Here is a 144,179-nt window from a genome sequence, read left to right on the forward strand (position 1 = left end):
CCCAACACATGACCTTGAGTTAGCAATGATCATATATGCCTTGAAGATGTGGAGGCAATATCTTCTTAGTAGGAGGTTTGTACTTATGAGTGGTCATATTGGGTTGAGGTATTTGTTTGACCAGCCGAATCTGAACGCCAGGCAGGCTAGATGATTGGCCACGATCAGTGAGTTTGATTTCGAGATTAGGTACATCAAAGGTAAAGAAAACAAGGTGGCATATGCTCTCAACAGGCGGGTACAGGTAAATCACTTGGCAGATATGAGCTCCTATGGGACAGACTTACAAGATAGCATATTGCAAGCAGGTCAGCAGGATGACAGGTACATGGAGATTGTGCACAGGTTGCAGCAGGGTGTTGGTACAAGTACATGTGATATTATAGGTGTAGGTACATGTACATGTAGTGGTACAGGTACAGGTGGTAGTACAAGTACACGCACAGGTGCACATGATATGGATTATTGTCTTACAGCGGATGGATTGGTCAGATTCAGAGATAGGATATATGTGTCAGATAGCAATGAGCTCAAGAAGGTGATATTGAGAGAGTTTCATGCGAAACCTTATTAAGGTCACCCGGGTTATCAAAAGACATTGACTGCAGTGAAGAAATTTTATTATTGGCCGAATCTGAAGAGGGATGTAGTAGAGTTTGTGGCTAGGTGTTTTGATTTTCAGCGAGTGAAGGCAGAGTGCAAACATCCAGGTGGACTACTACAACTAATCATGATTCCAGAGTGGAAATGGGAAGTCATTTCCATGGACTTCATCATAGGGTTGCCTAAGACAATATGACAACATGATTCCATCAAGGTTGTTGTGGACAAGTTGACAAAGGTTGCACACTTCATTCCAGTGAATTCCACATTCTCAGCTATTGATGTAGCACAGGTATTCATTAGAGATGTGGTTAGATTGCATGGTGTTCCAAAGAATATTGTGTCAGACAGGGATGCGAAGTTCACTTCCCAGTTTTGGAAGGAGTTATTTGTAGGTTCGGGCACAGAGTTGGCCTTCAGCACAACTTATCATTCCCAGATAGATGGACAGACATAGTGGGTCAATAGGATATTGGAGGACATTTTGAGGATGTATGTGATGCATCGGCAACATAAGTGGAAATAGTATCTCCCCTTGGTAAAGTTCACATACAACAATGATTATCAAGAGTCATTAAGGATGAGTCCTTTTGAGGCCTTGTATGGGCAAAGTTGCTCCCATCAGTTGGAGTGATCCGGTTAACAAGGTGTTGATTGGACCAGAGATGTTAGCAGACATGGAACATGAAATGCAGGTGATCAAGAAGAACCTAAAGGCAACACATGATAGGCAAAAGAGCTATGCAAATCAAAACATGTTGTTCAAGGAGTTCCAGGTTGGGGGACAAGTGTACTTGTGCATCAAATCGAAGAGTAGCTCCTTACAGATTGGATCATGTGCCAAGATGGCACCGCGGTTTTCTGGACCCTTCAGTATCATTGAGAGGAATGGGCCAGTAGCCTATCGACTTGCACTGACTCCGACAGTGAAAATCCATGATGTTTTCCATGTATCATTACTTAAGAAGTATGTTAAGGATGCTAATCATATGATTGACTGGTCTGTATTGCAAATGGAACCAGATGGAGAATTCCAGTGGAGCCTCAGTGTATATTGTAGATAAAGGTGCTCATGCTCCAGAATTGAGAAATCGAGCAAGTTAAAGTGCAGTGGAAGCACTTTGGGCCTGATGCAGCTACATGGGAGATGACAGATCAGATGCGGGATATGTATCCTTCCTTGTTTGTTGGTTGAGGTAAAGCAATTTTGGCTTGGTGTTTTGGTATGATTTTGGTATATGTTCCAATATATGTTTTGATGATTTTTCTATATGTACATATGTATATGGATGTAAATATCGCCATGAGCTAAGTCATAAAGCTCCAATAAGCAGTATGGGTGTCATGTTGTTATGCCGTCATGATGATTTTCTTTTAGTAGGGTGATCATTGTAAATACTGCATCGAGCTATGTTATAAAGATCCATGAGCAGTATGTTTTCTTTTTAGTGTTTTGCTGAGGTCTTGGTGTGGTCTAACACTGAGGATGGTGTTCCCCAAAGGGGAGAGTTTGTAACAACCCTCATGAAAATTCCATGTAATAAAAGTTAATAAAGGCAAAAATAATAACCACGGTTGATGGGACACTTATTCCAAGCTAAATGTTGGGAAAGACATCCTAGGGGGTGTTCATTTGGTTTATTATGGCCAAGGAAGTTGGCAAAGGCAATGACTAAGGCTTTGGAAAGACAAAATGGTATTTTTGGCACATTTATTTATGAAAACAATGGAAATTAGGAGAAAAGGAAGGTGAAAGGCAACAGGTTGCATGTGAGGAAGAAATTGAAGGAAAATAATGGAAAATGAAGAAAATAGAGGCCTCATTCATAAAAAGGCTTTTGAGGATCAGTTGGTAACCTTTTGTTAGTTCAATTTTGGAGCTCTCTCATTATTCTCTCTCTCTCTCACTCTTGGACACTTAGAGTTTTCTTGGAGCACTTTGGCATTGGAGCAAGAAAGGAAAAGAAGACAAGAGGAAGCAAAGATCAAGCAGGGAAAAGCAGGATCAACAACTACAACATGATTCTTTGCAAGTATTTATTTGCGTGTGTATTTTCCTTGCTAGATTTGGCATCCATGGTATTGCATGTGGTTCTTTTGTTGTTATGGCATGGGTTTTTCTAGGTGTAACAATGTTTTCAGCCTAGCCTTGCCGTTTCCGAATAATCATGGTGTGATGGGGCTTTCATGTTTTGGTTGAGTTGGATTGCCGGATGGATTCGAAGCTGAGTGGGGTGGATCTATGAATGATAGAGCACATGGCCTAGTGGTCCCTGAACCAGACCGTGGATCACGATAAAGCCACTGACCCAGTGGTCCCTAAACCAGATTGTGGATCATGGTAAAGCCACTGACCTAGTGACCCCTGAGCCAGACTATGGGTTGCGTAAAGTCAGGATTGTGTTGCGTCAGTGGACCTAGGAATCCTTGCCGGTGAATGGTAGGATATACGGTAAAGCCAAGAGGTGGTTTGCTCTCCGTTGGGCCTAGTAATACCAGGTTTGGGATATGCAATAAATCTTGGAGAGTACGTCTCGGTTTAGGGCCTAGTGATTTGGGTTTGGATTGCGGTAAAGCCTGAGAGATTGGGAGACAAGAAAATTCCTCACGGTGCAGGTGGAGTAATCTAGTGGCATCCATGCTTGTTTGGCCTAGTGATCGGGTGGAGATCACGGTAAAGCCTGTTATGATGTGTTCATTATGTTGGCCTAGTGATCCGAGATGGATTACGGTAAAGCTTGGTTTCTATTGATGAGGGTGAGGTGGTTTAGCCTCGGTATGCCCTAGTTGGTTCTTTTGGTTTGAGTCCCATATTCATGCTTTGAATATGGCACAGGGGTGAATGGCTAAAGAGAGATCTGGCTCACCCATTCTATGGTCGGGTGGAACGTGAAAGTTCCATCTCCGGTTTGGTTTTTGCATCATTAATGAAAGGTTATTTCTTCTTGTATTTCTATGAGCATTTTCATGGATTATATGTGATTTATATGGCTGTACTTTTTTCAGTACGAAAAAAGCTTGATTTATATGGCTGTACTTTCATGAGTATTTCTATTGCTATAATGTTGGTTATATGTGTGTTTTATGACAACAACTATGTATGGCTCTCAACATGTTTTCGCTTGTAAATGAATGGATAATGTATCTATGGCCTAATAGATGGTAATGCAACAAATGGCACGAGGGAACAATGGTTCTTAGTGATTCTTAGATAAGTACAAGATCCCTATGTTTAATTTTGTTGGTTACACATGTAGATTAGATGCTTGCGACATGTTTGATGAAAAGCCTGCCATGGCTAGTAGGGATCTGATTAAGGTCTTTGATTAACTTATTTTTTTTGCATCATTGTTTGCCTATTCTTTGACTGATCTTAAGCTATCATTCCACTATGGGCAGTGACCTGGGCTCTGGTCCTGAAAAGGTGGCTCAAATCTCGGGGACCCTGGCATAGAACTGGCAAATTGGGTTTTTGGACGCTAGCAGCCAAGCCAGTGAGAGCGACTTTGGGTTTCTAGGTGATTTCATGCCTATAGCATGAGAGTGATTGAGGCTTAAGATGTCCAAAACATCAGTGGGACCAGGGACAAGATGCATGAGTGGCTGACATGTCTCCTGAGGGGTCTGTTGTTGATGTGGATAGGTTGGTTGATGTGTTCCGTCGATTCCACTTCCTTAAGGTCGCATAGGATGTCGAATCCAATCATAGTAGCCTCTCGTCACATGTTTACCTCGGTTGGCTAGTTACTTGGGTAGATGTGTAAGTAGGGTGTTACACTTCCTTAAGGCTGAAAAAGGTCTTAGGATTAAAAATGATATTAAAGATCGGTTTTCAGGGGTGCATCTTCCGTTTATCCAAGGAATCACATACAAGATTGCTAAGATCTTGAAGAAGCATAAGGATCCTTCGACATTTAGGCCCCTAAACACTATCCGAAACTCCCTAAGATCAGTGAAGGACCCTGTGAACCCTAAAGATGTGAAATGTGCTTATGTCATCTCTTGTTTCGGTGGGACTCCGTAATTGGTGAAACTGGTTGTTCAATCAATCAGATTCTTGAGCACGCAGCTGGCATCAAACATGGAAGGTCCCGCTCCTCCACTTTGGTAGAACATACAGAAAAGACACATCTGCATTGAAGGGGCGAGGGTCATTACAAGGATTGATCATTTTCATCATCGTAAGCTTAGGGAGGCCTTGGAAATTGAAAGGAAGCCTATCAATCTAAATAGAGATGATGGTTGGAGTATTAACATGTGTTGGATCCCTACCTTATATTCCTAAGTTTTTATAAGATTTAATTAATTATTTATTTATTTTAATCAAAATTTCAGGTATTCTTTTATTTATCTTTTTGGTTGGACCATATTATTTTATTTTTTGGATCTAAATAATAAAATTGAGTTAATTCATTATTTTGATTTATATTTTATTTATTCTCATTTTCATTTTCTTATTACTATTTTTATTTTCATTACTATTTTATTTTTAGTTTTATTGTTTAGAATAGTTAAATTTGACATTATTATTTTTATTTTATATATTTATTTTTTTATTACTATTACTGTTTTATTATTTAGAATAATTAAGTTTGACGTTATTATTACTCACCCTCGTTTTGATTAAAATAATAATAATAATAAAATTAATTTAATTTTTTATTTACAACTAATTCCATCTATTTCTTTATTTTTATTTTTTAAAAATAATTAATGATAATTCTTTAGTCAAAAATATTTGTTATATTCTAAGAGTTAGAAAACATCTCTCTTCATCTATTTAATCTAATGCCATGATTTGGTTCTTCATCTTGTCCTAAAGATGAATCACACTAGTTACTTAGAAACACATCGACTTATAATTTTTTATGTGTTTTTTACCGAAATATCTCTCAGCGTTCACGATATATAATTTCTTTATGTATTTTTCACTGAAATATCTCAAAAAAAACCTGAATTAAAAAATTAACTAATTAATAAAAAAATTGATCAAAATATTATTGAAATTAGTTTTAAATTAAAACCAAATCATTAGAAAGAGATTAGTTATCTTTTCTTTAATAAACACGACATAAATTTCATACAGATTTTAGACACAATAAAAATTCTATTATTATTTAACTTACATATATAATAAAATATGTTTTAATATTTAGTTTAATTTCAAATCAATTCATATTCCTGAAAATGATTAATTCAAGACTCAACAAAAACTTCAACTTCAGATATTATCAAATTCAAATAATTGAAAAAATGATTCTGAAAATTCCATAACAATATTATACAAATTCTTGATTTTTCAATTTAAAGTTTGAGTGGCCGTCATATCGAGGAATATAGTATATGCATACTTTTATAAACTTTAACCAAATTGCTATGTCAAATGGATCTCTCTTTTTACAAACAAAAATATCATATATATTAATTTAATATCTCCTTAACTTTAATTTTAAGATTAAATTATATTATTATTATTATTAAAATAAAAAACATTATTAATTAAAGAAATCATATAAATTTATGGCTAGTAAATGTGGACAATCAAAAAGTTATTTAGACATTCTTTTTTTTAGGTAAATAAACAACACATTGATCAAACATTGGAGGTCTTGTTCCTGACTTTAGCTGAACATGTAGATAAGACAAAACATCACAGGTGCATGCACTAAAGAAGCTCAAGGCATTGCAAGGGTTGATCATTTTCATCATCGAAAGTTTAGGGAGGCGATAGAGATGGAAAGAAGGCCTAGTAATTTAAATAGAGACGATAACTGTAAAATTAGTAGTTGTTAAATCCGTGCCCTTACCTCCCTTTGATTTTTATTTACTTAAAAATTTGTTTTTGTTTTTTTTTTTTAATTTTCATTTCTAAGTTATTTATTTAATTTAATTTTAATTAATTTATATATAAACTTTGAGTTCCAATACCTTTATGATCCTATTTATTTATTATTATTTATATTATTTATTCATTTTTTGGGTTAGATATTTGGGTTTCTTTTATAATTTTTTTAAAATTCTTTAATTATAAATATTCATAATTAACCCCTATCATTTGATTATATGGAGGATTTTGGGTATCTTTATTAATTTATTATTGACTTTTGACCCTTTTTTATTTGACATTTTATTTTTATTATTCATTAGCAACAGTGTTTTCTTAGCCACTAGCAATTATTTTGTAGTCGTTATAATTGTCTTTGCATCAATTTCTTGCTATTTAATCTAATGCCAAGATCTGATTCTCCATCTTGCCTAGATGATGAACCACATTGGATGGTTCAAAACGTGACAAATAAATTCTGATTATCACCGAAAAAGTTCTTTAATCTCTAAGAGGAGTTAATGCTCACCATAATTTAAGTATATCTTTGCCTAAATTTAAATAGAATTGAAAACAGAAATACGCAGATTTATCAAAGTTAGTGTCCATCAAAATTTATGCAAGTTAGTGTAGGTAAGAAGATTTACCTAATAATTCAAAATATATTGCAAATATCACAATACTGCAACGAGTGTGTCTACCAAGGCTACCAATTCGTCCAGAAAATTATTTTTAACCGGAATTTGGCAGTTTTTTTTCCAAAAAATCTAATCATAAGAGTGTTTGAATTGTTTTCATAGTAAAAATGGATTCAGTACCATAAAAAACCCTATGGGCATCTACAATCCAAATTTCCCAAAATTCTGCCAAATTTTAGCAAAAATCATGCCAAAATTTCCACTATTTTTTTGAACATTTGGCCTGGTGGTTGGGACGGTTGGCTTGTGGCCCCCCGCCCAGGTTCGATTCACTTTGCATGATGCGTTGCTCTGCAGCTTATTGTAACATTGTGTAACATTGTGTTTCACTCGCTCTGTCGGTTTGCTGTGTTGCCTGCGCGCAACAGATGTTGATTTCAAATCTGATATACAGATGATGTATATATTGTATATGTTGCTTCTTCAGCGAAGCTGTCCTTCCCCCGAAAAAAAACTACTCTCACAAAACTAATCAATATGGAAATATTGGTTTTTTTTTTCCTCCCTCGGCGTGGGGTTTATAGTTTATATTCATACCGAAAATAACTTTAAACAACAGCACGGATACATATTCTATTCAAATTGGATAAATAAATTAAACAATTATCGATGATTTGGCATTTAGCCTAGATACCAATGTGGTAAACATCAATCAATCCAATATCTCGTTCTATTCAAATTGGATTAATAAATTAAACAATTATCGATAATTTGGCATTTAGCCTAGATACCAATGTGGTAAACATCAATCAATCCAATATCTGGTTCTGAGTGCCAGAGGAGAATGAAAACGACTTGAGCATTGCTCATGTTCTTGGCATCTTCACAAGAAAAAATTGTTGTCCCTTTAATTTTTAATCATAACGTTTCAATTTCAAATAGTTGAAGCGGATTTTCCAGGTGTGATGGCGCCTGTTATAAGCGGACAAGGTCAGCTTAACGGGCCACGGCGGAGTGTCTGAACGCCGTTAAAAAATAACGGTATTTGTTAGGCCGGCCGCGTGCCGATCGTCACGCAGTGTTTGAAACGACTCTTTTGACTTCCTGTCTGTAAACGAGTCCTTTCAGCGTGAAACGCGAGTTTCTTCAGCCATTTAGGTCCTTCCATCAGCCATCTGGGTTTTTCCGAAATAGCTCGGAGCCTTGTAAGATGGGTATTTTCTGCAGTCAAATGACTCAGAACTGCCCAATATTATCGAATTCGAGGCTCAGAAAGTTCGAGGAAGCATCGCGAATGGAATTCGGGTGATTTCCCATTGTGGAGAATTTGCTTGGGGTGAATTCTGGCGAGAAATTGGGAGAATGCGAAAAGAATTAGGATCTGGAGCTCGGAATTCAGGCAAACCAGGTGTCTCTATACTTTAATCAGGTAAACGATTTGGTTAATGTTTTGATTGAAACAGAGTTCTTTAAGAGCAGATCCTTGGTGGGTGGCCTATTTCATATTGAATGAGTTGTTGTGATATGTGGGTGCACGATATAAGATAGAATTTCTCTACCTACAGTTGGGCTCGAGAGTAATTGTTTAATGCTGAATGAGTTGTGGTGATATGTGGGTACACGATATAAAATATAATTTCACCACCGACAGTCAAGCTTGCGAACGGTTTTATATTTGGAATTGGCAAAGTTTAAGGCTCAAACATAACTACGTTGAGTACCCCATGCTTGGTCTGCACAGACTATTTAGGAACTCATAATCACTTTCCCAAGGCTCCAACAAACTTGTAAGAAAGACGCCAGTTCTGGTTTTTGATTGAGTTGTAAAAAATATAAGATTCATACATGGAACATGGTATAGATATTGATATTTAGAACTTGGCGACCTCTTCAACCAGTTATGAATTGGGAGAAGGCATGTGACCTTCATGTATTGTCTGTTCTAGGCATGCTCTCAGTTATACAGGCGTTTCAGAGACAATCTTCACCTCTGAAATAGTACATGCCCTGGTTGAGCGGCCAACAGCCACGCTGAAGAGTTGGTCCTGGAAGGTTTTACTCAGTGGTCCTGGCTGAAAGGTTAACTCTTGGTTAGCCCTTCAGCCGCATATGATATATAAATGGTTACATAGTGGGGCATTGTTTTCTTCACTCTAAATTTAGACATCTTTCAGTGGCTAAACTGAAGAAATCACCATAAATTTGGATAAGATCTTGTATAATTTATCTATCTCTTCCTGTTTTGCCTTGGATGCACAGCAAGCAAACTTGAACAATGATGTCTTCTCTTGGAGTAATTAGTCAAGTCGCTTCTAATGGAGTAATTGGTAATGCAGCACTTGCGCCAGTGTCTGAGTTGATAACCAAAGTTTTAGTGCTAGTTAGAGACACCATTCATGCTGCAAAAGATGTGATTTATGACCAAGAGAGCCTCAGGGAACTTTCCAAGTATCTGGAAAATATTAGGCCTATTTTAACAGAGCTTAATAATAAGAATGTAAGGGAAACTCAGACTATTAGACAATCTCTTGGGATTTTGGAAAGGGAACTCAAGGCCGCAAAGAATGTTATTGATACTTGTTCACAAAAGAGCAAGTTTTATCTTCTTCTCAATTGTAGGAATATTGTGAAACAATTGCAAGATATTACGAGGGAAATTGGACATGCTCTGAGTTTGCTTCCTCTTTCAGCATTGGATGTGTCATTGGCTATTAGACAGAAAACTGATAAGCTTTGTAAGGATATGCAGAATGCCGAGTTCAAGGCAGCAGTGGCAGAAGAGGAAATTGTTGATAAAATTGAATCTGGGATCAGAGAAAGGCATACTGATAGTGTTTATGCAAATAAATTACTTTTGCAGATTGCCAAAGTAGTGGGAGTTTCCACTGATACATCGGCTTTGAAACAAGAATATGAAGAGTTTAAAAGGGATATGGAAGATACCATATTGAGAAAAAAAAATGAAGCAGAGGCTTTGCAAATGGAACAAATCATTGGATTGCTTCGTTGTGCAGATGTGGCATCTTCTGCCAAAGAGAGGGATAAGATATATTACGAGAAAAGGCTCTCTTTGGGAAGTCATTCTTTGCCTCCCTTACAATCCTTTTACTGTCCAATTTCTCGAGAGGTAATGGAAGATCCTGTTGAGATTTCTTCTTGTCAAACATTTGATAGAAGTTCTATTGAAAGATGGTTTGCAGAGGGGCACACTACTTGTCCCATGACTAATCAGGTGCTAATCAGTAAAGAGCTCAGACCGAATATCATACTCCGAAGGTCTATAGAAGAGTGGAAGGATAGAAATACAATGGTCACAATAGCTTCATTGAAACCTAATCTGGATTTTGATGAGGAGCAGACTGTGCTGTATGCTCTTAATGAATTACTAAGGTTAAGCGAGGAGAAAGAAAAGCACAGACAATGGATAGGAGCAGAAGGTTACATTCATATTTTAGTTGGCCTTCTGGGACGGAATAAGCCATTGATTAGGAACAAAACACTAGCATTACTTTGTAGCCTGATAAAGGACAACAGTCATAATAAGGTAAGTTACTGATACGAATATCGCAAGCTTATTCTTTGGTTTTTGTTGAGATGTGAAAGATGCAATATTTGCTTTTTAATTGAAATATGTCATATTGGTCATGGAAAGCTGATCAAATCCATAGCTCGTTCTACATCAAGCTGTAAGCATCAAAGTGAATTTAATCTCTATTTTAGAGGTGTATGTGCTGAAGAAAAAAACAGTTTTCAACTTTTCACCTATTATGAAATTAACTAATTCAGTTACCTTACAGGTGAAAATAGCTGAGGTGGATCATGCTATTGATTTTATTGTTCGTTCACTTGCACGTGATATTGGAGAGGGTATGAAAGCCGTGGAATTGCTTTTAGAGCTTTCAAAGGATATGGCTGTGTGTGAACAGATTGGCAAGGTACAAGGTTGTATCCTCCTCCTTGTAACAATGTCAAATAGTGACAATCCTAAAGCTGCCAAGGATGCAAACGAAGTTCTGGAGAATCTCCCATACAGTGAGCATAATGTAGTGCAAATGGCACAGGCGAACTATTTCAAGCCTTTGATACAGAACCTGAGAGAAGGTAAGTCCTTGCTTGTTAGAGTTACTGGAATCATCAAATACAAACCTCATATTTATATTGCTCTAGGTACACATATTAGAGTAACACATGTTAGGATGCCTCTTTTTCATCAGCTTAGAGTCTCAGTAGCTTGAAACTGAGAAAGCTAAGGTAATGCTATCCATGGGAAGTGATTCCAGTGTGAATGGCAAGTGAAATCCATACAGTTATATGAGGGAGGGTCCAGGGAGAAGGAAGCTATGCACATGCTGTTATTTTTTAACCAATTCATCTCAGTAAAACTCTGGTTAGCACCTGGCAATACATTCTCAAGAAAGGGTCCATCTGCTAATGTTCAATAGCATTTTCTTTTATTTAGAGAATATTCAAAATTTAGTGGTATCCGAAAGACTGCTTGATTTTTTCACCCGTTTCTTTCTTTTCTAAAGTTTATTTACACTTATATCAATTTGAAAACAATTAAAAATAATATCCAATTAAAAGTAGGGAATGGGATAAAAAACAATTACCTACCTTTATAAACAGCTGTGGCATCTACCTTTCTGGAAAGAATTCAGTATTTTCTTTGAAAAACGTACAAGATTGCCTTATTGCATCTATCTCTGAAATTTTCTTATGCATGCTTAATTAAGAACTCAGCATTAATATAGTAGTTACTAGAATATGTTTCAGCTTAATTCATAAGGCCCAGCTGTGGAAGTGAATTGAATGGAAACTCCCCACAGATTAGAAAAACATGCATAACAGGCCAAATTGTACATAGGACAGTCTAAGAATACAATGCTTGGGAAATGTCACTAGTTCTCTTTGGAAGGAAGATGAAAAGGAGCCACTGTAACTGATCCGTAATCGATCAGCCTATGGCTGACTTGAGTCACCAGCATGGATTTCTGTTATTATATTATTTGTGGAAATAGCTGTTATTGCCATGTCTATCTTTACAATGTAATTGTGTATCATTTTATTGCAAGTTAAGGGTGCAATAAATAACTATCGCACATAAGAACACAAATTTTCACTGGAGACCCCATTGTGGAAAACTCCAGCAGGAAATTTGTCTCTTTATTATTTTCAGGGATTATTACAATCTGTAGTAATATCAATGTTCCACCAAGTCTCTTGGATGGGGGAGTGTGGGAACAGGGAGATGCACATGGCGAATGAGTGGAAGCATCCCCAAATTTTGGGGAAATTCATGGGGGACAGGGGTACGTAGGGATCCCTGTCTCTAAATAATAATAATAATAAAATCCCGACAATAACAATTTGTCCCACTGTGCAATGCAAATTTTAAACAATAAACAGTGAAATAGTACTACATTCAAATTTTTAAATGATATAAACATGATTCAGATTCAGATTTAGTAATGAAATACATTGATGCATAAACCATAAATGAAATATATATATTAGAATACTGATACATTGATCTAAATTCATCATTCTAGAATCTAATTAGTACTAAGAAAAATAGTAGATACTAAAGTCTGAAATAGTAAATTGAAATTACTCAAACTCAAAAATAGTAAAGAGTGACAAGTCGAAGACTCGGTCTGAGGTTATCAATATCTAGAGTCAAGACTCAAAAGTTAAAACTAAAGATTAACAATGGACAATGAACATTGAAACTAAAATGAGCATCAAAGAGTGAAGGTGAATAAAAGGTAAATAAAAGTGAATGTGAGGTAGGTTTTTTTATATATCAATTTTTTTAAAGTAAATCTTCGTAGACAAAATTTTCGAGGAGATGTCTAGATGTCTCCCTCTTGTGGGAGGGATGCCCGAAAGCACCCCTTTCTAGGGGGGTGCACCCAAAAGCACCCCTTTTATGGAGAGGATACGCAGAAGTCCCCTTTTTGGGGAAACGTCCCCAAAAGGGTGAGGTGGGGAAGCATTTCCCAGGTGGTCCTGGGTCCTGGAAGCGTGGGAAATGTGGAGGGCGTGTCCGATGCAACATTGAGTAATATGCTCCCTTATTGTGGCTTTGTGTGTGTTTGACTTATCTACTGCGAATTGCATTTGGGACAATCTTCATCCCCCATGGATAGGATTGTATTCTGTCTCTTTGTCCTCTCAACCTTGGAACAATGCTTTCATTTCTTGAATCTTCAATGTAGAAATTTTGTTAGTTTTTCTGAACCCAACAAATCGATTTAGAGTGCCAATAAATTTTATATACATAATTTAATTCTTAATAACAAAACCAAATCTGAAATTTATGCACAGGAAATACTGTTGAGCTTCTCACAAATTTTTCACAACGAAAACAGAAATCAAACACAAATGTTTACACAACTTTTTACCTTGGAAACTCAACTTGGGAAAACTAGCATTCATGTTTTGTTTCTATTTCAGCTTGCAGAGGAAAATCAGAAATTTATTACAGCAATAAAACATCAATCTGCATGCCAATGGAAGGTTCAGATTTGCCTTGATCTAAGTGCCAACAACTGCCTTGGTTTTTGTGTGCATCTCTCACATGTGCAACCTCATACATGCAATCATACGCCATCGAAAAACATGCATGTTGTGCATTGCCTCGATTTTTGTGGTTGCACATTTTTGTGCAACCTGCCTTGCTTTGTATGCCTAGCTGCCTTGGTTTGCATGTTATTTCTTTTCCCTCTCTTTTCCTCACTTGCTTCTCCTTGGTATGCGTGCCAACTCTCAAAGTGTGTGTTTCCTAGGAACGCATGCCATCTTCTGTCCAATAAATTACTTTTATCCTTTTTCGCTAACCTCGTAATCCACAAAGTTAATCTCGTAATTTATGACTTCGTAAATCATGACCTCGTAAATCACGACGAGATCTATGGATGATATTATATCTCATCATCTCCTTAGATCTGACAGTCGCGATTTAATCATAAAGTCACTTAAAGGTACTTTATAATAAATCATTACTTTAGCCAACATTAATTAATTAATGTGCCTTTACATAGGAAAAACAATAAAAGTCACTTTGCTAGAAAAGTTTGTTGGACATCCTCTGCATGCTCGATACTAAGCCTATGCAGAATCACTTGTCCGAGTTACCAAAATTCAACACTCCCTCTTAGTGAAGAGAGTGTTTTGCATCACACCTAGCTTATTTATGAAGAAGATGAACTTGCCTTTTATCAAGGCCTTCGTGAGGATGTTTGTCACCCGCTCATCTGTAGGTACTTGCTATAGCTTCATTGTCCCCTTCTGCACATAGTTCCAGATGAAGTGATACCTGATCTCTATGTGTTTCGACTTGTCATGAAACACTAGATTTTCCGAGAGCTTGATGCAACTCTAATTGTCACAATGTATCACGGTCAACTCCAACTCTTGATCAAACAACCCCATGAGTCTAATTGTCACAATGTATCACAGTCATCTCCAACTCCTGATCAAACAACCCCATGAGTAACTTTTGAAGCCAAATGGTCTCACATGATGCCAAGCTGATTGCCATGTACTTAGTCTCAACAGAACTTAGTGCAACTAACTTCTTTTTTTCTGCTACCAAGAAACAACTCCAAACCCTAAGCTGAAACAACAACCTAAAGTACTTTTCCTATCAACTGTGCTACCTACGGTCTACCTAGCCAACATCCGAATAACCCACTAGCTTCACTCCATCTCCCTAGATACATCTCAATCCACGCTCAACTGTTCCATGAAAATATCTTAGGACATGTTTCTTTGCCACCTAGTGCACTCACTTTGGCTCAACCATAAATTCGCTGAGTGTATTGACAACACAACATGTATTCGGTCTAGTATTGACCAAATGCATAAGAGAGTCAATTAACCTGTATAAAGTGGGGTCCACTGCCTCTGACTTGGAGGTAAAAATTCTCTTTAATTGATCAACATTGGCGTAGCCATAGGCCTGCAATCTTGCATCTTGAATCTCTTCAGGATCCCCACAGAGTACTTTTGTTGTTCAAGGAAGATCTGACCATCTCTTTGCCACACTTCCAACACCAGATAGTAATACATTAGTCACAAATCTTTCATGTCGAACTCCAAAGCAAGGTCCATCTTGCAATCTACAATGAGCTTCTCTGAACTTGTAAGAAACAAGTCATCTACATACAACATAAGAATAAGTGGCTTTCCCCTAACTAATATGTAGTGTAGGTTTGAGTCAGCATCACTCTTGGTGAAGCCCAAGCATAACAAATAATTGTCTATCTTGGAATGTCACTCACGTGGTGCCTGCTTTAGTCCATACAATTCTCTCTTCAAGATGCATACATGAGAATCCCTCCCATGCACTTCAAAACCCTCTGAATGCTCTATATAGACCTCTTCCTCAATCACACCATTAAGAAATACCATCTTGACGTTCATCTGATGGATCTTCCAACCCATCTTTGTAGCAATGGAAATCATGGCCCTGATGGAGGGATACTTGGCTATAGGGGTGAATGTTTTGTCATAGTCAGTTCCCTCTCTCTGAGAGAACCCCTTAGCCACGAATTGAGCTTTGAAATTCTCAACATTTCCATTAACAGTGTGTTTGATTTATATATCCACCTAGATCTTACCACTGATTTCCCTTTAGGTCGTGGCACAAACTTCCACACATCATTCTTCATGATGGAAGAGTACTCTTCCACCATGGCATCTTGCCACACTTGTTGCTCAGATGCCTCCTAAAAACTAGAAGGTTCAATCTCTACCAACTCACTCATAAGAGCCATGTAGTTGGAAAATCCCTGTGGTGCTTTGCTTTCCTTGATTGAAGTCCTAGGAGCATCCACCTACTCCTGAGTTTCTCTTAAGGTATGCTCTCCCCATTTCAGCCTCTTCTTCCCAGAGGTCTTGACCTGGGTAATGGAGCATCCTACTCCTTGTCATGCTCATGTTGCTCATCATGCACACTAGTTTGGGGTCCTGCAATTTGTAATGGCTATCTCCCTTCTGCCTTTGCTTCTTCCTGCTCCTGAACTTGTACTTCAGCTGACACTGATCCACAGGGCTTTTTGAAAGCCCCTTTCCTCCTCAAATTTCAAATCCCTCTACATCATGGTTTTCTTGAGTGCATGAATGTAGACTTTGTAAGCCTTTGAGGTCTCGTTGTATCCAACGAAGATGCCTTTCACCGCAGTAGGCTCGAGTTTGATCCTCCTCTTTGATGGGACATGGCAATAAACCAAACACCCAAAGAAATGAAGATGCCCATTCTATGGTTTCTTCCTCGTGAATGCCTCTTTAGGGGTCATCCTCCCCAACACCTCTTATTTTGCAAATAAACTGTTGTGTTACATGCTTTTGTCCATAAGAGCATAGGTTATCCTGATCATGCAACATTTTCTTTGTTGCCCCAACAAGGGCTTTGTTCTCCCTCTCCATTACTCCACTATGCTGTGGATTATATGGAACTATCAACTCCCTGTTAATTATAGAATCTGCACAAAACTCCTTCAAGGCATTCGAGTTCTACTGGCTTCCATTGTCAGATTTAAGCACCTTGAACTTTCTCCCCATTTGGTTCTCCACAAGAGCTTTAAACTCTTGGAACCAACTGAAGACCTCATCCTTGGTCTTCATAAAATAGATCCAGGTTTTCCTGAAATGGTCATCTATGAAGGTCACATAGTAGTTGAACCCTCCAGTAGACACGACTGACATGGTCCCACATACATATGAATGGATCAAGTCCAAGATTCCCTTGGTCCTGTTGTCATGACTGGGAAACATGGTCTTGGTATACTTGTCCATGGCACACCCCTTGCACATGTCATGTTGATTCGTATTGAAAGTTGGAAGACTTGTCATGAATTCCTTGAGCACTTTGAGTGTTCCATCGTGCAAGTGTGCCATTCTCCTATGCCACAACTCCCCTAATGTTGATTTTACAATAGTCTTCTAAATTGATAATTATTTTTGATGATTTTTATCTTTTCATGTTCTTATTCAACATTCCATCATTCAATAATTACACAGAAGACATCAACCATATAATATTTAAGACAATAGGATCATAAAGAGACAGTCACACAAGAACACAAGAGATTTACCTTGGGAAAACCCTCATGGGGAAAATCCCAACCAACCTTTTCCTTAGAGAATCAATGCAACAAGAGATACATTAAAGTCAACTAACCAACAAGATGACCAACCACCAAGGACCAAGTCAACCCTCCACAATTTTATCCCCAAAGATCTTTGCAACAAGGTCTTCAAACGACCATCAAATTTGCTTCAGAATTCGCATTGTGCCTCATAAATATACCACAAAAAACAAGTCTCCAAGAGGATTGAAATTCGTCCTCTGTCTCAGCGTCAAATTATGCCACAAAAATTTGCATCATACCTCAAAATATGAGCCTCAGACTTCGCATGGTTCCACAGAGTAATGTGCCTCAGACCTTCGCACGGTTCCACAGAGATATAGCCTCATAACCATTATTCCACATAACCTTCGCACCTATGTCACACGGTTCGGTTTCGAATTCGAGTTTGGCAACAATTAAGTTCGATTCAAATTGAATTTTCCGATGAGGTTCGTATGAGGTTCGGCATTAAGTTCGAATATAGATATTTTTCAATATATATATATATATATATATATATATATATATCTATGACAAAATAATAAAAAATAAAAGTCAATCAATAAAGCTATATGAGTAGCAATGAGCAACCACGAGCCACAAATCACGACCACTATTCACTTCATTCTCTGGACGACGAGGACAAGCAACATCTAGAAATTGAATTCTGGAAATTGCAGAGAATACAACACGCAACGGCAACACTGAGCACACTAGAGCGGGTACACTCAGATTGAAGTTGGCTTGTGAAAATCTATTGACAGCCATGGTAAATAAAGCCAAACCGGTGGTCACCATGGGAAACTAATTGGCGGGAAGCAAAACAAGAGAAACCATGTGTTTCCTATGGATTTTCTCATAAACCTTAAATCAACTCACAAAAACTGCTCGAAATCTAACCTCAAACCCCAAAAAAGTAAAAAAATTTATAAAATTCGTCTTCAAGTTCGTCTTTAGGTTCGCCTTCAGGTTCGAATTCGTTGAGGTTTGAATTTGAGGTTCGACTATTAGGTTCGCGAACTTGAACGAATTTGAAATTTTTTTTGGGTTCAACGAATTTCGAACCTCAAGGTTCAAATTCGGCGAACCCTGTTACATAGCTTCGTACTATACCACATAAGATATGCCACAGATACACGTCCAGATCTCGACCACCTTTGTATGCTAGAGTGAGGGCATATGAGATGTGTCTCTTCCTTCTGATCCTCGACATTGATTATCCTTATCTTTTTCGCTTTAATGGAGATACAAATGTGTGATCTGAAGTGTGCCTTGGAGGAGAGAAAATAAGTTCAATATATAGTCTTTCAACCATGCGAAGGGGTGTGTCTCATGGGCAGGCGAACTTGGTCACTTGTGTGTCAAATACAAATTCAAAATTTCATTTATCTCGCTTTTGATGAGCCTTATAATATTTTTCTTTTTGAATACAAAATAAATATTTTTCTTTTTCTTGCAAGCATGATAAACATGCTCCATGTAATTTTCTTTTGTAATTATAATTTATATTCTTCATCATTACATGTACAAATGATACATTATGAAGACCGATCATAGCTACAAAATTCAACACCTAAGTCACGACTGTTGCTATAGCTGCTCACCAATGCTTTGGCTGGCTTGAATTGGAGTTTGTACCTTCTCACTCCAAGTGTAAAAAATCCACGATTGCAATAAACTAAAAATATTCTTCTAACTTATGTAGTTTATTTGTCTTTTGTTAATTGATTTTACTAACAAATAAGGAATAGCTCACTATTGCAATCTTCATAAATAAAATACTATGGAAAATAAAACTGGAATTGAGAAATTCATGCACACAATTAACATAGTTAAATTGAACTAATGTCCCCAGAAAAACCCCGAAGGGAAAACGGATGCAACAAATCTGAGAATTACAACTGCTGGTCTCCCTAGCTCAACTCCAAAAATTATATCTTAGCTGGGAAAATTATTTTCCCCTCTCCCCAACTCAATCTGGCCCTCATTAGGGAACTCACACTCCTTGGAAAATTCGCTCAGCCAATCTGAAAGTACGCACTAGTGCTATCGGTGAAGTCGATATGCCCTGGAAACCTCTCCAGATGAGTCGTCTTGCTTGTATCTGCCTTCGGAAACATTTCGCTGAGCCTCCTAGTGATAGATCTGGGCACTAGCAGCTGAATCAAACCTCTCTGGGCAATTCACTCTATCAACTAGGCAACTCGCATTGCAAAACTCGACCTCTATGCTGGGAAATTCGATCTTCCTTCCTTGACGCTGGAAACTAGAAAACCACTCGATAATTCTTCTGGAAATTCTCTCTGTTTCTCTCTCAATCATTGATGCTTCACCACTAGCTCGAATTCTTCCCTCACTGAATCACTGTGCACTGGGAAATTCGCATTGCTTGGATGCTTTGCTCCCTCACTTGTTTCTTCTCCTCATCCCATCGATCTGCTCTTATCTCTCGTTGGAGCTTCAAAGACCATGATTAAATCCTCATCAACGGCTAAGATCATCTTAGACTCGACCCATGTGGGTCTCTAGAGCATTCTTGATCATCCTCAATTAATTCCCTTTAATTAATCAATTTCCCTAAGTTAGACTTAGGCATTTTTTAATTATCGATCAATTAATTTAAATGAGTGGTCTCTAAGTGTTTTCTCCCGAAATATTTTCTGGGTTTTGGAGATTTTGTGTTCCTTAGTCTCTTAGACACAAATCGAGATTAGAACACCTGTCCAATGCTACAAAAAATAACACTCCCTCTTAGCGAGGAAGGTGTTCATTCCACCAATACTACTCTCTTGCACCTGGATAGTCCTGCGCTGCTGAAGTCTGACTGACCTCCACTGCTCCAAGCTGACCGATTTCCCTGTCACTGGAAATCACTGTGAAGAGAATATTGTCCATCATGCTACTGTGCAAAATCTGATCTACTCATATTGCTGCTGTCTTTGCACTGCTACTGCAAGCCTGCAACTACTGCAATAATGAGTCTGATCTCCCCATATCCTGAAGCACTAGCTTCCATAGGGATGCTCCCTCTGAAGCAAGACTCAATTTGAGTCTCGATCTCCCCATGGGAAATCACTCTACTCCCTCCTAGCAACTTGCATTGTCCTCCTACACTGGAAATTGGACTGCGTAATTTTGCGTTAGGAATCTTTTGGTTGGAATTGCACCTGCATATTGCAACTGTCTGTGTCACTGCAACTAGTTCTGCAATTGTCTCTTGATCATCTTACTGCAACTAGCTTTGCTACTGCTTATCTGACTGCTATCTGCTAACATTGTGCTACTGCAACTAGCTCTGTTGAGCATTTGACTGCAGTTAGCTCTGCTAACACTGAATCCTGCTACCAAATACCATGGGCTCCTGTAGCAAAGGTGATGATCCTGTTGCAACAATCTGGAACTGATCTGATTGATCTAGTTGTTACAACTGCATTGGACCCTGCCTAACTTGATATAGATATCAAACTTCTCCTCCTCCTGGATGTACTGCTATTGTCAATGCAAACTCCCTCTAATCTGGCGGTTAGTTCATCAATCTCTGCCAAAGCTGATGTCTGCTCTTGCTATCCCTTCTCGTCCTTCTTCCTCTAAGGACAATGGGTGACATAGTGGCCATACTCACTACACCTGAAGCACTTGATCTTCGACATGGCTTTCTTCTTTCTCTCGCCTCCTACTAAGCCTTGTCCTTGATTGGGACCTTTTTTCGCCTTTCCCTTACTTGCAAGGGCTATGTTTTCCTCATCCTCCTCCTCCTTCGGTCCCTTGCTACTGCTGTTGGTAGAACCATTCGCAAGACTGAGCCTCAACTCCTCTTGAGTGAAGTCACTCCATAGACGATCCCATCCAGGTAGCATATCTCGCCCATAAATAGCCTGGACGAAAGTATGCCATTCCTTGGTGAACCATTGAGAGTTGTTTTGAATAGCTCGCCATTTGATGGTTTTTCTCCAACGACTGCAAGTTCATCTTTGACATCTTGAAACCTGGTGAGGTAGGGTGTAACGCCTTATCCCTTCTGCATTCTAGTGGTCCTCAACTTTTCCTTGAGAATCATCTCATACAGTTTGACTATGACATCCCACATTTCCTTTGCTGTGTTTAATGTAGCAACATGCAGAACGATATGATCCCGAACCCCGTCTAGGATCATCCTCTTAGCCTTGGCCATTTCTTTCTTGTACGTTCCTTGTTGTTGAGCATCAGTAGGTATGGGAATAGTGTTCTCCGCACACTCCTTCAGACCATACTCATCTAACAGGAACGACATTCTAGCCTTACATACACCAAAGTTGGAGGCTTCGTCTAGTCTATCTTGATCCCTGAGTCCTGTTGTGGCCATCTCTGCGAAACTCAAATAAATTGAAGGTTAAGCCTGGAAACCTCCTCTTTCTTGCTGGCTTCTCTTCTGCTACTTGCACCCCTCTCTGGAATGCATAGATCTGCTTGCCTCCGGAAATTCTTGTCCAACTACTCACACTAGTTGGACTGACAAGGCTTCTATTGCATACTGCAATTGGAAATCTCAGAAAATATGGAAATCTCCTCTCTTCAGTGTGCTTTTCTCTTCTTGCCCTGCACAGATCTGCAACTGCAACACCTGTTGCAAATCTTTGTACCCAGATCTGCAAAATCACTAATCTGCCCACCGATGCCCTCTTTTTGGCAAATCCACTATTGGCTGCTACAAAGCTAAGGCAATTCATGCTTTTCCACCAATCTGGATCTAGAAATCAAACTCAACCTCTCTGCTATACGCACTGCCTGTCTGGCCTACGTAGCTCTAGAAAAAGTGTTTTAGATTTGCCATTGAAAAACTGCACAATCTCACTTCGTCCGACCACTGAGCTTCAGATCTGATCAAACATGCTCTGATACCATATGAAAATTCCACGATTGCAATAAACTGGAAATTATTCTTCTAATTGATGGAGTTTATTTGTCTTATGTTAATTGATTTTAAAGGCAAATAACAAATAACTCACTACTGCAATCTTCACGCAGATGGTCATAGATGAATGACTTACTTAACGCAGTTGAATCCCAAAAAGATATCTAATATAATGCACTGCGAAAACCCCCAATACTTAATTCAAAAGAGTGAAGGGAACTCTACTTGAATGGTTCATGAGGCACAATACTTGCTAAGGTTTTACAAATGGGGTAGCAAGCTAAGTGGGTTTGATTGTGGGAAAACTCCACAATTAAACGCGCTTGAGCCAGAGGCGATCTGGGATGGGTGACCTCCCGAGAAGTCCTAGTTACCGGGTGCAAGCCCCAGCAGTGATGATTGACACTATGTGATTCATTTCATTAGTTTCAATCCCACTTCTTCACCCATGTGAGCATCACCCGATGTAATGCGTGCTAAGTGGACTATTAAAAAATCATGAGAAATTAGTTAGTTACAACTACCTCTCATGGAAATGGTCATAGATGAGTGACTTACTTAACGCAGTTGAATCCCAAGGAGATATCTAATATAATGCACTGCGAAAACCCCCAATACTTAATTCAAAAGAGTGAAGGGAACTCTACTTGAATGGTTCATGAGGCACAATACTTGCTAAGGTTTTGCAAATGGGGTAGCAAGCTAAGTCGGCTTGATTGTGGGAAAACTCCACAGTTAAGCGCGCTTGAGTCAGAGGTGATCTGGGATGGGTGACCTCCCGGGAAGTCTTGGTTATCGGGTGCAAGCCCCGGAAGTGATGATTGACGCTATGTGATTCATTTCACTAGTTTCAATCCCACTTCTTCACCCCTGTGAGCATCACCCGATGCAAAGCGTACTAAGTGGACTATTCAAAAATCACGAGAAATTAGTCAGTTATGACTACCTCTCATGGAAATGGTCATAGATGAATGACTTACTTAACGCAGTTGAATCCCGAAATGATATCTAATATAATGCACTGTGAAAACCCCCAATACTTAATTCAAAAGAGTGAAGGGAACTCTACTTGAATGGTTCATGAGGCACAATACTTGCTAAGGTTTTGCAAATGGGGTAGCAAGCTAAGTGGGCTTGATTGTGGGAAAACTCCATAGTTAAGCGTGCTTGAGCCAGAGGCGATCTGGGATGGGTGACCTCCCGGGAAGTCCTGGTTACCGGGTGCGAGCCCCGAAAGTGATGATTGAAATTATGTGATTCATTTCACTAGTTTCAATCCCACTTCTTCACCCTTGTGAGCATCACCCGATGCAATGTGTGCTAAGTAGACTATTCAAAAATCATGAGAAATTAGTCAGTTATGACTACCTCTCATGGAAAAATGGTCATAGATGAATGACTTACTTAACGTGGTTGAATCCCAAAATGATATCTAATATAATGCACTGCGAAAACCCCCAATACTTAAATAAAATGCTACAGAAATAAAACTAGAATTGAGAAATTCATGCACACAATTGACAGTTATTTTGGACTAATGTCACTAGAAACACCTTTAAGGGAAAACTGGTGCAATAGATGAGGGTTTTTTTATTATGCAACAAATATGAGAATTACAATTGCTGGCCTCCCTAGCTCAGCTCCAAAAATTATATCTCAGTTGGGAAAATTATTTTTCCCTCTCCTCAACTCAATCTGGCACTCACTAGGCAAATTTCCTGGAAAATTTGCTCAGCGAGTCTAGAAGTACACACTGTTGCTATTGTTGAAGTTGATCTTCCCTGGAAACCTCTCCAGATGAGCTGTCCTGCCTGTATCTGCCTTTGGAAACAATTTGCTAGGCCTCTTGGTGATAGATCCAGGCACTAAATCAAACCTCTTTGGGCAATTCACTCTGGCAACTAGGTAACTCACAATTCAGAACTTGGCCTCTTTATTGGGAAATTTGGCCTTCCTTCCTTGACGCTGGAAACTGGAAAACCGCTTGAGAATCACTGATGCTCCTCCACTGGCTCAAATTCTTCCCTCACTGAATCACTGTGCACTAGGAAATTTGCACTGCATGGATGTTTTTCTCCCTCACTTGTGTCTTCTCCTCATCCCATCGATTTGCTCTTATAATCTCTCGTTGGAGCTTCAATGACCATGATTAAATCCTCATCAACTACTAAGATCATCTTAGACTCGATCCATGCTAGTCTTTAGAGCATTCTCGATCATCCTCAATTAATTCCCTTTAATTAATCAATTTCCCTAAGTTAGACTTAGACATTTTTTAATTATTGATCAATTAATTTAATTGAGTGGTCTTTTGGTGTTTTCTCCTGATACGTTTTCTGGGTTTTGGAGATCTCGTGTTCCTTAGTCTCTTAGACACAAATCGAGACTAGAACACTTGTCCGATGCTACAAAAACTAACACCAAGCACCTTTATTATGTTGAAGCTGGAACCCTTGGGACAAATATACAACTTCCCATCTCAGAAAGTCACTAGATAACCCTTGTTCTCCAAGGCTTAAACAAATATCAAATTCTTCTTTAATCTTGGAACATACAACACATCCTTCACCAATAGAGGCTTCTCGAACTCCTTTTGAAACTTGATAATTCCACTGCGTACTAGCCTGTACTTGGCATTGTCACCAATTTCAATGTGGAACTCTAAACTGTGCTTAGACTAGTAAAGTAGTCTCGCACTCTAGTCATGTGACATGAAGCACCACTATCAATGTACCACACGTTGGTGGCCATTGAACTAGAGAGACTCACGATGAGTGAAAACTCATCCTCAAATCTGGCGGCAAAATCATTCATCTTAGCTATAGCATCGACTTGCTTCTTTTATTTTCCCTTTTTCTTGTTAGGGCACTGGCTGACAACATGCCCTAACTGGTGACAAGCAAAGCATTTCACTTTGCTGACATCGAAATTCTTTTTCCTGCCCCGGAAGGTAGCTCCTTCAGTGGAGCCCTTCTTGGCCTTTCCCTTGCTCTTGGATGCTAGAGCTAGGTTCTCTTTCTCCCCACCCTTCTTCTTTTGATCTCCACGTTGAGCTCCTTCTCAGATCTCTTCTTGTATGAAATCATCCCACACGCCTTTCCCATGTGGGAAGATGCTCTCATCCCACGATGCATTTTACAAATACATCCCACTACTTTTTAAAGCCATTCAAGGCTATACGCACCAGTTCAGAATGGAGGACTGTCTTCCCTACTGCTGCCATCTTATCTCACACTTGTGTGAGCTTGGTAAAGTAAGAAGTCATGCTCTCTCCCTTGGGCATCCTGGTGCTGTGAAGCTTGTCCCTTAGTACCATCTTTCGGTTCTGGTTGTCACTCTAGTACAATTTTGTAAGTGCATCCCGCATTTTCTTCGTTGTCATCTTCTTGAACAAATGGGGAATCAAGTGATCTCTTACCCCATCCAAGATGATCCTCTGTGCTCTAGCTTCTTTCATCTCATGGTTGTCTAAGGCAATAGGATCTAATGTAGGCACTGGTACCCACCACTAGTGGGTGACCCCATAGGAGAGTTTTTCTCCTATATTTGTCTTTAGCCAGCAGCCAAAAGCCCCTTGACAACCACTAGTGTAGCCAATGTTGTGCCAGATGTCTCTGCTCCCTAAGCTAGTCATATGTCCCCTCTCCCATCTGTCAAGATCGTATGTTTGAAGGTGGACCATCCAATCTTAAAGGTATGATTTTTTCATTATGTAATTGGGTGCTTATGCTTGTTTTTCTTGGGCACACTTGGGTATGGATTATTGGGTGACTTGGAAGTAGGAAGGGTATTGACTGTAGTCTTGTTCCCTTACCTTAACTAGGGGGTTAATCTTCAACCCTAGTCTCGTGGGATCTCCCCTACTGACTTATAACTTTAGGATGGACACTGCTACTGCTCAAACTAGCAGGGGTCCTAGGAGGGGATCCTATTGAGCAACTACTAGGTGAAGGGGCAACAATGGAGCAATAGCCCAATGTCACCTCAGCTAAGTCTCCCTGCCCTTTACGAACTTTCACCGATGGGAGGAGACTCGATATAAGAGGAATCACAATTATGAATGGATCAAAGATCGGATAAGGAGTGATTCTTAAAACCTATTCACAAGAGATACTTAATTAAATAGCTTACTTGCTTGAGAAGCAAGGTGATGGGCTCTCTAAGAAGGGCTATGAGGATACCTTGGCCTAGGGTTGGAGGGTATGCCTTGACAAGGGGCTTCCTAGACTTAAGGATCCTTATGGAGAAACGGATTCTATGTAGTCCTTGTAGAATTTGAGTTATAAAGTTGCGAGACCACAGAGAACCCAGATGGACCCAAACTAGGTCAAGGGTATGGAGTTGATCGACCAAAGAGGGTCTTGACCTAATTAGGGAAGAGAATAGGATCAAAGAACTAATTTTCTTCAGAAATTTGAATGCAATGATCCAAGTGAGGACACTAACCCAAAATCAAACTAGGGAGAGAAATGATCCTCGAGCTAGGGCTTGCGATATCTTAGGATTTCATCGTTAGATTGTGCTCAAATTTGGAGGACCCCTTGAGAAAACACCAATGCAGTTGTGGACCAATTTTCAAGGTGTTTGGATGGCTAGAAAAGATTTCGTGTGATGCCCTAGGAGACCTTCTGGGGTTAGGCCTAGAATTGGGAAATGTGAAGAAAAGAGAGGGAAATTTGACCACCAAAGGGATACGAGGATCAACACCTTATTGCTTGGGCTTAACGAAGTCAAGATACACATAGATCGAGAATTTTTGTGTACTAAGGAGTCCTAATTGATCTTTGCTAGCCTCTCTAAGGGAAACAACTAGGTCAATAGGGATTTATACTTCAAATTTGCCAAAGAGATGAAGTTTCGAGGTCTTTCAACCTAAGAGGTGCCTCTAGGAACATTCACCCACTCTCTTCAAGTACAACACATGCATTAAATCACTTATTCAAGGTTCCTAGAAGAATTTCGCATTTACTTTAACCCATACAAGAATAATGATAATCATAACATGTAAACTAGTAAAATAACAAGAATAGCATCAGAATTCGACTTACATGAGAGAAAGAGTATATCCATTCATCAACTTTGCATTAGAAAGAAGCTCCAAAGATAATAGCGAAAATCCAAACATCATAGTGCATTAAGAAAGCTCCGAAAGTTTACCCAGCAAAAAGTGTGAAAATCTCTCAAGAGATACTAATCCAATCCAAGTGATGATGAATGAGAGAGAGTGCCTCTCTTTTATTTATACAATCCTCTAAGGATTCGAATGGCCTAATTGGACTAATAATGCCCCTAAAATAAAATAATGTGCATAATAACAATACTTTTGGTGACAAGCCCACCAAATAGCTCAATAACACAAAAATAAGCCTCTCAAGAGGGTAGAGTGATCAATAAAGTGAATCGTTCGGCCTTTGAGAAGGCCTAATGAAGCCTAGAGTGTGCCATGATGTGAGAATGGACCTCAAACATAGTGGATAAGGGGTTGGCCCCTTGTTTCCAAGCAAATCCCTATGGTGCCCCCAATTGAGTGCGAGGGGCATAAGGACACTCTCATGGGTCTCCAAGTGGATCGAAAATGCCTGTAAACCATTTGTAAGGGCTAGGATGATGTCATAAGTCCTCATCTGGAACTCGAATCATCTGCCAAGTGTATGGTGCAAGCTTGGAGCCGGTTGGGCATGGTGAACCAGGTGCATCATCTTCATCCAAAAGGTGGAACACGAACAAAAAATGAGTGGTGTTGGGGATCCATGAAATAGGCTCTGCTATGGTGGAGGCCCATGGCTCTCAACGCTCACCCTACAAGTGCCAATGTGGCCCTCTGGAGGGCTAGGACCATGTATGGGGAGACCAAGCCCCAAATGGAGACCCACCTACAATCTTGCATAAGTTCCAATGCGTCCTCTTGCGCTCCAATATAACAAATCGTTAGAATAATCAAGTAAAAGAGCTTACAAGTCATGGAATCAATGGGGCATTTCATGGTGGCATGCCCTTCCATAGTGGGCTTTGGCATGTACAAGTGTCTCCAAGCTCAATAAGGGCGTTAATCAAGAACCCTATTAGGTGGTTTCAACCTTTAAAGGGGTTGGCATGTCCATGGTACATCCTTCAAATGGTAGGTGGGAAATGATATAGTAATGGAACAGAGTGGGGATCAAGGGAATCATCCAGGCCACATGTCGTGGTACAAGGGTAGCTACAATAAGGGAAGCCCACATCTTTGTATATGAGTGTAGGAGGGAGCAAATTGTGGTACATGAGTTACCCCGACCTTTGTTTTTCCACCCTTTTTTATATGCCTTTTACCTTTGATTGATTTTTCTTCATAACTGCTTGGGGCTGTAGTGGGTGAGAGCATGCTGTATAATATATAGCAGTGGATGCCCCCTTAAGATAGGGTAGTTCATCGCCCACCAGGGGTTGGGACAATCATGGGTTCCTTATTGATGGAGGGGGCTCATCTAGGGCCCATAAGAACCAGGGCGATGGCCATGGATAAGGGGTAGAGCTCATGTTTGTCTTTTGCCCACGTGCTAAGTTTGTATGTCTCGACCATTTTTTGCATTTTGTGGTACATTTCCTGTTAAGAGTGGCCAAATAATGCTTTTTCTTTTCTTTTTAGCTGCATCAACCTCTGGGCATTGTTCCAGGTCCGACCTAAGGTGTGGACAAGGGAGGGGGAGGCTAACCCTATGTGGACCCGGATGGGAAAAGAAATGAATAGGGCTAAAATGAGTGGAAGGGGGTGATGTATGTGGTGTCAGAAAGCGGGACCACACAACCAAAGTTGGGATTTTCCAAGTAGTGCCAACCCTAAAGCTAGTGGCCAATAAAGGAGATCCCACGGGACTAGGATACAAGGCTAACCATGGAATCGGGTAGTGGAGACAAGAGTACAGACCGAGCCCACTCTTTCTGCTGAATCCCCCCACTAATCCATGCCAAAAAGTGCCCATGACAAGTAAGGAAAATTACTCAACTACACCAATGAAACGTTGGCATACCTTCAAGGTCGGGGGCCCACCTTCAAACATACAATTTGTAGAGTCTTTTTACTTTTCTTGTTAGATTAATCTTCTTCTTCTTATTAATGCATGTGTGTGTACGCCATCAAACTGCTACCAAAAACATAAGAACAAGAACACAAGATGTTGGCTCTCTGCCAGGGCCAAAACCTCTCTTCTCTTGAGAGGAAAACCCTTTAGTAAGTTTCTCTTATTGAAGCTTCTTATTGATCAATTGCCAAACCCTAGACCCTTGACTAGCATGTCCTCCAAGCACAAGTCAAGTCCTGCTTCTTTTCTGCACTTTGTTCCCCGACACATGGACTTCCTCCTTTCGGCACTTTGCTCCCCAACACTTCGTCCTTTTCTTCACTGCTTTGTCTATAGATAGACCTTGGCTATGTTAGCTTCTTGATGAGATATTCTTCTTCCTTTCTTCAAGATGTTCTTCACTTAAGGAGACACCCTTCCTTTGATCCAACGAGATTCTTCTTGAAGTATAGGTGTATGACTGTACAACTTCCCTAGTTTTCCCACGTGTGGTACGTACCCTAGAGAGTTAGGGTCCTTTCACCTTCGCTAGAGGGATAGACTTCTTCGCTTGACTTGGGAGGTTGCGTAGGCCTAAGTTCTAGCCCAAACAATAATGATTCTTGAACTGTTTTGTCACTGTTGTTATACCTGCAGACTGTCTTCTTCTACCTCGCACATGTCACTGTATTCTGCCCTACAAACAGTCCCTTCTCTTCGCTTCTTCTTCCTTCTTCGCTTTACTTGGAGACCCTTAGACTTGTTTTTCTCACTTTTCTCGGCTTCTATACTTCACTGATTTCAGAGATGCTTGGTTGACATTGTGAATGAGTGGACAACCTCTATATATAGAGGACTGTCCCTCCTTTAGGCCAAGTTGAGGCCGACATCATGACTATAGGCCGACTTATATATTTCTTCATTATTTTGCTGCTTGAAGGATGTCGTTGCAAGGAGGAGACTTTGACTTTGCTTGGAGGTATTCCTTTAATACAATTATATACATGGTGTAACATGCCCTTAAGGTCTTCGACATTTTCTTTTGACTCCTTGACTCACCTATAACACTTAACATGTGCTAGACCTATTTCAATGAGCAAGAAACTCATTGACATATATTATAAAAATAATATTTCTTTTCTTGATTAAGTACAAATATCAAAAGTACATTTATGAAGAAAGAACCTAGTTACATTTCCTTCAACACTCCCTCTTAACTAGGGAGGTATTCATACAACATTACAAGGTGTTTGGCTATGTTTCAATCTTGAAGAATTCACATAAGAAAAATCGGATTTGCAATCCATCTGTTATAGCATCATAATAACCAACATTGTTTCCATAGCAAGGCCTTGACTGACAACTCTATCTCTTAATAGATTAGAGCACAATGTTGGTGAGATCCATGACTTATAAACACCTTAGTCATTGTCTTTCAAGGTACATACTCACCCGATTGTTCACTGAGTATGACCTTCTAGGACTATTCTTATCTTGGGTTCTCAACACTCAAAGAATATCAATCCTCTTGCCTACTCTTGTCTTGGATGCCCTACACATCCTCAAAGAGTATCGGATGCCAGATGATTACCCAATCCTCCCATTCTTTCTTCCCAAGTGAAGACAAGAATGTTGTGTCTATCACTTCCTCTCAATTGAGAAAGACGTGCCCAAGTATCCTCTGACAAGGTACTTGTCCAAGTTCCTTTGTAATTGGGAACTTGTTATAACTCCCTCTTAGGTAGGGATTTGTCCATTCATCAACATCTTCTTTTTCGTGGGTCCTCTAGCTGCTTGATCTCCTTCCTTTTATGTCATGAAGTCTTTGTTCGAACTTCTTCTTGGTAGGGCACCATCCATCGATCACTTTCCTTTCTTGTCATGTCATTTCTTCCTTTGTGGAAAGTGGCTTTCTTGTCATATATCAGATTCTCTTGTCATATGGTTATTTCTTGTCATGTTGTCTATGCTTCAGACTACTCTTCACATGGATGCTTCTTTGAACTTGTTTGTTCCCATGCTTTGATCTAGTAGCCCTTGATGACTTCATCTTGATATTGCTTCAACATTAAATGGTGCTTTTATTGGATGGCTTCTCCATCATGACATCTTTGTAGAGTAGAATCAGTTATCTGCACCTTTCATATCTCCAAGGCCTTCACAGGTGTCAAGGGTCCTTTGAACTTTTTTTTCCTTTGTCAGAGTTGTCATACCTTCTTTCGGGAGATGTCTTCAAAGTATCTTGTCTGATAGTGATTCTTGGTGATCATCGTGTTCTTCACATGCTTAATCTCTTTCTTCATTTGCTTCTTCTTGGATAGATTGGTCAACCACCTTATGCTCCTTGTGAGAGCAATTCTTCATTGCTTGCTTCTAGGACTAGTTAGCATTCCTTCTTCACTTGCTTCTTAGTCAGCAATCTTATACTCCTTATGTGAGTATTTCTTTTGTTGACCTTCATTGCATTGTAGTACATGCCTTCGAGCATGTTATTGGTGAAAGAGATTCTTTCATACTTGATCATGTCATAGAACTATTCCATGACTCAATAATGTACATATGATAACATGACTAAACTTTGACGCATACTCATCTTGATTCTCCTTTGATCATTTTGGCTTCATTTGGTTGTCCTTGATATGGCCCTTCTTGCTCCATCTTAGCTTCCCTGCATATCATCCTTTTCTTGAATCCCATGAATGGGACTCCCAATGAAACATCTGCTTCTTATTCATGAATCTTCTTTTGAAGATTCCATCACAGGATCTTGAAGACCCTTATCCTGCAAATGTTTATTTCCTTTTGATGATGGAGTTCTTCTATGATTCTCAATCATGATCAATTTTCTTTCATTGTGGATGAGGTCCTATGCTAAGTATGCTCATTCTACATGAATATCTTGAGCTATATCTACCATGCTCCTATATTCTAGAAGATATTTCTAACCATGCATTTTGTTCTCATTTATAAATGCTCTTTCTACATGAGTATCTAGAACTCTATGTACTTCATGCTTCTAGATTCTAGAAGATGTTTCTAGCCATGCAATTTTATTTTATTCCTACATGCTCCTATCCTACTCAAAACTTTGAAAGAAGACTTTAAGTAAAGAGTTTGACTTAGTCATAGTAGAGATCTGGAGGATCTTCCTTCTTTTGCTTCCTTTCTTCTTTCACTTCTTGAGTCATGTGAGCTCCTTCCCTTTTTCTTTTGTTGTTGTTGTCCTTCTTTAGTTTAGGACAATTCCTCTTGTAGTGTCCATATTCTTGGCATCCATAGCATTGGATTTTGGACATATCTTTGTTGTTTGTTCTTCGTGGACCAAATTTGCCAAATTTTCCCTTTCTCTTGGCCATGGTAGCAAATGCTTGCTCCTTTGATCCCACATCTTCCTTGGCTTTGAGTCTGGTTTCCTCTGTTTTGCATAGAGACCACATTTCACTTAGTGTGGTAGCTTCCTTCTTGGCATATATGCTTGATGTGAAGTTGCCCCAATCCTCAGGTAGAGCATTGAGTACTACAGTTGTCATTTCTTTGTTAGACATGACTTCCCCTAGGTCTTGAAGTTGATCCCTCATCTCAAAGATCTTCGTGAAGTAGGGAGCTGTTCCTTCCTTTGATATCTTCATCTTGTACAATTCATTTCTTAGAGATGTCACTTCTCCAGCGGTGGTTACCGAGAATAGCTCTACTAGTTTATTATAGATTTCTTTTGAAGTTTCAAATTTGGAGACATAAGGAATGAGAGAGTCCTTGATAGATCCTATTAGAATCCTTTGAGCTCTTGTATCATCCTTATTATACTTGGCTAAGGCTTGAGTTTGTTCCTTAGCAAGAATAGTAACATTCCCTTTGATGTGTTCTAGGAGTTCATTCTCCTTGAGAAGTAAATCAATCCTTTTCTTCCATGCAAGAAAGTTATTGGTACCTTCCAATTTGTTGCTTTCCTTGCAAAAAGACATTGATGTATATTTAGAAGGGGACATATACTTACTTGATAGATTTTTAGATGTAGTGGATTTGCTTTCTCCTTGAAGACTTGATGGCTTACCTTCCTAGGATCTTGATGTTCTTCAAGTGGACTTGCTTGATGATGAGATTTGCTTGATGACTTGTAGGTGATGTAGGTCCCTCTTTGATCTGCTCTTCTTTGTAGGTGCCTTTATGTAAGACTCTTCTTCTTGCTTTGTAGTCTTCCTTGATGAATGATAGATGGTAGACCTTCTTGTCCTTGAAGTGATAGAGACTTCTTGGCTAGATGCTTCAACCTTTGTAGATGTTCTTCCTTGATGAATGTTCTTGAGATGCCCTTTCCTTGATGTGTCACCTTAGCTTTGATATCATGTTGAAGAATCAAGGGCAATTAGGTGTAGTGTGATTCGTCTTGAGTTGATAACAATTTGTGGAGTCTTTTTACTTTTCTTGTTAGCTGAATCTTCTTTTTCTTATTAATGCATGTGTGTGTACTTCATCAAACTGTTACCAAAAACATAAGAACAAGAACACAAGATGTTGGCTCTCTGCCAAGGCCAAAACCTCTCTTCTCTTGAGAGGAAAACCCTTTAGTAAGTTTCTCTTATTGAAGCTTCTTATTGATCAATTGCCAAACCCTAGACCCTTGACTAGGATGTCCTCCAAGCACAAGTCAAGTCCTTCCTCTTTTCTGCACTATGTTCCCCGGCACATGGACTTCCTCCTTCCGACACTTTGCTCCCCAGCACTTCGTCCTTTTCTTCACTGCTTTGTCTATACATAGACCTTGGCTATGTTAGCTTTTTTATGAGATATACTTCTTCCTTTCTTCAAGATATTCTTCACTTAACGAGACACCCTTCTCTTGATCCAACAAGATTTTTCTTGAAGTATAGGTGTATGACTATACAACTGCCCTAATTTTCCCACGTGTGGTATGCACCCTAGAGAGTTAGGGTCCTTTCACCTTCGCTAAAGGGATAGACTTCTTCGCTTGACTTGGGAGGTTGTGTAGGCCTAATTTCTAGCCCAAACAATAATGATTCTTGAACTATTTTGTCACTGTTGTTATACCCACAGACTATCCTCTTCTACCTCGCATGTGTGACTGTATTCTGCCATACAAACAGTCCCTTCACTTCGCTTCTTCTTCCTTCCTTCTTCGCTTTACTTGGAGACCCTTAGACTTGTCTTTTCCTCACTTTTCTTGGCTTCTATACTTCACTGATTTCAGAGATGCTTGGTTGACGTTGTGAGGGAGTGGACAACCTCTATATATAGAGGAGTGTCCTTCCTTTAGGCTGACTTGAGGTCGACATCATGACTGTAGGCCGACTTGTTTATTTCTTCATTATTTTGTTGTTTGAATGATGTCATTGCAAGGAGGATACTTTGACTTTGCTTGGAGGTATTTCTTTTGACTCTAATACAATTGTATACATGGTGTAACATGCCCTTAAGGTCTTCAACATTTTTTTTTTGACTCCTTGACTCACCTATAGCACTTAACATGTGATAGACCTATTTCAATGAGCAAGAAACTCATTGACATATATTATAAAAATTATATTTATTTTCTTGAATAATTACAAATATCAAAAGTACATTTATGAAGACCGACCCTAGTTACATTTCCTTCAACAATAACAATTGGGCGAGGGACCACATGGCTAGCTTAGGTGGCGGAGATAATGGCACATTGAGCTATCTGGTGGCTGCAAGGGGCTGCTGGCTGTCAGCTGAGAACCATCTAGGAGAAAATTTTTCTCCTATATGCACTACCCATAGGTGGTGGGTAACATGCACTACTTGGGAAACCCCGATTTTGGTAGTGTGGTCCTATTTTCCCGTTCCACATTTTTCACTCCCTCTGCACATTACATGCCCTATTTCATCATATTCCCTCTCTGGGTCTACATGACCACTGGGTCCACAAGGCTCTTGTACTCCTCCCCTTGTTCGCATGTCTAGGTTGGGCTTGGAATGATGCCCCAGAGGTTGATGTAGCTAAAAGAAAAGATAAAAGCATAATATGGTCACATACAACAGGAAATGTAACACAAAATGCAAAAGATGGTCGGGATAATAAAATTTAGCACATGGGCAAAAGCCAAACATGAGCTCTACCTCTTATCATCATGGCCATCACCCTTGTTCCTAGGGCCTCTATGAGTGCCCATTGCATCATTTAGGAAAACATGTTTGTGTTGATTTTTGGTAGCTTGGGAGGTACTCCAAGCCCTAGGGTTCGGGGTTTGGAGGTTGAAGTGCCACAAAAACACATTGTGGGCTTTGCACCCGAGTGTGTGGGTGTGAATCTGTGAGGAGTTTTGGACATGTGATGATTTAAGATGATAGAGGACCTCAAGAGCAATTGGGGGAAATGAAAATCAGTCCAATTCGAGTTGTCTATCATGAGATATTAATTTTTGAAGATAGCTGGTGGGTTTTGTGGCACCTAGAGCAGGTTGACTTAGTGTATTTGAGTTCCACAAGACATGTTGGAGACACCACATGAGTTAGTATAAATTGACGTAATGTTGGAGGTCATTCTCATCCATCCAAGGAGCATACCTCACGAAGGAGAAAGAGTTGTGGTTTGGGTTCTTTTGTGACTGTGAGGAGGCTGCAGAGATCTGGCGCTAGACCACATGATTGGAGGAATGTTTGAAGTTCGTTTTGTGTGTATTGTAGGTCTAGAGGGCGGCCACATTGCTAGGAGAGATTTATGGGCTTGTTTTTTGTGAGGTTTGGGTGTGGGAAAACCTTTGAAAGAGGGGCTGCAGTGCTATACAGGAGGCTGGAGGAGGGCCGAGTCCCTTAACTCATGATGAAGAGGGGCCGAAGGTCAGTTTAAGGGCTGGTAATAAGCCCAAACTTTAGTGTATGAGAGCAAACCTTGTGTGGAGGTTGGCCACAAATGTGGGAGGGTTGTTTGGAAAAATTTGAGAGGGTTAACAGTGGCTGTTAGAAGCCCTAACCAGGCAACAAGCTACAACAATATATTAGTCCAAAAAAGAGAAGCAGGTTTGTGTTTGTTTGGTATATTTGAGTTGAGTAGATGCTAGTGAATGGTGGTCCAAGTTTGGATAGTGGTATTGAGCATCTTAAGGTTGGTGGAGGGCAATAAGTAGGTGCTGAAGAGTAGCCCTAGATCAGCTTGTCATAAAGGAATTTGATAGCTAAAGAAGGGTGAAGGTTGGAAGCCTAAGTGGCACCTTGATGGACTAAGGTGACTACTAGAAGAGGCAGATTGGAGCTCAAGGTTTGGCCAGCTATAGGAGTAGTTTGACAACCCGTGTTCATTGTTTGAGAGGCGACGTTCAATGATGATAGGTGGTAGCCCTCTTGCCCTATGTTAGTCTTCATTGGAGAAACACAGGAAGGCTATAGTGGGAAGAAAATTCCTAAAAGAGTTGAGCAGCAGCAGTGGGCAAAAGTCTTAAAGAGTTGCAGCCTTGAAGGACAAAGGAGCAACTAGTGAGCATGAAGACCCTATGTGTTGATGATAGATGGACTTATGATCAACTAGAGGGCAGATTGTGGAGACTGAGTTCAGTGGCCTAAAGGAGTTGGTGCATTGATAGAGGCAGTGCTGCAGAACAAAAGCGAAGGACCCATAGTGTAAAGGATATGAAAACGCAACTATGATGGTGCATTACATCAGCTAGATCGTCAAATTACCTTGTATTTTGTATTCTTGTACTAGTGGATATTTGAGGGCCATTACCCTTGGTATGGGAGCCCTAACTTTGTTGTATTACATTAGTTGGATTAATATAACGAAGATTGGGTTATTGTACATAATTGTGTAAAAAGTTGTGTATATTTTGTGCACTAGTAGATTTACTGTTGTTTATATTCCGTTGTGCAAAGTAGACTTGTTGTGATACTTGGTTTGGTAGCGTCAGTGATATAAGATTCTATCCTAGACACTGGTATTGTGGAAAGCATGGTATCATAGCTACTTTGAAGGGCCAATGAATCAAAGTGTGCACAACGAAGTACAACCTAAGAGGGAGTTGGTCACATTGTAGGTGAAGGGCTCACTACAATGTTGAAGTTGTAGGTTGGTCTCCAGTATGAGGACAGGTTGGAAGGGCTGTCCAACTATATTCCATGGAAGGAAAGGATCGAGTTGGTCTTGCAGGTCAACAGGATTTAGGAATTCATTGAGAAAGCAATCAAGAAGTAAACTGACCCTAAGGAGTTGGAAGTGTATGAGGAGTTGGATACGAAGGCAAAGTTGATCATCCTAGATGGTGTGAAGGACTCCTTAATACCTCATTTGTCTAGGAAGAACATTGCACATGAGATGTGGGTAGCTCTTTAGAATTTGTTCCAGAATAAGAACGAGAACTGAGTGTTGGTATTGGAGGATAAGTTGAAGTACATCAAGATAATACAAGGTGAAGGAGAGACTTCGTATCTGACGAGGTTGTCTCAGGTCAAAGATGAGCTTGTCACCGTTAGTGTGACTATTTTAGATCGTGAGATGGTAAGGATTGCATTGAAGGGGCTTATTCCAGGGTGGAAGCCATTCATCAAGGGGGTCGTTGCCAGGGACGAGTTGCCAGACTAGAATAGGCTATTGGATGACTTCATTCAAGAAGAGTTGCGAGACAAGGATCTTCATTCGAAGAAGCATGCTTCAGATGATGACGTGGCACTTACAGTGAGAATGAAGGGCAAGCCGAAGAAGGACTTGAGTAAAATCAAGTGTTTCAACTGTGACAAGATGGGTCATTTTTTGACGAGATGTCCGATGAAAAAGAAGGGAGATGATGAGAAGAAGAAAGGGAAGCAGGTCACAGGTGTTACCACTTCTATCAAGATAGATGATCTCTCCAGGAGGTTGGAGAAGGAGAACCAGGTGCAGGTTCTAGAGAAGCAAGTGCAGGCTTTGGAGGAGCAGGTGCAGGTTCCAAAAAAGGTCCAGGTTCCAAAGGCTTAGAGGGAGTCGAGTTCTATAGCGAAGAAATTCGTTTCTTAGATCCCGGTAGTGAGATTGTGGTAGGGTAGCTAGATTGCTTAGCTGGACCGAGGGCTAACTAAAGAAAGAAAGAATGCTCGACCGGAGGTGGGAATAAGGGAGTATTGGATTGTAGCTCCTCGTTCCCTGCCTCCTTGATCTCCCTGCTTTTATAACCCTGCTTTTCTCCTTGTTGCCTTCCTCCGGGTCTAACTCGACTAGTCTGGTCAGACTTTGCAGGTTTAGAGGGACACTGTGCAACCCAAGAAGAGTGCGTGGTCAGTGGGGAGCAAGGGCGATTCTACATTTTCCAAGAAGGAATTGTGGAGAGAGTGGAAGACATTCCAGGAGGAGAAGAAGTAGGATGCTTCCGGTGATAGTGACACTTTCGAGAGAGGCGTAGTCCATGCTATAGGGATTGCTGCGGTTTTGGGTGCCAGGAGTTGGGGAGTGTTGTGAGCAGTGATAGTGATGATGATGAGTTACTTCCTAGTCTTGGAAGTACCTCCCTTGCTAAGAGGGAGTGTTGATTTTTGGTAGCTTGGGAGGTACTCCAAGCCCTAGGGTTTGGGGTTTGGAGGTTGGAGCGCCACAAAAACACTTTGTGGGCTTGGAACCCAAGATGTGGGCTTTGCACCCGAGTGTGTGGATGTGAATCAGTGAGGAGTTTTGGACATGTGATGATTTGAGATGATAGAGGACCTCGAGAGCAACTGGGGGCAACGAAAATCACTCAAATCCGAGTTGTCTATCATGAGATATTAATTTTTGAAGATAGCTGGTGGGTTTTGTGGCACCTAGAGTAGGTTGGCTTAGTGTATTTGTGTGTCACAAGACATGTTGGAGACACCACATGGGTTAGTATAAATTGAGATAATGTTGGTGGTGATTCTCATCCATCCAAGGTGCATCTCTCATGTGAAAATACCTATGAGGCAGCCGCAAGTCAGGAGCATACCTCATGAAGGAGGAAGGGCTATGTTTTGGGTTCTTTTGTGATTGTGAGGAGGCCGCAGAGATCTGGGCAGCTAGGCCGCATGATTGGAGGAATGTTTGAAGTCCATTTTGTGTGTATTGCAGGTCTAGAGGGCAACCACATTTCTAGGAGAGGTTTATGGGCTTGTTTTTGTGAGGTTTGGGTGTGGGCAAACTTCTGAAAGAGCGGCCACAGTGTTGTACAAGGGGTTGGAGGAGGGCCAAGTCCCTTAACTCAGGAAGAAGTGGGACTAAAGGTCAATTTAAGGGCTGGTAATAAGCCTAGACTTCAATGTATGAGAGCAGATCCTGTGTGGAGGCTGGCCACAACTATGGAAGGTTGTTTAGACAAATTTGAGAGGGCTAACAATGGTTGTTTGAAGCCCTAACCAGGTAGCAAGCTACAACAATATGTCGATCCAGAAAAGAGAAGCAGGTATGTGTTTGTTTGGTATATATGAGTTGAGTAGATGCTGGTGGATGGTGGTCCAAGTTTGGACAGTGGTATTGAGCATCTTAAGGTTGGTGGAGGGCAACAAGTAGTTGCTCATGAGTAGTCCTAGATTAGCTTGCCATAAAGGAATTTGACAGCAAAAGAAGGGTGATGGTTGGAAGCCTAAGTGGCACCTTGATGGACTAAGGTGACTACTAGAAGAGGTAGATTGGGGCTTAAGGTTTGGCCAACCAAAGGAGCAGTTTGATAGCCGCTGTTCATTGATTGAGAAGCGATGTTCGATGATGATAGGTGGTAGCCCTCATGCCCTATGTTAGTCTTCATTGGAGCAACACAGGAAGACTATATTGGGAAGACAAGTCCCAAAAGAGCTAAGGAGTAGCAGTGGGAAGAAGTCTTAAAGAGTTGTAACCTTGAAGGATGAAGGAGCAACTAGTGAGCGTGAAGACCCTATGTGTTGATCATATATGGACTTATGATTAGCTAGAGGGAAAATCGTGGAGACCAAGTTCAGTGGCCTAAAGGAGTTGGTGCATTGATAGAGGTAGCGCTGTAGAACGGAAGCGAAGGACCCACAATGTACAAGATATGACCCACAATGTAAAAGATATGACAAAGTAGCTGTGATGGTGCACTCCATTAGCTAGATCATCAGATTATCTTGTATTTTGTATTTTTGTACTAGTGGATATTTGAGGGCCATTATTCTTGGTATGGGAGCCCTAGACTGTTGTATTATATTAGTTGGATTAATATAATGAAGATTGGGTTATTGTACATAATTGTGTAAAAAGTTGTGCATATTTTGTGCACTATTAGATTTACTGTTGTTTATATTTTGCTATGCAAAGTAGAATTGTTGTGATGCTTGGTTTGGTAGCATCAATGATATAAGATTCTATTGATTTTGGGTAGCATTAGATGTGCTCTAGCCATGAAATTTGGTGGAGAGGCTAAGGCACATGAGATCTCCAAGAACCTGAATCGTTTGGAGAAATTCCACCCGGATGAAGAGATATTAAAATAATTAAGATTTTTAATGGGTCCCAAGTCTAAACTTAGGAAAATAAAAATATTAATGTGTATTACTATAAAATGGGTGAGAAAGTTCTAAGTGACAAGGATCAAGCCAGTTTTAATCTTAGCCGTTGATTAGGGACTTAATCTCGGCCGTTGAATTGTCAATAGAAAAAGTATAAGAGGAAGTTTGAGGGTCAGTTGGAGACACACCAAGAGAGATCAGTCAGTTCGATTTTCTGGGGCGAGGTTTGCTGAGGAAATCGAGCAAGTGATCAGTTGCAGTGAGGGGCAGTTCATCAAGAGATTTTCATCTAAGGCTGAAGAATACATAGCAGAGAGGCAACGCAGTGTCGGGAGAGACAGCGTGGGCCCTAGAAGGGTTGACGCGAAGGCTGTAAGAGCTGACGCAGAGGTCACAAAGGGCCGTAGAGGCTGACGCAGAAGTCGTAAAGGGCTTCAGAGGCAGCGCTGGGGGATTCTGCGGGGCAGATTGGGAGCAGATCAACAGATTTTGAGCCGGGGGAGGGTGACACAGCTCCTGGAGGAGTGACGCAGTTCCAGAGCAGTGCTTGGAGCAGCTTTCACTGTCCAACATAGGGAACAACCGGAGTCACTGTGTGGTTTGATAATCCGGTTGTTGATTTGCCAGAATATCTGTCTCCAGATAGAGATACTATTGCCGAGGATATTTTCTGTTGGGTGAGCCATTTCTGGCACCCTAGTTGATTCACGAAATCTGCTTAATAATACAAACCATTTTCCCGAATTGGGTTTTTCCGGTGACGATTGTCCAAAAATAACGGTGTCCCTTGTGTTATTGTTTCTGTTTATTTCAGTACATGATTTGTATATCTGTGAAGGCTGCAATAGTGTTTACTTCGATGTTTATGCAATTAAATAACTTGTTAATGTAAAGAACAAGTAGGAGATTGTAAACCAGTAATTGCAGTAGGGGTTTCTGATGTGTTAGATTCAAGAGTTTTCACAGATTCTATCTTAGACATCAGTGTCGTGGAAAAACAAAAGTATGTCCCAACCCTTGGTGGATGATGAACTGCCCCACCTTGAGGGGCTAATCATTGCTATATCATACGCCATGCTCTCATCCTCTAGAGCCTCGAGTAGTAAAATAAAAGTCAATAAAAGGCAAAAGGCAAGTGAAGAAGGGTGGAAAAGAAAAGGCCGGGGTAACTCATTTACCATGATTTCTCCCTCCTACATTCATACACCCAAATATGTGGACATCCTTCATCATCACCACCCTTGAACCCATGTCATTTGGCCTTGAGACCCCTGTGTCTCCATTCGCCTCATCATTCTCCACATGACACCTATCATTTGAAGGATGTACCTTGGACATGTCCTTCCCTTTAGGGGCTGGGAACACCTAATAAGGTTCGTTAACTACTCCTACCTAGGGAGGCAACACCACATGTTCAAAGCCCCAAATTTGGAAAGGAAACCCACTATGAAGTCTCATTTTTGCCCTTGATTAACAAGCTTATTCACTCAATTGCACTAGTGAATTATTGTATCTAAAAGTGAGGAGACACATTGGATCTTATACAAGATTGGCAGGTGGTTTCATCATGGGCTGGACAACTTAACTGGGGCCCAAGCCCACCAGAGGATCATATTGACACTTGTAGGGGATGCATTGAGAGCCATCGGTTTGTATCACGTGACAAAGTATTATCTCATGCCATGGGTAGCCTCAACACCTCAGTGGCTTGTTCATTGCCCCACATTATATGTGATATGATGCATGTGGACCAACAGTGCCCCCAATCGGCTTAACATTATATATAGGGTTTGGCAGCTAATCCGAAGCCCATAGGAGGTTTGTATCATCCTTAAGAGATGGGAGGGAAAGCACCATCTTCCGTGCCCTCATTTGGAGCAGTCTACAGGTTTATTTTACACCAAGAGACCCATGAGACCACTACTTGTGCCCCAAGGCCACTTTGGAGCACTCCCATGATGTTTTACTTGGAGATCAAGGGGCCACCCCCTTGACCATCATTTATGGAGCCCTGTTCTTCATCATGACTTCTTGAAAACTCAATTAGGCCTTCCAACGACCCTCCTACACCATTGCTTCATCATTTTGGCTTCATTTTGGATGGCATATTCTACACTTTATGAGCTATTTGGTGGGCTTGTCACCAAAGTTATGTTATTTTGCACATTAAAATATTTTAGGGGCATCTTAGGCTAATCCGAATTAGAAGAGGCTCATATAAAAAAAAGCTAAGCCTCATTTGTATCAAACATCATCATCACACTTGGATATCTCTCTTGAGAAATTCACACTTTTTCTTGGATGTCTATTGGAGCTCTTTTGATGCATTTCAATATTTTTGGGAGCTGAAATCTTGTTCTTTCTTGGAGCCGCTATCTTGATCTTGGATTAGATATATCTCTTGTTATCTTGTAAGTGTTTTTATTGAAGATTTTTCATATAATGATGTCTAATTTGTGGAAATTTTGCAACTAGCTAGTTTTCGTGTGCCCTAATTATTGAATATCACTGTGAAAGCTGTTAGGTTGAAAATTTGTGCATGTTACTCATTGATAACAAGTAGATGAATGTTCCTAGTGGATTAGAACTTGTTTTTATTCCATAAAAGTCCATTGATCTTGGGTGGGAAAATGGTAAAGAGTGATGCTAGGGCATCACAATTTAGCCTCCTTAAAGACAAATTTTAGCCAGATTTCAAATCACATAGACTCCATAGCTCAAGGGTAAGGCACTAATCCAAGAAAATTTGGTGGTCACGCTTCTTTTACCTCTCTTTTTCTCCTAAATTTTTGGCCTCTCTCCTAGACGACCTAGCTAGGGCTGCATGCAAATTCCTTTAGAGGAGAGTATTTTCTATTCTGATTGGACAAGCTACTGCAATGGTGTCTCCTCTAGGGATCCTCAAGGTTTCATGTAATTCCCATGGTTCATTTAAGAGAAAACTCAAGCCCTAGCTCGGTCTTTGGATGCCCATCTTGAACGTCATAGTTGAGAGGTCTTCTTGAGGGTTTTTGCACACATTATTTGGTGGAATAAATCATTCTAAACCCTTTCCCTACACTACCTTGACCTAGTGAGCTCCTTGGACAGTCTCCTCCCATAGTTATTCATAAACCCTAGGTCTCATGTGGTCCCATTCTAGGCTTCTCAAGGAGGACGAACGCCTAATTAAAGGCTTATAATCATCATACAAAGCTTCTTGAAAGGAAAACCCACATCCATGAGTTTTTTTAATTTTAGCTTGCAGAGGAAAATTGAAAATTTACTACAACAAAAAACCTTGATCTGCATTCCAATGAAAGCTTCAGATCTGCCTTGATTTGCATGCCAACAGTTGCCTTGATTTTTGTGCATAGCTCTTACACATGCAACCTCTCACATGCGATCGTACATCCTAAAAAAATATGCATGTTGTGCATTGCCTCGATTTAGGTGCATCCGTCTCACTCTTGCAACCTGCCTCGATTTGTGTGCTACCCCTTTTCCCTCTCTCTTACTCACATGTTGCTCCTTGATATGCATGCCAACTTCTCTTGAAGTGTGTGCTGCCTAGGAATTTGTGCCATATTCTCTCCAAGCAATTACTTTTATCCTTTTTCCCCAACCTCATAATCCACAAAGTCAACCTCATAAATCACGACCTTGTAATTCATGACAAGATCTATGGATTGAGATTAAATCTCGTCATCTCCTTATATCTTATGGTTGTGATTTAATCATAAAGTCACTTAAACGTACTTTATAATAAATAATTACTTTAGCCAACATTAATTAATTAATCTACCTTTACATATGAAAAAAATAAAATTCACTTTGCTAGAAAAGTATGTTGGATATCTTCTGCATGCTCGACACTAAGCCTATGCAGAATCACTTGTCGGAGCCACCAAAATTCAACAAATTTCAAGTTCTAGAGCAATTAATGCAACTTAAGAAATTTCACCTCTTTATTAGATGTTTCCCAAGTCTAGTCCCCACGAATTTTCACCTTAGTTCTGAAATATAATAAAACAACAACAAGCAGTGGACAATGTTTCACTTCTAATCAATCCCAATCCACAAGGCCATTCAAGAGAAAGGATACCAAAACTAATATCACAGGTTTCAACCCTCTAGGGCAGTTTTATCATGCATAAACCAAGTTATAGATTCACTTGATGACAACAATAATTACAACAGTAAATTTTGTCTATTATCTCCAATATCAATGTTAAACCCTTAACAATTTCAACTTCAACTTATGTTCAATCAGCAAGACATATAACTGTTGGAACCTGCCAAACCATGAAGAAAATGTTAAAATCTGAAAGTTCTATGCAGAAATTTAAAAAATTCTTTGTAGAAACTTGAAAGTTCGATGGAGAAAACTGAATGTACTTGTAAAAAATTGAATGTACTTTGCAGAAAACTGAATGAAACTGAATGTACTTAGCAGAAAGCTGAATGCACTTCGCAGAAAACTGAATGTACTTTGCAGAAAGTTGAATATTGCAAAAAACTGAATGTTCTATAATGTACTTTGCAGAAAACTAAATGTTCTATGTTGTTACAATTACTTAGAATGTAAATTTCTTCTTCACAATTTTTCAGATCAGCAATTGTAGATAGAACATAAACTTAATGATCATATGAAGACAACCAAGCACAAATATGAGACACTGAGAGTTAGGTCCAATGACCAGGGCAAAACCCGCAAGGGGAAAACCGAAATGATTCTTTTTCTATTAGATTTTTTCAATTGTTCAACAGAGTACATAGATAGAGAGAGAGAATGAGAATGAATAAAGTCACCAATGTTTGATCAACTTGCAGCTGAAGTGCTCTTGCTTTTTGTTTGACGTTCTCCTCCTTCTCTTGATTAAATCTTGTCCTTCACACTTGCTCCAACTCGTCTCTCTCTTACTCTTCACTTGCTTTCACACTTCTCTTGAACACACTCAACACTAGCTCTCCTTCTTCACAATGAACATGCTACATCAACTCTTGCTTGCTCTTGCTTAAATAGATGAGAAAAGAGAGGAGTTATGAAATGAATTCATGCCTTGAGCCAATAATATGAGAATTGAATTCCATGAGGGAGGAGTTACTCGAGGAGAAGTGTAACTCATCCCAAGAATAGAGAAAGAGGTACACACGTCTTGAGGAGTTACAATTCGAATTAAGGAGAGAGAGAGATCTACACTTAGACATGAGAGAATATTTGGTGAGAGTTACAAATCGAATTGAATGAGGAAGTTACAAGTGCATTTAATGAGGAGGAGTTACACTTTTGCCATACATTGAATTAGTGAGGGAGAGTTACATTCTCTTAAGTGTGGAGTTACTACTTATTCCAAGAGAGGGGTTCAATTTGCCGAGTAAGAGATTCTCAATTTAATTTACTTATTTCATGAGAGGATTCGTTTTTATTAATCTACTAAAGGTGAATGACTTTAGACTATTTTATAAATAATAGTATCATAATAATAATAATACTAGTAAGGAAAAAATATTAATTCTTGACTTGTATAATTATGATTGATTTGATTTTAAATTGGATTCCATATGTTGAGATCATTCTTGATCATTTAGACATGACTTTTAATTTTTGGAAAATCACTTCCAAATTGAGATGTGACTTACTATTTTTGGAAAGTCATATTGGAATTGTTAGAAATGATTTTTTTTTTATAGGTGGTTCAAATAGAACTGAAAGATATGATTTCTTCTAGGAGAAATTCATCCCTGAGTTGTCAAATTTTAACACTCCCTCTCAGCTAGGGAGGAATTTCTTTTTGCATCAAAGATCTTTGCTTCCTCTAATCTCTTTCATTCATCTCAGTTTCGCTTTGCTCTATAACATCTGTAACAATGAAGTCGCAATCTAAAGAAGAATCATCCATTTGACACAAATTTGGAAAGGAAAGAATCATCACATGTCACATAGACAAGGATTACACTCAACCAATTTTCATCTCAAAAAATTAAGTGATAGAACATAGACATCACATAGACAAGTCTCAAACAAGTCACAAAGACAAGAATCAAACACAACTAAGTGTCAAGTGGTGGAACACCTGTATTCTAGATAAGTCACACAGACAAGTCTCACTACACCTATTGGCTAGATAGGTGGCTCTTCCCACGTCCCAGACTATGGGTCAGATGAATATTGAGGCCTACTCTTGTGGCACACACTACATAAGAGGTCCCTCATTGTCAAGAGCTTTCCGAAATCAGTCCCTAATCAAGTGAGCTCTGACAAGGGGGAAAGGCAACTCAGTGTTCTCAATAAGATGTGATCGCTTCCCGGAAGGGTCATGTCCATAAGTCCAAGCTACTCTCTAAAAACCAAGAACTTTCCTTTCGGTAAAGCTTTGGTAAGAATGTCAACTATCGGATCATCAGTGGAGATGTGATGGAGACTCACTACTCCTCTCTGCACCATATCCTGGACATAGTGATACTTGATCTCAATATGCTTGGACTTGTCATGAAACACAGGATTTTTTGCAAGACGAATCCCACTTTTATTGTCACAATATATAACTGTTGTGTCTGGAACTTGCTCAAATAGTTCCCCAAAAAGTTTTCTCAGCCAAGCTGCCTCACAACTAGCCATGCTAGCAACAATGTACTCAGCTTCAGTTGTATTCAATACAACAGACTTTTTTATTCATCCAAGAGATCATGGCAGATCCCAAGCGAAAGCAACACCCAATAATGCCCTTTCTATCAGCAGAGTTACGTGCCCAATTAGCATCAGTGTGTATCCATGAAGTCTTACATTTTTAGCAGTATATTTCAATCCTAGATTTATAGTTCCATGCAAGTATCTGAGTACATGTTTTGCAGCAATCCAGTGGGCATGAAAGGGATCAATCATATGCTGACTTAAAGTGTTTACAACAAAGCATATATCAGGCCTAGTGTTTACCAAAAACATCAAAGCACCAATGAGTTGTCTATACTCTGTGGGATTTGCTAGACTAGGTCCTGCAACTTTGCCACATAATTTCTTAAAGTTCATTTCCATAGGAGTATGCATGGACTTACATTCTACCATAGCAAATCTTTCAAGAAGCTTAACAACATATTTTCCTTGAGAAAAATAAATTTCACCAGGTTTTTGCTAGACCTATAGACCTAGAAAGTAATGCATCAAACCAAGTGTGGAGCAGGTAAATTCTCAGTGCGGACACAAACAATTCCTCTAGCTCGAGAGAGTGGGTCTAGCCACAAACAAACAATTTATGGAAAATCTCCTTAAGCTAGAATCAATTAAGAGGGCCTACCTTTTAGAATGCTATTCCGCTTGGTGATGATCCTGCTTCCTCACTCCAACTATCTTCCGTTCCCTTCCTTCGAATGCCTGAAACAAGCAAACAACAACAACAACAAACGTGACAACATGCAATATTGTATTCAGCCTACGTAATAGGTCAAGGAACATTAAGCCATAAAGATGTAAAATGGCACTTCTTGTAGGAAATCAATCGATAGTTGCATTAATATAAAGCAGAAAGAGATTACAACTGGTGCCTTGACGTTGTTGGCCTCCTTCGACGTATTCGGGTTCCACACTTCTGCTAGCACTTCATGGATAGCCCCAACAAATGGAAGTTTAAGGCCTCTTTCCCTCTAGTTTCAAATCAAACCAAAATCACACTATTCTCCCTCAAACACACACTAGAAAGCTATAAGCTATAAATGACTTGCTGGTTATTCACACTTGCTCCAAAACTCCAACTAGCTTTTGCTTGGGAAAAAGAGAGGCTTATATAGCTTGAATGGATGGGAGATGGTTCCTCTCATCATGGGAGAAGGTCTTATCTCTTGAGGTTGTTCCATCCTAATAGGGGAAAGGAGCCCAAACTGATTTCCTTGGCTCTATCCGGCCCAACCATCTACCAGACTTCCGTTATGAAGCTTCTAGACATGGAAGCTTCGGCTCCTTATTTAAAAACCTTCCAAAAGAGGATCGACGCGAATAGAAAAGGGCTCAGTTGATCCAATCGGTGCGAGGGTTAGTTTTAACCTTTGTAAATCGGCGTGAGGAGAAAACTGGTTAGTAGCGCCGATCTTGTAAACAGGGAGAGAAGGAAGATTCTTGGGAAAGGATGCAAAGGGGAATTATTTTGCTCATGAAGAGGGACATACTGGGAGTTTCTTCATGATGGGAAAGCATGTCGGGTACACTGTAGAGGTCCTCCAGGATCGTAGACATGGAGTGCAGGGACAATGACAAAATGCTGTGTAACAGATGCTCCGTAAATCGTGAAGGCCAAACTAGAGTGGGGTGAAATGATTTATAAGTGGAAGCGGAGAACCGGAGTCCGTCATCGGAAAACCTGCAAGCAAGCATAGATACATATACATCACCGAAAACTTTGAATAATGATACATGAATTGTGGTATGGACGCAACCATCTAAAGAATGTTCATGTAAATGGATCCAAGGCATGGGTGCAGCCATCCAACAGAAAGGATCATAATGAAACCAAGGTATGGTCACAGCCACCCAATAATGAGAAGGATCACATATAAAAGAGACATGTATATCAACATGACCATGTCACATCGCCTCGCAACTTCGACTTGTGTAATCTTAGCCCAGGGTCTTGTGCTCGAAACGACCTAATCAAAGTACAAATCCTAACATGTGAATGAATGTGTTGAAGTCGAACATGCTAGGAAGTCGCTTGATTACTGGTCAATGATGTGAACCGTTAACAAGCGCGAGAGAAACCACCAATAATGATGATGGCTTTCAAGGAACTGGCAGCACAATTCATGGAATGTGAATAAAGAAACTGATGTCGAACACCTGCGAAATCACCTGATCGAAAGCCAATGATGTGAACTTATCGTTGAGTGCGAAGAACTTCCCATTAAGGCATGCAAGCTCTAAGGTACTGGAAGGGAGTCTCTCGGCCAGCTCCCTGGATAATGAGCTGAAGTCGACAGGAAACGACCGTGTCGAAGGAGGGCCATGATGTATCCCACATCATCGACACGAGAAAAAATGATGCAAATGATTTCAGATGATATAGAGAATCAGTAGTATGTGCAACTGCAGAAGAACTGACTCTTGAACATATCGGCGACACGATTTCGGAGTTTGGCAGCTGTTGGATCCATAGGATCGGTGGTCATGATGACGTGGCAGAGATAAAATGGAAGGCAAAAATAAGCGGCCCAACCCGGGAAGCTCAAATGAAAAGGAGGATATCCCAACCCGACACGAAGCAACAAGTGTCATGTTCAAGAGTGAGTTGCCGACACGACTGATCGAATTTCCAAATTTCCCCCCACCATTTCTGGTAGGTAGCCCAATTATTTTTGATCGCAAGTTTGAAGGGGATAGCATATGCTTGCATTGTAAGTTCATCCTTCGGACGAATCCGACCTAGTAAGTTTAATGAGCCCTAGGAAGGAGAAGCTCATGTTCGTCGTGGCGATGAATCCAGTGTCATTTAACATTAACGAGTCTGACAAAGGTGTAACTCGGTATCTTTTTCATGTTTAGAGAGTTTGAAAAAGACACGGAAAAGAAAACTCCACATGGTCCCTGTTAAATTATGGTATGTTCTATGCTTAGAGCAGTTTACTTAGTTTTCTTCTTATTATCCATAGATTAGCAATCACATATACATATACATTAAGTAAAGTGCAGATAAAACATTAAATGATCAATAGAAAACAAGCCAAGAGAAAAGACACAAGATGTGACGGCTAGCCAGGGATAAACCCCAATGCGGGGAAACCTTTTGATCAAATCTTCTTTTATCTTCAATAGTTCAGCAGAGAAAAATAGTACAAAATCTGAATTCTGTAATTTTATATTAGTAGTAGCAAACCCTAGATCAGCAAAGTCAAACTTGGTCAAACTAGTTGAAATTGACCTCTAAAATGCTTGGTCAATTTCCGGTCAACTTGTCCTCGAACAACTTGAAGAAACAACCCTTGAACAGCCCCAAAAGTACAATCAATTTGCAGATTTCTAAAGTCAACTTGCAGCGCTAAACTAGGGCAGTCAACACCGGTCAAACCAGAGGTCAGATCACCTCGGTTTTTGTGCCAAAAATTGCGGCCCGCCTAGGAGAGGCAACCACACTCAATCTGCGCTTCTGGATGGTTGACGCTGGTCAAAGAGATGACCTGTTGCCCTAGAATCCTTCTTTCTGTGTCTTCCTTGCCCTAGGACGTCTTCCTTTTAGCTACATGTGTGAGAGAGAGAGGATCCTTTTATGTGTAGGAGAGAGAGAGAAGATGCGTGAAATGAATTGTCCAAATGAGGAGGAGGCTCCTTGAATATATATGCAAACGTTGAGGGTGAATAGACGTCACTGTTGGGCTTCTGAGCCTACATAAGTTTGCTGGCCGACCTTGACAATTTGTCCATAATCAAAATAAATTCATATTTCCATAAATATATATTGGAATTGGATGATCTTTAGATCAATCCTATACCTCTCAATGAGAGGAATCTAGGAAAAATATCAAAAGCCATAAATAAGGTGATCCACATGGAGTTTGGCCCTAGTTACCAATTTTAACACTCCCTTTTCATACATTTGTGTCTTTCGAGCCTGAAAAGGTAGAAAACGATGCTTGAGAGAACCGCTTGACCATTCCAGTCAAGGAGTACCTTTTTTGTAAATAGTGCATCCGAGCCCGAAAAAGGGGTAAACATATACTAGGCGCACAACGTTTCGCAGCCTTTTACGAGTTCAAAACGTCGAGCTCGACAATCTTTTCGTGTTTAAAGAGTGGGAAAAGAGCTTGAAAGCAGACCCTCCATTTTATTCTCTTTTATGAGTCAAAAAGGGAAAAATACTCGGCGATCTTTTCATTTGAGATTTACGAGTCGAGGAAAGAGCTGAAACATGACTCCGGTACTGTAATCGAAAATCCATCACCTGTCGCTGCACAAGAAAAGGTAAATGCATTATCCAGTTTTGAGGCAAAATAGGTCAAAAAATACTTAAAAACCCTAATATTTCATGAAAAAATGAATAAAATGGGGCAAAAGTAATTATTTTTTACCATTCACCATTTTACCTTTGCATGAAGAGCTTTTTACCTACTTGTGCCCTAATTTTTCCGGAGCAGATTGCAGGAGATCCGGGAGGTCATTTGTCGAGCCATCAGTTGCAGGTAAGAGCTAAGACCTTAAGCTCCATTTTCACACTGATTTTTCCTGTTTTTATCCATTTTTGGGGTTTCATGGGGAACCTTTGGCAAAACTTTTTCGCCCTCGGTTGGCGTGATTTCTGGGCACGGAATCACATCGATCGGGGGTGGCTAAAACTGCCAACTGCGCTGTCGGCGCCACTGTTTTTAAAACAGCCGCACCGACGCTGTGAGCAAAAAAATTTGCATGTTTTTTACTGAATTCGGCTGTTTGAACCCAAATTTTTCTGGCCAAGGATGATCATTGACTTGATTACATGGTTTTTGCAGGAAGAAATCGTGAAAAATGGTGGATTGGAAAGAACGTGAGCATGAGGATATTGATACTCAAGCAATAGCTGATCCAAATTGTTTGGAGGCTTTGAGGAACTGTGGGCTCCTCAAATTCTTTCTTACACTAGGTATACGGGCCCAACTTGAGTTGCTACGGTACCTGATCAGTCTCTGGGACATAAATCGGGGAATTTTCATCATAAGTGACCAAGAGCTGACTTCAGACATTTATTTCATCACAGGACTGTCCCAGAGAGGGGAACCAGTCAACCTCTATGGGTCGAGGCTGATTGGGCAAGTGTAACTATGCTACTTGCCGAACATTGCCCAAAAGCTCTCAAATCCAAAAGCGGCAAGATCGAGATTGACTATTCGGGATCTTGTGTTGAGAGTGTTACTGTTGACCATCAACAGAGTGGCTAGGTCCCAAGCACTGCATGAGACCAACAAGTCGAAGTTTCAGTACGCTATCGACTGCATGACGCCCACCATCTTTAATTGGGCGGAAGCTATGAAAATCAACATGAAGCGCCAGTTATCAAAAGCTAAGGCGGGACACCTGAAGCAATTTTGCTTCGGTTCTGTGCCAGTGACCTTTTTCTTGGAACGGGTGCTGTTGCTCCAATACCAGCTGACTGAGGTAGATTCGCTGATGCCACGAGACCCACGGATGGTCCGTTGGAGCAAGTTGATGCCCAGGGTTACGGGGGGCCAACAGATGTCCTATAAGCCCGCCTTTTTCTCGTGGCTACGACGACAACTGATCGTAGTGGAGGATTGGCCTTACAGCGGTACCGACTTCCGTGGAGATCCGGATATGCCGCTCCCAGAAGGGGAGGATTTTGATGATGGAGGTAAAAACAAACAAATTTTAATTTTTGATGTTTTTTATTGTTTTTGAAATATATGTGTTCATGACACTTCAATTTTATGAATGCAGATGTTGGACTAGAACGCCCTGCCAGGATGTCCTCGATCGCCAGGCGCGTCGCTCGACAGTTTGATGTCACTCCTTATCAGGAGGGAAGCGACAATGAGGAGGAGATTGCACGGAATCTCGAGGGTTTGACCCATGGGATCCCAGAGTATGCTCGGATGGGTGATGTCCCACGCCAATACTAGAGGCATACGGTGGGGGTGTTAGATCGGATCCGCCAACTGCTGACTCGCGTAGTCCGAGCAGTTACATGCTATCATGAGGATCACGCTCTTTAGTGCATAGGTCTAGCATTCCATATTTTTGAGGCTTGCAAGCCATCGATGTATTTCGAACACACATATTATTTTTTGAGGTTTTGATGTATGACAAACATTACCGGCACACACACACACACACACACACACACACACACATATATATATGTTGTACTTCTTTGCTTACTATGGTACAAATGTTTTTGTTTTTTGAGTTGTTACATGTTTCGCAAATGTCTATCCAGCACATAATTAGCTAATGCATCTGTTAATGTATTCATGTGTCGAGGAATATGATGATATGTAATGTAATCAAAATTTCTCTCTAGCAGACGAATACGTAGATACATTCTCAATATCTGAGGGTTTCTGATGGAATATTGCCCGTTAAGTTGAAGAACAACAAGCTGTGAATCAAGGTTGACAACCAATTCCCGGATGCCAAGAGCAATAGCTTCTGACAATAATTCGATAACCGCGCTATACTCAGCGATGTTATTAGTTGTTCGACCTAGACATATACCTTGAAGATCAATCAACTCATCATGGGGGTCATAAATGGCCCATGCCGCGGATGATAGATTCTGGGTACTACGGTAAGTACCATAAGCGAAACCGATGTGAGGAGACACTGACATTTGCAAAGAAGGAAAAAACATAATAAGCGGGGAAGCTGCTTGCAAAATAACACACCAAACCACATTGTACAAAAATGAATGACACTATTGTACATAAGTAACCATGCAAGATGGCCTAAGCATAGTACTTTTTGAGATAAAGCCCGTTGCGGGGCTTCTCTAAGGGATTGCCCTCATAGTCAATGAGTTCATAAGCCCCTTTTTGTATTACACATTTAACAATGTAGGGCCCATGCCACGGGTTCGAATTTGCCTGCCCCCAACTTATGCTTAGCCTGATCATATAGAAGAACCAAATCGCCCTTAGAAAAGGCTTGAGGAGAGATAGACTGATCAAAGTGGGTTTTGACCCGCTTTTTCTGTGCTTCGATAACCAAAGCAGCGAGACGGCGAGTCTCGTCAAGTTGTTCTAGGTACAAGAGACGCTCTTCCTGGGGTGAGGTCTCAGGGAGAAGTTCGACAGTCAATCGGTAAAGTTGCTTCCAGACCATAGACTAGCTGGAATGGTGTGAATCCAGTTGTGTCCTTGGTCGACGTTCGGTAAGCCCACAAAGCTGAAAAGAGCATGAGATGCCAATTGGACTTGTGCATCCAAATGGTGTGCTGAAGCATCATGACCAGGACTTTGTTCACAGCTTCAACTTGGCCATTGGCCTGAAGGTAGTACGTGGTTGAGCCATCGTGGCGCAAGCCCAACGTAGAGGTTAGCTCGGCCATCATGTAATCTCGAAAATGGGAGCCATGGTCGGTGACAATGGCTCGAGGCACTCCAAACTTGGAAATAACATGATTGAATAGAAATCGAGCCGCTGTTTTACTGTTCGCAGAGTATTGTCCGCCAGATAGATGATTACAACCTGAAATGTGCCCAGACTTTGTCTATCATCAAAATCTGGAACTGTGTCGTTCTCCCAGGGAAACTGAGCTTCAATCTCCTCTCCCCGGCAACGGCGCCATTTTATGTTATCACCCCAAGAAACTCTCCTAGGTTGTATCTCAGAGATGCTTGGGAACATTACAAACTCAACAATATGTTGGAAATGGATGAATGGAAGGAATGATGCATATTCAAGCCAGATAACCACTTCTACTATGCTTAACCCCAGACATGGGTGAACACCCCCAAACTACAAGGCTTTAGACCACCAATTACTCATAGTTTGAGGGTTAGGTGAACATGGAGAATACTGACCACACCAGCAGATGCACAAGACCATGTGATGGCTGGCTGCAACCAGTAAAGAGGTCTGCAAATCTATTTCCTAATGCACACACAGGATGACAGGTCTCTGGCACTAAGTAAACAGAAACTTGCATAGCACATTCAATGATACATACTAGATTCTAACACAGAGGTGGGATGACAGCGCTTCTAATGCTAAACATCAAGAGCACATGAAAAATACATAACAGAAACAGCCTAGAACGGAGTAGAAATGGAAAGTGAGCAATTAACAGCAAAAGAAGCTTGTATTAGCTGAAAATGAAGACCAGACGCTGCAGGTGTCACAGTAGTTACAGTCTCCAGAAGTTGAACCTTACATCAAAACTACAACCATCAACCCTGATTACATCTGTGTTCTGGGTATGTATAGAGTTTGATTACAAAATGTTCTGCTATCCTATGCGTGGAGGGGTCATAATGGACCACCAACCACCTTAACTCTCTGATGGAGTCTCTGTTACGATTTGCTGGCTTTTAATGAACAAATTGACCCTTTCTGGTACTTTGTTGTACTCCTCGAGCAAGTTGAGTGTTGTATGAATAAATTTCCATAACTGCTGAAGGCATTTAATTGCTCGAGGATTGTCCTTTCTCACTCTCAGCCATGCTGTCTCTTGAATGAGGTAGTTGAAGATTAACTGTGCAAAGTGCTGAATACTGGCTGCCTTCTTCCTTCAGATGCACGGGACAAGACAAAGACATGAAAACTGCGTGGGAATGAATGAGGGCAGAGAATAAACATTAGCCATTGGATCACATGGATGGACGGCGGAGATCTATCGGCGGGAGGCGTCAGGAGGAAATGGAGGCGAAAATGATTGCGATCCGTCGGATTTTGTAGATTGGATGGCGGAGATTGGTCTACAGGGGATATCGGGAGGAAGCGGGAACAACAAACGTGAACCGTCGGATCGCGGGCGAGCAGATCCGATGGCAATCAGACGGCAAAGGTGCACGGGCGATAGCGAGTGGGGAAGGTACGAGCGGATGGTAAGTGATATTCCCCGCACCTCTTATGGGGTCGGGCGGTATTCGTACGCGGGGAAGCGATGCAATAGAACAGCGACGCGTGGCGGATGTGATGGGCGGGAAACCGCTTTCCCCGTTGGTTAACGTGCGGGCGGTTTGCGGGTGTGGAACAAGCGAATGTCGTCAGATCACGCGACGGGCGGTCGGATGGCGGGGGAAACAAACGGAGTTTAACGTGTGGGGGAAAAGGCGGAGACCGTTGGATCGAGACGATCAACGGCTCAGAATAAAAGGCGGCAAAGGGTTATGGAGGGGCGGGGTCACGTGGTTACGGTGATATGAGGGTTCGGGCTTAAGAGCGAGGGCCCTCTACTATGGGTTTTTTAAACCAAGAAGCAGGAGAAATAGAGATCATAGGAGGGCAAGGGGAATAGAATAGGAGAGGAGAACAACCATTATAGGTCTTTCCCTGAGCACGACCGAGGATCTAGCTTGCCTTCAGCTTCTGAGGATCAATGTATATAGCAGAGCTAACACTGGCTCCTTCTGGGGATGAGATCCTCCCTGTGAGGTCTCAAGAACTGCAGACCAATGCCTTCATACAAAACCAGCTTTAAAACATTGCCTAGTATTCCATTGGGCATGGAGTCTAATTAAGTCTATGCTAAAACCTATAAAGAAAATGCTTACAATCATTAAGGCCTGAGGTCTTTAAACAACATAAATCTTAAAAAACTGGCCATCTGATGGGCCATCAAAACTGTCTCCTCCTCTCGACCGGTTCATCATAGATCAACAAAATTGGGTTGATTTGATCCTCTACCTCAAAGAGTTTGGGGCATTTGACCTTATCAGGTAGAGATGATCTAAATTTCATCCCCTCTGTATGCTCTCCTCCTTTGATGTTCTTCATGGGAGCTTTTGTACACCTGATAAATAACAATGGTTGTTGTGTACTTATCCTTGTCATCTGTGGCCTGCACAATTAATATGAATGGCAAACCAATGTATTCTTGTGTGGAGGACACAAAGACATCATCTGCTCCTGCATCTTGCTTAGAACAGTCCTCATCCAAGGAGGAGTCCCAAAACTGTGCACCCTCTTCCTCTGTCATCTGGCAAGCTACTCTTTCAAGCTGTGTGGAGGCCAACTGAGCAGGTTTCAGAACTTCAAGACTGAGGTGATCAGTATCAGTCTTGAGAATGGAGCTATGACCTGCCTGAGTGCCTAATGGGCAACTATGAGGGATTGTCACTTGAGCAGACAGAGGGACAAAAGATGACGGGGAGCTTTCCTCTCCCTTATTGATCACTGGGCAGGGGACAACAGCAGGCTGGTCAATTTGCAGATCTGCATTGTCATGTGAAGATGAGGAGGCTTCAGACTCAGATTCTTGGAGGATGGTAGGACTTGCTGCTGGCTGCTTCTGCTGATCAGCTTGTTGTTCTGCAGCTACAACAAATTGGTGAGCAGTGCCTATAGATAATGACCTTTCATAGGCAGCTCAGGAAAGGGGCACTGCCCTTATCTTCCAAACCATGGACCTCCTCCTCTTCTTCAAAATGCTCTTCCTCTATGACTACACTCTGAAAAAGGGTTTTCACCCTTTGGTCTTCGTTTGTATCTGTGCTTCTTTACAGAATCTGCAACTGCTCCTCTCCTGAATGCTGCTCAACTCTTAACTTGGAAACTTCAAAGGCCAATGACTCAATCATTCTGGCAATTTCGTCGATCTTATGATCTGAGGATGATGAGAGTCCATCCCTCTATAAGTTCCCAAACTCAATATGATCATAGAGCAGATCTTCCTTATCCCCCCAATGCTTTAGGAACACATCATCTAAAGCCTCAATGTTTGCTATGGACCTAGGGGCTAATTCGCTGAACCATTTTCTAGCTTCCCCATCTAGGCTTTGGACAAAAACCCTCATCCACACATCCTCTTCATAGATATCTAGGTTATCAGCATAATAATAAAAAGACTCTAGATGCTCTTCAGCTGTTACTCCTTCTGTACCAGTAAACTTAGGCATATATTCTTGATAATCTCCTGCAGGCATGGCATTCAAAGGGACAGGCAAGACTAAGGGTCCATACCTAGTAGCAACGATTCTTTCTATCTTTGTAAGAGCTTGCTGACCTGCCATGACTGGGGTCTATGAAAGGATACTTGTAGACTGAGTGGTATGGATTAATGAAAAGGATGACAGAAACAGAGGAATATGATGGACAGCATGGATGCTTTCTTTGGACTGAAATCCGAAAGGGAAATGAATGAATAAGGAGCTAAATGAATCTCTGATGGTGATTTTCACTAGTAGAGATACATAGGATTTCTAAGGCTTACCTGATTCTGATGCTCCTTCCTGCAAAATTTTCTTTTGCTTAACGATCTTCTCAGCGTTAGGCACTGGTTTAGCTGGTGATTTCTGAGGATTTCTTCGAGTATGTCTCACAAACTGAGCCAAGACTGCAATGTGGAGTCGCCAAAAGATGGTCTTCCTCCAGTGGAGTCGCCAGATAGATGATTATAACCAAAAATGTGCCCAGACTTTGTCTATCATCAAAATCTAGAGCTGTCATTCTCCTAGGGAAGCTGAGCTTCAATCTCCTCTCCCCAGCAATGGCGCCATTTTATGTTATCACCCCAAGAAACTCTCCTAGGTTGTATCTCAGAGATGCTCGGGAACATTACAAACTCAACAAAATGTTGGAAATGGATGAATGGAAGGAATGATGCATATTCAAGCCAGATAACCACTTCTACTATGCTTAACCCCAGACATGGGTGAACACCCCCAGACTACAAGGCTTTAGACCACCAATTACTCATAGTTTGAGGATTAGGTGAACATGGAGAATACTGACCACACCAGCAGATACACAAGACCATGTGATGGCTGGCTGCAACTAGTAAAGAGGTCTGCAAATCTATTTCCTAATGCACAGACAGGATGACAGCTCTCTGGCACTAAGTAAATAGAAACCTGCATAGCACATTCAATGATACATACTAGATTCTAACACAGAGGTGGGATGACAGCCCCTCTATTGCTAAACATCAAGAGCACATGAAAAATACATAACAGCCACAGCCTAGAACGGAGTAGAAATGGAAGTGAGCAATTAACAGCAAAAGAAGCTTGTATTAGCTGAAAATGAAGACCAGACGCTGCAGGTGTCACAGTAGTTACAATCTCTAGAAGTTGAACTTTACATCAAAACTACAACCATCAACCCTGATTACATCTGTGTTCTGGGTATATATAGAGTTTAATTACAAAATGTTCTGCTATCCTATGCGTGGAGGGGTCATAATGGACCACCAACCACCTTAACTCTCTGATGGAGTCTCTGCTACGATCATCCACGATTGCTCCTCCTACATCTATATGCCCAAAATATGTGGACATTCCTCATCATTGTCACCCTTGTACCCATGGCATTTGGCCTTGAGACCTCTGTGTCCTTATCCATCTCATCATTATTCACATGATCCCTATCACTTGAAGGATGTACCTTGGACCTGTCTTTCCCCTTAGGGGTTGGGAACACCTAATAGGGTCGTTTATTAACAACTCCTAATTGGGGAGGTAACACTACTTCAAGCTCAAAGCCCCAAATTTGGAAGGGAAACCCCATATGAAGTCTCACTGTGCCCTTGATAAACAAGCTTGTTTCACTTAGATGCACTAATGAATTATTATACCTAAAGGTGAGGAGGTGCATTGGACATTATATGTAATTGGCAGGTGGTTTCATCATGGGTTGGGCAACTTAATTGGGGCCCAAGTCCACTAGAGGATCATATTGACACCATAGGGGATGCATTGAAAGCCATGGTACTCCATCATGTGCAGAGCATCATTTCACACCATGGGCAGCCTCAACACCTTCGGCAGTTTGTTTATTGCCCCACATTATTCACGAGATGATGCACTTGGACTAGTGTGCCTAGTCGACGTACTGTATGGAGTCGCAGCTGATTCGAGGCCTAGAGGAGGTTTGTCTCACCATTGAAACATCAAGAGACCCATGAGACAAGTGTTTGTGCCCCAAAACCATTTTGGGGCCCCACATGATGACTTGCATGGAGAATTAGAGGCCATCCCCTAATTGGTGATTTGTGGATCCCTCTCTCTCATCTTGGCACCTAGATGACTCAGTGTGGCCCTCCAACGGCCCTACATCAACATGACATCATCAACTCGGCTAGCATTTGGAAGGCTAATTTATAATTTGAAAAAGCTACTTGGTCGGCTTGTGACCAAGGCTTGTTTCTTGCCCATTATTTTAATGTTTTGGGGGCTAATTAGGCTAATTCGACTTAGTGAGACTCATATAAATAGAACTCACTCTCATTTGTGAGAGATCGTCATCATCACCTGGGTTCTTCTCTTGTAAAGAACTCGTACTTTTTCTTTGGAGCTATTGGAGACTTTTGATGCATTTCGATGTGTGGAAGATGATTTGCTTTTCTTCTTTGGAGCTTCTTCTTGAATGATGGATGGATATATTGCATGTCTCTTTGTAAGTGCTTAATGTTGATGGAATTTTTCTTTGAAAGTTGTTTAATGTATGGAATTGCTGCTCTAGAATATGCGAATTTGTGCCCTAATTGTTGAAGATTAAATTTGGAAAGCTTTTCTAGTAGAGTATTGCATATGTTATCCAATGCAAGGCATGTAATGAATGTTCCTAGTGAATGAATGTCTTTGAATTCTTCATGAAACTCCATTATATCTTGAAGATGGTTAATGTTTGAAATTGGTACCTAAGGCATCCGCCCGAGTTTCATCCATAAAATCTCGTGACGAAAGGTCTATTGTTGAGTATGGTGGAATTTTCTCAAACACTTAGATCAATAAAGTAAACACGTTGTTTATATAAATTGAAATTCTCCAGTACGTGCCCTACAAATTTCCAATTGCCAATGACCAATGACTGTCCAACAATGAGATGCCAACATGAACTGTTCTGGTAGAAAATAGTCTTGACTATAGTCAAGATGCAGTCCAAAATCTCTTGCCATGTTGAAGCTATGGACTTCATTTTCTTTTTCGATATGGATATTAACTGAAGCATTAGGGAACTGCAAATTCATTGTAAGAATACTCCCAAAAGATTTTCCATTCTTGTTTATATTATTTGTCTTCAAAATAAAATACAAAATGTTAATTGGTTGAAACCTAAAACGATTTAATCCCAATGACCCTTTTAGTAGAACTAAGAAAACCACCCCAACTTCTGCCGGTTGACTATTAACCTAGTATTTTTTGATAACAGATAATCCTCTAATTTGTCCCAATTCATTGCATCTCTGTGTCATACGAAATTTCTAGATGGATTACAAAATTGTATTCAATTTAGACCTAGTCCAGTGGTTAGAAATTATACAGGGTCTATTTGTTATCTTTTCAGGGTATTAATTGAGGGGTGATATTTTTTGCAGGGTCTGACACAATGAAAATTGTTATGGCAAGTAAGTTGTCAGAGATAGGTTTAACAGATCAAAACAACGCTGCATTGCTCAAAGAGGGAGTTGTATTTCCACTTCTTGAAATGATTTCAAATGCTAATTTGAAGTCAAAATTAGCAGCCATTGGAGCACTTCAGAATCTTTCTAGTTTACCTGAGAATGCTTTACAAATGATCAAAGATGGGGTGGTCCGACCCATCTTGGACCTTCTATGCACACCACAGTCAACTGTATTGGCTTTGAGAGAAAAAGCTGCTAATACCTATGCAAACCTTGCTATGTCTACAGCATTGCCCCAAAGAACAAATGACACAATAGCTGCATTGTTGGAATCTGATGAGATCATATACCAGCTATTATCTTTAATAAATTTGACACCACCTTCAATACATGGAAGCATTGTTCGAGCATTCCATGCCATTTGTTGTGTACCAGCGGCTGTTGAGGCAAGGACAAATTTAAGAGAGGGAGGAGCAATTCAAGTATTGCTTCCCTTTTGTGAAGCTACATACTCTGAAATGCGAGCTTATGCTGTGAAACTGTTGTTTATCTTGTCTCAGGATGGAGATAAAAGCAAATTAGTAGAACATCTTGGAGAAAAATATATGAAATGTTTAGCAAAACTTATTTCAACATCTTCAAATGAAGAAGAGAAAGCTGCTGCAGTCGGAATAATTGGAAATCTTCCCTTAAATAGCAAGGAGATAACAGAATGGCTTCTAGAAGCTGGGACGTTGTCTACGATTGTGAATATCCTTTCTTCTGGAAGCCTTCAAACCACTGGTGATTTTGTGAAAAATCAGTTAGTTGAAAATACTGCAGGAGTATTATGTCGGTTTACAGTACCCACAGACCCCGATTTACAACTCAAAGCTGCTGGAGCTGATGTTATTCCAATTCTTGTAAGGGTTCTTCAATCTGGTACTCCTTTAGCAAAGTGCAGGGCAGCCATTTCACTTGAGCAATTTTCACAGAATTCAGGAAATTTGAGCACACCAGTCAGGAAAAAGCAAGGCTTTTTATGTTTCTCACCTTCTTCTGTTAGGCGGTGTAGAGTTCACAGAGGTGTCTGTTCAGTTAGAACTTCTTTCTGTCTTGTTGAGGCCGAGGCTATTATGCCTCTAGTTCAAGCTCTTGAAGAGAAAGAAGGAGGTGCATCAGAAGCTGCACTGAAGGCTCTCTCAACTTTGGTAAATGATGAATACTTGGAAAATGGTGTTAGAGAAATTGAACTGGCAGATGGTATTAAGCCAATTGTCAGATTGCTTACTGTTGGATCCACAGGAGAGCAGGAAAAAGCTGTCTGGATTCTGGAAAGGGTGTTTCGGAATGAAAGTTACAAGTTAAAATATGGAAATGCAGCTCAGATGCCTCTTGTAGACATCACACAAAAGGGCACAAATGCATCAAAGCGCTTGGCAGCAAAAATCCTTGGTCACTTGAATCTTCTTCATGAGCAGTCTTCCTACTTCTAATTTCATCCATAATGTACGCATTGTAGAACTATAAAATCTTCTTCATGAGCAGTCTTTCTATTTTCTCTAGGATACAGATATCATATTCTGATATTGACTGATATGCCAAATGAATAATTCCCTAGGTATGGGGTTTTCTGGACCAGCTTTTGTCCTGACAAAAAATGATGAAATAATTTCAGGTGTACACTGGAGCATCTATTATTTCCTGTACATTAGAGAAGCACATATTACACTAGTGGAATTGAAGGGAAGTTCATTTACAGTAAGCCGAAATTATTTGACAGATACGCTGTTTAAGATTTCTATTTGATAGTTATAGATGTTATGGATTTCCCTCTTTGGGTTTTTAAGTTGAGAGAAGATTCTTACAGGCTAGCGCTATAGAAATGGAATTGCAGAATTTTAAATAAACTTAAGGTATATTGTGGGGATGCTAGTGCATTTGTAACAATGTAATGAGCCATATCACTAACCACTAAACCTTTCTTATGACCATTTGCACATGCAGCTGTTCATAAGAGCCCAGTGCAGACCTGCCAGGCCACCATGAGGTTGTGGGTGCTTAATAAGCTTGGAGTTATGTTTGGAGTTTGAACCCTCAATATCACCACGTCAAAAAATGACATGCTGATAGTTTTATATTTGATTTAATGTTTCAGTTAATGTTAAACAGTTGGAGGTTAAGCTTGTTGTGGTCAAGTAATAAACTAAATGATCTTTCTTCAAAGCTTTAGGTTCAATCCTCCTGAAGAACATATTCTGTTAATATGACCAATTTGTGAATAAGACTAGACGAGTCCAGGTTGCAATCAATTCGGACAGATGATACTAGAACCCAATTGTGAGTCTTGGGTGAACTTGACGAATAGTATCCCTTAATCACTGAATAAGTTGATATTGTAATGGAGTTTGACCTAGGGGTTCACACAACCAAAAAAGGGTTAAACGGTTAGAGAAATAAATATCCTAAAAATACGAAATCTTGATTTGTTAGGTGACTGTGAGAGCAACAAGATTGTGGTATCCACATCGTATTTCTCCCATCCTAACTGTTGGAGGATGCATTCTGAGGCCCAGAAAGGGATATCCCTTCTTTTGTGGGAATGTCTCCATAGAACAAGGGCCATTTCTCCCTATGGCAAGGATAGTTGGTTGACATCCCTACTGCCCCTCGTTTGTGTTGAGGATCTTGGAGATGTTCCTAAAATAGTTGAGAAAAAATAAATAAATAAATTAATATCTGGTTGAATGACTCCTTTGATTCCCAATTGAAATGATTCTATAGGAAGCATGGCATTAGTACTACAAACTACTAATATTGTGATATTATAAATATAATGAAGTGGATTTATATGTGATTGGCCCTATAAGTTAGTGAAATGTCTTTTAAGATCTAATTGAAATTATTCACTAGGAAATCATGGTATTAATCATATAAACTACTGATATTGTAATATTTATGAAAATAACTAGCTGGATTTATATATGATTAGCTTTATAAGCTAGTTAAAAGTTATGAAGACCTATAAAGTGTGGAGAATGTTACCCACCAAAAATGGGTAACCCTGTACGAGAATTTTTTTCTCCTACATTGGACAGCCAGCCAGCGAGCAGCCCCTGCCATTCACATCTTGATGATGATATGCCATATACCTCCGCCCTCTGCATTGACCATGCACCCTTCACCATCCCGCATTTCCCTTTAAATGAAGGTGGCTTTCTACTCAACAGGGACTTTGATCATTTTGCAATTGGGTGTTTATTCTTGTTGTTTTGGGCATTTAGTATGGATAAAGGGGTGATTCGGAAGATTGATCGATCTTGACTATAAATCTTTTTTCTCACCTTATCAGGGGGGTTAATCTTTAGCCCTAGTCCAGTGGGACCTACCTTATGTTGAGAAATCTAGGGCATAGAGATTAAGTGATTTCTCTTTGATTAGTAATTGCTTGTGAATGATTTTTACTTTCTTAGATTATGATCTTTCTTTACTTAGATTATTAGTGTTCTTTTCATCAAACAACTACCAATGCATAAACCATAAAGAGACAAGAGACAAAATATAGGCTATTAGCGAGGGCCAAAACCGCTCACTCTTTGAGAGAAAAACCCGAACAAATTCTTCTTCTTATAGAGATTCCAATTGATGAGTACCAAGCTCAAGACACCAAGCATCTTATCTTGCCATCTTGAGTCAACGATAGTCAACTGCCTGCTCCTTCCTTCTGCTTCGACTTCCTTTCAGATCTCGGCTTCCTTTCCTCTGCTTCAGGCCTGCAACTTCTCAGCCCTAAATCAGAAACCCTAGCACGTGTAGATGACCGTCCTTTCTACCTTGATTTTCTTCACTTGAGGTGGAGGATTCCTCTTTGGCAACTTGGCTTGTGTTGCACCTCAATTTTCTCCTAGATCCGACCTTCAAATATCACAACAGAACCTCGACTTCTTCTGCAGTGGATAGCACCCTTTCCTGACACTTGTGAAATGGATTATCCCAAAAAAACCCAAAAATACTACCACAGACTTCACTTTTTCTTTCCTACTTGTCGTTGGTCATGAGACTCCTTTCTCACATTTCCTATTGCAGACTGTTTCTTGACCGAAAATCTCTAAAATTTTGTCCTTTGAACTTAGTTGAGCTGCTTATTTATAGTGGTTTGCCTCTGTAAATTAGATGACATGAGAGAGCTGAGCCGACATGTCTCTTAGAGTAGGTTATTTACTCCATTTTGTAGCCAACTTGAAGGAGCTATTTTGTGCTTGGTCTCGGAGGGCTTACATACTGATTTAATGAGTCATACAAAATGTAACATACCTAAGAAGGGTCCTTCATACATGGCATTGACTCAATTTGACTTTATGATCAATCCTAAGTACTCACAATGGGAGTCATACTAAAAATAAAATTCCTTGCTCATGAAACCCATGAGACAAGCATGACAATAATAATTTTATTTTCTTCTTTGCATCAATTACATAAAATCACAATAACACACGTCGTTATGAAGACATAACCTAGTTACATTTTTCAACACCTTAAAGCCTTGAGGTTATAGGAGAGGCACTACTTGGAAAACTGGGATTGAAATAGTGTGTTCATTCCCCCTTATACCATACTTAACACTTTCCATGTCACATTATAAGCCCTTTCTATACCATATCCATTTTTTGGGTCTAACTTGTCATTGGTTCATTGGGATTTGATACCCTCTCATCCACATCCTTGAGTAGGGCTAGGAAACATTGCCCTGGAGGTGATGCAACTAAAAGAATGGAAAAACATAAGATAGCCACAGTGAAAGAAAAATAAAATTTAAAATGTAAAAGACGGCTGGGACACAAGTTAGCACATGGGCAAAGGCCTAGTATGAGCTCTACCCTCTTCATTAGCCATCACTCTGTTCCAGAGCACTGGATGCTCATTTTTATCAAAAGAAACCCTTGCATGTCCCAAACCAGATGAGTGATTAGTTGTCTCATCTTAAGAGGTAAAAATAAATGCTACATTACAAAGAGAAAGCTCTAACCCTTGAGCTATGCAGCCAAAATAAAAACACTATAAAAAAGAAGTAAAAGGCACACTAGAGGGGTGGAAAATGCAGGCCAAACAAGGTAACTCATTGCTAGTTTTTTTATTATGGTGGTAGCATCAGACATGTGTTCTAGTCTTACTTGGTGTTAAGAGACTAAGGAACACAAGATCTCCAATACCCATAAATAGTTTCGCGAGATATGGCTTTGAAACATCTTAAATAAATCAATTAGCCAATAATTAAATTATTTCCTATGTTTAACTTAGGAAAGTTGGTTAATTAAAGTTAATTAATTAAGGATGTTCGAGATTGATCTAAAGACTTCTATTGATGAAGTCTAATTGATCTTTGTCGTTGATGGAGATGTAATCTTTGGTCGTTGAAGTCTCAACGAGAGATTATAAAAGCATCTTCAAGGGATGGAGAGAGAGATAGTTGTTTTGCAAAGGAGATCATTGATCTCCAAATTATTTTGACCAGATATTTGTTGGAGGATTGATAGTTGGTCTTCCAGATTATTGTACTCTCAAAGTTGCTAAATAATAATAAAATAAACCCTCATCTGCTGTACTGGTTTTCCCTTCAGGGTTTTTCCACAAACTTTTAGTCCAAAATAATTATGTCATTTTCTATGTGTGTGCATCTATTTCTTAGTTCCTAATTTCACTGTTGCAACATAATTTTATTTGTGAAGAATTACAGTGTGATTTATTCGTTATTTGTTGTAAAACTAACACTGTTAATCAATTAGGAGGATAAATTCCAATTGCTGCAATTTGAGGAAATTTCACATGGTATGGAAACATTGTTGATCGGATCGAAGGCTCAGAGGTGAAAGATCAGTAGATCATGTAGTTTCAAAGGGAGATCTGAAGCACATCGTTTAGATCTACGCAGGCTAGGCCAAGGGTGTGAATTGCATAGGTAGAGGGTTTGCTTTCCAGATCTAGTCAGGAGGAAAATTTGAATAGCCTCAAAAGTAGAGTTTGCAAGCAATGTGGTTGCTAGGAAGTAGTTCCAGTGAATAGAAGAGTTGATATGCAGAGTAGATATGGGTGCAAAAGATTTGCAACAAGGGTTGCAGTTGCACATCTGCGCAGGGAAGGAAGAGAAAAACACACAGAGAGGATATTTCCATAATTTCTCAAAGGGTTTCTAGTTCCAGCTTCAGGGAGGGATCCGTGATTTCCAGGAGCAGTAGGATGTAGCAGTTTTGCTAATTAGCCAGTGTGAGCTTCAGGAGAAACAAATCATTTACCAGATTCCAGAGGACTTTTGGAAGATTGAGCGAGTTGCCCAGTTGAGGTGTAGTAGGAAGTGCAAGAGTTAGAGAAGGACTTCCAGAGGCAAGTAGGAGCATATCTGTGCATTCCTAAGGGAGTGCATGTAGCAGAAAGAAGGCAAAGCATAGAAGAGAAGGATATTTCTAGATCCAATTTCTAGTTTATTTGAGTTTCTAGAAGAGAAGGAGATTTCTAGATCCAATCTCAAGGATCAAGATAAACTTGATGAAGCTTATAACTTTGGTGTATGGAAGGTCATAATGCGATTCTGGTTGGATGAGCATGGTCTGAATGAGTTCGTGACAAATGTCATTGCCGGGTCAACAAATCCACAACAATTGGCTACCTTCAAGAAAGAGATGGCCAAAGCTAAGAGAATGGTCTTGGATGGTGTTTGGGATCATGTTGTCCCGCATATTGCATAAAAGAATAAGACAAAGGACATGTGGGATGTCGTCATAAAGTTGTACCAAGATCCGTTAGAGAATCGCAAAATGATTCTCAAGGAGAAGTTGAGGACCACTAGGATGTAGAAGGGTGAAGGAATTACTTCCTATCTCACCAGACTTCAGAATGTCTAAGATGAACTAGTAGTCATTGGAGAGAAATCATCTGATGATGAGCTGGTGCGTACAACTCTAAATGGGTTTTCCAAGGAGTGGCATACATTCGTCCAAGTTATTTCTGGACGAGACACACTATTAGGATAGGATTGCATATGGAGTGACTTCACTGAGGAAGAGCTAAGGCTTAGCCTCGAAGAAGGTACTATTAACAATAGTAGCAAAGAACTGAAAGTGGAGGAGGACGAAGAGGAGAACATAACCCTTGCAAGTAAAGGGAAGTCGAAGAAGGGTCCCATTCAAGGACAAAACTCAAAGGGAGGCGAGAAGAAAAATGACTTGTTGAAGGTCAAATGCTTCAGATGAGGTGAGTTTGGTCACCATGTTACCCGGTGTCCAAAGAGAAAGAAAGACAAGAAGGGGCATTGAGTAAACAACAACTTCTGTAGAGATAGATGACTTGACCTCTAGGTTGGAGGAGTTCACTTTGATAGTAGCTATACCTCTAGATAGAGGAGGAGCGTGATACTTAAGTGTGTCAAGATGGGCTAGGTCCAGTGTAGGAAGAAACAAGGAGATCAACAAGATCAATTCCAGTTGTTGCAACAAGATATCGCCTTTGCTATAGGGGGCCACAATATTTAGTAGCAGGAGAATCAATGTTCAACAACCGTAGTCAGATCTTGAGGGACAGTGCAGAACTATTTGCAGTCAGATACTAGAGAGGTGCAGAGACAGTTGGGCGCAGTCGGATATTCAGTATGCAGAGACAACTGGGCACAGTCGGATATTCAGTAGGTAGAGCATAGCTACTTGCGGTTAGAGACTCAAGGGACAGTTGCAAAGCCGGTTGCAAGGGCAGGAAATTCGCGTGATTGGAGGAAGCAGTGCGATTTGCACAGTTGCAGGATGTAGGTGCAGTTCCAGCTAGAGAGAGACTCCATGCGATGTTTCCATCTTGGAGAGATTTCCTACTTCTGTTTCAGAGGGAGATCAAGCCAGTGTCACTATTGGAGTACTTGCATCAGGAGTGCAGGATTAGCAACAACAATGTGAGGTGGATTAGAGTACGCGTAGTGGTTGATGGACAATGTTTGCCAGTTGACTTCTTCACAGTGATTTCTAGTGACAAGGAGTCAAATCAATGTGAGATGTGAAGAAAGGAGGTTTAACAGAAGTAAGACATCAACAATGAGGTTAGTCCAATTACAACATGTTCCCACATAGTATCAAGTTGCAGATATACTCACGAAAGCTCTAGGGAGAGCTAAGTTTGTTTATTTCAAAGAACAGATGGGTATAGTGGAGAACACCTTCTTCACTATGAGGGAGTGTTAACTTTTTATTATAATGGTAGCATCAGACAAATATTATAGTCTCAGATGGTGCTAAAAGACTAAGGAACTATTGTGGCAAACAACAACCCCCCATTTTATATTAGTATCACAATAAAAATGGGGACCCTCTAATTTTTCTTTTTATTTTAATTTAGTTAAAAATCTCCTTTAAAATCCAAATAAATCCTTTTTATTTTATACTTTAGGTTTAATTTAATGCTTAGTTTAATAAAATATATAATAATGCCTTACAACCAAGAAGAACTGCAGCCGAGCTTTAGTCAAATAAAACCAAGTATCAAGCCTTTTATTATATTAAAGTCTCATATTAACCTTTTAGCGCTCATTGTTGATACACTTGACACATAGCCCGACGGTCTTATCCCGGGCCATTCCAAAATTGCACCTTTCGATTACATCATGATTCGTCTCCTAGGATGATGTGGCATAGTTTCGTGTGCTTTAATATTTTATTGGCCCTCGCGCTAACTCCTTTACACATTATCCCAACACTTCTTCCTTGGGAGATATATATAAACCATTTGCTCAAAAGCGGGACAACTCAGATTTTGGGCCCACCTTTGTCTTTACTCCCGCTTTATCATTTCATGAGAGACATCGCTTATCCACATCTGCATGCTCTTAGTTAGCTTGCTCCTTTTTTATATTGTGTTAACTAGTTCTGTTCGAGATATTCCTTCCGGGTTGACTTGGTATATACATTCAACACATGTATAATTTCTCATTGGAAACATAGTTACCAATCAAACGAGAAATTACTTAGTACCCGTTTTTCAAGGTAGCAAAAAAAACACCCGATTTTGAAAAGTGGTTATTCAGAATAACAATTTTTTTGGAGCATATTTTTGACACTTTAAATTTTCTTATATATCAAATGCAAACATTTTTTTTAATGTTAGTGATTTTCATGTTGATTTTGAAAAGTGTTGATGCAGCATCAACCCCCTTTTTTTAGGGGGCTTATTTTTGACACTTTAAATTTTCTAATGTATTAAGCGAATATTTTTTTTAAAATGTCGACTATTTTACCATTTTTCAAGTTGTCTTATTCATCTTCTTCTTTTTGGTCATAAGATGTTTATTTTTAAGGGTTTTTCAAACATGTGTTTTTTGTTTTTCTTTGCAATGCTTTTTTATTATGAAATTTTTATTTTGTTTTGCAAAGTTAAAAAAAAATAATAACATTAATATTTAGAGATTAGGATTTTCTATATATTTATATATCGTTAATTAATATTTCAATACACATAAAATAATTGTCACTAAAAAATAACAAGTTTAAACACCAGACAAAAATACACATTTTGCAAATAGATATAATTAAAAAAATATGTATTTCATGATTTGAAAACAATGTTAAAAAAAATAAAAATAACACATACAATTTAAAAAACCAAAAAATTAAAAGGAAAAAAAATATATCCTTAAGAATAAAAATTAGAAAACATCAAATTTTTTTTTTTTCAACTCAACCAAAAAAAAACAGTATACAAAAACCAAACTAAAAATTAAAAATAATAATTAAAAAAAACATAAAAAAAATAAATTAAAATAGTAATTAAAAAAAAAATTAAAAAAACATAAAAATATAGTTATAAAAAATATTATTATAAAAAACAATAAAAAATAAGTCTTTTTCCATGCTTTGTCTCTTCCTCTGGTCTTGATGATAAAACACACTTGTTGGTTCAAAACATCGGCAAAAAATTTCTCTTATGTGAAAAAAATTAAATTGGAAATGGGTTGAGCACCTTGCTCGCCGAGGGGGCTGCGGGGCTGGCCTTGGGTGGGCGTTGCACTTTTGTTTTATTTTTATTTTTCAAATTTTTTTTTTTTTTTTTAAATGTTTTTTTTTTTTTAATTATTATTTTTAATGTTTTTTTGAATTGATATATATATATATATATATATATATATATATATATATATAATGATGATGATGATGATGATGATGATGGTGGTGGTGGTTAACGTCCATGGAGACCCAACTTTGGTCTATCGGACCTAAAGAAACGAATTATTTAGTTTGATTTAAGATTTTATTCCTGTGCTCAAAAAGCTTGGAGAGAAGCCTCCCGAGCTCACTATAATTTTGACACCGTAAAAGGCTAGGAATGTTAGTATTGCAACAAAGATTATGAAACTGAGATCTAATGTGGTTGTATGCGGGGCACTCTAAAAGGAAGTGATTTTCATCCTCGATGTTCATATTCTCACAGAGATGGCAGGTCCTTTCCATCCATGGTGTTTTAGGAACTGCCCAACGACCTGTTTCACTATGGATCTCATGAGAGTTCGTTCTAATCTTGGCTATATTAATTTTCTTCTTTGAGCTGGTTAAAATAGAGAGATACTTTTGATCTTCTGGGGTGGGGTTGATGACCTCCTTATAATATCTTAATTTTCTTTTAGCTGCTAAATATTTCTCACACCACATTTTTCTTTGAACTTAGAAGTAACAATATTTTTAATGTTATTAATGTTCTACAAAGCAACATTCTTGTCAATCTCCCAATGGTTTAACCAGGCCCTGGTGTCTTTATACCGACCTCGTTTGAGCCTTAGGTGGTTTTCGCTGGAATTTAAAGCTAGCTTAGGAAGTCTGTGGTCTTCTATGTTATTGAGTTTGCGTTCGTACACAAGAAGCCTAGTCATATCTAAGCTCTCAATAGGGAAAAGACCCACTTCTATAAGGAGAATAGGATAGGGTGTATTGCTTTTAATCTTGAGGTTGTACGTTATAAAACGCTTTTGGATTTGTTCAATCTTTCTCCAAGATTCTTTAGAGATGCTACAACCCAAAGCCTCACATCCATATAAGATAATAGGAGTGATTAAAGTTTCAAAAAGGAACTTCTTTCTATCCCACATTACGAGGTTTGTTGTTTTACAATTATTTTCAAGACCAAAATAAGCTTTCCACCCCCCATTAATCATTTTCTCAATGCTATAGTTCCAGTTGAGCTTGTGATGAATATCAATTCCTAGGTACTTGTAAGAAGACACTTCCTCCAAGTTACTATTGTCATACATAAAATTAGTGTAAGTGTCCTTCTTGGATTTGATAATCATAACTTTTGTTTTGTTAGTGTTAACAATGATACCCATGGTAGAGCAGAAATCCTTAAGGAGTCTAAGTTGCTTATCAAGATCAAATGGGCACCTTGCGAGAAGAACAATATCATCAGCGTAGAGAAGAAGGATGATGACTATCCTAGCTAAGATTGTGCCAGCGCAACTTGCTTCCTCTAAACAACCTTCTAGCTTGTCGATGTAAATGCCAAATAGGGACTTGGCAATTACATTCTCGTATAACCTTATAGCAGCAACTCTCAACTCAAAAAGAACCTTTAGCTCTTCTAATCTATTCCATAGGTTGTTTCTAGGAACTGTATCGAAAGCCTTTCTAAAGTCTTTATTTCAATTTACTTATTTTTTAAATGTTTTATTTGAAAAAAAATAATTTGTATTAATGTTTTTTGTTTTTTTTTTTGTTTTTAAGTTTTTGTTGTTATTTTTTTTTTTTTAGTTTTTAAATTTAACTTGTATTTTGTATTTCTTTTGACTTTTAATGTTATTATTTTATTTTATTTTATTTGTATGTTCTATTTTTTTAACATTTTTTTTTGTTATTTTTACTTTAAATCTTCTCTGAATTTGTTTTTTTGAAAAAAAAATTTAAAATATCATCATTTTATAATATAAAGTTCGAAAATTTTTCTTAAAATTTGTTATTTTTTCAATTTTTTTTTTAATTCAATTTTAGGAAAAACCTTTTATCTCATCGTTCAGTCATTATTTATTTATTTATTTTTTTTTTCCATGTATTTTTAGTAATATATATATATATATATATATATAATGTTTTTTAATTTCTTGTTTTTTTTCAATGATTTTTTATAAGTTTAATTTTTTTAATTTTTTGTTTTTTGTTTTGTTTTTTTTTTTTTTTTAATTATTATTTTTAAAGTTTTTATTGTGTGTTTTTTGTTTTTACTTTAATGTTTTTTTGTTTTTTGTTTTTTTTTTTTAATCTCATAACTATTATTTATTTATTTATTTTTAATGTTTTTTTTCGTCAAATTTTTAATTTTTGTTTTTATTTAAATTTTATCTTTTATAAGTTAATTGTGTTTTTTTAAATGTTTTTTTTTGTATTTTTTTGCTTCTTCATGTTTTAACATATATTTTTATTTACTTATTATTATACTTGCCACATGCATAATACCCATTCAGTGTTGTTTTTACTGTGTATTACTTTGTTTTTAACCAAAAAATGTATCGCTTATCCATAGTTTAAATTTGGAATTCATTTTTTTATTATTATTATTTAAATTTTTTTATCTTTAAAGTGATTGGTTGAGGTCTTATTATGTGTTGTTTAGTAACTCCCATTTTTATTAGTTACTAATTTTTTGTTTTTAGTTTTATTTCGTTTTTTTAACATTTTTTTTACATGAATTATAATTATTTCTTCATATTTTCAATTTAATATGACTTATTATTATATTAAAAACATATTTTAATAAATTTAATTATCAAAATTATATATATATATATATATATATATATATATATAAACAATATTATTAGTTAATTATATTTCACAATTTTTGGTTATGACATTCAACACTACAATATTTTATTAGTTGATTTATTTTGTGTGATGAAATTTGTCTTTATTACTTTTTAGTTTAATTAAGCTATAGTTAAACTAAGTGACAGGTACTAGCTATTATATAGCGCTTTGTTATTATTATTTTTTTTTGTTTTTTTTTTCAATGTTCTCATTAGATATATATGTCAAAATCAAAAGTATGTACAAGTAATATGTCTAGGAAAACAATTTTTTGTTGATGGTGTACTTCCTTTGCGGTCAATAGGTTTGTGGAAACAACAATTTTTTTTGCGTAATCTTCAATATAGATAGATGTCTTTCAGATTAATCACATTATCAGGATTTGGTCGACGTTTCGAACCAACTAATGCGGTCTATCCTCAAGACAAGGTGAAGAATCAATCGATCTTAAGGAATAAATAACATGGATGTATCATTGCCTAGAGTCAGCTCTTGAAAACTAGTTGTTGGTAGATTAGTTAAATTAGTTAATTAGGTAGGTAAAATATTATTGATAATAAGAGTTGTTTATTAAAATAATGATATATATTGGTTAGAAAACTAACTCTTAGGAGTCCAAATAAATAAAATATATTGAAATATTATCTATTTAAAAACTAGTTGTTAGGAATAAATTAACATTATATATCTTTTACTAATAATTGACTTGTTTAAATATTAAAAAAAATTATTTAGAAATTTTAGCTATTATAAAATATTCTAAAGAAATATTAAAGTCCAAAATCTATTTTTGAAGGGAGTATTTTATCTTAATGTTATAATAACTAATAAGAAAGGTTCATTGCCCACGGGGCTTTGGATTGACGGTGAATGGGTGCGCTGTTAAGGCACTCCTTGCGATAGGTCACTGGTTCAATTCCCCGTGGGTACTTAGTTTAGTCTTAACCTAGAAAAAAAAAATAAGAAAGGTTCATTAAATTAAAATAACAAGTGAGGAAAGGGGGTCGCTTATTAATATTGAATATAAAAAGGTTATATACATAAACTATAAATAAAATAACACTTAAAAATAACCTAGAAATAAAAATAATTAGGGAAAAGAGAGGAATCAAGAGGTGAGAGCTGACATCTAGCTCGCTCTTAATTTCCAACCATCATCTCTGTTAAGATTCTTGGCATGCCTTTCAATCTCAATGGCTTCCCTAAGTTTCCTATGGTGGAAGTGACCCACCTTGGCAATGACTTTGGCTTCTTCGATGAAAACATCATGAGTTGTTTTCTTTGCATGATCAGCGGGGCTGAAGAGCGGGACCAACTATGCCTAATATTTGCAACATGCTCATGGATTCTTTGTTTGATCGAACTATATGTCTACTCAATATAGGGAATACCACATGAGAAGGGAATAAGGTAGAGTGTCTACCTTATTCCCTTCTCATGTGTATTCCCTATATTGGGGAGACATGCAGGTCAATCAAACAAAGAATCCATGAGGATGCTGCAGATATTAGGCACAGTTGGTACCGCTTTTTAGCCCTAATTGAGTATGCAGAGAAAAAAACTCACCATGTTTGCATTGAAGATGCCAAAGTCATTGCCAGGGTGGATCACTTCCACCATAGGAAACTTAGGGAAGCCATTGAGATTGAAAGGCATGCCAAAAATATTAATAGGGATGATGGTTGGAAATTAAGTAAGAGCTGGATTTCGGCTCTCACCTCTTGATTCCTCTCTTTTCCCTAGTTATATTTATTTCTAGGTTATTTTATTTATAATTTATGTATATAACCTTTTTATATTTAATATTAGTAAGGGACCCCTTTTCCTCACTTGTTATTTTAATTTAATGAAGCTTTCTTATTAGTTATTATAACATTAAGATAAAATACTTCCTTCAAAAATAGATTTTGGACTTTAATATTTCATTAGAATAGTTTATAACAACTAAAATTTTTAAATATTTAAACAAGTCAATTATTATTAAAAGATATATAATATTAATTTATTCCTAACAACTAGTTTTTAAATAGATAATATTTCAATACGTTTTATTTATTTGGACTCCTAACAACTAGTTTTCTAACTAATATATATTTTTATTTTAATAAACAACTCTTATTATCAATAACATTTTACCTACCTAATTAACTAATTTAACTAATCTACTAATGACTAGTTTTCAAGAGTTGACTCTGGGCAATGATGCATCCATGCTATTTATCCCTTAAGATCAATTGATTCTTCACCTTGTCCTAAGGATGGACCACATTAGTTGGTTCGAAACATCGACCAAATCCTGATAATGTGATTAATCTCAAAGACATCTATTTACATTATGGATCACAAAATATATATTTCTGAATAATGAGATATAGGTTTTGAAAAACAGTTTGCAAATCTCAAAACTATTAAGAATAAAAATTTTACACAAATTTCCAAAAAATGAATGTTTTAATGCAAAGAGTATAAAAACTCCAAAATCACATATAAGTTCATTTGTTTTGTAAAGTTGTTTATTCATCATAACCGAAGTGTTTCCTATCGAGTGACTTCAATACACTATATTCAAGAAATTGTTATTAATATGATAAATTTAAAATAAAAATAAATTAATATGAATTAAATGGTAATAATTTTTTAAAAAAATATTAGCACCTTGGAGGTGATATTTTATCTTTAATGCCATACCTAAAAATCCTTCGAATTTTAAAGTTTTTTAGAGTCATGATATTTTATCTTTAACATCATTATTAAAATATGTTGAAAATTTACTCTGAAAAAAAAGACGTTATTCTAGCATCAACACTTTTTGCTTTCAAGGTGTTTTTTGCACAAAAAATGACTTTTACTTCTATTTTTAAAAATTGTTGAAAAAAAGCGTTATTCCAACATCAACACTTTTCGTTTTCAGGGTGTTTTTTCATGTTTTTTTAGGGTTTTTTGGTTAGAATTCTCGTTTGATTGGAACTTTGTTTGGAGTATCCTCATTCCCATTACATGTTAGTTTGGAGCCCAATAAGCCCATACATTCTTTAACATCACTTATTTCGTTCATTCTAGAATTTAGCCCGCGGGATGACGTAACCTCCCATGCAATCTGTCTACTCATCCTTTTTGAGCAATTTAGCCTTACCACCTATCATCTTTAAACTGCCTGCATCACCTTAATATGAATAGTCGAATCTGTGCTTTTGGTTTAATTTTGTACTTAACACCGTTTAGTCTGATTTATTATTGCAATATTGAATTTTTATGTCTTTGCTAATTGATTTAACTTATGTTTTTACATGGTTATATGTCATTTCTCATGGTAAAACCATCTAATTCTTACTTTTGCATTTAACAATCGATTGATACATAAAGCTTTGTTCATATTGCTAAAATGGCTAAAGGAAAGAAGAAAGCTCCTTTGCAACAGGCAATCAAACCCTTCAAAGAAGCAATTTATGAAAAGTTATTGGATACTTTCCTCTTCTTTAATACAATATGCATAAGAGATTCCATCCAATCATCTTGGAACGCCATTTATGAGATGTTCGAGAAGGAATTCACAGAAGAAGATGAAGAGCCACCAACAGTTGTAACCAAAGATAAAGGTGGCAATAAACCTTCTAAAGCCACAGGTAGAGACATTTCCAAAACTCGCTTACACATAATTGTTCCGCAACCAAGGTTGTTTCCCTATACATACATGATAAGATGGGTGGTGGAAAACGTTGATATCAACGAAAGACAATTCATCACCCGACGAGGTATCACCATTAGTTCCTTCAAACTGGAAAGTATTCAAGGTATGTATCATTTTCCTGAGCCACAAACAATGTACAATTCCCAGTGTCTGGACAATTTCATAAAAAAATAATGCAAGGGTAAATGAGAAGCACTACCCAAATTAATAAAAGAATGGAGAAGCAACCCAAATATGTTCAAAGAAGAATCCTCTAGCATGTATGCTATTCAACACCTAGCCTCCCCTTATTTTTATATTTGTTGTTGTGTTGTGTCGATTGTTTGCTTTGCAAAATTACTCGCAACTCCCCATTAACTAGGTCCCTCTTATTGAAAATGTCTCCAATGGTTGTACTTTTAACTAGGCCTAGATTCTATCTGATAATATGGCCAAGCACATCATAAATTTTCATTCCAAATTATTGAATGGTGTTGTCATTGATGCCAACATCAGTGATGGAACACTCTTAATATTTATAATCAATTTCATCAGTGGGAAGCTCCAAAGGAAGAAGCCCTGGAAAACCCTAAATGCCCCTCACATGTTTGACTTTTTTAGGATGAATATCGAGAAATTTGCCTCCATATCCATTGTTAGTTGATTCTCCTTGTTGAGTCAATTTCGATGATATATGGCATGCCATGAGAGCCCTAACGGTTTGAAATATATGATAGTTTGAAATTGACACCCCAACTTGTGGGGAAAACCCCCAAGGGTTGTTGATGTGGCATTTCAAATTTTTGAGTAAAGAAAATAAGCAAAATTATATGGCATTCAAGGCTTAAAATCATCTATCAAAAAAATAAAAAAAAATTGCAAACCCTAATTTAGCTAGGGTTTTGTGGCTTCAAATTAGACTCAATTTAATTTTGGATCGAAACTGATTTAAATTTCCTTTTACCTCTAATTGTAAAGTGGACTTCCTCAAAAATAGAACAAGTTGGCTCTCTCATAATCATTGCTCCAAAACCTATAAAACAACACCTTATCTCTCTGTCTAAGATTTGAATAAAACGTACATCATAAGCAAGTTGTTCTGAAATTCTCTTCGGTCCTGTGGAGTAGAGGAAATCATACGAGAGGCTGGAATTTGAGAAGTTATGAAGGGTTTTGGGTTGATGGGATTTGTTTTTATTTTTTAAACTTGCTCTTGCAAGTAGCCCTTTCCCATCATTGGAGTTAATTCTGAGCAAGATTGTTAAAAGTTCTACACACTTGAAGAATTCTTTGCGCTTTGTGTGATTTTTGGCCTTTAGGAATAAAGATTTGTGGCACATTGTATATATATATATATATATATATATATATATATATACATGCTCACACAGTTGATTTTACTTAGTCTAGGCTATCAATTAATTCACTGAAAGCTGGAAGTGTGGCCCAGTATGTGTTCAATGTGAAGTGTGATTTCATTGTTTTGAGATCGATGCTTGGGATGTGGTTCGATTGTGAAAATATGACAGTGAAATGATGGTGGATGTTGAACACGATTGTGTTACTGTTCTGGAGAATTTATGTGACAAAGAACCGTGGTCTGCGATGTTGCAGTTATAGTTCGTTGGCTTCACTATCTGGATCGCAAAAAACCTATTAGCTCGCTCTGAGTTCTTTTATACTCAAATTATGAGAGTGCCAATTCAAAGTCAGTCGGTGAAAATGATGTGTTGTTTTAATTTCTTGTTTTGATTTAAAACCCCGCGAAAGGTGTTGTTCCAACTAACTTGAATAAGTTCGGCGTTTCTGTTCTACACTTGAGCTCGAACAAATGAATGGATCTTGTTTGTTTTATAACGTAATTGTGTTCAACCACATATGCCAAGATCGAACCATGACGTGACCGACTTGTTGTATTGATGCATTAAGGATCTGACGTCCCAGGCCAATCTATTAGCTAATTCTTAACTGTTTAAATTTATGGATTTACTACGGTGTCCTTTATCATATAATAAACATATCGCCAAATATATCTGCGAAGTTTGAATCGCTTTGGTGAAATTTTCATGAGGACCAAACAATCAAGCGCAATCATTTGAAAAACCCGAAGAAGGGAATTTTGAAAAAACCCGAAGAAGGGAATTTTGAAGGATGGCACACTGACTGCAGTAAAGAAGCTTTTTGAATTAAGTAGAACTATTATAAATCTGGGCTGGCCAACAAGTTCCAGAACTTGTATCAAAATTGGTCGTGGTCTTGCATATCTTCAAGGAAGTTAGGCCACATTGAATCAGGATTTGTTCACTAGAATTCAATTATTTAACTTGGAAGATCCCCTCTGGTTTACCTAGCACCAATGAAAATATTTGAGCACTTTGAGGTACGTTACGTATTTTATTTATGGTTTGAAATTGTGACAAAGACCTTGAGATGAATATAATGAAGGCCCTTGGTCTGTAAAGAACATATATCATGATTACTTGAACTGTAGACTTCAATATTAGAAGGGCACACTTAAAGAATGTTTACTTGCCTCATTAGTTTGTTGTTTGTTTGAAGATTTTACTCATACTTTATTTGATGGCATACATACTCTTCAGTTGTGTTGGCGGTGCTATACCCTGCAACATGTCACGGGATCTTCCCTGTAAGAAGTCCCAACTAGACCTTAGACCGTTTGGTGTAGGAGTCCCAACAGTGGGTCGGGCAGTATCTCCTTGACTGCGGTTTCACATAGAGGCAAGTAAGATGTTCTTGTTGGTAGCAATGGTGTGACATATGCAACAAGTCAAGGAAAGTGCGTGAGCGGTTCTAACACATGGAGGGTGAGGTGAGTGCGCCCCTTGGAAACTTGTGAAAGCATGTAGTTAAGAAGGGAACACATGATCAAAGATGCATCACAACATGGAAGACAAGTACGCTAGCAATCCAAAGTGGTGGTTAAACCAACAACACATTTAATTAAGATTCATACATACTATACAGAAAATAGCTACACATGCATGCATAAGAAAACAAATACATATATCATTTAGAGTAAACAAGATAGCTGAAATACAATACGACATATGCATGAAACGTGCTAGTTCTATTATATTAAGATGTGTAAGTTCTAGTCATACAATACATCCATGTCCAACCACTAGTTCCGACAGTGGAACGTTACAATCACCGCCGCCTGCTCCTTCAAAGAGATATACTAGCTCTATGCAGTGTAGAAGCCAAGGCTCGTTACAACACTATCCAAGCACTTTCTAAGATACTCCTATCGGAAGCTTCACTGACCAAAAACCTATACAATGAGTTATGAGGGACTATTTATAGCAAAGGGTGGGGTGACCCTTGACATCCCCTTTTGTGACCGTTCATCTACCCTCATGACTCTTCAACTACTCTATGACTGTTACATTCAACTATCGACACTTGAACTTCCAGTTGACAAGACGTTACATACAATCTGCACATGTACCCATGTGAAACAAAATGGCTTGAGCAAGCCGTGTAAGACATTACTAACACTTAAACCGTTGTGGTGAGGCCAACTCTTTGACATCCTTGTGATGGTCTATGGTGGCAAACTGATGCCAAGCTTGGTCATCCGTGATGGTGTCCGTATGCTCAATGGTGACATCCTACTGAAAGTGAACTCTTTCCTCCGTTGCATCCGGGTACACTGATATGGCCCCTCTGTCCAACTCGTTTGATAACATGCACATCATCGTCTTGAGTGTGGATAGACCAGAAACATACCGATGCATAGTGTCTGTGCTGATCTCCAAGTGTGTGCTGATGACTATGCACATCAACTTGTTGAAGTACATGTTCAACTCCAGTTGGACTTGCTTCTTGTCTTCGCCTCGGTGAGTGCCAAATAGGCGGGATTGCATGCGTGTGCACAATGACATGCATGCTACTAAATTCCATGGCATGCGATCAACATTACAACTCACCTTGTATGCTCCGTGCTAGCTACTGGAATGGATCTATAACTTGTACTGGCGTAGTTTCATCTGTCTATGCATGTTGCGCCCCCTGCTATACCTGTTCCTGCTGCAACTCATTCTCTCGTCTGTGTAACTCTTTTTCTTCCTTGAGTTTCCGCTTCAGCACATGCAACTCCTTCTATGTTTCTTTCTCTGGCTCCGTGCGATTTTCGTGTCACGCCATCACCTCATAGCCTCAATCTCCAAAGCTACTTTCGTCATGAGTGGATCTACTTTGAACTTGCATCTTTGCTTCGCCTTTATGCTATCAACAACCTTCCTCTTGCATTCGTTGCATGCAGGTGTGCTGCCTTCTACTGCTGCTGATGGTTTTGCTCGCAGTGATGACGTTGCCATTCATCTTGATATCCTTGTCTATGAAAAACTTGATGTCTTCATAGATAGGCAAGTTCATAGACAATTGATCGACTGCATCCCCAGTTGTGCTCTGAATGGTGTCGTCGACTCTGCTCTTCTGAAAGCCATTGTACCTATGCTGCTGAGAGGCAGACGAACACCTGTGATACTTGGAGACATAGTAACACTCATGGCAAGCAATCTGTCAGTTGAAAACCAAAACAAACTTGAGGACTAACTTGAAACATACCTATGTGATTGATCGTGAAGGTTGCGTAATTTCCGCCGAGAGGTCGGGAGACTAACTGCCAAAACTGCGCAAGGCAGAATCCAGGCTATCAGGAGGCTGACTGACTGCTGGAACTATGTAATGCATAGTCCAGCCTGGCCTGCTGAGGACTAAAACTGCGCAATGCGCAATTTCAGTCAGCAGTGACATGCAACTAGCAAACTGCATTGCACAGTTTCTGGGGTCAGTAGGACACTGCCTCCAAGAATTGTGCAATGCAAGCCTGGAGGTCAGTGTTGGGCCAAACTTGCGCAATTTCTGGAGGGAAGGAAAAGCCTTCGCTTCCGAAAATGCGTAGTGCTAGTCAGACAAGGCACGGTCTGGGCCAAGGCAACGCAGACCAGCCGACGGGCGACTGAAAACATGAGAAGTTAGAATGCATGATGAGATAAGTGCAAACAAGAGTAAATGATCATACATGCAAACAATAAGTGCAGGATTCAAAAAACGGGAAAACATGCATGTGTGTGAAGCGAGTTGTGCAACGACGTCTGTCTGTGCAAAAACAATGTCATGCGTGCGAAAATAGTGAGATGTGAACAAAAACTGAAACAATGATTTTACAAGCTCACATACATCAAAATGACAACGAGCGCTCATTGAAATCAAGCAGACATCAGTCACACAAAGCGAAACACAAAAAGCGACAGAAACGCCACGCAAGACATGAAAAGTGGTCTTACCCCGAAACAACTGAGCTGAATGTGACAACAACTCCTAGATGAGACGTGGCATGTAAGAGCTACAAGATCGATGCGAGGAATTAGTTTTGCAGCGTTGATGGGTTTTGATAAAATCGAGGTTATGACGCGCATGCCACAAATCTAGGAAAAGCGACACTTGGCGGGAGGTTTTTGAAATGATCCTTGCATGTAACCTCCAACTGCTAAAAATAGATACTTGAATCAAGGGATTCCTTTGCATGCTGCCTTGGGAAAAGTAATCCATGCATGAAAATTAGTTTTGTTTGGTCCCGGAGGGAACCAGTCAACCTGAAGGCACATGCATCGGTCTGTGAGCCTGGGATGAAAATCTATGCAATTTCTGGGCTGAGCAGAGATGGCTATCCCAGAGGGATTGCAGAATTTCTAGGAGGAACAGGTGATTGTCTCCTAGGATTGCGCAATTTCTGGGCTGAGTAGTTGTCCTGGGTTAGACCTCGCAATTTTTTCAAGGAAGCTTGTTTGACTGTATTATGCAATTTCTGAGCCTAACAAGATTCCTGAGTCAGGCCTTGCAATTTTCTCAAGGAAGCCTGTCTGACTATATTGCGCCATTTCTGAGCCCAACAGGCTACCTGGATGAATTTGCACAATTTCTGCTAGCTATTGGGCTGGCTGTCCTAGAGGGATTGCGCAATTTCTGGGACCAGCAGGTGACTGCTTCCCAGAATTGCGCAATTTCTGCGCCAAGAAGCTTTCTTGGGATGAATTGCGCAATTTTTGAGAGGAAGACTATCAGGAAGAATTGCACAATTTTAGAGCCCAGCTGGGTTTGCGCAATTTCTGGAGGGAAGGTTGGTTCCCATCCAGAATTGCGCAATTCCCAGAGGGATCTGCTCAACCAACAATTGACACCAAGTCCGGAAGCAACCTATGAAGGAGGTAGAACAAAATTGCACACACAGGCTAATAAGACTCTATGAAACCATTGAAGTTGATGTGCTTGACAGTGCAAGACATGCTGCTAAGGATGGTCCTTAGGGAGGCTTCAAAACAAAGTTAAGGAAATTTTTTGGAGGGTGGTTGTAGCATCTACAACAAGTTGTAAGGAACTTGTAGCAGTATGGTTTCATCATTATATTTCTACCATAGTAGATAAGGGTTGGAAATAACATTTTGCAGCAGTCATATCATTTTTGTAACATTTTGGAAGAGCGTCTCATCACTTGGTAGTAGGAAATAAGGAGAAATAACATTGTTAATAGTCTGGACTTCATCATCATCTCCAACAGTAAACAAGAGGTTGAGCAGAAAATAGAGAGTATGCTATCTTGTTGATACTATTGCTTGATGACCCTGATGTTCGTTCATCATTACAGAGATCATGAGAATGCTGGTGTTTGTGTTCTTTGCATATATTATGCTTCTACACTAATGGATGTTTTACAAAGATACTTTGAATACTGTTGAGTAGGGTTTTGTTTTTAGTAGGGCTGCTAACAATATGATTGATGGTATATTACTGTTATTTCCTTGATAAAAGAATGTGATTGGTGAATGAAGAATTTTGTGCTCAAGTATAATGACAATAAAATGCTATTGGAAATACTGGGAGGGGCGTCAATTAGTATTTCTTAGCAATTAGCAACTTATTAATCTTTTTAGAGAATTAGTTAATCTTCAATAGTTTTTAACATTAAATAGTATAAAAAGTAGTAAAAAACATCATTCAACAATGCATAATAATCAAGATAGTGGACACAAATATTTTTAGGTGGAAAACTCCCTCCAGGTAAAAAACCATTGAACACTTCTTAATATTTATCTTCTTCTTCAAAAAGAATAATTACATCAAGTTTTTAGCTCCAACTGAAGGAGGCTCCAACCCCTTGATTTACAGGCTCCAACCTGTAGGATGCTCCAACACCCTGTTTACCAACTACAAGTGGGAGGACGCTCCAATGCCCTAGATCTCAAACTCCAACCTGATAGATGCTCCAACGCCCTATGCACTAGCTGCAACCGGAAGGATGTTTCAATGCCCTGTGCAGGCTCAAACTTTCCCTAGCACCACCCTGCCACCCTGAAGTGTTCTCAGGGTCCAACCTGAAGGTAACTCCAATCACCTACCTTGCACCAATTTACCACCTTGAAGAGTTTGCGGACCACGTTTCACAATTTTCAGATTGGATCCCTCTATGCTATGAATCAATATAAGAAAATTGTAAAGAAGATACTATTATTTTGCGCGGTAAGGATATTGTTGACAAGTCATGGTTGCCACACTTCTCAACATTGTTCTTAACTGACCATTGTAAAACATTTTTCACCAAACTGACATTTGCTCAATCACAATGCTAAATCAAGCCACTACACAACCTGCACATCAAACCTTGACTGTTAATACTGTTACATCCATTGATCACTGCACAATACACTATCATTGTTGCTGCCACTGCACTGCATTGCTCATGAATGAATATGCGTCTAAAGGATCATGAGGCAGTCAAACCAAACCACTGTGCCAAGCTACTAATGTTGCTGCAAGTACCAGGAATTAATGTGTAATGCTGGCTCAATTCAAGATGCCTTAGGGTATCCCTATGACCCTCTCGCAACTGTCTCAAACTTTTCCCAAGGAAGGTTACCAACATATGTTTTATAGCTTGCCCAAATATGGCTATGAAGCACCTTCCAGACTGTTGGTATAAAATGTTATCCCTATCTCATTGCTTATTCATGCCATGTCAAGTCAAAGTCAAAGAATCATATCAATGTCCTTGTCTAGCTACTGCAATATGAGAATGAAACAATGAGAACCCTGTATATATACTGCTACTATCATAAAGTCACTGTCAATGTATTAATGTCAAAAATGTGTCAACTCATTGTAAAGTCAGTAAGCTTCTATGTGTCAAGCCAACATCTCAGATATATATGTTAAGTCTATATGTCAAGTCAGTGTTTTTTATATTTCAAATCAATACATTTGTATGTCAAGCCTCTATCATGTATATATAAAACCTAAACACAATAAAAGTCAATGATTGGCTTAGTGCATTTATTCCTTGAAGTTACTCATTGATACACAATGAGATTACAATGAGAATCATTGTCATATATTGACAATTGTATGTGATCAAACTTACTGCTTCTTATCAAGGTCAAGATAGAATTACTTCATTTACTGGCCTAAACATTTTCATTGTTGTTACAATGAATCTTTACTGTTGTAAGAACTCTTGTAGATGCAAATGCCACACAATACTACCCATAGATCAAAACAAACACTTATGTACAAAGGAGTCCTAGAGGGCTACAAACTAGCCCTTGAAAACCTTAAACAATCCTTCTAGGATCCCCAAAAACCAAATCAAAACATCAGAGAATGTAATGCAAAGCGAATCCCAAATAACCCCCCCAAAAAAAATTGTAATTCAAAACCCAAAAGAAACCTTATTCTTGACATTGTCGTACTTGTATGATTATGTTAATCCTTGTCACTATAGTGCCTAACAGGTCCGCATTTCAACATTCATATAACCACCATATCAATGTGAACAACTTATGCTTCTAATGTAGGACCGAGACCTTGCACTTAAGGCCTAATGAGTCTACACCCAAACGAAACCAAAAACCAAGTAAATATAATAGAAATACCCTTCTACACAGATATGAACGCCTTTAGGTCTACCTATAAATGTAATGATCATTGAAAAAGGAAACCCTAATTTATAGAAGGCCTGAAGCTTACCTCAATGCTGAAGTATATAGGTCCTATTTTTATACAAACTTTTTCTCTTCATTAAGGAGAGTGACCAACACTTAAAAGGAACCTCCAACCCAAACAAAAATCATAAAAAAAACAAATTGATTTGTTGTTTTGTTCCTCCTACTGAACCTCTTCGTTGGTTTCCTCAAGAGTTTGAATTTCAGATCTCATTTTCTAATGTTAGTTCATGAAAAAAATGAATTTGTTGAGGAGGATATGTGAGGTTTCTTTTATAGAGTGTGTAGGAGCTTTATAAAGGATTCATTAAAGTAGATTTAGGGGCTTAATTTTTTTTAAAAGATTTTGACTTATCTAATAACACACTTAACTTTATTCCCTTAAGCCATAAGCTAGGATTTCGTTGGCCTTATGGAGGAGATCTTTTATTCTTAAATGAATTTAGGATTCTTCTCATGGGTACACAATACTTGTGATGCCTTTATTAAGTACATTTCTCCATAAAATATACTAAATAATTCTCACGCTTGATGCCTAATGCCCAAAAACCACTAAAAGTATGCCATGTCACTACCCCTTGGGGTTTTAGCCCATAAACTGGGATCTTCCACTTCAAACTTGAGTATCTCTCAAAATAGGAGGCTTCTTGGGGTGTACCACCTACCACTGGAAATATTTCGACGAAGAGAATCCATTAGAAATGATATTCGGGACAAAATCAATGTTTTTCTACTTCAAAAACCATCAACAAGTGCAGGGTATATACTCAGTCCAGGGAACCGAAACCATAGGAATCGGTTTTTAACCATCCGACAATGAACTTCAAACTTGATGTAATCGAGACAATTATAAGAAGCGTTCCTTATCAATTTGACATCAATGACTAGTGTTTTAGTCAAAGTCAAACCCCAGGGTTGACATCAATGAAAACACCATCCAACAAATGTAGCTTGAGCAGGGTTTATCAAGTTATTGAATTATATGAACAATTTGATGCTAGGGTTTTATAGAGGAAGCATTATATTATTTGGTTGGACATGCAAAACATAAATTGCCTTATCAATGAGCCTAGATTTAAATGTTGGGAGTGTGTCAATGATATATGATGTTGTTACTTTGATACTATATATATATATATATATATATATATATATATATATATATATATATATGAGAAGTTTTGGCATAATTATCTATGCGGGTGTGTATGATTGAGTTATAGTTTGACAATACATTATTGAAAAGTAGTGAATTGGTTGAGTTTGATGTTTGTAGAGGAAGATTTGATTGACAAATATTATTTTACAACGTCTTACAATTTCCTTTATATTGATATCGAGCACAGGTGGATCTAGTTTGAAAATTGTGAAACATGGTTCGCTGGCTGAACATGTTGGTAGGGTTGTGTAAGGTAGGAGAGTGGAGTTTCCTCCAGGTTAGAGCCTGAGAATAATTTAGGGTGACAGGGTGGTGTAAGGGCAAGATGGAACCTGCACAGGGCGTTGGAGCATCCCTCTAGTTGCAACTGGTAAACAAGACGCTGGATCATCCTACAGGTTGGAGTCTGTAAACCAAGGCGTTGGAACCTCCCTCACTTGGAGTTGAAAATATTGATGTACATTTTATTGAAGACAAATATTAAGAAGCATTCAGTGGTTTTTATCCCGGAGGGGTTTCCACCTAAAATCTTGTTGTCCATTGTCTTGATGTTTGCAAATTGTTGAATGGTGTTGTTTACTGTTGATTTATGTTACATGTGATGATAATGTTAATTAATGCTATGTAAATTTAAAAATAGACTAACTGAAGAGAAATATTGATTCACCCCCCTATCAGTATTTTCAACAATTGGGATCAGAGTAGGTTCCTTCAGTAGCAACTTAACAACTAGAAGGTAGATCTCAGAGTGCAAAGATGGGAAATCAAAGAAGCAAGTTGCCAAGCATTCAAAGGAATCAAAGGAACTTCTAGGTATTGAAATAGTTTTATATCCTATCACTTTTTATGAAGAGAAACATGGAATCAGGTTGGTCCAATTCCTATGTTCAGTGAATTAAGTTTTGCATTTTGGAAAGATATAATGAAAGTTTATCTACAAGCTTGTTATGCAACCAGCGCACAAAACAAAACAAAATATATATCAACGACTTAAAAATTATCCTCTTCGAGGGGGAAACCTCCTTTACATTACATACATGAAAAATTCTTGGATGATTCAAATGATAAGTCCTCCTTAGTATATATAGGAGTCTAAGCGGTCACAATATAATCAGAGCCTACATAACGATAATAATGTAAGGGCACAAAAATAACAATAGTGGGATTCTATGGGGCACAACAATAATCACATGGGGGATACATGGGCACAACAATAAAAATAGGGGGTTACACTAAAAATAAAAATAAGGGGGATACACTAGTATTATAGGGACATAACATGCCCCTCTCCTTAAAAAAAGTGTTGTACTCAACGGTTTATTATTTCTAGATGCTTTTGTATAAAATTCTCATTCTCCTATGTGGAATCTTCAGTGGGTAAGTTTTTCCAATTAATGAGATACTCTGAAATTGATCGATTCCGTAGCTGTTGGGTTCTTGTTTCTGTGACTGCTTCAGGCTCAAATATGATTTTTACTTCTTCGTCAAGTTCTAGCAACACTGTTTGAACTTGGAGCTTGTCACTGATAACCTTCTTTAAGCATGAAACATGGAAAACTGGGTGTACTCAGGAAGATGCAGGCAACTCCAATTTGTATGCCATAGTGCCAATATTTTGCAACACCTTGTAAGGACCATAGTACTTGGGTGATAATTTATTATTCTTCTTAGCTTGCTTGAGGGACATTTTTTTGTAAGGTTATAGCCGTAAAAATACCTAGTTGTCTACATCAAAACTTCTTTCACCGTGATGCTGATATGCCTGTTGTTTCATTCAATTCTGCGCCAGAGTGAGCTTATCCTTTAAGAGTTGGAGAAATTGTTGTTTATGCTCGATGTGATCTTCCATTGCTTGAACCTTAGAATTTTCTCTTAAATATGATGTGATAGATGGTGGATGATATTTGTAAAGTCCCATAAATGGGGTCATTTTTGTTGCAGTATGGAAGGAAGTGTTATACCACCATTTAGCTAGAGGTAACCACTTCACCCATTGTGTTTGTTTATCAGATACAAAACAATAAATATATCCTTCTAAAAATTTGTTCACTATCTCAGTTTGTCTTCCAGATTGAGGATGATAAGATGAGCTATGAGCTAATTAAGTACCAACACCAGAAAATAATTATGTCAAAAAATTTACAGTGAAAATGGGAACTCTGTCACTTACTATAATCTTTGGGTTTCCATGTAGCTTTTAAATTGTTTCCATAAATGTAGTAGCAAATGTAATTTATTTAAAAGGATGAGATAATGCACAAAAGTGTGCATACTTGGTAATTCTATCAACTACAACCATGACGACTCTCTTTCCTTCAGAAGAGGGTAAACCTATGATAAAATCCATTGAAACATCCTCCCAATGCTAATTTGGAATGGCTAAAGGTTGTAATAGATTCGAGGTATTAATTGTCTCAACTTTATTTTGTTGGCAAACCAAACATTCTGCCACAAACTTCTGAATATTAGATTTAAGGCCATCCCAAAAAAAATTCCTTTTTGACCCTGTGGTAATTTTTTAAAAATCCTAAGTGCCCTCCTAAGGGGGAGGTGTGCAATTCCAAAATATTATTTTGCTTGAGTTGGGAATTCTTACAAATATATAAGTAATCTTTGTACCATAATGAATCATTTTTCCAGCTAAATGTATCAGATGTACTAGGATCTTGCTGCAACTTTTCAATGAGTGTCCACACCTCTTCCTCATTCTTCCATTCATCTCTTGCTTTGATTATCCAATCAGGCTGGATAATAGAAATGACACACAAAAATGATTCCACATCCTCATCCTTTCTTGAGAGTGCATATGCAAAAACATTTTGCTTTCCTTTTTCGTAGATGATTTCAAATTCATAACCCAACATCTTTGTGACCCATATTTTCTACGTTTATGAAGATAGTCTTTGTTCCAAAAAATATTTAAGACTTCATGATCTGTTTTTACCTTGAAGTGGCTTCCCATTAGGTAAGGTTGCCATTTCTTTAGTGCATGTAGTATTGCCAACATTTCCTTCTCATAAATAACTTTGTGTAAATACTTTCCCTTGATTGGACAACTTTCAAAAGCAATGGGTCTTCCTTCTTGCATTAAAACAACACCAATTCCATTTCTTGAGGCATCATGTTCCACAATAATGGTTTTAGTGAAGTCTGGCGTAGCTAAGACCAATGCTTGGTACACTGCCTCTTTAAGATGTTCAAAGGCCTTAGTTACTTCTGGAGTCCAAGAAAATGCATTTTTCTTCAGTAATGTTGTTAGAGGTGCTACTATTCTCCCACAATTCTTAACAAACTTGCGATAATACCATGTCAACCTGAGAAATCCTCTAAGATGCTTTATGGTTGTGAGGGTCTTCCATTCCTTAATGGATTTATTTTGTTAGGGCCTACCTTAACAACCTCATGAGATAATATGACTGAAATATTCCACCTCCGGTACTCCGAAGAAAAATTCGGAGGTTTTTGCATATGCTTGTTTCTCCTCCTATAGTTTGAGCATTCTATCAACATGTTGAACATGATCCTTCTAATACTTGTTGTAGATTAGTATATCATCAAAAAATACTAACACAAACTTTCTAAGGAAGGGTTTGAAAGTGGACTTCAACAAACCTTGAAATGTGTAAGGTGCATTAGTAAGGCCAAAAGGCATGACCAAAAATTCACAATGACCCTCATGAGTTATGAATTTTGTTTTTGGAATGTCTTCAGTCTTCATTCTAATTTGATGGTATCCTGAACAAAGATCCAACTTGATGAAGTACATTTCTCCATGTAATTCATCCAACAATTCATCAATGATAGAAATGGGAAATTTATCTTTAATAGTGAGCTTGTTGATCTCCCTATAATCCACACACATATGCCATGATCCATCCTTCTTGTGCACCAATAGTACTGGAGCAAAGAAAGAACTTTAACTAGGTTGAATTGTACCGACCTCTAGCATCTATGAAACCATACGTTCAATTTCACTCTTTTGGGGATAGGAATATCTATAAGGTTTGATGTTTGGAGGAACACTTCTTGGAATCAAATAATAACATGATCATGATCACGAATAGGTGGGAGGCCTTTTGGAGTCTTGAATATCTTGGAATGATTGTCCAAGAATTTTCGGAGATCTGGAGAAATAAATGATTTCGATGTTTGAACCTCTAGTGAGCATGATTGTGCAATTACTCCTCCTTGTTATTTCTTTAGAAGCTTTATCATTCCATTAGAGCTGACTATCTTTCTTTGTTTCCCTGCGATACCCCTTAATTCAACTTCCTTTCCTTCCAAAAAAAATCTCAAGAAAAGTTTTTGAAAATTAAAAACTATCGTCCCTAAAGACTGTAACAATTGGAGTCCTAGTACAACATCAACATCACCCATTGGAATAGAAATAATTGGACTGTTCAATACATAGTTATCCATGGTTAGCTTGATATTATGGCACTTTCCAGAGAAAATTATAGTTCCTCAATTTGTAACCATCACTTGACACTTTGGTGTTGGATAAAGGAAGCAATTCAATTCCTTGGCTATCTTACAATGAATAAAATTATGGGTATAATATGGATCAATCAACACTAATACCTTTTTCTCCTTGATATATCCTTCTATATTGAGAGTTTGAGGAGTGGTGATTCCAGCATTTGCATTACAATATATGGGAATATTAATTTCTTCTTTCTCTTGGGTTGGTTCCGAGTGTGAATCCTCCTCTTTTGATGTTTCTTGTTCCTTTTCTTCCTCCTCTTCACAATCTATGTAGAATAATTTCCTCTCAGGACACTTATGACCTTTAGTGTAATTTCTATCACAACTATAACAAATCCCTTTTACTATTGTTTCCTCCAATTGTTGTGGTGTCAACCTTGTAGGTTGTGGAAGGCTAGGAGCAACAACACTTACATATTTATAGTTGTGATTGGTTGACTTCCTTGTTGCCATAATTTTGCTTTCAGCTTTTCTTGCCACCCTGAATGCATTTTCCAATGAATCAGGTTCCCAAAGATGAACTTCATGTTGGACGTTATCATTTAAAGTACCTATGAAGACATTAATCCTATGCTCCTCGAGAATATTAGTTACCCTGATATTCAATTTTTGGAAGTCCTCAATGTGATCCACCATTGAACCTTTTTGTTTGAGATTTATCAATTGGCTAAAGAAGGTGTTCCTCTTTGTATCCTCATAACGTGCTAGCATTTCCTCCGTAAAAATTGACCAAGTGATAAGTGGTTTACGAGAACAAAGCCATTGATACCATACAAACCGATTAGGTTCTAAATATAAAGATGCAATGTGTACCTTTTGTGTGTGTTTCACATCATAAAGATCAAAATATTTCTCCATTTGTAGTATCCATGTTACTGGATCCTTGCCATCAAAATTTTCATATCTATCTTTGGAATGTGGTGGTTTTTAAACCCAACATTAGAGTCTCTAAAATCATAATTCATATTCCTTTTGTCCTCATCATGATTTTCATGGATTACCTTGTCACCACCGGGAAGCCTTTTTTCTAGCAACTTTGCCAAACCTTCATTCAACCCTTCCATATTGACATTCATCATTGCTTCCACGTCCACTTTTAAACCATCCTTCAAACCATTCATGTCCCTATTTATTTTTACTTCTAAATCATCCATCTTAACATTCATCGCTTCCAATTCATTTTTGGTTACTTTTTGCGAGAGCGAAATTTGTTGCACTTGGTCTCATAATTTAGATATATCATGTTGCATTTCTTCCTCTTCTTCATACGTCATAGTAGATATTTCTAGTTGTTTACTAGGCATGTTAATTTTTTTTCTTCATAGCATTTTTTAATCAAATAATGATATCTATGCTTCACTATTCCCTTTAAATCACTTCAAACTGTTTTTTCAAACAAAATTTATGCAAAATTTAAGAAAAAATACACACATTTTTGTTGCTTTTTAGGATCTCAATATTGAAACTGTTTTATATTTGTAATTTAGGCTCTTCAAGGTATGAAATTGTGCCCTGTGGTATCTCTATGAATCTTCTTTCCAATACCACAAGATCGATCAAAATCAGATTTTTCAAGATAAAGTTATGCCCAATCTCCCACAATGGTCTAATTATCGTCTGGTTCAATAGAGATAACTTGTACGGAGTGCCATGTTTCACTGTTTTGACTTTTGTCCCTGAAAATGATACAGAGAAAACTACATTCCATGCACTTTCATCCACTTTTTATGAAATTCAAATTTGATTCTTGGAGAAAAATGTATGACGTTTTTCCCTAGGTTGCATGCTTGAGATTGAATTATGGAGCCTGCAAAACCCTAACTTCCTCAGATCATATCTCCTAAAATATAGCGAACCAAGATATGAAATTTGTACAAGAAGTTCACCAATATTCCGGCTCCACGTGGTTGCAATTTTAACTTCTAAAGCCTTGTAGAAAAAATTTATAGCAAAAAATCCAAGATGGCCTATTTGAAGAAGCGAAACGCTATAATCCAGAGCTTTAATACCAAATGTTATGCAACCAGCTCACAAAACGAAAGAAAAGATAGATAAATGACTTAAAAATTATCTTATTCGAGGGGGAAACCTCCTTTACATTACATAAATGAACAATTCTTGGATGATTCAAATGATAAAGACCTCCCTGGTGTAGATAGGAGTCTAAGGGGTCACAATATAATCAAAGCCTACATAATAATAATAATGTAAGGGCACAACAATAACAATAATGGGATTCTATGGGGCACAACAATAGAAACATGGGGGATACATGGGCACAACAATAACAATAGGGGGCTACACTAACAATAAAAATAATGGGGATGCACTAGTATTATAGGGACCTAACAAAGCTCATGGATATGATGTATGTCAATCTATTGTTTCTAGAGACACATCTACTGACGAATCTAGAAGGTACAATACGAAATCCATGAATGTCATTCTTAGTACTCTTCCAAACACCATAAAATCAAAAGTTTATGGATTCTCATTAGCCAAAACTGTTTGGAAGAAGCTTCATGATCTCTACTTAGAGAAGCATGTAGGTCAAGATGATGATGAATACTGTTATCAAGTCAAAGAATTTGACAATGAAGAAGAGGAAAAAGGAGTAGTTGACGTGGAATAAAAATTTCTCAATGCCTTGTATAACCCCAACAAAGCAAGAAAGCGAAATAAGGCATTCAAAGAAGAAGTTTAGCTTCTAAGAGATCAAGTTGAGGAAGTAGAAATGAAATTGGGAGAATTTGTTTAGAAGCATGAGGCAAAGTTAGTAAAAAAAAAGGAACTTGACGTATCCCTTACTGAAATCAACAAACTCAAGAAATAACTAAAGAAACATTTTTAGGATATTGAAAGGAAATGTCAAGAAGTAATCCAGTTGAAGATGAAGGAAAAAAAAGTAGGTAAAGGTCCATGTGACGAAGTCAAAAGCTCCAAGTTCCCATAGAGCAAGATTGATGAGAAGATTGATAGCAGGATTTCTCTTAGGCCAAATCAAGGACAATAGATGGTTACAAATTTTTTGGCTTTGGAAAGAAATGTTGATGGATTCAAGGACAAGGATCAACAAAGGGATGTACCACCTCCAAGAAAGAATGTCTACAAAATATCATTAAGACAAGACAACTCATACATGTACCCTTGTTTATTTAATGGTTATTATTTTTCATTTTCTAATTACTATGGGCATATGGATAGGGATTGCAAAATGTATGACAAGAGTGATTATCAAAGAAACTATCAAAACCTTAGAGGAAACTTTGTAGGATCGCAAGACAGATTTCAAACAAACTTTGTCAACAGAAAATATATGCCATTAGCTCAATCATTCAAGCCCAACATTGAATGTTACAAATGCCACAACTATGGACATATATCTTGTGATTGCAGGTTCAAGATGGAATCTTCCAGCCCTAACATCAGGTACAATAAGGTTTGGAGAAGAAAGCAAAAGGAAGAAGATCAAGTTAATGAAAACGTCTCTGTAGTCATGTTTTCAGGTTTTGTAAAAGTGAAAGGTCATGAAGAATCGACATGTACATTGGAAGATGTTAAGTTTCAGGGTGATCCGGCTTGAGAGCTAGTTCATACGCTATTTTGAAGAATCCATTTTGATGACTCCCTATATTATGAACGTTGAGAAGGGGGACTATATGTAACAACAATTGTACTTTTGAAGAACTATATTTTTAATAGGTTAAAAGTTGGAAGATATGAATAATTCTTCGGAACAACATTCAACATTATGGGAAGTTTCAATTGATTTGCTTTTTCAGGCAAAGTTAAGGACAAAATCGCAAAAGGACCCATGTCATTAATCCATATTAACATGTAGAATCAATTGTGGAAACCCGTATGAAGCATATCATGTTAGGGGGACATAGAAATAGGAAAAATAAGAAAACAAGCATCTTGCAGGAAGACAAAGGAAGGAATTTCATCAAGTGGAGCAATAGTATATTATAGGAAAAAACATGCGGTTTGTCAGGGGGAGTCACCCTTTGCCATTGATGTCAAAGTGGGAGAGAAAACAGGTCAACAAGATTAGAAGCATGAATTCAAGGGGAGCAGTACTCATAGGAGGATTATGTGTTACCATCAATGACAAAATGGGAGATTGTTGAATGGTGTTTCCATTGATGCCATTGTTAGTGATTGAATGCTCTTTATATTTGTCATAAAATTCATCAATTGGAAGCTCCAAAGGAAGAATCCATGGAAAACCCTAGAATTCCATCATTTTTTTGGAATTTTGAGAATGAAGATCAAGAAATTTGTCTCCATATCCATCGTTAGATGATTCTCCTTGTCGAGCTGATTCTAGTGGTATATGGCATGCCATGAGAGTTGTCACGGTTTGAGAGATATGATAGTTTTAAATTGAAGCCCCCGTTGGAAAAGATAACTATGTTCGGTCTTCAATAATGTACTTGAGTCATTATGTAATGTACTTGTCAAAAGAATAAAGAAAGGAATTATTAATATTAATATTATTGTGACTTAATAAAGAAGATCAAGTCGGCCTAAGGAATCGATTTGACCCCACAAGAAGCATATAAAAGGAATCACATCGAGTTCATTTGGAGCATCATTCTCTCATGAAGTTTGAATTCTCTTGTAGCTCGGAAGAAGTGCGAAAATATCTTGTTGCTGGGCAGAAGTGCAAAGCTCTCTTGTAGCTGGGAAAAGGTGCAAAGTCTGTTATCGGGAATCCAAAGTGAATGTGAGTTTGGGGAAGTCTAAGGAGACAAAGAAAATCGAAATTTCAGTGTCTCTCTCTCTCTGTTTCGTGTCCTAGATTGGGAGAGCGAAGTCTTCCAAGTTTCACTATTGCTAGTTGCCGTAAGTTGCTACATAGTCAAAGTTGCTGGAAAGAGGTCGAAATTTTGGGAGGCTGACTTGGTGTGGAGGGAAGGTCTGGTCTTGGTCTAGGGTGAAGAGACTCGAAGAATAGTATTGAAAAGAAGAATTATCTTGACTGGGTTTTCCCCTCGAGGGGGATTTTGCCCTGGCATGTGTCTATATCTGGTGTCTATTGTTTTATGTGTTTTTTCTTTTGATAATTTCTTGATGAACTAAAGAAAGAATATATAAAGAACCGTAATACTAATAAACACCACAAGTAATTATCAATATTAAGAAAATCTTTACTGCCTTTCTGATTTTCTAATATGGTATCAGAGCTTTGGTGAAAAAGGAAGAAAAAGGCAGTCTCAAGCACTTGATCCATTCATAGGTACTGTCTTAGGGAAGGAGTCTATTATATTCAAGGAAGATTTCTAACTCAATCAAGGATGAGAAAAAACTTGAAGGAGCATCTAACTTCAGATCATGGAAGAAGAGGATTGATCTAATCCTCGATAAAAACAAGGTGCTAGATTTGGTAAAAGGAAATGTAAAGAAGCCTATAGAGGAAGCCAATGATACTGACAAAGAGAAATTCAGGGATTTAGAATTAATGGCTATGACTCTAATGGTAGAAGGAATAAAAGAAAATATTTTCCCATTCATAGCTAACATCGATCATGCTCAGGAGATGTATGAAGCCTCGTAGAAGCTATTTACTATTAAGAATATTGCGATGACTAAATAAAATACTGTGGCAACCTTCTTTGTGAAGATAAGTATTTCATGTCTTTTTAGTTTTGGGTTCATGTACTCATCCAATTTGGTTATATTGAATACTAATCGCCTTTCTCCCTCTATTGTCTTGATTAGGAAAAACATCTGCAAGAAGGAGGATTTCTCAAGATAAGGTTAGTCAAGAATCAAAGGTATGCTTTAAATACAATGATTGAAAGGATTATTCATTTGATGATCTATTAGTAACTTTGTTATGAATAGCTATATTGAATCTTAGGTGATTCATCTCTTGATAAATCTACCCACCCCACTCATATTCTCGATTGACTATGTAGAACCCTAGATAGGTTTTGGAAAACCCTAATCGAAGGGTATCCTATTGTGAATGTATGAAACCCTAAACTAAATAGGGATGTTGTGAAATGCTAGTTGAATTTTTATTGATGATGTCATGTTTGGGATTTTGGTATGATGAGGAAGTCATAACTTGTTAGGGTTGAGTGATAAGCTCTAAAATCCTGGAACCTCTGAATTTTTGGTAATATAGGGTTTGCTATGTTTCTACATTGGAACCCTAGCACATTAGGGTTTGGTGGAATGTGTGAGCAAAACCCTTATATTGAATTAGAAATGATTCCTTGGTATGTGTGTGTTTGTCTGATCAAACCCTAGTGTAATCAAGATGGTTTTGTGTCTAACTCTTATTGATCATTGTGAAGTTGGATTTGACTATCACATGATATGAAATGTATATGCATGATGATGAAATCTAGGCATATATCGATATGTCCTTTTGGTTAAAATCCTAGGTTGGTCCAGGACAATATGTATTAATGTTGTTGGACATATGATATGATTATGAATGATTATGATCTCCTAGATATGTGTGTTGACCTAGTCATTGATGGTCATAAGTCTTAGGATTCAATGGAGATCCTTGTCTGAGATTCTAGGCAGATGATATTTGGAAATCTAGGGTTTTGTAGGCAAACCCTAGTGAAGTTAAAATGTCTAGTATGTATGATATACCAATCTAAAATCTATTTAAATCATCATTGGAAAATGAAAATCTATTTTTTGTAGTTAAATCCTAGTAGTGACATTGTCTAATGTGTGTAATGTAACAAGCTGAGATCCATGTAGTTAAAGAATGTTGAAATTGTGAAAATGTAATTCTAGGGTTTTGGAGTTAAACCTTAGTTGAAGTAGAAATATCTAATATATGATGACTATATGATAATTTTAGATTTGTGAAAGATTGTTGAAATTTTAATTTTTGGTTGAGATTGATTTTTGAATTTGAATTCTACGGGTGTAATCTGATCAAGACGTGATTTATTGGCTTCCGCATATATTATGCATGAAGAAAGTGCTGAATGAAATGAGAATATGAGTGGATTATTATTACAGAAAGATAACGATGAAATGAACCAAGTACTGAATTAAGATGACAAACTCCAAAGCTCATGCAAGAACTAGAAATCTGTGTTTTGGGGGTTGCTGAAGGGTCTCTTCCTCAAGTCATGGTCCCAGTGGGAGGAGGTGAGGCCGAGACACCTGCTAACAACCTTATGGGGATCTTTTTCTCCTTGCTAACCTACTAATTGAAAGAAGGCACAAATGGAAGCAAACTAAAACATAACCAATCTACGCTACACTGTTGTAATGGAAATGCAGCTACTTAAGAAAATGAACAATTAAACCATCAATCTATGCGTGTTGGGTTGTTGGGGCCTAACCCAGGTTCAAAGTTAATTTTCCAAACAAATCCCTGTACTACTGACCCTTTCAGCAACAGTCCGCAAAGCGGGGACTGAGGTCTCACCCGAAGTAATATGGGGGGGGTGTTGGAACCAGGTTTTCGCACCCTAGAGATGTTTGAGAGGTTGATTTGGTCAAACTGTTAGTCCCTTCACGTAAGCTACTTCACGCACTTCCCTGCCCTGATATACTTGCCTTCATGCAACCCTAACCAGGGGTTGTGGGGCTTCCACGCTATTGGAGCAGCATGCTGCACTATTTCCCTAAGTCACACCTGAGATCTTACTTATCTTCCTACACCAGTTAGTTATCTTCACGTAAATGGATGCCTTACGTTATATTTATTTATACAACACATTCATATGAGTTCACGCAGCAAATAAATAGTACACTTGCAATTTATACCCAATAATACATTAAACAGGAAAAGATACACAGAAATATGATAAAACTTCTCTTTATTAATGCTTCCAACGGTTACAGACTCGACCTGCCCTGTGCACTCAGCTGCAGGGGTCTGCGCACTCAGCTGCAGACTACTAGGCCTCTGCGCACTCAGCTGCAGAGCCTTCTCCTACTCTACGACCCAAGACACACTTTACACTTCGACTCAATCTCTTAGACTCATCATGCTTCTACTCTATCCCTTCTATTCGCTATCTTCTACACTTAGAGCCTTGCTCTATTTATACAATCTCATGGTCCGCGGACCATGGGTAGGTCTATCAAGCCGACATTACATTACAAAAAAAAGGGCGGACAACCCTATGAATCTATTATGACTTTGCGCTTCGTGCCCACAAATTGCGGAGCCTTTACAAAGGACTTGGTCAAAACTTGGGTTTTAAGCCCAAAAACATGCCTTGGGGGGATTCCATGGCAAACAGGCCCCCAACACAAACATCGTGACTCACCCTCGAGTCACTTTGTCGGTGCAGAGATCTTCGCACGGAGTCCCTCCAACTCTACTCTAACCACTACAAGGTCGACAACACATTGGGCGGCTGCCTGCTAGATCTCCTGTATGCGTTGTTCTGAGATCGCGGTGTCGGAACTACTTCCTTGCATCTGTTCCTGCGTCCCCTGCATTTGTGCGAGATTTCCTTCAATTGTTGTTGTGATGGTGAAGGCCTCGTCAATCCAAGGCTGAACGCACGCCTTCAGGATTGCTTCTTTGTGTTGTGCTACGTCCACCTGTTCTTTCAGTGCTTTGGCCTGTTGCGTCCGCGCGAGCCTCTGGGTGAGGGCCACCCTCTGTGTGGTCCCTTTGATGCTTTCATATTGCTGTTGGAGTTCACGCGCCTCTGTCTCTAAGCGCTGGATGTTGGGGTCCTCCTGCAGATTCGTGAGGACCTCAAATGACTCCTTCAACATTCTGGTGCAGTCCCTTACTGCACTGTCAATCTCCTCCAACCCTGATGTAATAACACTAGCGCGTTATTCTCTTACTTCTGGAGGGGTGGATGGCTGCGCCTTCAACCGCAGCTCTGTTATTTGAAGGTTCAGCTCCAGCTGAACCTTGGTCATTTCTTCTCGTGCCTCATGCACCCGTACTGCTATTTTGTGGATGCGTGCCTTTGCTGGTGCGTTTGCTAGGATGGCCAGCTCAGGGAAAATCTGACAGGCTTCATCTAGTACATGTACCATCTGCCTGTTCTGTGCCAGCACTTCGTCACGCTGCAAGCTCAACTGTTCCATGTTGATCTTTTTCTTGCTTAGTACTTTCAGCGCACGACTCTCTGTTAATTTTTGGTATGTTCTATGCTAGAGCAATTTATTTAAATTTTCACAGTTAGCAATCACATCAGCATTACGATAAACTGCAGATAGAACATAAATATAAAACGCAGAAGACAAGCCAAGGCAAGAGGACACAAGATATGGCGCGAGCCAGGGACAAACCCCACAATGTGTGGGGAAACCCTTTGATCAAATCTTCTTTTATCTTCAAAGTTCAGCAGAGAAAGAGAGAGAGAGAGATAGTACAATTACAACAGAAGTCAACACTTTGACTTGTCTAGATCTAAGCATAGATCATCTCCTATAACGACGAGATCAGTTGAAGACATTCTGCTTCAACTGATACCTATCATCGCGCTGCATCTCGTCCTCTAGTTGCACTACTGCATATTGCCCCATGCTGCTGTCCAGGTCCATGATCTTTCTCAGACTAATGTGCATCATTATCATGTTGCTGCCCCTGCTAATGTATCATTGGGCTGCCCATGCACATGATTTCATAGTGCTGCCCATCATGCTGCTGCCCATGCTTCATGTATTCGTTGCACAACCCATCTACAGTATATCATGTTGCTGCCCAAGACTGCATTATATATATGTGCCTAGATCATACAACGTTATTGTCCAGATCATAGATGTTGCTCATAGATATACTGAGATCATCATTCATCACTGCTTTGATGAGAGGTAAGATTATGATCCTGTCTCTTACCTTCGATGAGACTGACACTCTTTGCAGAGTGATCACTATCACTGCATATAGGAACATCATCTAATACTTCAAGTTACCGCTGTACAAGATGTATGTCACCGAGATTTTCTTTATCCAACCAAAACCAAAATCTGTTGTGATCATAGCACATCGAGACTGCTACAAGTAGGCCGAGGGTCATGTAGACTACCAACGTGAAGATAGATGTGCCCAGATCACATACATTCTTCTCTGCTACACAGGTATGCTGAGTCTGCGGCTATGCTTGAGTGCAGTTATGACTGCATATAAATATCTCTGTATTCTGTGTATAAATGTCTTTATGAACAAAGTATAAAGGCAACCATGACTGCGTATGATTACAGTGTTTAGGGCCACGTAGCTGTAGTTTAGGGTTGCGTAATGGTGACACCTTCACACTGCGTTTGGCAGCTACAGGTCTCCTTTTAACTGTGGCCAGATCTCCTTGACATTATAATGACTGCAGCTTCTTCCATGCTTGACTGTTGTTATGTCTGCGGCTCTTTTATGACAACGGAGCAGATTAGGGCATCACACTGACGGTGAATGAATGTCTTCAAGATTCAATACTACATGAGTGATGTTACTGAAGAGCAAAGGAGATCAAATCATTGAGCCATAAATCGAACGCCATTTATAATGTGTATACTTATTATTAATCAACACATAGTAATGTGCCATGGATGTAGTGTCGGTGCGATGCCCTTAATGCAATGACCTGATGCCCAGAGATCTATGTAATCTGAGACTGTAGTTGTTACAGACGTATAAGATCAATCTGAGACTTAACTTTTGTGGAATACAGAGAGGAACCTTCCGAAAAGTCTCAGTTCCACCTTGGAACATAAGAGGGAGAGCATACAAAGCGAGATCATTAATAGACAATATATAGATGCAGAAGGATTAACACCATACATTGCAGAGACTATATATCACAAAGTCGAGACCAGGGATAATATAAAGATGTCATATGAGATCATGACGTTATGTTATATGAGATCATAGCATTATAATGATTATCCAAGTGCCAATTATACCTATTCGAGATCATGTTCAGATCAGGTATGCGAGAGGAGTCCCGTGGATTGAGCAAGCGAGTCTTGTGGAGTAAAAGTCCTGTAGACAGAGCATAGTAGTCCCAAATCTTAGAACCGAAAAAGAGCCATGCGGATTGCTTCCATGCCAATGTTCAACATTCATCACTGTGTGTATAAGATTTGTGTTGTCGGATTCATTATAGATTAGGGCCTGCGTGTCTCGTATCCAACTCTGTCTGCTGCTCATCCTCATATGCCTGCGGCTTCCTGTGGTTAGGGCATCAACCTTGGGCAAGTGTATATTTTGGTTCTCTCCTTCCAAAAACCCAGACGTGGAGAGGAGATCACCTCAAGAATACATGTTCAAAATGACTTTGAATCCTCACCAATTTATACTAAAAATGTAGAGGTTGAATAGACACGTCGGTTGGGCTTCTAGAGCCTACATAAGTGCTGGTTGGCTTGATAATAATTACATAAACAAAATAAATTCATATCTCCATAAATCCTTATCGGAATCAGATGATCTTTGGATCAATCCTACACCTCTCGACGAGAGGGATCTAATAAAAATATCAGCTACCATAAATAAGCTGACCCACATGGAGTTTGGCCCTAGTTGCCAATTTAACACTCTCCCTAGCCCGCAGTTCTGTAGTAATCCCATCCTGCATAATGTATAGCATCTTTTGAATTTGAATTCGACCGTTCCCCCTAAATATGGTTCATTAATGCTCCCTTGACATCAGATTTTCCCAAATCTTGCCCATAAATCACATCTTAAATGTTTGCCGCCCGCTCCATTTGGTCTCAAGTCGAGCATCACATCGTGAATAGTGACTCCAATGGTCACTTTCCGGCCAACCCGCGTAGCAACGTAGCCCCCCTTGTGCAGTCACGGACCTTATGACACTTTACTCCTGTGCGCAGCTCCAACATCGCACAATTACCGTGCAGAGTGGTTTATAGTCCCACACCTCCTTTCAACTACCAAGAGCGCTAAGACTGTACTTCCCACAGTTAGTTAGGTGACCGTGTCACCTGTATAGGGTTTCATCCAGTCATCCATCTGTTTTCTTGGAAAATACCCACCTTTTATTGTTGTTGGCTGCGTTGCGCACTTTATCATCGGCATCGCGCCATCATGGTTGATCCATTTGGTAACATGTGTTCCAATCCAAGGCATCAGGCTGATCAATTCTCGGCGATAGTCCCCAAACTTGTCAACGTGATCATGTGCACCCTACTTTATCATCCTGGTCTCTTTATTGAGAAAATCCTTCTTGATCCCGTCCTCCAGCTTCTTGGCTTCCGCTTCCACCAGAGTGCTTTTCTCCCTTAATCGCACCCTTTCTTTCCCAAGTTCTTGGAGCCTAAAATTACTGTTGAGGGACAAAGTCCCATAGGGTTTTGGGTCAATGCCCTAGCAGAGTGGGGGTTATCTACAGTAAAAAACAAGCATTCCACACAGCCATGATACTTAAATAAGCAAACTACGCGAAGAGAGGTGCACTTGGGGGTCCTTCGTTCAGGTAGATCCACCTAGGGTCCAAACCCTCTTGGAGTTCCTTTTGATCCTTAGACCTGCAAAACAACCAATTCAAAGAAGCATAGCAATATGTGGACCAAGTATCATATAGAAATCAACTTCATAACATATTGAAAGGTAGTTAGTTATACAATTGAAACAATTATTCATACATAAACCATAACATTAACATCATATGCATGAAGAAGATTTATTTCAGGAACAAGACAAATGTTTCTTTCTTGCAGATAACTAAAACAAAGCAAGGAATGATATCACCTGAATCTTCCTCTTGCTGGTTCCAAGCGGAACCGTCCTCCGGATCTGTCCAATCCCAAGTCTTCAAAAGGCTCCTTCCATGACTCATACAAAGATATCTCAACTAGTGAAATAACATCAAAGCTCAAGGAAACAAGGGTTTCCTGTAATGGGGGGAGTCTAGAAGCACAAGGAACTTCAGACCTGATCAGGGATAACCTCAGCAGAGTAATTTTCTCTCTATTCTCTCCTCCCTTAGGCCTTCCCATTGAAGCCTGTTATACTTCTCCCAAATTAGTTGGGAATTCGTTGGGAACAGTTGGGCCACGGGCACTAATAGGTAATTAACAGGTAAAACCCGTGATCTCCACCCGAAATTAAGGAGATTTTTTTTTTTTAAGTGTTTTAAAACATATACATGGGTCGGGTATATCCGGACCCGTGTACACACGCGTTTAGCTCAGGGCAATGTCACGTATAGGGAGTAAAACATTGTTTTTTAAGTATTTGGACCAGGTCTAAAAGGAGGGGTTTCCCTAGGCCATAAATGGAGCATCACAAATATCAAGGGTGAGATTTGGAGCTATAACAGATGCCCCCTAATATATGAGGTCAGAAGGGGTACATGATGGCCGAATTGTATTAAGTACATGGAAAGGAAACCTGTCAAAAACTAAGAAGGACTTCACCAAATTTCAGCCTACCAAGCCACAAAAGGAGATCAGAAAGAAACACTATCTGAGGCGGGCATACCCATGCTCAGAGAAAGTAAAGCATGTTCGTATATCAAGTACAAGTGGATCCATTAAGTATACAAGTATAGAAGACTGGAAATACATAATGGATCATCTAATCATGATCGAACAAGTACATGTCTGAATATCACATATAAGAATGTAAATGATGCTGAAGGATGAAGCTCATCACTGATATCAAATACTGATTCCAATAGTAACAAATGAACATGATGGAATAAGATGGCACTACACTGCAAACTCGGGTGCCAGCATATAGAATGTCACCATGAATGACTGCAACATAGAAGGTGGAATGGTATCAACTAGCAGTAACAGGAGCAACTGTCAAGTGAACCAATGAATGTTGATGCAACCCGAGGTCTTCACCGACCGTCGTGGTACATTTCTACATAGTGGTAATAGATGATCTGAAGTCGACCATGTGAGAAATCATTTGATTACCGGTCATTGATGTATACTGTTAACAAATGCGAGACTACTCACCAATAATGATAATGAGAGTCAAGATACCTAGTACAATCTAACAAGTGCGAATATATGAGCTGAAGTCGAACACTTGGAAGAATCTATCAATCAGGAGACAATGATGGTTTCCCACTATCGATAGCGAAGGATCTACCACTAATGACTGCAAACCCCAAGGTACTGCCAAATGGACTTTAGACCTTTGCCCCAGAGCAATGAGTCGTAGTCGATGGGGAAAGATCCGCTAGAAGGAAGGAATTAAGGCATCCTTCATCAATCTAGCACGAGTGTAACCCGCAGGCCAATAATGTAGAAGGAATCAGACGAAAAAGATGTAGTAACCCAACCGAAGCACATTCCCGGCGTACACAACATGTGGCTAGCGCACCATAGAAACCCTATGAACCAACCAATAATGAAAGCTGACACAGAGGCGAGGTATCCACCAATAGGGTCAGATGGAACCAAGGTACTGCACGAATCCCAATGTGTGATAGTGTAAGATGATGTCGAACACAATGGAAACCACTCAGTCAAAGATCCATGATACTGATCGATGTTGAGCACAAGGTGACCTATCAATAATGAAAATATGGCCAGGGTGTGGCTCTAGGCCTGTCCTTAGAGCAAGATGTCGTCGTCGATAAGGAAAAAACCCTCCAGCAAGAAGTCAATGGAGACCTTCTCAAACCGGCACGAGTAAAGAACCAATATAACTGATGTGATGATAGACAAGGCACTGACAACCAGGGATGGTCAATTGAAAAATGAGTCAAGAGACACTGCAGAGAGGTCGACTTAGGCTAACTTCCCTTGAACAAAAGCATGACTCAATGATGACTATGTGGCAACATATGATGACTCTTTATAAGTTCGTCATGCAGGAGGCACGAATGAACTCTCTATATGATTGGAAGAGATAACCAATCAGAGGAGAACTGACTCAATAACAAGGTTAAGGCGTACCTAAGTTAAACTAAAGCCTGCCCAAATGGAGGAGACTTTGTTTTGAGTTCGTTGTTCAAGGGCGACACGACTGACTCTAGCTACCAACAATAAATGGAAATATTGTCTCGTTCCCACTCTTTTTGGAATATATAATTTTTTTGTCTTTTTCTTTAAGCTAGAAAAAGAATAAAAGAATGTTGTAGTACAGTGGAAAGAACGAGTGTCGATGAAGTAGATGCTCTAGTTCCTGGGATTGGAACAATCCTATGCTCAATGCAGGGAGGTGAAAACTGGTCGAAGGCACTCAAAGGTATGTTCCTTCCACGGGTCATAAGGTGTCGAGTTGCAGAAGCTAAGGGATTGCAAGTTTGATTTTGTGGATGATATGGTCAAAAAGTGGCTTAAACACGAGTCCAAGTGAAGCTGGCTCAAGGTCAAAAGGTGCAAACGGTCAAAATGCAATGCAGTAGTACAACTCAACACGAAGGAGCCTCTATGGTATAAGGCCAGAACGAAGCGAAGAAGCAAAGAGGAATGAGTCTTTGTCGCATAAGTCATGGCGAGACTATAAAGGACTCTCGAGCCTACTCAAATCGAAGCAGCATGGGAAAAAAATGTCAGTGAGGTGCTAACTACGATGCCCATGAAAAGGATGGCTCTACCATCGTGCCATGATTTAAAATATCGGCGAGTGAAGATGGTTTACTAACCATAACACGATGGGATCGACCCTATGGCAAGTGTATAGACAAATGGAGGCTAGTATGCATAATGCAACGAAAAATGGCTTCCCTAACCTATATGCCAGTGAGAAAACGATACCTGCCATGACAGGTCAGCAGTCATGGAACTGTCTCGAAACTGTCAAAAAAGCGTCCAAAATGTCCTGAAAAACAAACCATTCTCGACACTCCAAGCTCCCAAGTTAAAAGTTACATAAGACAAAACAAAATCAAGTTTTGAAAAAATTTGACATTTTCAAAGCTTATAAAATAGTTTTTTGACTCACCATTGTTACCGTTTGAGTTGAGAGCACAAGGAGTGGAGAAAAGAAGCAAGCTTTTCCATTTGTCGAATTCGACCGTTCAAATCTTCCCAAAATCACCAGGTAACCCTTAAACTTGTCTTTCATTCATTTGTGATTGGTTTTCAAAATTTTAATTCAAGTTTCACCGTTGAATTTATATCAAAAATTTTGTTGCGGTGTATATGCGGGTTGGATATATGCAACCTGCATATACGCAGGCCCTAGACGCGACTGTCTATGAAACAAACCCGCATATACGCTGTTTAAAATTCAAAACACAAAACTAACGGTCCAAACTTGTTTTTTCTCAGGATGCCAGTCACTTGGAGGGAAAGGGAGCATGCCATAGTGGATGATGAGGTTATGAACAATCCATAGGCCTTGGATGCCTTAAGAGGATGCGGTTTGCTAAAGTTCTTCAAAATGCCAAATATGAAGGCAAACACTCGCTTGCTTGAAATGCTCATTCACTACTGGAGCATTGAGGATGACTCATTCATGATTGACCAAATGCCACTGAAGATAGAGATTGAGGATATCTATTTCATCACAGGCTTTTCCCGAAGGGGAGAGGTAGTACATTCCATGGGCCGATCACGAGGTAGCCTCTCTATCGAGGACTATGTGCATATATATTGCCGGGTCATCTAGAAAAGATTGGAAGCCAAATTCCAATCAAGCACGTGGAGCGTTTATCATTGAGGATCATCTTGTTCACTCTAGCCAGAGTGAATGGATCAACTTCCTTACACCAGGCTTCATGGCTTGCCATGAGCTTGGTGGTAGATTGTCTCACCACAGTATTTGATTGATGTACTCCTCTTCTCACCAACTTGAAGAGCCAACTATCATCTAAAAGGGCCAGACCAAAAACTTTGGGTATGGGACCATTCTATGCTCCTTCTTTTTTTAGAGGGTCCTAGCGCTATGCCCTAGAGTACCAATTCCAATTAGTAGCCCGCGAGATCCACAAATGGGCAGGTGGGTTGATCTGATGAAACGACTAGGCGACGAGGACGTACCGTGGACAACTTTCGACGATGATTTCTTCTCCTGGTGGGAGTAGCAGATCATCGCAGTGGATGACTACCCTTATGCCGGCTTGGACTTCCAGGGAGATCCAGATCTAGCATTACCACCAGCCGCGGCATGGGGCAATATAGGCAACAAATGTTTTCGATTTTATGATTTTTATGATTTTTCAAATATTAAAATTAACTTTGAAAAATATTTTTGATGGGATTCAAATGACTAATGTAATGATCATATTCTAGATATTGAGCCAGTACAACCAGATGGATTCCCATAGCATGGACGTTGCGGCCGAGGTGCCGAAGAGGCGGCTGCCGATACAGAGCGACTCCTACACATAGTTCAGCAGCACTTGGTGAGACTAACTCACCGAGTACTGATGGAAGTTGTAGAGGATCTCCCTATAGACATGCAGCGTCATGTGGTTGGAATGCCACGAGACTGGGTTCAGACTCTTAGGCGTGTGGCCAAAGCAGTAGTTGCATACTTAGGCGCTCATCCTGAGCCGGGGCATTAGATGTACTGGACATGATTATGGGCATTTGAGTCCCAATTTTTGTATATTATTTTGGACACACTTATGTACACTCGGGATGTTTTATGATATATATATATATATATATATATATATATATATATATATATATATATATATAGATAGATAGATACAGTTTCGACTTTTTGATGCTTGATTTTATTGTGATGAATGAATGATGTGCTAGTCTAAAGCTTTATTAGCGATAGAATATGCTAACCAATTATGAGATCTTGGAATGTGCAAATAATTAATGTAAGTAAATGATCTTTGCAACAACCTCACCCTTAAATATTGGCGATATAAACATGGATCCCTTACCCAATAAATGTTATTCAATTGTGACACTATCAGTTGTGAATCAAGATAAACTACCAACGAATCAATTCCATACGAAATAGTTTTAGATAGTAAATTAATGATGGCAGTATACTCAGCCATATTATTTGATGCAGGACCAATGCATACTCCCCTTGACACCATCAACTGATCAGTTGGATAGTAGATCACCCAAGCTGCAGAAGCGAGGTTCCGAGTGTGCCAACTAGCACCATTAGCAAATCCAAAATAGACCTAGTCATCCATCAACACCTACCACAACTGACCAAAAAGTGTTGATATCAAAAACTCCCTATGAAATATGTACAAAAATACAAAATGTACAAAGAAGCCATTGCCTAACTGCTAAGCAAAGTACTTCTTAAGGTAGAGCCTGTCAGGGGGCTCCGCCAACTTGCTCCTAGGGATGTTTATAGGTACAATCATCGAACCATAAATATATTACCTTCGGCAAAAAATTGTGTTGGAGCCAAAGGAATCGTACAAACATCGCTAGTAGGCAAATTGGAGGACCTAGACTTGACTTCATGCAAAGGAGGACAGAAATATAAACGATGATGTAAATCTTCCAAAGGTCGAGCTACGGTCGTCATTGCTTCGAATATCACTTCGTCGGATGAAAAAACAATAACTAAGCAATCCAATACAGAAGTGGAATCAAGGGCCCGAGTATGAGCCACATCACCATCTAACTCTTTTTCTAAGGAAGGAGTAGGATGATCGTCTGCAGAGTTATCGATAGATTCACATCTAGGTTTTGTTGCAGACATATGAGATTCTATTCCACCCACCTTCCCTTCATTTGATGTGGTCGTAGATAAAGGAAAGGTCCCAGGATCCGAAAAATAGTGAGTTCAAACAAACTCTTTTTGTAAAGGCTCCTTAGAGGATGAAATTGTATCTATTTTGGCTATAGGAGGGGGAAGATCAAAAGTACCCATCAATGAAGAGTACATCCTGACTCCTAGATTCTCAGTAGGCGGATGGGGGTTATCCACTAAGGGAATAGTAGAGTCTGAAGTTGTTCGGGGATCGACTGGTGAATAATCCAATTGATCAACCTTAACAATTTCCCCTCATGAGGAAAGAAAATGACACGAAACAGAGTCGAAACAACGACATCCATTTTGTATATCCAGTTCCTTCCTAAGAGGAGATTGTAATCTAGGTTAGCATCGATGACTTCTACTTCGATATTAATGACCTTTCCTCCAACACATATAGGAAAGGTCGGGATAATCTCATATGGCCTATGAGAATGACCATCAAACGCTGTCAAGAGGGTAGGTGAAGGAACAACCGAAGGCGATCCAATGGCCTTCCAACATGGCATAGACATGACACATGTGGAAGCTCCCTCATTTATAACCATCTAAAAAATATTAGTTTTCTGGTAAGTAGACTTTATCTGGAAAGCCATATGATGAGGAAGTCGCTTTTTGACATTAAGCATGTCAAAAGTGAGTACTAAGGAATTATTTGGATCAACTGCCCCTATCGCCGAAAGCAAAGCACTTCGTTGAGTCGGACATGATTGGAGGACCTCTAAAGCAAACATAGCACATGGACTCAGGGCCAGATCCTCAACAATGGAGTAATTTTGGGCAGCCCTAGCATTAGGGTTGATAGTTGCACATTTAGCGGAACCTTTCCGTATCCGAGGTATATTCTCGACAGAGGGTTGCTCAATATGAAGTGGGTTGGTAGTTTCAGGAACTGATTTATCCTTGGATGTTTCACCTTCACCATAATCACGTGACCGTGTGGCCACATTAGCGTGGGAACCCATCATGAAAACATTTGATGATTTATCCCCTTCCTAGTTGCCCCCTGCAGAGGTACCAGGATTTGGATTTGCGCCAGCAAGCAATTTCTGCCCTTGGGGGAAAGGGTTAGTTAACATAGCTTGAGAGCTAGGTGTCCCTTTCTGCCCTAACAAGCGCTAAGCATCTTGAATTTTCGGGTAGAGATGAGTCAAATGGTCTCCACTGCATAGCTTGCATGGAAACTTAACTTTCTTCTTGGACTACTTTCCACCCTCACCAGCACTATTACTGGATTTTTTTGTGTCAGCTTTCCCATCTTGACTCTTTTTCTTACCTCATCCTTTCTTCTTCCCATTGGAATTTTGATTTTCCTTAGGGTTGCAAGTTTGGACGACATTAATGGAAGAGGGTTGGGAAGGCAAAGAGTTAGACGATGTGACCTGATTGGTAGGAGCAGATTGTAAAGACAACTGCTGCAATTGGCTCAACAAGTTCACCGCATTGGTTTCTATCGATCCAATGATACCATCCGCATGAGGACCTGGCTTCGATTTGGCTATATCAACCTTAGTCCCAGGAGCATCAGGCAAGATTTTTTGAAGAATCCCAGACTGAGAGTAAATCAATTCTAACTGCTGGGCTCGAAAAATAGCTTGATATTCAGAATAGACTCCAGACATAGAGATATCCTTGGAAATCTTAGGTTGTAACGATTTCAAAAACCATTCGAGACGGTATTCAGGCAGAATTTTGGCTTTAATGAGCCTCTTTCTCCGTCTCCATTCCTGAATATGATCAGAAATGTGAGTTGTCGTATCTTGACGGAAATTGGCCAGAAGTTCAGTTCCGACATCATAACGGACGGGCAACTGGAAATGGTTTAGAAAAATGTTAGCCAAATCGGTGAAAGATGTAAAGCTGCCCCCTGGAAACTCTATATACCACTTGGTTGCATTGCTAGTTAAGGTGTGTTGAAAAATTCTCAACCTAACCGAGTCATCGATGAGGGAGTTTGATGAGCACCACAATTGGAATGTGGTTACATAGTCGCCCGGATCCTCACCACCCTTCCCCTCAAACTTTGGAATGTCGAAAGGGAGTTTGGTTGGGACCGGAGGCCAGGTCGGGTTGTATCTGATTGGATCATTTGTTAATTTCGTGAGATCTGGCAAATTCAACGTTTCCAGAAAAGGAAGCTTAGGAGGACCTTTGGGATTCCACCCAGATTGGGCAGAGTTCCCAAAGTTCTAAAAAGATTGGCCTGGATTTTGGAAGGCACCAGGCTGCCCGAAGTAACTAGTAGAACCCGCTGAACCAAAAGGTGACCCTTGTGGTCCAACAAAACTCGGAGTTTGACCAACTCCAGCCGAAACACCTCCAAAACCAGCGAAGTACCCTCCTAAAGCATTATAAGGAGTCGATAACCCTTGATAAGGATACCAAGCGGTAGCTAAAGGAGGAATACTTCGAAACAAACTAACTATGGAGTACGGCGTTGTAATGTTCCAAATTTTTCTTCAATAAATTGGAACATTAAATTTTGTCTAAACTCATTTAGGAGATGAATAATTGGGTAAGGAGGCCCAAAGATAATAAAAACATAAATAAAATCCCTCTAGTATGAAAAGGGATCAGCCATGGAACCAGATTTCACACCCTCGTGTGTGAAAGGAGATATTTGCAAAGAGGTTTGACCAAGTCAACCAGTGCAGGTTATGAGTTGGAAAGCACTACATGACAACATAGGAGGGAAGCTTCTAGAGGAAGGGCCGATGAGGAGTCTCCAATTGCTATATAAATGGAGGGGGGGAGAGCTATTGCTATTCATGCATATGTTTATGATATTGAGTTGGTCATTTCGACTTCTTGAGCATGCTGGTTGTTTAACTAGTCTACAACACTGTTTAGTGGGTCGAGTGTCTCCATTCGGAGATCTCACCCTCAGCCCCGGGGGACTTCGAGTGCCTGCTCGGGTGAGGTTTTCCCATCGATATTTTGGCTCAAGACGGAAGCATCATCCCCCAGGACAGCGTTATTGCTGCAGCAACATAATACTGTGTTGTAGGGTGTTACTGTGGAGACTCCACAACAGCACTTCCATTGCTTGTTTTTCAAAGGGAGAGTCTTTCTTTCCTTTGGAGGATCAGAGTGGAAGACATTGGATCTAATTTGTAGATCTTGGCATCAGGCCAATGTGTTCTTCATGGTATACTGCACAGTTATTTCCCCAGATCTGCGTTATTGCTGAAGGAGCAGCGTTCCAGGGTTTTTGGCATCATTTTGGAGCTAGATCTCTGATGTGAAGGAAGCCTCCTTGCATCAAGGGTGATCCTTAGATTGGCCAACCAATCCAAGTATATTTCTGATCTGATACATTTATTGAAGTTTTTGCTTCAGAAATTCTGAATCATTCTACAGATCTGCTGTAGTAAAACTCAAATTTGCTCCGGCATTTTCATGTATTGCTAAAATCCCCAAGGGGAATGTAATAAAGAGCCCTTTGGGCATTTGGTTTCATTATAGATCTTTGTTTTCATGTATTTATCAGTTGCAAATCTGTAATATAATAAAAATAAGCTTCAGCCTCCTGGAAATAACGCTGAAGGGTTTCTAGGTCATTCTCTTGTCTTGCAACACCTCAATCTTGAGGGATTTTCTATGTAAAATTGTTGTTTAACCTTGCTTAATGCCTATTCCATGTTCCTAAAATCATTCTATGATTTTTAATACTTTTTTACATCTGATACCTTTAGAAAATACGCTTCCCTTGCTTTAGTAAATTTCTACATACTCAAAGTCATGGGAAATCAGGGTTTTTCTTGACTAGTCGGGAAGGAGGAACTGTTTAACTTAGTAAAACGCCTTTTTTTTTGCTAAAATTCGACATGCATATGCCTCTTGACCTAATATAACATATTCAAGAACCTTGACCCTTCATTTTACGCATATTTTCTTATACACTCATTTTAGGGAAACAAATCCTCACTTTTCCCCACCTTTTTGCCCATAAAAGCTGAGTAAAGGTTGCTGCAGTATTTGGAGTGGGTTGCTGAGTTGTTTTAAATATTTTTTATGATATTTGAAGCCCAGTTTCCTGAAAAAATCGTTTTTCATGCAGGATTTGCTAAGAAATCCATTTTTGGGATATTATAGTGGTGTTAGAGCATAGTTCTGGCTCAGCCTGTGGAGCTAGTTATCTACGAAAAATATGGGGATCTCACAACAGTGTGACAAGAATTCACTAGCCTTCAGTAGGCCAACCAGGATCACAATGCCTACATTCTTACTGCCAGTACTGAATGAGAAAGGGAGGCAGCATGATCATATACCCTTTGGAGACTATTTCCGTAAATGGCAGTCCATGGGGGAAGACTTCAGAGCAGCTTTTCCTTTCAAAGATTACTGTCAACTCAGGCAGGATGAAAGTGAATGGAACAATGGGGGATCTAGCATGCAGAGTTCAAAGTTGCAGCATACCACTGGGAGGTCACCTTTTCCCATGTATGAGGGATCCACTGATCCCTGTGAGTCTAAGCCCAAGAAGATCAGAACATTGAAAAAGATGAGTTTATTCTCATCTATTTTCAGATCCAGAGAAGATGCATCCACCTTTGAGGAGGTCAAGAAGATTGAAGAAAAAGAAGAGGAAGTACCATGCACTTCCTATTCTCATCAAGAAGAAGATATTGAGCATGGAAGATATTTGGATCATGAGATTCTCAGTGATTACCTTGTTGAGTATAGATCTCAACCTAGAGCCTTCAGGGAGACTCTATATTTTCCTCATTTCATCTAGCTGAAGGAAGAGAAGAGGCCATGCAGCAGAAAAGAAATCAAAGGCAATAGAATTTTGTTGTCTACCTTTGATGGGTCATCTAATGCAAGAACTTGGGTGAGAAAGTTGGAGGCATTTTTCCTACTACATCCTGTAGTAGGGAAAGAAGCTGTTGAAATCTCAGTGCTGCACTTGGAGGGTGAAGCCTATGATTGGTGGTGCAGCCACTTGAGCCATGCAAGGGTGAAGACTTTTGTAGAGTTCACTCAAAGTTTGATCCAAACCTTTGATGGAGAAAGAACAAAGAAAGAAGAGATCACATCACCTCTTGAGGAGGCTTGTGATAACGCTGTCACACTTAGGGAAGAGCAGCCACATGCATCAACAGTTGGGGCAGCCAACACTTTTGAGGAAGGGACTCTTGTAGCCCTACAAGAAGTTCCAAATGCACATCAAGGTATGAAAAGATTTCCACATTCCATTGTTGTAGCAAATTCTTTTGGAGATTTACTTTTGCATGACCAAGAGTCAAATCTCATTGCTACTATAGAGCAGCTTGGTTGCACTGCGTTGTGCAACATGAAAAATCTCAAGAAGGAATCAAGCCATCATTCTCATGAGCCATTGTTGGATTGTACATCACATTGGAGGTTGGGGTTTGAAGCCTTGAAGATTGATGGTAGACATCTTGGAGTAAGAAACCTTTTCTCCCTTCAAGATGACACTTCTCAATGAGCTCTTCTCAGCTCAAAGAGGAACTTCTACTTTGAGATCCAAGACCTCATTGGTTTTGGAAGACTATGGATGAAAGGGAGGTCTCAAGGAGATCTCTATGATACAGGGCAGTAGGAGGCTTGGCTGCGCTGGTTACTCTTGAAAGAGTTTGGCCATCACTTGGAAAACACTCTTCCTAAGAATGGGAGGATGGAGAAAATATGGCAGGATACTTGCATCATTGAGCAACATATAGAATGGATGCATGATGTTGATGTGTCTTCATCACATGAGATGTATGATGGAAGTATGAGGAGGCAACAAAATACTTTGTTGCTTTGCTTGGGAGAGCAAGGGCAGATTTGCTCTCACACTTTGTATGATGTTGCAGGAGGAGGGGATGGCACTATCTCCTTGATCTTTGATGATGAATGGGAATCACTTCCATCTTGGGAAGTATTCCACATTTGTTGCAGCATTATTGGAAGAATATTTGACAAGGAGCATGTCAAAGAACATAGTTGTATATTGACAGGAGCTTATTTGCATAAGCTCACATCATTGTCACCTTGGAGTAAAGACTTATGGATGAAGTGTGCCCAGCAGAGATATGGTGGATCCATAACCCATAGGTCCCAGGATCACTTCATATTTGTTGCACTTGATGAACAAAGAGGAGGTAATGATGATAGAGACATCTATGGCATATTCTTCTTGACTTGGGTTTTCAAGCATAAGGAGGATTATCTTTTTGCAGCACATGGTTCATTCTTCTTCATAGCATGCCAAAACACTATGAAGGACTCATGTATGGACCCATGTACCATCTTACTTCCAGCATATGGTGAGAAGCTTGTTTATACGTTCATTGATTTGCACACTCTTACCATTCTTATGCAGTGCATTGCTTCACAAGAGGGCAAGCTCGTCAAATTGCTCCATGAATTGTATTGGGCCAATCTACATGATGGAGGAAGCCATCTCTTTTGCAGCCTTGGGAAAATGTTTTATCACCACATGTATGTTCAGTTGCTGACATGCATGATTAACCATGTAAAAAGAAACATTTTGCCATGTACTTTTATCAAGCAGCAACTTGCAAAACTGCGCTGTCACTACGGGGAAAGTTGTTGGTACCTTCTTGCATCACTTGTAACCTTCAGCATTTTCTTTATTTTGCTGCTGATCATGTCTTCATTTGCTGATATAGATCAGATTTGTATGGGAGGCTTGATTATGAGGGAGACACATGAGCTGGATGTGTCCGTGAGTGGGAAAAATTCTCACAATTTCTGCACTACATGTTCTAATGGGAGCATGAGAGGAGATATGGCCAGCACAGCCAAATGTTTGTTCTCTTTTGAGGTGGGCCATAAGATTGATATTCATCCATTGTACAGCCATGGGCAAGTGCTTGATCATGTATTATTGTTGTTACACTCAACCATTTACTATCCTTTAGTAGATGTGATGAATCATGGACATTGCTTGCCATGTAATTTTCTGAAGTTGCAGTGGATGAGACTGTGTTGTATCCTTGTGAGAAATTGTTTGCATCATGTATCATCATGTAAAACCTTTAGCAAACCTCTCATTAGGATGTCCCATGATGACCATGTCCTATTCTTCATGGATGGATTGTTTTGGGCTAGCTTGTTCTTCAATGTTGGAGGAGCCTTCTTTAGAGGATTGTTCTTCAATTGCCATTGGAGGGCAATAATTTTGCAGCCCAGGATTAGCATACACTCTACACTTTTCATGAGTGGAGAGAAGGATAGCATGGGGTAAGCTATGATGCTTGCCAAGTTCATATTTTCAGCCCACCTTCATTACTGGAGCTTGAGGTGGAAGGAGGTTTTCAGGAGTTGCCCTGTTGGGAGGTGGCTAATTTTGTTTGGATGATTGCTTGGGGATGGAGGATCCACATTAGGGAGATGTTCCTCATTATATTCCAGACTCCATGCCTTGAGTGGCGATTCTTCAGTTCTATCCTTGCAGTTTCTTGGGGACAAGCAACATTTGGGAGGGGAGGATTGTAATGTTCCAAATTTTTCTTCAATAAATTGGAACATTAAATTGTCTGAACTCATTTAGGAGATGAATAATTGGGTAAGGAGGCCCAAAGATAATAAAAACATAAATAAAATCCTTCTAGTATGAAAAGGGATCAACCATGGAACCAGATTTCACACCCTCATGTGCGAAAGGAGATATTTGCAAAGAGGTTTGACCAAGTCAACCAGCGCAGGGTATGAGTTGGAAAGCACTACATGACAACATAGGAGGGAAGCTTCTAGAGGAAGGGCCCATGAGGAGTCTCCAATTGCTATATAAATGGAGGGGAGGAGAGCGATTTCTATTCATGCATATGTTTGTGATATTGAGTTGGTCATTTCGACTTCTTGAGCACGCTGGTTCCTTAACTAGTCTGCAGCACTGTTTAGTGCACCGAGTGTCTCCATTCGGAAATCTCACCCTCAGCCCCGGGGAACTTCGAGTTCCTGCTCGGGTGAGGTTGTCCCATCGATATTTTGGCTTGAGACGGAAGCATCATCCTCCAGGACAGCGTTATTGCTACAGTAGCATAATACTGTGTTGTAGGGTGTTGCTGTGGAGACTCCACAACACCACTTCCATTGCTTGTTTTTCAAAGGGAGTCTTTCTTTCCTTTGGAGGATTAGAGTGGAAGACATTGGATCTGATTTGTAGATCTTGGCATCAGGCCAATGTGTTCTTCATGGTATACTGTGTAGTTATTCCCCAAATCTGCGTTTTTGTTGAAGGAGCAGCGTTCCAGGGTTTTTGGCATCATTTTGGAGCTAGATCTCTGATGTGAAGGAAGCCTCCTTGCATCAAGGGTGATCCTTGGATTGGCCAACCAATCCAAGTATATTTCTGATCTAATACATTTACTGAAGCTTTTGCTTCATAAATTCTGAATCATTCTACAGATCTGCTATAGTAAAACTCAGATCTGCTCTGGCATTTTCATGTATTGCTAAAATCCCCAAGGGGAATGTAATAAAGAGCCCTTTGGGCATTTGGTTTCATTATAGATCTTTGTTTTCATGTATTTATCAGTTTCAGATCTGTAATATAATAAAAATAAGCTTCAGCCTCCTGGAAATAACGTTGAAGGGTTTCTGGGTCATTCTCTTGTCTTGCAGCACCTCAATCTTGAGGGATTTTCTATGTAAAACTGTTGTTTAACCTTGCTTAATGCCTATTCCATGTTCCTAAACTCATTATATGATTTTTCATACTGTTTTAAATCTTATAAATTTCGAAAATACGTTTCCCTTGCTTCAGTAAATTTCTGCATACTCAAAGTCATGGGAAATCAGGGTTTTTCTTGACTAGTCGGGAAGGAGGAACTGTTTAACTTAGTAAAACGCCTTTGTTTTTTCTGAAATTCGACATGAATATCCCTCTTGATCTAATATAACGTATTCCAGAACCTTGACCCTTCATTTTACGCATATTTTCTTGTACACTCATTTTAGGGCCAAAATCCTGACTTTTCCCCACCTTTTTGCCCATAAAAGCTAAGTAAAGGTTGCTACAGTATTTGGAGTGGGTTGCTGAGTGTTTTTAAACACTTTTTATGATAAATGAACTCCAATTTCCTGAAAAATGCATTTTTCAAGCATGATTCGCTGATAAATCCATTTTTCGGGATATTACAGGCATATTCCCTTGTTGGCCAAAAAGCGGATGTCTAGTTCCTATTCCACTAACCGCAGGGTTATTCCAAACTTCAAATGGATTAATGCCTTTACCTATAAAATAAAAAGGCATAGATCCTATTGTCAGGTTGGAATGTGGAATATCACCACTTCTAAAAGGAAAACCCTGAAATGAAGCTGATCCACTCATCGTGGATGTGGAGGCACTGAACAGAATTGATGGAATGCCCTGTGACTAGGTGAAAAACGGGAAGAATCCAGAATTGGATGCATGCGCTTGGGAACTTCCACTCATCGACGGAATGGAAGTAGACCCAAAAAAAGATGTGCTAGCAGTAGACCCAAATAAAGATGTAGAAGGGATGGAAATTGTTCCTCCCCCTTGTACTGATATAGGAGTTTGCGTGCCTGTAGCACCCATGGTAGATGCCATGCTCCCAGCAGTGGTCATTAAAGGGATGTGTGTGATGTGACCTGGACTTGAAGGTCTATGTGTCGGAGTCCCAACGTATACTACTACGTCCGGATGATCAGGAGGCAGAGGAGAATTCTGAGCCGCTAATGACTCTGAGAGTTCTTCTACCTCAATTTTATCTTCCAACTGGAAGAGGACTTGGGAGAGAACTGGAGTGTTCCTCTCTGGCTCTGATCGGAACCGTCCTTCGGATCTGTCCAATCCCAAGTCTTCAAAAGCTCCTTCCATGACTCATACAAAGATATCTCAACTAGTGAAATAACGTCAAAGCTCAACGAAACAAGGGTTTCCTATAATGGGGGGAGTGTTGGAAGCACAAGGATCTTCAGACCTGATCAGGGATAATCTCAGTAGAGTAATTTTCTCTCTATTCTCTCCTCCCTTAGGCCTTCCCATTGAAGCCTTTTATACTTCTCCCAAAGTAGTTTTTAGTTGGGAATTCATTGGGAATAGTTGGGCCATGGGCATTAATAGGTAATCAACAGGTAAAACCCGTGATCTCCGCCCGAAATTAAGGAGATTTAATTTTTTTTAAGTGTTTTAAGACATATACGTGGGTCGGGTATACCTGGACCTGCGTACACCCGTGTTTAGCTCAGGGCAATGTCGCATATAGGGAGTAAAACATTGTTTTTTAAGTATTTGGACTAGGTCTAGAAGGAGGGGTTGCCCTAGGCCATAAATGGAGCATCACAAATATCAAGGGTGAGATTTGGAGCTATAAAAATTACCCTGTTGGATTTCTTCCTCAGGTCCCAAGCGTTCTGCTTCGTTCCGCTGTGCAATCCCTTCTTCCAAGGCTCTACGAACCGTCGTATTTGCTGGTGTTGCCATGTGTGGACTAGGCATTTTACGCTCTATGGGGATTACAACATTTGCTCCATTCTCCAGCCTCAGAGGTGCGTGCACTATCGGTTTCTTGCACGTGGTCTTATAAGCCCATAGAATCGCTGGTGCGCGCAGGCCCCAATCAGTCCGTCGCGCTCTATGTACCTTGTTCAGCACTTTGCATACTTCATTAAAGGCTGCCGCATGGATAAACTTCAAAGCACTTGGTCTTTCCATATTCTATGATTCCAACTAGATGGGTCATTCGTGCCATTGCCTTGCCTGCACATGCTTACTCACCATGTCTCCTAATGTGAATATTGTGTGCATCCGCGCATGTTTCATACCATATGCCTGGATTGATCTGGACAGGTGGGCGCATAGACTGTTTCATATGGAAATCTTGTCTATTAATCACATCTGAGGCTTCCCAAACCACATGCACATCATCCTCTTGCATTCACGCCAGTCCTCAAAGCTTCTTTGGTGCGTACCCCACCACCTCGCGAGCGTAGCGTGCAGTACCCATTTCAAATATTTGAAACGTTGTTGTTCTGGAACTTCTCTTTCAAATCTATTCAGGAATTCATCCACCTCACTTAATCCATCATACATACGCAGATCCCTTACCTCCGTTGATATGCGGCGCAACAATCTTGTCATCATGTTACAGTTCAACGTGGTTACCTCATGTAACCTGTTATGCCATTGCTCTATCTCCTCGTCAGAATCCGATGTGCAGGAGATTTCATGCTCCCATGATATTTGTCCATCTGCGGTTGGGTTTACCCATTATGGCACTTGCACGGTTATCTTGTAGATGCAGTCCAAGTCATCGTCGCTTTCGTAGTCGCACATTTGCTCTGTGTAGCGTGATCCTTCTGCAGGGTCCAAAGGTACAACTACGCACAGAGACTTTTTCTCAAAAATCATCTTACGCTTCTTCATATTTATCACCCCATTCATGTCAGTGGCCCAATCTATTCCTAATAGCATGGGGTAGGGATTGCTGTCATCAACAATCTCTATTACTTCGAAGTCTGCTAGCGCACTTGCTCCTTCGATATCCACTGTGATTCCCTGCAATCTTCCCATAGGTAGGATCTTTTGCTGGTTCGCCATTCGCAGTTGGATAGGAGACCATTGTAGCGTAGGCCTTCCCATGCACTCCCATGTCTACATCAGCAGGATGTTCGCGTTCAATCCTAGATCCAGAATCACTTGGTCCATCTCATATTCTCCAATTTGCGTGGTCAATCTCATTTCCCTTCACGTTCACGTCGTGTTCTTTCTGAGCTTCTAGACTACATGTGGTTCTCATGGCGCAGACCTAGCACATATATTTATGAGTTCCTGTAGCCCCTTTATAGCCTTGCTGTCGCACAATAGCTTCATGCATGTTTCCAAGAACGTTGTGAGCATCGATGGGTCCATTTCCGGCTCCGATCTGTCTTTACTTCCTGAAGTGGAGGCATCAGCGAAGCTCTGCTTGGCTTCCATGAAGGTTTCCTTAGCGTGCTCCAAATCAAACTCTGGTTCCTTCATTGGAGCCTTGCGAACCCAAGTATTTTCTTTAGGTTGCTTGCCTTTGTCATCCCATGTCGTAATTCCACTTCGGAGCACGATATTCACATTAGGGTCTTCCTCGCACGGCTCAGACCTCATCATTTGCAGGTTCTGAGTTGGGGGAGGTTGGAGCGCTCCTTTATCGCACAACCGCGCTATTAGTGTGGGACAATCCTCTGTCTCATGATCAAACAACGTACAATATAAGCATGATGGCTGTGTTGGATTTGTACAATCGCAGGCATAATGTCCTGGCCCTCCACAATTGTAACATATCAGCTATCTGCGACCTCTTCCAGGTCCTCCTCCACCTCGACCTTGTCCGCACCCCTGAAATCTGGCTCGTGCCATCCCTGCGTTCTGTTCAAGGGGTCGTGTTTCGGCCTGAACTCTGTAGGTACGAGTCTGATCCATCATCAGCTCATAACTTCTACAGGTGTGCTCATCATGTCCCACTGATCTGTAGAAATTACAGTTGTGTGTAATTTTGTAATAAATGATAGTTATCTGTAGATGTGCTTTCCTCCTATCTGACAAATCGCGCACCATAATGCAAGCGTTGCGTTCGATCCTGCTTGTGCCTCCAGTCTCAATGGCATTGGTCCCCCTCCCACGAGGTAATTCATGAGCACCGGGTGGTGGTCCTTGTCGTGTCCCTCACCCTTGCACTTTATGCACCATACCTCGCCGTGCACTTCTGGGCGAGCTGTCCTGTCTTGCTTCAGACTCTGCATCTCAAGGCACAAGTTTTTCAACTACACGTGAATCTGCTGAAATCCCAGGTTGGGTTCCTATATCGGGGTCTTGTGCAATCTCATCACGACCTCCAAGGCCTTGACCTAAGTTGTTAGCCTCTGTTATGACAGCGCGTTCCTTAGATGCGACGTTAATGATGCTACAAACCATTCGCGGTGTTGTCCATCCGTCAATGTCATGTTAGCTTCGCGAATTGTGAACTTCAGTCTCTGATCCAACTCCCAAGGGGTCTTGTCTGGTAGCATTTTGATTTCCTTGAACCTAATGATTGATTGTGCCTCTGACTTCGGCTTGCTAAATTCTTTGTTTAACGCAGTTTGGATATCCACGATCCTTGCATTTGGATTGTAGTTGGAATGCTTAATGTACCAGGTCAGCGCGCGATCCTACAGAGCACTGACCAATGTTGCTTTCTTTATATTTTCATCCGTAACTCCCTGCACTTCCCATACAGCTTTTATCACGAACCAAAACTGGTCCGGATCTTCATTCTCTACTCCCTTGAATACTGGAAACTTTATCGCGCTTGCCATATTGACTCGCGATGGTGGTGGAGGTGATATGGGAGAAGATGGGGGTGAAGATGGTGAAACTGACGGTGGTGTGGGTGGGGGTGGCATGTGCGGAATCCTCAGCCTTGTCAAATTGATCGCACTTCTTGGTGAGACCTTCACGAGCTCTTCCTCATCCCTTCGCAGAGGTGAAATCAAGAGGCTAGTTTGTAGTTTTGTACTACCTTCATTTCTGTAGATTCTCCCACTTCGCGTAGCCCCAAACATCAATTTATTCGCATAACCCGCTTTTCACACATTATCATTTTAATCCAAGTGTTCAAATACTTAACATACTTACCTCGTGGTCCTTTGAGGAAGCATTGTTTTGCCTCACTATAGCTAATTGAAGTATCTACCACAAACTTAGTGACGAATCCTCCTATAATTTGATTGAGCCAGTGATCAACAGCGCGCGCGATATTATCCTTTGATGCTTCCAATCTGCGCACCAACTCTGGAGTCCACACAATAGGTCTGTCGAGCTTGCACCTTCCTTGGCTATCTGCTAGCTTCACGATCCACTCGTATAGCTTAGTAGGGAAAGACGTGAAGAAAATTTCGTGGATCTCTGTGTATAAGTAGTAGCCTAACCACTCTTTTTTTGATAGTCGCGGATTCCTATTCTCCTACACCGCGAACTCATGAATCTTCCTATCCAACCAATCTTCAATTCCTTTCTTTGTTGGATTCCAATGATATGACATCAGACATCTCTATGCAAATCCTGGTCCCACAACAGAACATTTGTTGGGTTGTTGGGGCCTGACCGAGATTCAGAGTTAATTAGCCAAACAAATCCCTGTACTACTTGCCCTTTTGGCAACAATCTGCTGAGCGCAGACTGAGGTCTCACCTGAAGTAGTATGGGGGGGGTGCTAGAACCAGGTTTCTGCACCCTAGAGATGTCTGAGAGGTTGATTTGGTCCAAATGTTAGTCCCTTCACAAGGTTACTTCGCACACTTCCCTACTTTGATATACTTGCCTTCGCGCAACCCTAATCAAGGGTTGTGGGGCTTCCGCGCTGCGCTATTTCCCTAAGTCACACATGAGATCTTACTTATCTTCCTACACTAGTTAGTTATCTTCACATAAATGGATGCCTTATGTTATATTTTTTATACATCACATTCATCTGAGTTCGCGCAGCAAATAAATAGTACACTTGCAATTTATACCCAATAATACATTAAATAGGAAAAGATACACACAAATATGATAACACTTCTCTTTATTAAAGCTTCCAATGGTTACAGACTCGACCTGCCCTGCGCACTCAACTGCAGGGGTCCGCGCACTCAGCTGCAGACTACTTGGCCTCAGCGCACTCAGCTGCAGAGCCTTCTCCTACTCTATGACCCAAGACAAACTTTACACTTCGACTCAATCTCTTAGACTCATCATGCCTCTACTCTATCCCTTCTATGCACTGTTGAAATTTGGTACCGGAGGACAGGTGGTTCCCTAAGGCTTTGATCTTTGGCCTAGGGAAAAGTGTCCAAAAGAATTTAATTTTTCTCCTAAAGTGACTTTATAATTTTTATAAAGTCAAATCTAATTTAAAAGTGACTTTAAGTGATAAAGTTACTAAAGTCTAATTTTAAAGTGACTTTATTAAAGTCAATGAAAAATTAGAAAGGAAAAGTGACTTTGGAAATAAATGACTAAGTGGGTCTTTATTAAAGTGGGGTGAATTAAAAAATAGAAAGTGAGATTTAAATGAGCATTTAATCTCAGCCCTAGATCTCAATCTATTTCAGCCATTGGATTTAGGGATCACCCAAAAGTCACTTAGGGTTAGATTAAAGGAGGAAAAGGAGGAAAAGGTCATTCATTCTTTCATGAGCAGATTGAGAGAGAGAGAGCAAGAGAGCAAGGGAGATTTCTGAACAGAGAGGAGAAGGAGGCAGCAGCTTGGCACACATTCCAAGGCAGCAATTTAGCAAATCTGTACAACAGTTTATTTGTGGAGGTCGTACAACAGTTGGGCACGATTTTCTAGGAAAACCGTACAGCAGTTGGGCACAGAAATCGAGGGTCGTACAACAGATTTTCTGCACAGAAATCGAGGTCCGTACAGTCTGTACAACAGCGATACAGCAGTTTTCCAGTTGGATGTGAGGCACAGATTGTAAAAGTTTGTTTGCTGAATTTTTGCTAAATATTTTTCTCACTGTAAAAGCATTTTCAGAAATAAGAAAGAGCTCTCGAACTGGTTTTCCCCAAGAGTTGTAGGGGGTTTTTCCAGGGTCATCTTGACCAAAAATCACTGTGTTTAAATGTGTTAAATGGCTTTTTGTACCTGCTGATTTTTTATTTCTGCATTTTCCACCATTCTGTAAAATTTCCAGAATTTTTGTTTTCAACAAAAAATTATTTTTTCAGTTGTTGAATGTATGGATATGGGAAAGGGCATTTAACTATATGGGAGAAATAAGGTGAAACTGAAAACCGGGGTGGGAAATGAGAAATTTTTACATGGTATCAAAGCTTGAGTGCTGAAGTGCAGTTTGAGACAGCAAAGAGGAAAATTACAGCCTGCTGATTTTTCACTCAAAAAATTCCAGCAAGCTAATTTTTCACAAACAACAGTTTTAACTTTACTACAGCAGTGCTATTTTTCAGTTTTAAGATAGCAGGATGTCATTGGGATTGAGGGTGGAGGATAGACTGGATGGGCATACAAATTACAGTGTTTGGAAGGAGAGAATGCAGAGTACCTTTGAGGAGGTGGAAGTCTGGGACATCATGGTGCATACCACACAAAACCATGTTGTTGTCCCTATTGATGCTACTTAGTTGGCTGAGTATAATAAAAAGAACAACAAGGGTAAGAGATTGATTCTAGACGGAGTCAAAGACCATTGCATTCCTCATGTGAGAGGAAAGAGAAATGCCCATGAGATGTGGACAACATTGTCCAATCTCTACCAGAGTACCAATGAGAACCGGAAAATGGTCCTGAAGGAGAAGCTGAAGACCATTAAGATGGGTAATGACAGTGCAACTGGATATCTCACAAAGATTACTAATGTGAGAGATGAGTTGGCAGCAGTTGGAAAGGACATTCCACCCACTGAGTTGGTGCGGATTGCAGTGAATGGCCTCCCCCGTTCATGGATGAACTTTGCTGATGGGGTTTGTGCACGTGAGACCCTTCCCACATGGGAGAGGTTTTGGGATGATTGCATTCAGACAGAGATCAGGAAAGGTCAGCTTGGGGTAGCCAAGCCAGTTGAGCAGGATGAGGATGTAGCATTGTTGGTAGGAGGCAAGAAAGGCAAAGGGAAGAAGCAGGCTTCCACAAGCAATGGTGGGGGCAAAGGCAAAGGTAAAGGTAAACAAGGTAACACACAGAAGGACTATTCCAAGGTGAAGTGTTGGAATTGTCAAAAGATGGGACACTATGCAGTTGTGTGTCCGGAGAAGAAGAAGAAGAAGGGGAAGAACCAGAGCGTGGCAACTTCAACAGAGGTTGAGGACTTTGCAGTCCGTTTTGACCGGGAGTTTGGGTTCACTGCGTATGAGTCCTCTAGTGCAGGATCACCTGCCACACAGGTTCAGAGGGAGCATGCTTTTCTCTCGATTAGCGGAGCATCTTTGGGTATCTGGTATGTGGACAATGGGGCTTCATGTCACATGATAGGAGTCCGTGAGTACTTCTCAGAGCTTTCAGAGAGTGGCATTGATATAGAGGTAGTACTCGGTGATGACAGAGTTGTTAGAGTAGTCGATGTGGGGACACTGACATTTCAGAGGGAGTCCAAACCTCCCTCGAAGGCGTCATATGTTATTTATGTGCCAGGGATGAGGAAGAAGCTCATATCTGTCTCAGCTTTGGAGGACAGAGGATATGAGGTACTGTTCAGGGGAGGACAGGTGTTGATGTATCCCAGGGGCACTCTAGCTGATTCAGCTAGAGTGATAGGTGTACGCCATGCAAAGGTTTACAAGTTTGCATTCCAATCCCTTTTGGCATTGAGCAGTAGTACCGACAGCAGAGCTAGCAGTTCTGAGTTGTGTGAGATTTGGCACCGTAGGATGGGACATATGTATCATGGAGCCTTGAGGACCTTGCGGGAGATCACTACAGGTGTGCCAGATTTCAGTACTGATCACTTTGATACTTGCAGAGGATGTGCAATGGGCAAGTTTGCCAAATCCCCTTTTCCCAGCAGTGACAACAGAGTGACTGGGATACTTGATTTGATTCATTCCGATGTGAGTGGTCGGATGTCTCATGTTTCATTGAGTGGATATGAGTACTATGTTTTATTCATTGATGATCACTCCAGGAGGACCTGGATTTATTTCTTGAAGACCAAGAGTGAGGTCTTCAAGTGGTTTCAGGAGTTCAGAGCTCTTGTGGAGACACATACAAGTCGGAAGATCAAGTCCCTGAGGGCGGACAATGGGGGAGAGTACACCCTTGGAGAGTTTGTTGACTATTGTGTGGACGCAGGCATTAGGAGGGAGTTCATTGTTCCTTACAACCCCCAGCAGAACGAGATTGCAGAGAGGAAGAACAGATCCATCCTAGGGGCTGCCAAAGCCATGTTACATGATCAGGGGTTTCCATTGTTCTTGGGCAGAGGCCTGCAACACAGTTGTTTATTTGCAGAACAGGAGTCTGCACCGTGCCTTGGGGCACATGACTTCGGAGGAGGCTTTTTCTGGGAAGAAGCCTGATATTGGTCATCTTCGTATCTTTGGGTGCATTACATACTCCTACATACCCAAGGAGAAGAGGACCAAACTAGAGCCCACCGCAGAGAAGGGTATCTTTGTGGGCTACAGTGAGACCTCAAAGGCCTTTCGGATTTACATTCCTGCACAGAGGAAAGTTGTTGTCAGGCGGGATGTGAAGTTCGAGGAGGACAGGGCCTTTAGGAGATCACGGGAGTTAGAGTATCTGGATCAGCCAGACCCTCAGCAGCAGTTGAGTCAGTCGCAGGGATCCAGTGGGCAGGGATCAGGAGGATCCGGAGGTACATCTATGAGGATGTCAGGTCCGTCAGTGAGCAGTGGCTCGCCGAGCCAGAGGGGTGGTGCTTCGGGAAGCATGCAGAGCAGTTCACAGAGCAGTTCACTAGGGAGTCCACTGATGGATAGTTCACACGGTACCTCAGCTTCTACAGGTTCAGGTGCAGGTAAGAGGATAGCAGACAGACAGTCAGGAGTTCAGGCTCCTGATGATGATGGGGAGGAGGAGTTTCATTCTCCTATGGGAGAAGTGCACTCAGGGAAGAGGAAGCCCAAGTGGCTTCAGGACACCTTGAGAGATGCCACATCTGTTGCTGAGCCTAAGAGGCCGGTCAGAGAGAGTAGACCACCTGAGAGGTTTTGTAGCTATATGGCAATGGTTATTGGCATCCTTGACTCTGAGCCTTCTAGCTATGAGGAGGCAGCTAGCCAGTAGGTCTGGAGAGAGGCCATGCAGGAGGAGTATTCTTCTATCATGAAGAATGATGTTTGGGAGGTGGTGCCGAGGCCTGAGGGCAAATCCGTGGTTACTTCCATATGGCTTTACAAGGTAAAGCATGCTGCAGATGGCAGCATTGAGAAATTCAAAGCGAGGTTTGTGGCTAGAGGGTTCTCCCAGGTAGAGGGAGTTGATTATGAGGAGACCTTCACTCCCATGGCTCGATATACTTCGATCCGCTCCATTATATCTATAGCAGCAGAGATGGATTGGAAGATCCACCAGATGGATGTGAAGACTACATTTCTCAATGGCTTCATACAGGAGGAGGTGTGCATTGAGCAACCACAGGGCTTTGAGGTGCATGGGAAGGAGTCCCATGTGTGCAGACTGAAGAAGGCCCTTTATGGCCTGAAGCAAGCTCCCAGAGCTTAGTACTCCAGGATAGATACATACTTGCAGGGGATGGGTTTCACAAAGAGTGAGGCAGATCCAAACCTTTACTTTATTGTGATTGGTGAGGAGCCTCTCATTCTGGTGTTGTATGTGGATGACTTGGTCATTACAGGTGCAAAGAGACTCATAGAGCATTGTAAGAGAGATCTTGCGGCGGAGTTTGAGATGAAGAACATCGGCTTGATGCATTACTTTTTGGGTTTGGAGGTGTGACAGGAGGAGGGGCATTTCTCCCTGGGGTAGGGGAAGTATATTGTGGACATCCTTGGCAGATTCCACATGGAGTATTGTAGACCCATGTCGACACCGATGATCACCAACTAAAAGAAGCTTCATGCTTCGGATTCTGAGTTGGTGGATCCCACATTGTACAAGCAGCTGATTGGTTCCTTGATGTATTTGGTCAACACTAGACCAGATATTTGTTTTGCAGTCAACATGATGAGTCAGTTTATGTGTGAGCCTAGGAAGGTTCACTAGGTGGCTGCAAAGCACATTTTGCGGTACTTGCAGGGGACAGTAGATTATGGTCTGGACTACAGGCAGGGGGATGGAGTAACATTGGCAGGTTATACTGATTCTGATTGGGCAGGTTGTGCTTCTGATAGGAAGAGCACTTCAGGGTACTGTTTTGGGTTGGGTTCGGCAGTAGTTTCATTGTTCAGCCGGAAGCAGCATTCAGTAGCATTGAGTTCAGCGGAAGCAGAGTATATGGCAGCTAGTCTAGCTAGTTGTGAGGCCATCTGGCTTCACAAGATGTTGTTTGGCTTATTTGGTCAGCAGTTGAGACCTTCAGTGATTTACTGTGATAATCAAAGTTGCATTAAACTCACGGAGAATCCAGTATTTCGTGACAGGTCAAAGCATGTCGGGATCAAATATCATTTCATCAGAGACTGTGTTCAGAAGGGTGTTGTGAAGCTTGAGTATATTCCCACTGATGAGCAGGTTGTAGATATTCTTACCAAAGCCTTACCACGGGGCAAGCATGGCTATTTCAGAAACAAGATGGGTGTGGTAAGGAACACCTTCCTCGGTAAGAGGGAGTGTTGAAATTTGGTACCGGAGGACAGGTGGTTCCCTAAGGCTTTGATCTTTGGCCTAGGGAAAAGTGTCCAAAAGAATTTAATTTTTCTCCTAAAGTGACTTTATAATTTTTATAAAGTCAAATCTAATTTAAAAGTGACTTTAAGTGATAAAGTTACTAAAGTCTAATTTTATAGTGACTTTATTAAAGTCAATGAAAAATTAGAAAGGAAAAGTGACTTTGGAAATAAATGACTAAGTGGGTCTTTATTAAAGTGGGGTGAATTAAAAAATAGAAAGTGAGATTTAAATGAGCATTTAATCTCAGCCCTAGATCTCAATCTATTTCAGCCATTGGATTTAGGGATCACCCAAAAGTCACTTAGGGTTAGATTAAAGGAGGAAAATGAGGAAAAGGTCATTCATTCTTTCATGAGCAAATTGAGAGAGAGAGAGCAAGAGAGCAAGGGAGATTTCTGGACAGGGAGGAGAAGGAGGCAGCAGCTTGGCATACATTCCAAGGCAGCAGTTTAGCAAATCCATACAACAGTTTATTTTTGGAGGCCATACAGTAGTTGGGCACGATTTTCTAGGAAAACCGTACAGCAGTTGGGCATAGAAATCGAGGGCCGTACAACAGATTTTTTGCATAGAAATCGAGGGTCGTACAACAAATTTTCTGCACATAAATCGAGGTCCGTATAGCAGTACGTACAGTCTGTACAACAGTCATACAACAGTATTACAGCAGTTTTCCAGTTGGCTATGAGGCACGGAAAACGAGATAAGTTGTAAAAGTTTGCTTGCTGAATTTTTGCTAAATATTTTTCTCACTGTAAAAGCATTTTCAGAAATAAGAAAGAGCTCTCGAACTGGTTTTCCCCAAGAGTTGTAGGGGGTTTTTCCAGGGTCATCTTGACCAAAAATCACTGTGTTTAAATGCGTTAAATGGTTGTTTGTACCTACTGATTTTTTATTTCTGCATTTTCCAGCATTCTGTAAAATTTCTAGAATTTTTGTTTTCAGCAAAAATTTATTTTTTCAGTTGTTGAATGTATGGATATGGGAAAGGGAATTTAACTATATGGCAGAAATAAGGTGAAACTGAAAACCGGGGTGGGAAATGAGAAATTTTTACATGCACTATCTTCTACACTTAGAGCCTCACTCTATTTTTATAATCCCATGGTCCGCAGACCATGGGTAGGTCTATCAAGCTGACATTACATTACAAAAACAAGGGCGGACAATCTTGTGACTCTATTATGACTTCGCACTTTGTGCCCACAAATCGTGAAGCCTTTACAAAGGGCTTGGTCAAAACTTGGGTTTTAAGCCCCAAAACATGCCTTGGGGGGATTCCATGCCCAACAATGCGCTACACTGCTGTAATGGAAATGCAGCTATTTAAGTAAATGAATGATTAAACCATGAATCTATGCTAGCATACATGTACAATAAAGAGGAGCCTTGGCTACTAAGGTTGGGCCCTAACCCAAGAGCTTCAGCCCCCTGCATTAACTCAATGCTGGCTCAAAACAAAACTCATTCTTATTATAAAAAAAAAGGATTGCATCAAAAATTGTCACAAGTATTGCAGCTCAAAAATAGAGTAAAGTTTTACAATAAAAAATCTGAATCCTACTGAGATCCTATGCCTCTCTACTTATACGTCTGAAGTATCCAATGACTTCCTTAAAATTAGGGAGGCTCGGCTCCCAAACTCGAGATAAACTGGTGCTTTGACCTTCACTTGCTCGGCTACCTTCTAGTCCTCATGATTTGGTTGTTTGCACTCTGAGCTGATGGACAAATATTCGAATGGAGGGTAGTAAATGAGGATGATTTACCTCCTATGATTCCTCTCCCTTGTCCCATTTGAGTTTTGACCAAGGCCTTTGCCAAAATTCCTTGCTTTTATCCTTTAATCTTGCATTAAATGCACATTAGACCACAAAGCAAAATATCCAACTCTAACTCATCTCATAAACAAAATATAATCAAAAGTATGCAATAAGTTGTGATAATAGTTGGTTTGACTAAGCTAGGAGGTGAATTAAGGCCCATATAACTACCCAATGATGAGGCTCATCATCACCCCCTACTGAAAGTGTTTCTCATCCTCTGAGCAACTTAGTCAATGTGCATGTCCTTCATGGCTCTGGTAGCCTCTCTGACATCCCATGCCTCTATTGTGATCTCTTCTTCTTGTTCATATAAGCCTTCTTTCCTTTCTACTTCTTCCCACTGCCTCTTTTCCTCTTCTTCTTTTCTCCCTTCTAGCATCCCTAGGAGTAGTGGTGGACTAAGTTTTAGGCCTATCCAATTGACCTTCAACTTTTGCATTGATTGCTTATACATAGGTGTCCTGTTGAGTGCCTCTCTCCACCTTTGAGGGGAGTGATATTCTATGATCTTCAAGCTGTGTGGTAGTGTGTTCCATCTCCTTAAGCAGGCATGTATACTATCATCTCCTAGCAGCCTAAACATATCCTCAAAATGTGAAATTGCTTGCTCTTGGGCAGCAAGATATCTAGGTGCCAGCTGAGGATCATTTGCAATTAGATTATGGGTGCTGATTAGGGCCATGGGATTTGATTGTTCAGCTCTAATGAAAAGAGGTTCATTTTGCTCTCTGGCCAATATTATTTTCATCTTTGCAGCCCTTGACTCCTCATGGTTCATCCATGATGCCAAAGCCATTAATTGTAGATCTCCTAGCTCGGCATTAGGATCCCAAACATTCATGTATGTGAGGGCCATGTTGTGCAAGTAAAACTCAGCCATTTTGGCCCTATCCTCTAGTGTACTTTGATCACAAAGATCAATAAACTGCCTATAGTCCTGAAATGGCATGGTGCCCCTTTATGTTAGTGTTTTAATATGAAATTGTAGCCATTGTTATCTGAGGTAAAGAGCATAGGATTTAGTTGGCATCCTACACTGGATGACCTCCAAGGAGAGGTTGGCCATACATGCTAGTTGGTTTTCCCTTTCCTACATCTATCCTCTCAGCCATGCATTTTCCCTCTCAAGTTGATCTCTCATTATTGATTATTTGTCCCTTGGTGTAGGGGAATCTTCAATCTTAATAGGGTTTTTTGTGGATATTTTTGGCTTCCCTTGTTTGATTCTTGTGCCCTTTCTTTTTCTAAAATATAGAGGGGTTTGCCTCCTTCTTTTCCCTTTTTTCTTGACTGGGGTGCTGAGATCAGTGAGGGCAGCTGCTACCTTCCTCTTAGGGGCCTTTGGAGACACCCTAGGTGACACCTCCTTGTGTTCTTCCCCTTCTGTTTCAATGCCTTCTTCCTCTATGTTTTTCTTATCTTCTTCCTCTTCCTGTTCTTTCTCATCTCCATTAGTTTCTTCCTTTGTTTCAGCATCATTCTCCTTCTCTTCTCCCCCTTCTTCTTCTGCTTCATCATGTTCCTTTGTATTAGTTTCTTCTTCATCCATCTCATCCACATCTAGCTCTGTATCTTCTTCTTCTTGTTTTGCCTCCTTCTCACTGACAGAAGGACTACCATCATAGGTGAGAGTTTTGATGTCATCCTCTGCTGGTAAGTCTCTAAAGACTGACCATGTTATAGGGATGTTGAGGTTTTGGAGGGCATCCTCAATGAGGATCCTGATCAACCCATGGTGATCCAATTGTTGGGAATTCCATTCCTTTAATTTGTTTCTGGAGTCTATGAGTGATTGCATCAAGAAATAGGGTATGCTGAGTCTTTGGTGAATTGGTGTTTTTACCCCAAATCTTAATTCTTCAAGCATCCTAAAATAGTAGCCATAAACAACACTGTATCTATGGAGTGGCAGATGAGGTGATGGGGTACAGTGAATGAGGTGGATGGTAATGAATGAGGATGGTGGATGACGTGGAGGAGATGAGATGGAGTGTAGCAATTGGGGTGGCCCACTGCGGGGGTAGGGAGTGTATGGGATGTTCATTAGGCTTGAACCCCCCTGCAGCAATCTCAGGTTGTAGATCTCGGTCAAACACCTTGACGTCATGGTCAACTGCGGGGGTTGAGCTTGAGTTATAACTCATGCTTGTTGCTCCCCCGTAGAGCACTTTATTTGCCTCTCAAATCCACGCTTACTTAAATCTTGTGCTATCACTCGAACTTTAATATGGGTCGGGGCCCCACCTTACATCAGATTTGAATGCCATCAAAAATAAATCATTGTTTTCAGACTCTTGCATTCTCTTTTGATTTTAAAAAGAATTTCCTTTTTTCCACCTGACTGTTTGCTTTGTCGAAGGTGGCCAAGTTAACTGGCCACCTTTTCACTTATAAACCAACTACCTCGTAACCCTTACAACTTTTGATCAAATGATGCATATGAGTGAGTGAGTGGGATACTTACCTGTGGTCTCGATGCCATGCTACAGTTGTCGAAGATCAGAGGTGTTGCGTTGTTTATTTGTTGCATGGTCATTCTTCTTCCTCCTCTGTTGTCTGATGTCTACTGTTTGGAGCTCCTGGATCATCCTAGTGAAGACCTGTAGCTGATGATTGATATTCTGTGGGATAGGCTGCTACAGGACCTAACCAACCTACCATTCACCCTCGGATTGCTCCCTGTAGGTTTTCGGGGGATCTTGTAGGAATACAAGGGATCTTGTAGAAAACATAGTCTTCGCCTAAATAGAAGCAATGAAGTGAAAAAAAACAATGGAATTGATGGAGATATGCATGGTAAGGAGTGGAGGAGATGAATATATGTGAGGTAGGGTTCCCTTTGGATCCTCTCTTTGCTCCTTGATTGTCTTTCTTGCCCACCTACAAATAACAATTATATATATATATATATATATATATATATATTTATTTATTTATTTTGAAAAACACCTAGGCTGCCTCAGAGAGGTTTTCACCCTAGATGTTTTCCCTGGGCGCCTCAAGGAAGGTTTTCACCCAGGGATCTTCTTATTCTTTTTTTCATTTTTTTCATCATTGGGCCGCCTCACGAGGTTTTCAACCCAAAGATGGGGCGCTTGTGTATATATATATATATATATATATATATATATATTTTGAAAAACACCTAGGCTGCCTCAGAGAGGTTTTCACCCTAGATGTTTTCCCTAGGCGCCTCAAGGAAGGTTTTCACCCAGGGATCTTCTTATTCTTTTTTTCATTTTTTTCATCATTGGGCTGCCTCACGAGGTTTTCAACCCAAAGATGGGACTCAGGCACCTCATGGAGGTCTTCACCTGAATCCCTGTTTCAGTGACCTGATGAGGAGGAGCTGGAACTTGCTCCACCATCATCATTGTCTTATTGATATTGTCAATGAACTCTTGTTTTGATAAAGGCCTCTAGTACATTTTTAATCGGTGTCCATTAACAAGCAATGGAATCACTTCTTCATCTATAGTTCTGATTTGCACTAAACCATTATCATGGCATCATTCCACCACATAAGGTCAGAGCCATCTTGTCCTTAGCTTTCCCTTGAAGTCATTATACCTAGAATCATATAACAATGCCCAATCGCCCTCTTAAAATTGCTTCTCCTTAATATGTTTATCATGCCAGATCTTCCTTTGAATCTGAATTATTTCTGTATGTAGGAGGGCCTGCATTCTGAATTCATCTAAGCCATTCAAATGGAACAATATTTCTTTATGTGCATGAATGAGATCCAAATCTAGTTGGGTTTCCATCCTAAATATGTTATATTCAAAGTCAATGGATAGCAAAGTCTTTTTCCCATAGACCAGCTCATAGGGTGTAAATCCAGTGGTGGTCTTCCATGTTGTATTATAGGCCTAGGCAGCCTCAACTAGTCTCTCTGCCCAATCCTTCCTGCTGCTGCTTACTACCTTGGTTAAGATGCTCTCCAATGCCCTGTTGGTCACCTCCACTTGCCTGTTAGCTTGTGGATGATAAGGAGTGGAGGTCCTATGCTTGATTTTGTGATGGCTGAGTAGTTCTCAATCATGTTGGAGGTAAACTGGTTGCCTTGGTCTGTGACTAGCTCTCTAGGGTACCCAAATTTGTAGAATACATTCTCCCTTAGGAGGTCAACCACCTTCTCTTCTGTTGTTGCCTTAATCGCCTTGGTTTCAACCCACTTATTCAAATAATTAGTGCACACAATAATGTATTTTTATTTCTTTGAAGGAGGATTGATAGGCCCAATTAAGTCCATGCCCCACTTTTCAATTGGCTCGAAAGTCACTTCAAGTTGTAGGGGCATTTCATCTCTTGGAGTAGGCTTTCCCATCCTTTGGCACCGATCACACTGACTAATGTACTTTTTCACATCCTGATGAAGAGTGGGCCAATAATAGCCCACTTGTAAAACTTTGAATGTTGTCCTCTTTGTTGCAAAGTGACCTCCACAAGGCCCATCATGACAGGTCAGAAGGATGTCAAAAACTTCCACTTCCCTTACACACCGTCTCAAGATTTGATCTGGGCCAAGTTTGAAAATATTGCCCCCAATCCAGGTGAAGGGGGTGCTTTTCCTAACTATCTTTCTCTTTTCTTTGGAGGGCAATTTTGGTGGGAACTGTGCTGATACCAAATAGTTTTCTATATCAGCAAACCATGGGGAGAGAACTGAAATAGCAAACAAATGCTCGTCTGGTAACTTTTCATCCACCATTCCTTCTTCATTTGTAGGCAGATTCATCCTAGATAGAAAGTCTGCAGCAACATTTTCCTTACCAAGCTTATTAACAATAGTTAGATCAAACTGTTGTAATAAGAGCAACCATGTTATAATTCTAGCATTCACATCTAGTTTGTTCATTAAATATTTGATTGCAGCGTGGTCAGTATGCACAAATGTTTGGTAGCCTGTAATGTAATGCCTAAATTTGTTTAATGAATGCACAACATCCAAGAGTTCCTTTTCGGTCACAATATAATTTAGCTCAGCCTTCGACAGGTTCTTAATGATAAAATAGATGGCATAGGGAAATTTCTCCTCTACCTGACCTAAGGCTACTCCTATGGCTTTGTGTGAGGCATCAGCATGAATATGAAAAGGGAGGGCCCAGTTTGGGCCTCGAAGAATTGGTGCAGTGGTTAACTTACCCTTTAAAATGTCTAAGGCCTCTTGACAGCTTTTTGACCATATAAACTCATAATCTTTGGCCAACAACCCAAATAAAGGAGAGGCCAACTTGCTAAAGTCCTTTATGAACCTTCGGTAGTATCCAACTAACCCCAAGAAACTCGTGATATCCCTCTACTTTTGAGGAGGTGGGGCCTTTTGGATGATTGCTATTTTGTTTGGGTCCACCCGCAGTCCTTGCTGAGATATTAAATGACCTAGCACAGTCCCTTCAGTCATTAAGAATTCACATTTTTCTGGACTAAGAGACAGGTTCATTTCAATGCATTTGTGCAATACTTTGCCTAGGTTAGTCAGGGCTTCTTTAAAATAATAGCCATAAGGTGTAAAGTCATCCATATAAATTTCCACTGCATCATGTACTAATTTGGCAAAAATACTCAAGACTGCTCTCTGGAAAGTGGCAGGAGCATTGCATAGGCCAAAAGAAAGGACCCTATAGGAAAAAGTACCCCAAGGACAGGTGAATGTGGTCTTATCTTGGTCTTCTGGGCAGATTTGGATTTGGTTGTACCCATTGAATCCATCTAGGAAAAAAAAGAACTTCTTCCATGCCAGGCTGTCTAGCACTTGGTCAATGAAGGGTAGGGGAAAATAATCCTTCTTTGTGGCTTTGTTCAACTCCCTGTAATCGACACAAATCCTCCAATCACCATTTTTCTTGGGAACTAACACTAAAGGAGAGACCCACTCATTGTCAGAGATAGGGTAAATGAATCCTGCATCTAGCAGTTTTTGTAGTTCTTCTTTGAATATATCTTTAAGAGCTGGATCCATCCTCCTTTGTGGTTGCCGAATTGGCTTGCAACCTTGTTTGATGTATATGTGGTGAGTACACACTGAGGGGTGTACTCCCTTCATTTCCTTGTAACTCCAAGCGAAGACTTCTAGGTTTTGTCTCAACATGTTGCATATATTTTCCTCTTCAAGTGCAGAAAGAGATGGATTAATTTTCAAAGTTTTCTCTGGGCCAAATTCTATGGCTTTGACATAGAGTGGGTTAGAATTGGCCAAGCATAAGTCAATTGGATGATTGTTCTGGGTTTCCCTTACTTCTTCTTCTAATGGTAACGAACTAGGAGTTGGACTTTGGAGCAGGTCTTCAATTAAGTCATCCTCATATGGTTGCTTCCAAAGCATAAAGTTGGGCTAAATAAGCCTCATCTTCTTCCTCCTCCTCCAACCATAAAGGTAAATCATGCTCTAGAGAAGGTTGAGCAGGAGGGTATAGGACTAACTGTTTGGACATATGCCCATTCTTGATGGTCATATTCCCAGCTTTGCAGCTAATGTAAGCATCAGTTGTGGCCAACCATGGCCTCCCAAGGATGAGAGGGTAACCAGTAAGCTTAGCCTTAGGCTGGAGAACTAGAAAATCTGCAGGGTACTCCCAGGAGTCAATGGAGACCATCACATCCTCCATAATTCCCTCAGGGGTGACTGTGGAATAGTCTGCAAGTTGCAGAACTGTTGTGGTCTTCCTTAATGACCCTTGGAGGTTGAGCTTGAGCATGGTGTCCTTGGTCATCACATTAATGGCAGCCCCAAGATCAATCAGAGTGTGTGGGACAATGGTGCCATTGATGTGCACATCTACTACAGGGCTTCCAGGGTCCAAATATTTCAGACATATTACTTGCCCCAGCATTAAGTCGGATAGCTTCCCAATGACATTAATGGTAGGGGCATCCCTTTTTCTTCTTCTTGGATGCTTGAATCATTTCTCCTTAATCAACTTATTGTAAATGGGAACATCTTTTATTGCTTGGAAGGGGGATCTTTACACATGGCTTTTTCAATTCTCCCAGAAGTTCAAGTTCTTCTAGGGTAGGCTGGAGTGGTTGGGCTAATCTATCAGGAAAGGGTGGATTTACTTTAAGGTTGCTTTCCTCTCTCTATTCCTCAACCTCCCTATGTGGATAGGGAGGTTGGTTATATGGGAGAATTCTCCCAGATCTTAGGTTGATCTCCTGGATTTCTACAACATAAGCTGGGTATGATGTCTCTCCACTATATACTTGTTGAGCCTGCCTATTGTTCGGGTTTAGATTTGGCTGGGCAGGCATCTAGGGTTGCTTGGGTGGAGCAGAGTGTAGGAGTTGTGGTTGGGTAGGTGGTGGAGGCAATAGAGCTAGAGCATTGTTGTATTGGGGCCTCCACCCCTAGAGTGGGGTGTTCCACTAAGGTTGTGGCGGAATGTAAGGTTGAAATGACTGGCTAGCTGGTGGGGAATGATAATGAAATGCATAGGACCAAGGGGGGGGGTGTAGACCAGGAAGGATGAGCTTGGGGTCCCCAAGAAGGTATAGCTGTGGTTTGGTTGGGGTTGTAATATTCATGGGATGACTCTTGCATACCCTGCTGGTATGGTCTAGGCCCATGAGGTCTCCTTTGGTTGATGTAGCAAAGTTTCTCAGTGACCCCTTCAGCTCCTTGATATACAGCTTTGAGTCCGAGTAAAGAAGGGCACTTGTCTGTGGAGTGGTTTTCTTCACAGACCGAGCAAATATCAATGCAATTCAATGGACATTCATTCCTGGGATGCCTCCTAATGCATCTATGACAAAAGATGGCCAAGGCTCTCTTTAGTTCCTCTTGCGTCCTTTTGATGGTCATGGTGTCCAATTGCAAGCCAAGGGTTTGCAATATCTCACTTTTGAAATCTTCCAGCATATTTCCAATTTTTCCCTTGATGGATGAGTTAGAAGATGATGTACTGGCCATAGGTTGACTACTCCTCCCCTTTTTCCTGGCTACCCTAGAATGGTTTCTAAAGACAATCTTGATATCCTCATAGGGTAATTGGTAGATATCTCCTCCTGCTAACAAGTGTGAGGTATCCAGAAGATCTTCCCTTACTCCTCTGCGCAGGACCAACTTTAGTGACTCGGGGTCAATTGTGCACTTGGCCCTTTTGTAACTAAGCTAGAATCTTTCTTCGTAGTCTTCTAAGGATTCATCCTGGCCCATGGTCCTCCTAAAAATCTCTTCTTTAGTATCCTTTGACCTACATTAGTTCCTATATTTGTTTTTAAAAGCTTGATGCACCTGAGCCCATGTTGTGATGCTATCTCCATGTAAATCCATGAACCAATGCAATGCTGCATCCTTGAGGGTAGATGGAAACAACTTTAACTTTTACTCGTCATTTGTATAGTCATAGTTTCGGCATATAACAACAAACTCAAACAAGAAAGTGTCAGGGTCCTTTGTGGTCAGGCCATAGAAATGAGGTAGAGCAGAGGGGCTTATATTCTTCATCTTAGTGTCCCCATTGGTTTCCCTAATGGGGAAGGCACCCTCAGTTTTCTCTCTATTTCCTCTGTCATTTCGATTTTTAGCCATTGGTTTAGTAGGAATGGGTTCCTCTTCTTCTTCTTCCCCTATAGGTTCTTCAAATATGTCAAGTTGCTCAATTAAAGGTTCCTCCAATTCACAGCCACCAAAGAAGAGAGAAGGTTGGTTGTTGGATTTAGTGGGGGTATTTGGTAAGAATTTCCCTAAATTGTCCCTATTCCTACGAGGCATGAAAGGAAATGTTTTTGGGTTGCCTTTTATAAGATTTTTTTAAGTTGGAAAGTACTTTGCAGAAATGAAATTTTTGATTGAATGAAAACTACTGACAAAAAGAAAACTACTTGCTGAATTGAAATTCTACTTGCAGAATGGAAAGGAAAGCAAATAATGACAACTGAAATAAAGGAAGATACTAGATTACTTTTGCAAAAATAAACTAATGGCAGAAAATTGGAGACTAGAAATAGAAGAAATGAAAGCAAACTAGAAATAGAAGAAAAGAAAGCAGTAATCACATTCTACTCAGACACCTCCCCGACAATGGCACCAAAAAATGATGAGTGCTAGTATTGCAGCAAGGATGCTGCAACTCCTAGGCTACCAACTTTACTTATCAACCTGGGGTTCGTACAAACTTGGAGGTGACAACGCTATATGCATAAGTAGAAGTGAAGGTCTTGCCTGTTGTCACTGTTCATCTCGTGAGAGACCCCGGGGATTTCAAGCCAGACTTCTATAGAGTCAGAAGAAGCTTTATTTTTTAATGGAAGAAGTGCAAATCTATTCTAAGAGAGCTACTCTACTGCAGTAATGAAGAAAACAACGTGTAATGCTAAATCACACTATATCATAACTAACGATTTAAACAGCTATGCTAAGCAGAATTGCCAAATCAACACTATCATAATGCTGCTATCTAAGTTATAGAAGTAAAGAGCATCAAACCAAAGTAATGTGTAAGCAAGGAAACTAAACTAAATCTATTTTCACTCTTTTTTGGTTTTTTGGTGTTTGCGATGATCAGACAGTGTTGGAGTCTAATTGAGTAACCAAATCAAAGTTCGAGAGTGGTAGCATTTAAATAATATCTAGAACAACGTTCGGGAAGGAGTCAAGCGGAAGAGCAATCGAAGATTGAAATCAGTGAAAGGAAGACGTAATGAAGCAGCAGTGCATAGGAACCATTGGATCAGTTGGGAATAGTATTAACGGGAGATGAGCGGTGGAGATCTTATCGCAGGAGATTACGTGAATAGATGGATGAACAGGATTAACCGGAGATGAATGACAGAGATCTTATTGCAAGGGATTAAGTGAATATATGGATGGATCGATCAATGAACAAGATTAACGAAAGATGAATGGTGGAGAACTTATCACAGGGGATTAAGTGAATAGATGGATGGATCGATCATCGAACAGGATTAACGAAATACGAGCAGTGGAGATCTTATCGCAGAGATTAAGTGAATAGATGGATGGACCACATCAAGTCACGTGCTGGCAGAAGGGGGAAAACATGTGGAATGATGGAGCGGTATTCGTAGGTGGTAAGCAGTTTCTCGCGTGCCCTCAAAGCTGTAAGTGGAATTCCTAAATTTTACGCAATTAGCCTGAGTGACACGTAGCACGAGAAAACCACTTTTATCACGTGCTCTCGATCAGATATCAGTCATGCAAGAATTCACACAAGATTGAGAAATAGTCGTTGGATCGTGCGGGATTGATCAACAATGGAGATTGGCCAAGCTAGTTGGCGATCCGGTGACGTGATAGTTGTTGGATCAAGCAAAACAGATCGACGGCGGAGATTTGGGGTGCCTAAAGTCAAACATTGGAATGAATATAGGTGGTAAGCAGTATCTCGCGCGCCCTAAGAGTTGTAAGCGGAATTCCTAAATTTTACGCAATTAGCCTAAGTGAGAGACACGTAGCACAGGAAAACCACTTTTCTCGCATGCTCTCTGTCGGGTATCGGTCATGCACTAATTCACGCGAGATTGTGTGATAGCCGTTGGATCATGCATGATTGTTCAACGGTGGAGATCGGCCAAGCGAGTTGGCGAGCGGGCGACGCGATATCCGTTGGATCAAGCGAAACAGATCGACGGTGGAGATTTGGAGCACCTAAAGTCAAATGTTGTAATGAATATGTGACACGCAGTTAATGATGATTGGTCAGGTTTGTTATGGTTCAGGCGGTAAGGATATCTACGGGTATAATCTGATTAAGACATGATTTATTGGCTTCTGCATATATTATGCATGAAGAAAGTGCTAAAGGAAATGAGAATATGAGTGAGATATTATTACAGAAAGATAATGATGAAATGAACCAAGTACTGAATCAAGATGAAAAACTCCAAAGCTCATGCGAGAACTAGAAATCTGA

At 39.8% G+C, this 144,179-nt stretch overlaps 1 protein-coding gene across 2 annotated transcripts; it reads left to right on the forward strand.

The window, feature by feature from the left end:
• Positions 1-7,978: 7,978 nt before the first annotated feature.
• LOC149220240 (U-box domain-containing protein 43-like) lies at positions 7,979-63,336 on the forward strand. Of its 2 annotated transcripts, XM_089384708.1 has the most exons (4): positions 7,979-10,609; positions 10,863-11,166; positions 61,472-62,986; positions 63,156-63,336. In XM_089384708.1, the coding sequence occupies exons 1-3, from the start codon at positions 9,341-9,343 to the stop codon at positions 62,971-62,973; spliced, it is 3,075 nt and encodes a 1,024-aa protein (XP_089240834.1). In that variant the 5' UTR covers positions 7,979-9,340; the 3' UTR covers positions 62,974-62,986; positions 63,156-63,336. The 2 variants fall into 2 exon arrangements, with proteins under 2 accessions (XP_089240834.1, XP_089240833.1); XM_089384707.1 differs by having other exon boundaries at positions 61,472-63,336.
• The last annotated feature ends 80,843 nt before the right edge of the window (positions 63,337-144,179 follow it).

This window comes from Pinus tabuliformis, chromosome Q, assembly GCF_031772625.1.
Source record: "Pinus tabuliformis cultivar Carrire ecotype Pingquan chromosome Q, CPIR1, whole genome shotgun sequence".
Lineage (NCBI taxonomy): Eukaryota > Viridiplantae > Streptophyta > Pinopsida > Pinales > Pinaceae > Pinus > Pinus tabuliformis.

What these genes read in the sequence shown, in the direction of transcription:
- LOC149220240 (XM_089384707.1), top strand. Translation starts at nt 9,341, where the DNA reads ATGATGTCTTCTCTTGGAGTAATTAGTCAAGTCGCTTCTAATGGAGTA. An exon ending in AGGACAACAGTCATAATAAG is followed by an intron (nt 10,610 to 10,862) that starts GTAAGTTACTGA and finishes GTTACCTTACAG; the next exon opens with GTGAAAATAGCTGAGGTGGA. An exon ending in GATACAGAACCTGAGAGAAG is followed by an intron (nt 11,167 to 61,471) that starts GTAAGTCCTTGC and finishes TATTTTTTGCAG; the next exon opens with GGTCTGACACAATGAAAATT.